Source organism: Dipodomys spectabilis, unplaced genomic scaffold (genome assembly GCF_019054845.1).
Source record: "Dipodomys spectabilis isolate Male_0828 unplaced genomic scaffold, ASM1905484v1 ptg000140l, whole genome shotgun sequence".
NCBI classification, from domain to species: Eukaryota; Metazoa; Chordata; class Mammalia; order Rodentia; family Heteromyidae; genus Dipodomys; species Dipodomys spectabilis.
The window spans coordinates 17,655,747-17,799,925 of NW_024870817.1; the positions used below are offsets into that span (position 1 = coordinate 17,655,747).

General features: G+C 33.8%; 1 pseudogene; it reads left to right on the top strand.

The window, feature by feature from the left end:
• The first annotated feature begins 311 nt into the window (after positions 1-311).
• On the top strand, positions 312-2,482 carry LOC122117308 (annotated as a pseudogene).
• Positions 2,483-144,179: the final 141,697 nt, after the last annotated feature.

A 144,179-nucleotide genomic window follows, 5' to 3' on the forward strand; every position in this document is an offset into this window, starting at 1 on the left:
TATATATTTTCCATTGTATATATACGTATATTCCATTACACACACACACACACACACACACACACACACACACACACACACCCCACACACACACACAATGGAATTCTATGCTTCCATCAGAAAGAATGACACTGCCCTATTTGTTAGGAAATGGAAAGACTTGAAACAATCATATTAAGTGAAGTAAACCAGGCCCAAAGAAACATAGGTCCATTGGTTTCCCTTATTTGCAGTAGCTAGTATATGTCTAGGACAAGCAGAAAAGGTCAAAAGCTATGTACATATGACAATATAAGATGAAGCTAAACGAAATGAACCCCAAGATAGGGACAAAAGAGGTTTTATCTTTCTGTTGTTTTAATGTACTAAGTACTGTGGGGATTTTTGTTTGTTTGTTTCTTTTGTATGTTCTTCCCCTATGGTATAATCCCTGATTTCACTGTATTTGATTCTGGTACACTGAATCTTGTATATACATTTTTCTAATTTGGTGAGGGGAAAGGAAAAAACAGAATGCTTAAATAAGGATACGGGTTGACCCATTGTAACAATGAGATGCACAAGACACTATGTTGAAAATGAACTTTAAAGCTGAGGAGAGGGGAGGGGAGGGAGAAGTTGGGGAGTTGGGGAGGGAAGGGATGGTAGGAGAAAAACAAAGGCGGGGGTAACAATGCTGGATAGGTAATGTACTCATTATCTTACTCATGTAACTGTAACCCCTTTATACCATATATTTACACTAAAATATATATTTAAATAAAAAATAAAAAAGCTTCAATTTCCTAAAAAGTTAGATACATCCTATAGAATCTAGCAAACCACACTAGCCATTTGCTAGTAGAAAATGAAAATATACACCAATGCTAATATTTTTGCACAAAGGTGTGCAGAAATTTTGAACCTGAAAGGTAAAACTAAAAGCCTCAAAGATGTCCAATCACTGAGTGAATAAATAAAAGATAAACTCATTAAACTAGTATTTGTCAGTTTTAAAATGGGAAGAGCTATGCTACCCATGCATCATCATTACTGAGGCAAAGAATACAGAAAACATGCAAGTATGCCCTGTGTACTCTATTTATATAAAATAACTGACCTATACTGACCAAACAGATGACTGCCCTGCTACATGAATGGGATTGGGGCAAGCAATGTGGACTATAATTGCCTTTATGGTTTGTGACTGTAAGAACTGGAATGTGAAAAGAAATGTTTTCTAGTTTCTAAATAAAGTTAATATGGAATAATTGAGAATTTCAAGCAAACAAGCATTGTATTACATAAATAAATAAATTTTAGACTTGGATATGCTGGGTTAATAGTTTTTTTTACAACCAGGCACTCGTGGTTCACATGTGCAATCCAAACTACTTAGGAGGTTGAGATATGAGGATCTGAGTTCAAAGGCAGTCTGAGCAAAGCAGTCTGTAAAGCTCTTATCATCAGAGAGAGTAGCCATTTTGGATGCTCAGTGGCCTGTCCAAAGTCGCTTTTTCAAGTTTTTACATCTGGATTCAGCTAAAAGGAACAGTACAGCATGCTGCTCTGGATTTAAAGCTGAGCATTTATAAATCAATCTGAGATTAGTCATAAATCATCTAGGAGAAGAAAAAAACGGAATTGGCCCAGAAGGCAAGGGTGGAGATTGCTGACTATCTAGCCGCTGGGAAGAACCAGCAAGCTCAAATCCGTGTGGAGCTCATTATCCGGGAGGACTACATGGTGAAGGCCATGGAGATCCTGGAGCTGTACTTTGACCTGCTAGTGCCTCGGTATGACCTCGTCCAGTCCGTACAAGAGCTAGATCTTGGTCTATATAAATCTGGATCTACACTGATTGGACTGCTCTTCAGCTTCAGTCAGAAGTAGCTGAGATGAAAGTAATTGCTGATCGGCTCTGTGACAAGTATAGCAAAGAATATGGCAAGTTATGTAGGACCAACCAGATCAGAACCGTGAATGACAGGCTAATGCACAAACTGAGTGTGGAAGCCCCATCGAAAATCTTGGTGGAGAGATACCTGGTTGAAATTGCCAAGATTTGTCCTGTGAACCTGACTCGGTGCTCATGGCAGAAGCTCCTACTGGGGTAGAGACAGATCTTATTGATGTTGGATTCACAGATGATGTGAAGAAAGGTAGCCCTGGAAGAGGAGAGGATGGGTTTACTGCACCTGTTGGTGGACCTGAAGGAAAAGTGCCAATACCCATATCCATGCTTATGCCCATGAGATCTCCAAAATCTTCTTTCTCATATCCACTGCCAAAAGAACCATCAGATTTCGATGGACTGCCAATGGGGATTTACCAGGCCTTTTCCAATAACCACCCACTTCAAATACCCACAACACTCCCATCATATGAATCTGCTGATGACATTAATGCTGCTAAAAATGTCTCTTCTGCATAGATTGTTGGTCCTGGAGTTAAACCAGAAGCCTCTGCAAAGCCCTCTTCCAGACTTGGAGACAGACTTTGACGATCTTTCCCATAGATTCAAGGAGTTGAAGAAGAAAATACAAGCATTTAACCAGGCACTTGCCATGTTCCAGGAGATGAGACTGAGCAATTTTTCCTTTCAACAAAGAATCTCCATGAAATTCTATTATATCTATTAACATTGAATACAATCTTCCTCAATTCTGTGATTTCCCACTTCTCTGGTAATATTCAGAGACTAACACTGGAGATTGTTAAGGCCAGAGCATCTGATGGGGCAGTGTGCCTTGTCCTCTCAGAGGAATCTCAGGTTCTCTCCCGGGCAGATGCTCCCCAGGAGAGTGACAAATTGAAGCATTGTGGGAGAGCTGGCTGGGTGGTGGAAAAGGCCATCTGGTGAAGTGTTTCAGCCTTGTGTGGAGGTTGCAGACCTGCAACCAAATTTCCCTGCGCAGGAATATTGTGAGAATCGTGGCCATGAGGCATTTTCTCACTCTGGTATGAGTGGGAGAAAGAAAATGGTTCCTGGAAGCAGGGTCTTCCTGTTTGTTGGTGTATACACTCATCCTCCTTCAGGGCACTGTTCCACCTGGATTCAGTTGATGAATATATTTGGAAAAAAAAAAGTTAAATGCTCCTGTTAGTTCTACTGTATTCTCAGGGAGCCCTCTACAGCCTTTTAATTTAGTTTGAGTGCCAGGTTTCCTTTTCTGCAGAGGGCAACACTGTATTAACTTGCTTCCCCCACCATGTTACTTACAGAGGGAAGGGCAGGTCACATATTGGGCAGAAGCCACTGTTCAAGTATAGGGTATGCTTTCAGCTGCCCTAATAGAAGTACTCGAGTCTCACAGGTAGTGATCTGGAAAGCCTATAGAAGAGGGATATGTGTTTTCATTTGAAAACTTTAAAAAACACAACTGATCTCAAAATTTTGAGTACCTGTGTGGCTATAGTTCACTGCTTTCCTGGGTGGATGAGACTCTTTCAAGTGCTGTGACTTATGTGCTCTCTTACCTCCTGCTGAGGCTTTGCTTTGCTTTTGTTGTGTCTCTGTACATACCTGCTTCAAGCAACCTTTCCTTAATGATTGATTTGTGTCTCATAGTTAAAGATCCTGAAGGAAAAAAAAAACCTTCTATCTCCAGTTAATCACGAAAAAAATGCTGGAAGTGGAGCTGTGGCTCAAGTGATTTAGTGCTAACCTTGAGCAAAAGAGCTCAGGGACAGCATCCAGGCCCTGACTGAGTTCAAGCCAGAACTAACATAAAACAACAACAACAACAAGAATAAGGCAATCACCATTAAGTATGATTTGAAATTTAAATATGATACATACTAAATCATATATCAAACATAAGTTCTTGTAACAGTTTGTAAAATGCTGTTAACATTGGATTAGAAAATATGTAAATGATTTCTGATCTCAAACTGCTTAAGACTTTTTGATTTTATATAAATGGGGTCATTTAAACTTAAAAGAGCTAGCAAATGTACTCATTATAAACTCCACTAACATTCTATGCTCAAATGAACTTATAAATCATTATTTTCTTATATTTCTCCTAATCTAAATTTTTACATTCAGCTAGTCAGATTTTACTTTTTTTCTAACATAATGAAATGTAATTTACTCATAAGTGTCAGTCTTATTTGGATTACATATGATGGTCTATAAAGATCTGCAATGGCAAGATCACTTTGAAAAAAAATGTTTTTACTGTTGTTAGAAATCTACCAAGCAACTTTGCATTTACATTTTAGCTGGTTTACTCAGTAAACCTATTTCTGCTTTTAAGATGAGATAATTCTAATCCATGTAGATGATAGTAGGATACCAGGTGATTTATACACTGGAGTCTCTCTCAAGGACAAATTTAAATGACTTCCCTGAAAATTTTCCTTAATCTTCTTTGCTGAAAGATAAAAGAACAACACATTGTAAACAAGTCCTTGGCCAGCATTTGTATGTAAGGGTATTTTGTCAGGCCCAGGTAATTGCTTTAAAAAAACAGGGTGAAAAGGCAAGAAAGGATTGTAATTTGATTATATTAGGAAGACAACTGACACCAAGTATCTCAGATCATCTTGAAGATATTAGTATGTATTTAAATATAAACTTCTAAGTTAAATTGAGGAAGAATTTAAGCAGAGGACAAGAAGTATGGTGAATGCTGTGATCTTAGACAAAATGATTGGGTTGATTGCAGTTATGGTTCTGTAAACCCAAACAAAGCCTTAGATCTTTTTTTTTTTTTTGTCTTTTGTGGGGCTTGAACTTTGGGCCTGGGCTCTGCCCCTCAACTCTTCAGCTCAAGGCTAGCTCTCTGCCACTTGAGCCACAGTGCCACTTCCGGCTTTTTCTGCTTATGTGGTGCTGAGGAATCGAACCCAGGGCCGCATGCATGCAAGGCAAGCACTCTACCACTGAGCCACCTTCCCAGGCCAAAGCCTTAGATCTTGAGGAGAAAAACTCATTCTCTCTCTCTTTTTATTTTTATTATTTTTAATTATCACTTAAAGGTGATGTTCATAGGGCGTTACAGTTATATAACAATCTGGTTCTCTAGAGATGAATGTTTATCAGTGAGAGGGTCTGTGCTTTCTGGGCAATCACTTTTCTAAAGTGCATGCTTAGGCCAATGTCTTTAGATTTTCAAATGACTTGTTATGAGTATGTGACAGGACACTGTAAAATCTGATTTAATGATACACAGTTACTCTTATTTTTGTGCCTTCAACCTTGAAAAGAGGCAAACATATGTAAGATGGGATCAGGTATTTCATTTTGCTTTGTTTTGTTTCTATTAAATAGGCTTGAAATCAGGGCTCTGTACTTGGCAGAAACGTGCTATAATACCTGAACTACAGTTCTAGCACATCTTGTTCTGATTATATTTGACATTAAGTCTCAGTTTTTTTTGCTAGTGTGGACAGGAGATCCTCTGATTATGTGTCTTGTCATAACTGAGAAGTGCATGTCACTGTAGCCATCTTTCTTTTGTTGAGAAGAGCTTCCATAGACTTGGTTTTTGTTGTCTGTCTTGGAGCTACAATCCTCCTGATCTTGGCCTCCCTCCTACCTGGATGATAGGCACACACCATTTTGCACATCTATTGGTTGAGGAAGGTCCTCTCATAATTTGTGCCTGGTCTGTCCTCAAACCACAATCCTCCTCATTACAACTTCCCACATAGCTGGGATTACAAGCATAAGCTATCACTGCCTGACATTTTTATGTGTGTTTTTCAGCAGTTTTACATTCGTTCAAATAATAATTTATAAGTACTTGAAAAGCTCTAATTTTAGCAACCATACTCTTTATATCAATTTAATGTTTAATTTTTTTTCTTTTTTCCCTAGTATTATATACTAGAATATTCATATTTTAAGTGTATTCTAATAACTATACTTTCAGTATATTATAATAATAACACAGAAAAATGAACTTTTTTCTGTACTGATATGGTCTAAATTTCATTTTTATCCTGCAACAATATTAGTCATTATTATAAGCTTATAATTGATAAAATTTTGTATGTTCACCAGTCAGCAGCTACATGCATATTATCCCCAGACTCAGGAATCCTCAGGCATCAAGACTGTGGGCTTGTGACCAGTCTGGCCTGTGTGTTATGTCCATTAGATGGGAGGAGAGTCGTGCCTTTCAAAATTATCTGAGGATTAAGAAAACTTAGTTTTGTACAGGGACATAATTTATTATCAATAAAATTTCTATTTTGTAGAATGTGAATATAAATGATTACACATTGTTTTAATAACAGCACTGAGGAAAGAGGAAGGGGGAAATGTCACAATGTCTTAGGCCAACTCACCCTCCTGTAGCAGCTGCTCAGGGAGGGTTTTGACTATTTTAGGTAAGCCAATTACAATGTAACAAGTTGCCTAAATGTGAGAGAAAAGGCAGGAGACAGGAGATAGGAGTAAAGTAAAACAACAGCCCAGAGACTCTAAGACTGATAACCTGTCACTGTGTCCTGTTGCTCAGCCTCCTGAGTGGCCTTTACTTTTTCTTTGTTAAAATGTTTTTGACATTGTTCCTATACTGATGGAGAACATGAAGCTATCACAACTGCATCAGTACAGATGAAAATGGGAAAATAAATGTTTTTATATTATTAATACCATGCAGATCTTTGGACATGTTTCAATGTTTTTCACTGGTAGGTTATCAGGTACTCTTAATTGGTTGAAAGAAAAGACTCTGGAAACCACCTAATATTTATAAATACTGATTACTGTGATATGACTTAAATGAAAATTTTGAATCATACCCCAGATGATTTTTATACGGCACAATAAAGAGCAGTTGTGACCATAAGAATGGAATAAAGGTTAATTTTCATTAGAGAAACTAAGTAGGAACAATTATATGAAGAAAGGACTGGAGAGATACTGTTTTATTCTCAATAAAACTAAGTTTATGATGTGTATCAAAAGGGACCGATGCTTTTGCAATAATTGGTTTGACAATTGTTTTTTTTCCTGTTTTCCCTCAAAGTTTTCATGATATCCTAAACAATGTCTTCTGATTTGATAATCATTACTTCGTAGTGTACGTGTTTTTATTATTCCAGTACCTTAAATCTAGTATCCAAATGAACTTTTTCAGAAAAGATCAGATATACATATATCTTCTCAATTACGATTTAGTATTTGGTTCCTTATATATGTAATATAGCATATCCAACTAAGATTTCCAATACCAAGAAAACTTGCATGAAAAGAAAAGAAAATTGTTCTTTATATCAGAAAAAATTCAACAACAACAAACATCTTGAGGAAACCTGGCTGAGTAAAATGAATGGAGAAGAAGCTGGACGTCTGTGGCTCATGCCTATAATGTGACTCAGGGGGAGTTTGAGATCTGAGGCTTGCGGTTTGAATCCAGCCAGCAGGAAAGTCTGTGAGAATTTATCTGTAATTAACCACAAAAAGCTGGAAGTGGAGTTGTGGCTCAAAATGATAGAATACTAGCCTGGAGCACAAAAGTGAGAGACATAGACAGTGTCCAAACCCTGAGTGCCAGCCCCAGGACAGGCAAAAAAAGAAAAATAAAATACAGTAAGAATACGTTTTCAAGATTCTCTGATTTTCTCTGGATAGCACATCATATTTTCCATTATATCTCTATTTTTCACCTTGTGAATTATTGTTAAAATGATAATAGCTAGACCTGTACATAAACCATTGTCTTATTTCTGGCCCAAACATGCTTGATATTTTATATTTATTATACTCATTCGTGTTCTTTATTTTGGCTTAAATGAAAACAAAAAGAAGAAAAGTACCTGGGAGTCATTTTGAGTGGCAGAATTCCAAGTACCTGGGAACAACAAAATTTACTACATTGTTGGAGTTTTCAGCCAAGATCTGTATGCCATTGCGATATGGAATAACCAGCTTCTTCTGTTCTTCCCTCTCAGCCATATTTCAAGCTCGGATCTTAAGACCTTGATAAATATATAGGTCAGATAAGGAAAGAAGGTGGCTCAGTAGACCCTGGAATCTATCAGGCCCACTCAATCCTTATCTTTGCTTTACCTACTGCTTATCTTATAACATGTGTTCTTTTAATTAAAAACAGTACATCTTCTCTTGTTTAACTGACAAATAAGTCTTTCCACCTCAATGGAAGGAAGGGAAATATGTTAAAAGGAAACCTAATCTTTTAGCAGAAATTTCCTTACAAGCCATTAAAAGATTTAAAGTTCCTAACAATTAAAAATACTTGAAAGCAGAAACATTGTTGTATCTTTAGCCATATCAGTTATTATCTTTTATACTGTAGAGTTTATTTCAACAAATATTTGTTGAAAAAGACTTTATTAGATGTTGAGAATCTTTAAGTAAAAATTAAAACAGACAAAACTCCTATCCTAGGGTGCTGAGACTGGAGTTTAAAATATTATGTGAGTTTATGACAATAGAGAATGAAGGGATTGGATCCAACAACAACTACATATATATATATATATATATATATATATATTTGTAATATATCTGCAAGAAGACAAATTTTTGGAATAATTTTGTGATGGTAAACAGACTACTTTTTCATCGGGATGAAAACAAATAAAAATGACACAGAAAGGATTTCTAGAAATTTTTATTTTCAGACATTTTATCATCTCAATAAACATATTTAAGATCATGTATATTGAAAAATAAGGCATATAGTTTAATATAATTTTATTATTAGGTGTTATACAGAGGTATACTATTTTATAATGCATATATATTACAAAATAGTAAAAGTAATGTTATGACTTTTCTATATCAAAATCTTTCAGTGTTTCATAATTCTTTGCAGGCATTGCCTAAGCTCCTTCTTCACATTATGCTTAAAGCATTGAATATACCAATATATAGCCTATGCAATGGTTATTTATCTTTGAAATGTTTTTGACAATTGTAGAGTACTCTCTACCTTTTCACAGTTGTATGACTCTCATCATACCTTTTTGTTCTTACAAATAACTCCCTGCTTTAAACAAGCAGCAATGTAGATAGCTACTAAAACATTTGAAGCAAGGAACTCATATCTATTTTTTAAAGTGCAGTTCAGGATGATCTCAAACTTGTGATTCCTTGCCTACCTTTCACCTACTTGATTATAAGTGTATAACACCTTGACATATGTTTGTTGGCAGTATGTAACTCTGGTATGTAACTCTGGGAGGCCAACTACCACTTGAACCAAATCTCTAGCTCCAATGTATTCTTTTTGGTCTTCAACAGGGACTAAGCCTTAAGGGAAAAAATAGAGAAGAAAAAAGAAAGCACACAATACATTAAAAATAAAAACACCAAAGGAAAACCTCGTGTTACCACTTGTTGGAGTTTATTTCACTTAGCATCATCTTATATGGTCATATATGCATAGCTAATGAGCTATTCTGTTCATTTGCTAGGATTATCCTAGAGATATACTAATTATTACAAATGAGGGAAACCATGGATCTATCTTTCTTTGGGTCTGGCTTACTTCACTTAATATTTTTCCCAAGTCTTTACATTTCCTTACTAATGGGGTAAGGTTATTGTTTTTGATGGCAAAGAATTCCATTGTGTATATATATTACATTTTCTTAATCTATTCTTATTTTAAATAAAATATAATTTTCTTTATAACAAGAGTTTGGGAGATACTTCAACTTTAAAAATAGTTCTCTAAAAACATACACACACATACACAAAATAGTTCTCTATCTTTATCTACACAGAAACTTAAGTTAGTAATTAGTGACTGCATTTCACTCTAAAAATAATGACTGTTATTTATCAATTTATCTAGAAAAATAATGCTGCTTGACTATTATAATAGTTCTGATTATTAGAAGTATTTTTACTTTGTCAATTTTCTTTAAGTTTTCCTATTTTCCTATCTCTCAGTATGGACATTTCTGTATGGGCTGGATTCAAAATGCAATCCTTGAATCTTAGCATCTCATGCATGAGACACTGTTGTCTGGCTTTAAAATGGTTTTATTTATAAGCATTAAAACATCTGTCTTCATTGCAGAGACATTCCCTTGGGGAAGCAACACTTTGGTTAAATTATCTAAAAGTAAATCAAAACTTACTCATTTGCATCTACCATGGAAACTAAACATTCATTCAATCATCTGTTGCTGTTGAACCTACTGATTCAATAATGACTTCTCAACAATAAAACAGCTATGTTTTTAACCTCACTAGCTACTTTCCAATTTTGGAACTATTATTTGAAGTTAAATCTCATAGGAAGAGAATACCATTCATCCAAGATTCAACTGCATTCCTCAGTAACAAAGTAAATCTATTTGTTTCAATTTGCTTCTCTCCTGTGTACATTATACAAAAGATGAGCACACCCAGACCTTTTATCTCAGCTTGATATGTGAAATGTTTTAATTTGTCTGCTCTTGTCTTTCTGAGTCTCATCTTGTTGTTTCATTGAAGTTTAAGGTAATATGAAAATGTATCTACTTATGGTATTACATTGTTTTTCTACATCAAAGTCAGTTACCTAAGTGAGTGAGTTTATTACAATACAAATTTCAGATTTAGCTTCATAAGGTAGGCATTAACCTACCTAATGCTTTCTTCATAAGCTCATTATCTGTTTGATGTGGCCAGAGTCTCCACTCAGCATACACTACTGCCATTCTTTCAATCATGAACATAAAATCACTGCAGTGATTTTAGGCAGTGTCTAGGTTGTGACTAGAATTCACTTAAAACTTATATTTCAAAGTGAGTTACTTTAACTAAGATCATATCTGTATAAGATTAAAATTTTAATTTATATGTTGAAAATAAATGACATTCAAATACCTAGTTCAATATACTGTATATCTATAATGAAAGTATTACATAGTACACTGAACTAATTTTAAGCAAAAATATCAAGTAAAACAGAGTTAAAATACATTATTATTTTTAAAAAATAAAACAAAAATCAGGCTGGAATTTTTGTTTAACCTTGGAAAGACAATACAGATAACTAGAGAGGAAAGAAATGGAAAAAATATGTTTTCTTACCAACATATTTGATTTACACAGATGATTTTTATTTCAAGGTTCAAAATGATCTTGGACAAAACTAAATCATATGTCCTTAATATTTGCTAATATGGAAATACATCTTTCTAATTGAAACATAATTAAAAAGAAGATTCTTTTCTTTGATAGGCGTACGTCAGATATCTCTTAAATTATATATATATATATATATATATATATATATATATATATATATATCAAGATAAAAATTTAAAAAGTAGCGCTGGGCACTGGTGGCTCACGCCTGTAATCCTAGCTACTCAGGAGGCTGAGATCTGAGGATCGCGGTTCAAAGCCAGCCTGGGCAGAAGAGACCGTGAAACTCCTATCTCCATTAAACCACCAGAAAATCGGAAGTGGCGCTGTAGCTCAAGTGGTAGAGCGCTCACTTTGAGCTGAAGAGCTGAGGGACAGCGCCCAGGCCCAGAGTTCAAGCCCCACGACTGACAAAAAAAAAAAAAAATTAAAAAGTACTGGTGGCTCACACTTGTAATCCTAGCTACTCAGAAGGCTAAGATCTGTGGGTTGTAGTTCAAAGCCAGCCCAGGAAGGAAAGTCTGTGAGACTCTTACTCCAATTAACCACCAGAAAATCAAAAGTGGCACTGTGGCTCAAGTAGTAGAGGGCTTACCTTGAGCTGAAGAGCTCAGGGACAGCATGCAGGCCCAGAATTCAAGCCCCCCACACACAAAAATTAAAAATAAAAAACTAAAAATCCCTAAAATATGTAAAATTGTGTGCCTTGGTGCGTTCTAATAATAGACCAATTGAGTCTCACGAACTCTGTATTTTATAATAAGGTTTCAATCTGGAAAGAAGGTCAGATTAAAAAATTCTGTTACTAGGAGATGAAACTAATAATCACAGCCCCGTCCATCACTATGCGCATACTTACAGTGGAGGAGATGGCCTGACTATATTTTTGTAGAAAATGCATTTTCTTTGCTTCAAAATTGTTGGTGCTTAAAAGGAATGAATTATCCTGTGCACTGGAAACGCTTTATTATATGGTTGAATGACTCTTAGTGTTGGCTGCCATAAACCTAAGGAATTTGAGAATCAATACCTTAACTGGTGTGATATGAACGAGGAAATCCAAAGTATAAGGTGATGTGAGATTTCTGATGAAACTGCTCTGTAGTCTCTATGTTGTACAGGAAGGGTAGAGAAGAAAACATGGCATTTATTAATAAAGGTAGAATCCATATCCTCAAATGCCCTTTAGCTTTCATCCTTTGCACATCAAATATACTATCAGTAATGTCATATAAAGTGAATTTGCTAATTAATTCTGTATTCTCAGAATAGCAGAAGCCAAATCAAATGCTTCATTGCTAAAGCCAAGATGGGTATATTGAATGAAGAAGTTTTTTGGTAATAATAATACTGAGTGGTATATTACTTACCAATGAGTAAATAATGATTTTGTGAGCACAACAAGATAAAAGAAAATCTACTAGTGTATTGTGATAAATAGATTGATAGATAAAGAGATAGATGATAGAAAATTGAATGAGCAATGACTTAGAGATAGAGAGATTGATAGATCTCCTGACGTAAAATGACTATAGATAATAATTTTTTCTATGTTTTTATTGAAAAAATGTTGTAGAAAGGGGTTACAGTTACGCGAGCAAGGTAATGAGCACATTTCCTATTGAGCATTTGTTACTTCCTCCTTTTCCCCCCTACCATCCCTTCCCTCCAACCTCCAAAACTACACCCCCCACCCCTGGGCCAAGGTTGCAAAGTTCATTTTTCAACATGGTGTGTTGTACATCTCATTGATATAATATGTCAAACTGTATCCTTTTTTAAGCATTTTGTTCATTCTCTTCATTCTGTTCATTCTCCGCATATTAGAGAATTATATATACAAGATGCAGGGAACTAACATCGAATACAGTGAAAATAGGGGTTATACCGTGGGAGAGGGAACATACAAAGCAACAAAAAATATCACATGGTACTTTATAAATGCGTTAGAAACAATAGCAAGAAAGGAAAAAAAGATATTTGTGTCCCTATCTTGGGGTTCATTTCCCTTAATATCATCTTATCTGGTCATATGTACACAGGTTTTCGTCTATATTGCAAATAAGGGAAACCATGGGACCTATGTCTCTTTGGGCCTGGCTTACTTCAATTAATATAATTTTTTTCCAAGTCTTTCCATTTCCTAACAAATGGGGCAATGTCATTCTTTCTGATGGAGGCATAGAATTCCATTATGTATATATATCACATTTTCTTGATTCATTCATCTATTGAGGGGCATCTCGGTTGGTTCCATATCTTAGCTATGGTAAATAATGCTGCAGTAAACATAGTTGTGCTGGTAGCTTTTAGTATGGTCTTTTGTGATCGTTTGGGTAAGTGCCCAAAAGTGGGATTGCTGGGTCATAGGGGAGCTCTATGTGGAGTCTTTTGAGGATCCTCCATACAGCTTTCCAAAGTTTTTGAAAAACTTTACACTCCCACCAACAATGCAGTAAGGTTCCTTTCTGTTCACATCCCCTCCAGCATCTGTTGTTATTAGAGTTCTTGATTATAGCAATTCTAACTTGGATGAGGTAGTATCTCAATTTTGTTTTGATTTGAATTTCTTTTATGGCTAGAGAGATTAAGCATTTCTTTGTGTGTCTATTGGCCATTCTTATTTCTTCATCAGAGAAGTTTCTCTTTAATCTTCAATCCACTTATTTATTGGGCAGTTGTTTCTTTGAAGATTTGTTTTTGGTGATTTAATTTTTTAAGTTACAAGTATATTTTAGATATGAGACCCTTGTCTGTTGTATGACTAGTGAAGATCTTCTCCAATCCATGGGGTTTCTATTGATTTTGCCATCTATGTCCTTTGCCATGCAGAAGCTCTGCAGCATCATGCAATCCCATTTGTCCAACTGTTCTTTGATTTGTTGTGTTTCTGGATCTCTACAGAAAGAATACATTGTCCCATTTGTTAGGAAATGGAAAGACATGGAAAAAATTATATTAAGTGAAGTAAGCCTGGTCCAAAGAAACATAGGTCCCATGGTTTCCCTTATTTTCAATAACTCGTATATGTCTGAGACAAGCAGAAACGGTCAGATAAATTGATGTTAGGTGAAATGAACCCCAAGATAAGGACTCAAATGCTTTTTCTTGCTTGCTATTGTTTCTAACACATTTATAAGATTATTTCTTTGTTGCTTTGTATGTCCCCATGGTATAACCCCTGTTTTCACTGTATTTGATGTTGGTATAATTTGTGGAGGAGAAGAGTAAAAACAAATTGTTTAAATAGAGATATAGGTGGACCCATTGCAACAATGAGATGTACAAATCATTATGTCAAAAACGAATTTTACAAATTTGGTGTGGGGCGGGCGGGAGGGGAGGATGGAAGGACAGGGATGGGAAGGGGAAACAAAGGAGGAGGCAACAATGCTTGATAAGAAATATACTCATTAAATGTACTCATTAAACCTAGGATTTCTCCTATTCCTTCCTGTAATATTTTCAGGGTGTGTGATTTGACTCTGAGGTCTTTGATCCATTTGGAGTTGATTCTGGTGCATGGTGATAGATAAGCATTTAGCTTTAGTTTTCTACAGGTGAATAACCAATATTGCCAACTCCATTTACTGAAGAGGCTGTCTTTCTTAAATTCTATTTTTTAACTCCCTTATCTAAGATTAGATGGCTATAGGTCTGAGAATTCATTTCTTGGTTTTCAATTCTGTTCTATTGGTCCTGAGGTCTCTTCTTGTACCAGTATCAAGCTGATTTGATTACTATGGCTTTGTAGTAGAGTTTGAAATTTGGTGTTGATATTCCTCCAGCACTGTTCTTTCTGTTAAGGATTGTTTTAGTTCTTTGCTGTCTTTTATTGTTCCATTTGAATTTTTGGGTTGCTTCTTCTTTTGGGTTGGAATATTAATAGGTCTGCCATTGAATTTGTAGATATTCTTTGGAAGCATTGTCATTTTCATGATGTTGATCCTTCCAATCCAGGAGCATGGGAGATATTTTCACTTCTTAAGTTCTACTTTGATTTCCTTTCTTAGGTTTTTAAAGTTTCCATCATAGAGGTCCTTCACTTCTTTAATTAACTCCTACATATTTTAATTTTTGTGGGGCTATTACAAAAGGAATTGCTTTCCTGATTTCAGCTGCACCTTTCTCATTGTTGGCGTACAGAAAAGCTTTTGATTTTTGAGGGTTAATTTTATACCCTGCTACTTTGTTTCAAATTGGGAATGGAGTCTGTGGGATTCTTTAAATACAAGATCATGTCATCTGCAAAGAGGGAGAGTTTTACTTCTTCTTTCCCTATTGGATCCCCAAATTTTGCAGATAGTTTTTCATTTTTTCCAAATCAGTTCCACTATCCAAATTATTTTGCTTTAAATATCTAAATTATATTTGTTGCTATGTCTATATTTTGTTCTTAAAATTTTATAACTAGTAAACTTGATCTATTTTCCAATTTTTAAAATATTTCTATGAAATAGTTGTACAAAGGGTTTCAAGTTTACTAGCTGGATTATGTATTTCTTTTTTGTTTCCATTCAGTTGTTATTATGTAGTAGGAACTATATTTCATAAATATTTGCACAGTATAATACATGCATATTGACATTTTTATGTGTGTATTGTCTTAATCAGGCCATTTTGGCAATGTTGGGGAATTTAAAACTATGATATTTTAGATGTTGGAATTAAGGAACCCAATTACAATAAAATACTTATCTAATGATAATAGTAATTCATGTCTCATATCATAATCAAAATGATTTTCATAACCCCAACTCAAAACGAAATATTTCATAAACTATCATCAGACGTTGACCTTAATAAGTTGTTGGCTATCATATGAAACTCTAAATTTCTTAGTTTTAGATAAATAGGCTAAATATATATTCACAATCTATATATTATACAATTACTTATTAGGCATATAGAGAAGTTTGATTCATTCTTAAAAGTGTCATGTGCCTTTTTGAAATATTTTGTTCTTCAGAAATTACCCCTTAAGCCTTGAGGTGTTCTGTACAGTGCCATAGTGAAGAAACCACATATGCTTTCTTTTACTTTTTCTTTTTTTGTCGGTTGTGGAGCTTGAACTCTGGGCCTGGGCACTATCCCTCAGCTCTTCAGCTCAAAGCGAGTGCTCTACCGCTTGAGCCACAGTTTTCTAGTGGTTTATTGGAGATAAGAATCTCACAGCCTTCCCTGCATGGCCTGGCTTTGAACCGAGATCCTCAGATCTCAGCCTCTTGTGTAGCTAAGATTACAGACTTGAGCCACTGGCTCCCGGCTTCACAGATGCTTTTATTTAGTGGGTTGTTTCAGCCTCCTAGGAATTTTTACTGGAACATTAACTTGTTGCTTTATGGTTTTATTCTACAATAAGGTTTCTTCTCTTTTTAAAAAGTCTTCCATTGTGAAGTCATTTCTCACTTGGAATTTTTCATACTTTAAGGAGTAGAGTTTTATTAATAATAATAATAACTATTATATGATAGTTATTAGTTATATGATAACTATATGTTAATTAAATATATGAGTTATATAATAACTAATATTACATAATAACTATTATATACATTATTAATAATATATATTAAACCATATAATTTAGAGCACCTAATTGGTAAAGATAAAACACAAATATTTGCAGAGTGATTTTTTTTTACACAGGTCTCTTTCTTTTTAAGTAGTGTTTTACATGCTTGTTTTATTTTCAGTTATCAATTTGGCTTTCTACTGTATCTCAATGTGATAGTTGCAGCCATACATTAAATTTCCTGAGACTACAAAGATATCAAAACAGGAAACACTTATTCAAAATAAATACAAAACATATGCTGTTGAATCACAACACAAGAAAGGAAAATAATACCTGCTCAAGAATTGTGGGTAACATTTTACAAGATATACAGAAGAAAAGTATGTCATGGAAATTATGTAATCATGAAATATGAAAAAACCATACTCATGACTAGGGTTAATGTATTATTTATCAAAGAAGGCTAAAACAAAAATCTTGGCACAATTCCTGTGGGAAAATGGCTGCTAGCATACAGAGTTGAAGAAGTTTGGTTTATTAGAAGGAAATGTGGCAATGATCTTGGTTCCAAGTGCAGGACAAATACTATTATTTCATTGACATAAAGTAAATGCACAGGATAATAGAAGCTCAGATTCTAGTAGTAAGAGTTGCACACATCTTTATATCCTGGTGTCACTCCCGGGTTATTTTGGTGACAATTCTAGGTAGCAGACATGATGGAAAAATGAAATATTTTATAGTATTTTTTGAAGACAGATGATATTTGGTTAAATATCATTTGAAATTTTTAGAGTAGGTACTTAAAAATGTACACCTAGAAATATATTGTAATAAGGTTTAAAATTATTATATCTATTTCTTCGTGAGGCATATTGAATGCAGATAGACAAAATTTGTTTGTGTGATTCATAAATAAAAGCATTTGAAATGAAGTTACACCTTATCCAGATAGAAGAGGTTTTCTCTGCCTCTGTATCTTTTTTAAGTAGCAGCATATTTTTATTGAGGGTTTCCTCATAGGCCCTCTTCATCCATTGGCCAAAACTAATCTTGTGCCATTGGTGAATATATTCTTAAGGAGAAAAATGAAATCACCTGGGAAATTTGATACTCATTAGGGAAAATACTAGGAATCTGGTTGAATTCACTTTTCTGTAGAAAAGTGAAAGGACTGCTAAACAAAACCAGTATTTTGTTTTGTTTTGTCTTTTACACATGGAAATGGACGGACAGCAATGGATATATAACTTGTTTCTATCTATCTAATCTATAAATTAAGGCTATATAAGTATGAATGTACAGGTATATTTATAAGTATAAGTGATATATAGTTATATATTATATAAATATAAATATAAGCATATATAGGTTTATATTATATATATATATATATATAGGTACACATAGATACAGTTTTTGTTATAGAAATAGAAGATAAATTTGTCTAGATGTCTTTCTATATAGTAATTGCTATATATACAAATGTGTGTGTGTGTGTGTTTAATGAAGCAAATGGTGGTTATTATAGCAGTCACACTGCATCAGCCTTTCATTGTCAAATGAACACAGAATGTACTACAGGTATTTCCAGAATGTCAGGTTTTTATGTTTTACAAATAATAAAAGTGAAGTTATTATTGTTCACAAATATAGATGGTATGCAAATACTTTAATGTTTTTATTCCTTAGCAAATGTTGTGTCTTAATTGAACAGTTATGAAGCTAGAAAAAAATTCCAAAAAGATTATTTGATGAATGGAAATTTCAATAAAAATATAAAATGTGTGATATAAGAGAGTACAAACAAGAAGAAAAGAAACCAAGTCTAAAACATTGTGAAGTAACATTGGATAAAGAGAACTTCAATAACACAGGATAAAAACAGCACAGATAAGTTACTGAAGAAGGTCAAGTTTTCTACCTGCAAGTATTTGGGTTGTTAACAGCAGGAACAATACAACTACGAAAGTGAAAGAAAATAATAAAACATATCTAGTAAGAGAGACACCAACTATAATAAAGCCAATAATTCAGGAAAATAGTATTTTCATATTCTTTCTAGAGGGTACAGATGTTTTAGAAGCCATTTCCAATGTCTAAATAGCAATAGACGTCTGAAGCCCAGGAAGCATCCATACTTGAAGAAATGTGATCATAATTATGGCATTGAGATGTAAGATCCAATGTTACTTAACAGTTGTTTTGGATTTGCTCCTCCTTCCATTTCTTTGTGCTAGTCCTGAGGCTTGAACATGGATTTTGAGCTTTCCGGTTCAAAGCTCTATGACTTCAGCCACAGTTTCAATTCAATTGAAAATAAGAGTCTCACCAACTTTTGTGCTTGGCTGACTTGGAACTGCAATTCTCAGATCTTAGTAGACAGGATTACAGTTCTGAGCCACCTCCCAACTTGGAATTGTCTTTTTATTTATTTAATCTGCTGTGTATTAGTGAACACAGTCAATAGCCCTCAGTCAGCAGATTGGACTTCAGGATATCATGTTGTTTTTTTTTTTTTGTTTTTGTTTTTATATTTCCCCCAGGAATCATGTCTTTATAAGTTACATTGTATTTGCAAAGAAAAAAATTATTTAACAACATAAAAACTGTTAATAACAATGATTTCTAAACTAGGAGATAAGAATCATCAGGTCAGATGAATTACCCAATTTTTGCAAGCAGTCATAATATCTATTTTACTTACTTAAATGTTCTTTGTGTCTGCTTTTCTGGAATTTAGTATCCCTACTTAAAGATTATTTCATTATATTATAATGTTATGCGTGTATTTTAAGGGGAAATTATCAAAATATTTCTTTAGTCACAATAAGATGAATCTATTGTATAATTAAAAGTATAAAATGTAAGCATATTTTATTCCCTGTATCTTATATTAGGACATGTTATTGTAATTTTGTTGTCATTCTGTATCTAGCAATATTTACAATGGAAAGAAAATAGATGTTTTATTGATTACTGTTTAGAAGTTGTATATAGACATGTATGGAAACAAAATGATATAATTTCAATATCAGTATGAATGCTTTATCAATGAAATCCATGTGTATACAAACATATTATATAATATGTAATGCAGAAGTAATAGAAATTAAATATTGCTTTATAGTTCTCTAAATTTCCTAAATAACACCGAGTGGTTCAAGCTTAATATAATTTTTGAACGCTAAAATTATTTGAGTTTCCTAATTAGAAAAAAAATGTTGTTTTTAATATCCCTTTGGAACTTGTATTGCAGACTGCGTAGAAATCAAGAAAACGTGAGTGTTGGCTAAAAGGAGAAAGTGTTGTTAAGTCCTGGTTTACCAGAGACCCTAAAGAAACAGGCAGTATAGTTAGTTTTTGAAAATGAGTTTGGAAAACATGGATGAAATTAAGAGAAGGAAGACAAAGCATTTCGGAGAAGAACAAAGAAAAGAAGGATTTGATTGCATAGGGCCTTGTCATATTAAGTTACCTTGGTCTTGATTCTATATGTAACAAGATGCTTCAACCAAAAGATAATTAACACCTGGACTGACAACAATGGCATAGAGATTTCTGGGGAAATAATAATACAAATCTATAATGGGGAATGAAATATGAAGCTCCTTTGCTACATTGACCTACTCACGGAAGACAGTAGTAGGAATGGAAGAAAAGAAAACATTAAGAAGTAGTTCAGATATTACAAAGGAAATTCTCTCTTTAGAGGAGTTACACAGACAAATTGAGTGATGTCAACTCTGTGTCTGGTTTGGGGGAAAGAATGAAACATAACATCCTATAAGAGAGAAGAATACTACTTGTAAAATAGTCAGTATGGAAAGCAGACGACAACTTTGCTGTTGGTCATATGATGTTGAAATATCTACATTCCTAAATTAAGTAGCTGAAATTAGGACAAAAAAAGTAAAAGTTTATATATATATATATATATATATATATATATATATATATATACACACACACACACACACACACACACATATAGGTTTGTTTTCTTCTACCCAGCCACTCAATGTAAGTTTTTCACTTTGGGGTCCTATGGAATCTCTTTCAATTCATCATGTAATTTCTGTGTAATCTCAGATATACTTTGTGGCAATTACTGTAAACATGCAGATGACTCACAAATTTAGAGTTCAAATTAATAGTCTTCCCATTTTGTTCTGTGTCTTTTTTCTTAGGCAATCTCACACATGCATACTCTCAGTTCTTACAGACAGCAAAATGGCTATAGTTAATTTTGTTTCCTTCTCTCCATAATGAGACAACATGTCTGGCAGCCATTGGTATTTTACCATAGAGTGATATGATTTTTTCTTTTCTTTTTTAGTGAAAGATGAGATGATTTCAATGAAGAATATGCAAACAATAGGAGGATATTATAAAGGCAAAAATTGGTTAGATACTGAGGGAGTATTCTTAACTGAAATTTAAGAACAATTTAAGAGCTTGTTGAGGAAGGAATATAGCCTTTAGTGGGCTGTATAATGAAGAAGAGATGAGAGAATTGAGACAGTAAGTATTGAAGTTTGGTTATGATAGAATTTATTACTTTTTAATAACAAGAAAAGAAAAAAAATGCAAAATCCAAAGCAAATATAGAGTTTCAGAGGGAAGGTTGATTATGTAATAAAGAAGGTTATTCAAAAATATAATTTTCTAAGAGAGCAGAGAAGTATAAAAATGAAACCAAACATAGAAATATTAAAACACACTTTTCAGAGCTCCAGATCCAGATTTTGCGATTTAACAAATATTGGTGAACTTCATATAATTTGCTTTTGTAAAAAGTTGGAATTTGATATTATTGATGCTCTATGGACCTCACTGTATGAGCTAGTGCCATGGGGAGTGAGGAATAGAATTTCATGAAATAGGTAGTATCATTTCCTGAGAGTGTGGAATACTACCCTGAAATTGTGATTATAAATTTGTAGTGCTATCAGGTGCTGTAAGTTGAGGAAATGGGGTGCCAGAAAAAGTTTGTACAACAGTTCCTCTAGAAAAGACAATGAAAACCTGGAGTCACTTTGGCTCAAAATTTCTAGTACTAAAAACTCCTGTAAATACTGTATTTCAATGTATCTTCATGATATGACTGAGCAGACTTGCAAAAAAACTACACAGTTGCCTCTCATGAGTCAGTATATTCTGACTCCAGCACACAAGTGGGTGAAATCTACGTCTCCATAAGACAGCATTGAAAATTTTGGAATATTACATACACAGTGATACTTAAGACATTTCACTAAAAAAAAAAGAATATAAATAGATTGCAGAACTGGCTTATTGAATAAACAAGTATAGAAATTAAAAGTTATATGTATTTTGTCAAATTAAATTTATTTTAATTTAGCACTGTTCATGGCAGAGTAATATCTACTTTATAAATTAAACAGAATTGAAAATTTTGAATTGTATTTACTGTGAACATAAACTTTAACAAAACAGAGGGTTCCGGGAAGATGGCAGAGGAGAAGCTGGAGGCTAAACAAGCTCTCGCATAGAAAGCAGTTTTAGTGTTCCAGTGAGCAGTCCTAGGTCAGAGAATTACACCAAGTGTGCCATCACAGTACAGAGAGTTTGGCCAGAGAGGGAAAATCCAGGCAAGGAGATTTCTTAATAGAGATCCAGAAACACAACAAATCAAAGAAAGGTTGGACAAATGGGATTGCATGAAATTGCAGAGCTTCTGCATGCCAAAGGACATAGCTCGCAAGATCAATAGAAAGCCCACGGATTGGGAGAAGATCTTCACTAGACATACAACGGACAAGGGTCTCATATCTAAAATATACCTGGAACTTAAAAAATTCAATCCCCCCAAAACAAATCTTCAACGAAACAACTGTCCAATAAATTAAGTGGGCTTAAGACTTAAAGAGAAACTTCTCTGAAGAGGAAAGAAAGATGGCCAATAGACACATGAAGAAACGCTCAACCTCCCTAGCCATAAAAGAAATGCAAATCAAAACAACATTGAGATACCACCTCACCCCAGTTAGAATAGCTATAATAAAGAACTCTAATAACAACAGATGCTGGAGGGGATGTGGACAGAAGGGAACCTTACTTCATTGTTGGTGGGAGCGTAAACTGGTTAAACCACTTTGGAAAGCAGTATGGAGGTTCCTCAAAAGACTCCACATAGAACTCCCCTATGACCCAGCAATCCCACTTTTGCGCATTTACCCAAATGATCAAAAACAAGACCACAGTAAACCTACCAGCACAACTATGTTTATTGCAGCATTATTTACCCTAGCTAAGCTATGGAACCAACCCAAATACCATTCAGTAGATGAATGGATCAAGAAAATGTGGTATATATAACACAATGGAATTCTATGCCTCCATCAGAAAGAATGACATTGCCCCATTTGTTAGGAAATGGAAAGACTTGGAAAAAATTATATTAAGTGAAGTAAGCCAGGCCCAAAGAAACATAGGTCCCATGGTTTCCCTTATTTGCAATAACTAGTATATGTCTGAGTCAAGCAGAAAAGGTCAGATAAGTTGATGTTAGGGGAATAAACCCCAACATAAGTATTCAAATGTGTTTTTTTTTCTCCTTTCATGCAATTGTTTCTAACATTTATAAGATGATTTCTTTGTTGCTTTGTATGTCCCTCTCCCACGGTATAACCCATGCTTTCACTGTATTTGATGTTGGCACTAATTTGTGGAGGGGAAGGGAATAAACAAATCATTTAACTAGGGATACACGTGGACTCATTGCAACAATGAGATGTACAAGTCGTTACGTCAAAAAACAAACTTTACAACTTTGTTGGCGGGTGGGAGGAGGATGGGGTAGGGGGAGGGGGGAAGTATGGGAAGGGATGGGAAGGGGGAACAAAGAGGAGGCAACAATGCTTGATAAGAAATATACTTGTTATCTTGCCCATGTAATTGTAACTCCTCTGCACGGTATTCTCACAACAAAAAACTTTAACAAAACAGTTTTCTATAAAAGTTATATATGTAAATATTAATACCATGTTTATTTAAAATGTAAAAACAGAAATAAATCTTCATTTTTTCAGTGAAAACATGATAATCACATGTGCGTCCATCCAGGGTATGAAATACTGTAACTTGAGGTAAACATGCAATATTATTCAACAATAAAGCAAATGTACTGTTTATTCATGTCATTAATATCAAAGTAATTGTCCTAGGAGAAGTCAGCACAAAGAAAGCATATGATTTCATTTACATGAAGTCTATAAAATGAAAATATAAGACCACAGAAAGCATTCAGTGTATGCCTTCATGTAAAAAAAGAAAGATATGCAAAGGAGTGGCAGGAGAGGGTTAGATATCTACACAATGTAGAGTAGAAATACAAAATGTAGGGCAGAAAGATACTTCGGGGGTGATGTGAAATATATATGGGTAATACATGCAAAAGATTCTACAAATATTTCTGTTTGCCAAAATTCATTGAGTAGTAGCTGCTGTGTGGCTTCACTGGATAGGTCAGGTGAGTCATGTACACAATGGTGTATCATTCAGCAATATATTATGTGATTTTTATGAAAACAGGTGAAACAGCGATCTCAGTTCACATTTTAAGCAAGCAATCCAATGAAGACAAATATAATGGATTTTCCCCTCATCTGTGGAATCTAGATGTGATAAAGAAGGAGGGAAAGAGAGTGAAGTAAAGTAGGACAGTGACAATGGGGAGTATGTGACTGAGCACCTTGTAGTTACATATGAAAAGGTCACAATGGAATGTATTTATAATCTTTTAGGAAAAGCAGACAAGTAGGAAAGAGGGGGTACAATAGAGTAGAGAAGATGACTTAAATGCATTAGAGATAAGTATGAAATCAAGTACTTTGTATAATTATTATATGCTAGTAAAATAATTTCAAAGGAAGAAATGTATTCATTTTATTTTTGAGTAAAATTTATTTATCAATAAAGTTGATTTGCAAGAATCAAAGGAGGAAATAGAGCTGACTAGCTTATGTCAGTAATCTCACCTACTCAGAGACTAGAGATTGTGAGACTAGAAGATTAAGATATCATCTCCTATTTGGTTTGGTTAGTGACTTTGACATTCAGTTTGGAAAAACATTCAGCAGGACTAGAATGCATGATAAATTAATTGAAACATATGAGTTTCTATATGATTCATACCCATCTTAATTTTTTCTACTGGCCATTTGTTCTTATTGAGATATATTATAGAGAATGCAAGTCTGCTAAAGCAGTGGGAATTTCACATCTGAAGATAGCTTACAAAGTCCTCCAGCTTAACCACCAAGTTGAGACCCAAATTTCTGCCCCAAACAGATATTCTACTGTATTTAACAAGACACATATCAGCAAAATATTTTCTCACTTATTATTTGAATTAAGGAGAATGAACATAGTGCTCACACCAAGAAAGCCAATATATTTCTTGTATGTTAATAACTAATCTAGGTTCTTAGAACACATCCATTTGAACACCTATCCTGAAATAAGAATAACAAATTACTTAGAATTTACTGTGGTAACGTATTTATCACTTTAAATATATCATTTTACACTAAAATGATTTTGTGCACACACTTACATATTTTACCCTGAAGAAAATAGAATTTATCTTACTTAGAAATAGAAAATTAGCTCAATTAACTGAAAGTAACTCCATCAGATCTCCATATGCCATCTTGCCTATCCTGGGTTGATGAAATCACATTCACACCAATGCAGCTATGTGAATGAAAGGGGCCATGTAACTCTCAATTGGAAAATAAAATTTATATTTTCGAATGATAAATCACTTGGAATATTAATTGCTACATTAGGGTTTATTTCCATTGGAAATATAGATACCTATATCTAGAGATATAAACCAATGTATCTGATTGAAGTTCTTTATTGAAGATAAATGATAAATAATGATTGAAGATCATTATTTAATATCTAAGACATGTTCTTTAAACACATGACAGTTTCTTAAGCTCAAAATAGATGTACTGATTTAAAAATGATTTCATCCACATCCTCACAGTTTATTCTTCTTTATGGCTGTATAATATTCAGTTCTGTGGATGCATGTATCTATCGGCTTGTTTGTGTGCATATCTATGAATGTATCACTTTTGATGACACTTAATCTGACTTTATATTTTGAATATTGTAAACACTGCTTCTACAAATCTTTATTTCATGATGACTTGATTTCCTCAGACACATACTAATGAGGTTATAGTAAGACCAAAAAGTAATTTTATTTTTTAATTTCTTAGACAAACTGCATAGTGATTTCTATATAAGGGAATTCAATGTGAAAGTTTCTCTTTATTCTGCTCAAGCTTAACATCATTTGATGTTTTCTGTTTTCTTGGTATCAGTCATTGTCTCTGAAGTGAGATGGAATCTCAGTGTAGTATTCATCTGTATTTTATACATGGCAAACAACATTTAATATTTTTTTCTTTTTTTGACTTGTAGTTTCAATGGTTGGCAAAATGGTATGTTACAGTGTTTTCAAAGTAATGATGAAGCTAAATAAAAATTACAATATTCATTTAAAATTTGAAAAGAAGTAAAATTATGTCTTCATATTTCATCATTTGTAATTTGCCTTATTTAGCTCTGCACTATAGGTGTTTGTTATTCTAAAAACCTTTATCATATTCATTAATTGCTGATCTTATGGATGAAAGCTATTACCATTTCCAACATCCTTAGGCATTTTTAATTCTTGTAAATGATCAGAAGTTAAATGTTTGCAGCACAGTATTAACCATGAGTTGAGATTTAGGTTTGCCGCATGAAATTGTTTTCAAATCTTTTCTGCCTATTCTAATGGGAACATAATCTAGAAAAGAAAAACACTAAGACAAAGTTCTAGAAAGAATACATTTAAAAGCTGCCTCACTAGAAAGAATATATTTTTTTTTAAAAAAGAGTTATTTACAGAAGTTTGGACAGGAGTTTTGAATATTAAATTTTAAAGAAGATACAGTCCAACAAATAATAATCTTTGAAGACCTCAGAAATACTACTTTAAATAAATTTCAAATCATTAACAAGGCATTGATCACTGCAAATTGCTTCATAGTTCATTTCTTTTTCCTTTCTCTCTCTCTTTATGTGTGTGTGCATGTGTGTGTGTGTGTGTGTGTGTGTGTGAGAGAGAGAGAGAGAGAGAGAGAGAGAGAAAGTGTGGGGGAAGAGAGTAGTTTGAACTGGTTCAAATTTGCTTGTTTTAAACCCTAATCTTCCAGATCTCAGTTATTTCTGTGACAGGCTAGGATTACTAGTTTGATCCACCAGTGCTTGGTGGATTGCCCTTCAGTTATTGGAAATAAATAATAACTAAAAGATACTAGTGCTGATCAAAGCAATAGGGTTTCTTTGTAAGATATTAAGAGTTATTAATAGAGCTGGGTGTTAGTGGCTCATGCCTGTAATACTAACTACTCAGGATGCGGAGATCTGAGGATCATGGTTTAAAGCCAGCCCGGGAAGGAAAATCTGTGAAAATATTATCTCCAATAAATTACCAGAAAACTGGAAGTGGTGCTGTGGCTCAAGTGGTAGAGCATTAGCCTTGAGCTGAAGAGCTGAGGGAGAGTATCCAGGACCAGAGTTCTAGCCCCATGATCTACAAAAAAAAAAAAAGAGTTATTAATAGATTATAAGATTTTGTTAATTTTTCTAGGGTAATTGGCTAATATATAGGGGTATAAAAATATGTTATTTGTTAATAATAGGGAACTTTGACCAATGGATAGATTATTAGACAGAAAATCAACAAGAAATATTGGAATTAAATAACTGTCAAAAATGAATAAAAAGACAAAAGAATTAATCCACAACAATAGAACATTCCATTACACATTTCTAAAATACAGTCTTCTCAATATTACTTGGAACATTTCCAAGGATAAAACACATGATAGTCAAAAGACAACTTTAAACAAATTGAAAACCTACTGAAATACTTTGATGTCTTCTCTGACCACAACTCAATGAAATCAGAAATCACTATAAAGATATGCAGAAGCAGTGCAAACACATGGAAGTTATGCAACTTACTCTTAAACAACAATGCATTAAAAATCAAGAAAAATATTTGAAGCTCTTGAAATAAAGGAAAATGGGAACACACACACACACACACACACACACACACACACACACACACACACTAATCGTGGGTTTTAGTAAAAACCAATGTTAAGGAGAGAACTTTATGTTAATTATCTTAACAAGAAATGATCCCTACTAAACCACTCATTATTCATTTTCTTAGAAGTAGAACACAAGAACAAACCAACTCAAAATAAGTCAAATGAACAAACAAAATAAGACATATTTGTAAATTCAGTATTTGATTCTGTGAAGTTTAATAATTGTACACAATGTATGGCTTTTATCTTGTAGCTATGTGCTACGATTTCTGTTTCATTTCCCTTTATTTCCTCCTGCTTGTTTTTCTCCTTTTCTATTTTTATATGGTGTAATAAATAAATGCAGACACCAAGAGAACAGTCTATTTCCTTTAATTATTTCTACCTTTTTTTAAAGTTATTATGAAAGTGTATGCTGTACCGTAGTAATGGTTATAAGAAAGAAACTTTAATTACCCAACTACCAGCAGCCTGTAAAGAAATATTACAAAATGGGAGGCGAAAATCTAAAAGGTAAGTTAATGAGATCATTATCAGTATGTCTTTCTATGTTTCTGCATGCTTCCCATCTCCAAGCTATATAATTTCATAATACTCATCATAAGTATGAGTTCCTATATTCTCCAGACAAAAAGTTGTTTCTCTTAGCAATTATGATCAAATACAAAAAGAAACAGCTTTTAAATTGAATTGCTTTAATGTTCCTAAGGCTCCCTGGACTCCTCTTTACATATCTTTTCCTTAGTATCAGTAGTAAAAGCACATTTCTTTTCTTGTTTTTCATATGTTTTTGGACTTTCATTACTACCTTATAAACAATTAAATTACAATGTAAGCAAAGACAATCGAATGGTAGTTGAACAGCTTTTCCTAGTGCACAGTATTGAAATCTGAAAAGGAACACAGTTTGGTTTACTTGCTAATTTAGTTAGGCCTTACCCCAAGGCATCAACATCATTTATCACAATCGCTGTAGCTCTATTACCATCCGCTTTTACAAAAGCAAATTAAGAACTTCGTAAGTTTCCTTTGCTCAGGAAAACAAAGGAAGTTTTTGAGATCCTTTATGTGTAAGTCCTTGGGTTTCAACTCTAATGTCATGTGAGTTAATATTGGAAAGTTGCAAGGCATAATATAAAGAAATGATGCAAACAGAGTTTAAATACAGATCCCTAAAATCATAAAGATTTTGGATTTCAAAAACTGCTGATATTGAAAAACTAATTCAATTGTGTTCTAAACAGACAGAAAGGAAACTACTACCATTTTTACTTACAATTAAATAGATTTTATTTCTTTCTATATGATACATATTATACATCATGTACTAAGTGAATAAAATGTTTTTTTAATGTATTAACCACTTCGCATTTGTATTAGCAAACCAATCTTCAATCCAAGCTCATAGTTTAAGATTTCACATAATACTTTGAACTGGGACATGTACCTGTTGACTTTTATAAACATTTTATAATTATCAGAAAATACACAATTAATAATTAAAGTGAAGTTTCAAAAAATCAAATTTTGTTATTGTGTTCTCTTATATTCAAATGAGAATATTAAAGGACAGAGATATAAACAATGAGTACAATTTGTAACAGTTTAAGTTAAGTATTTCCCATCTGGTGTTCCTAATTCTTTTGCATAATATACAGGTAGTAGGCTTTGTAAAAACTCACAATTACCTTCTGAACCATTTTTTATCAGTATTCTTAATTTAATTATGAATGTCAAGGGTAACTGTTAATGGTTCTGCAGTCTCACAGAGTGATTGATAACAATTGTATGGACCATATTTTCCTCTGTTTATGCATCTGATTTCTCTAGTTGTGTTGTTCTGTTTCCATATTCCTTCAGTATTTTATCTTACCCTACATGTATGTACTCAAAGATATGTGAAGATTTTGTAGGTATCCAGTTCTCTACACTTATATTCCATAGAATATAGAGAAATTGGCATTTGGTAATTTATGTATTAATTTTTATTCATTTTAGAGTACTCTTCTGAGTTTTAATGCTGGGCTTCTCTATATGGAGCATATAACACACCACTCAGTGATCATTCCCATGCTTCTCTCAGTGTATGATATTTGATTGTTTATTTATTTCTCACTGAAATATATTTCCTTGCAAAGAAAAAATATATTCTATTTGTTGTTTTATTACTAGTACATAGAATATAATGATATTATCTCTATGTAGTTTGTCAAATTACAGTTTCTTAATAAATATCTGAGAGATTTAGAGGTTTCCTGCCTGGACTCTACATTCTATAAATATTAAGGATATATAAGACTAATAAAAATATACCATATAAATGTAAGTGTTTTCAAGAAAAACTTTGGTATCAAATACAGTTAATCAGTTCAAGATGCAACATGCATGAACTGTATAGATCTGAAAGGGAAAAGCAATTATTATATTTTATTTGAAAAATAACATTGGCTAATTCAGCATTCAGTTTCAAATAGTGTTGAGTATATTTTTCCATTAAGTGATATACTTGATTATCATTTTTGGTTGTATGTGCATTCAAACTCAGGGCCTCACATCCACTAATCAATCTTTACATCACTTCAGCCATGCTCTAAGCATTTCTTATTTATTTTATTTTATTTTACTTTCAGATAGTGTCTTTGGCTTTTGCTCAGGTTGGCCTCAAAGAATAATTGTCATGACTACTAGTTTTCCGGTAGGTGAGATTACAAGCAGGAGGTACCACAGTTAGCCCTCATGATGACTAACTCAGCAGTAGAAAACTTTTTACCTGAAAAACAGGATATGGATGTAAATAGTTGTTTTTCTGTCAGTTCTTTGAGTTGATTTATATCTACTATTGCTTTGACCATTCATGGTAATTCAAAACTTCAAGCCAAACAAAGGCTTAATTATTGCATGGATTACAGATGTGTACATAATTATATATTTGTGCCCAAACCAGCAATTTAGTCCCCTTTTTATTGCTTCTTTTGTTAACAGCATCCCTATTTAATTTCTCTAAATATATAGCACAGTTCTTGGACTGTCCTTTGAACTGTATAGCATAGTAAAATCCATGTAACACAAAATGTCTAAAGAAATAGAAATTAATAGTTTCAGATATACTTGTGCAACCATTCATGCATGTGTGTCTCATTCCTATTTGCTTTATATTACAGTTGTAGAATTGAATTGATGTCTGGAGAATGGCTTTTTTGGTTTATTATCATTTACTCTCTGTTATCAAATAAAGTCCTTATTTTCAATGAGTTTAAATTCTTCCATCATAGATATTCATGAATATATGAATGTGTAATAACTAATACTGCCTAGTAAGAACTATTCACTGAACTTTATAAAAATACCTACTAACAGTGGAATAAAAGGGAAAAGATATATAATAAATTATTCAAGTTTGTTGTCAGTATGTATTCAATGCAAATTACTAAATATCCATTATCTGATTAGAACATGTCAAATTAATCAGTATGGTTGACATGGTCATTGTCATCAAATTATTTTAAAGATTTTTCTCTTTCTATTATAATGCCTGAACAATGTGCCTATTCATTAAACCTATCAGGGCCCTAGTCAGTAACATTTTTCACTATGCAACTTTTTGCCAGACTACCCTTATTTCTAGGATAAATCTTTATAAGGAATAGCAGTTGTTATATTGTACAATGCTCTTTCTGTATAGATTGTCAAGTTGGGTTGAGTTACATTGATTTGTTAATTATTTAAATATTACTTGACTCCTTACTAATAGCATTGCATAACTCTTCCTGTAAACATTAATAAAGATTCCTATTATAGGCTGGGGGCCAGTCACTCATGCCTGTAATCCTAGCTACTCAGGAGGCTGATATCTGAGGATCAGGGTTCAAAGCCAGCCCAGGTAGGAAAATCCATGCAACTCATCTCCAATAAACCATCAAAAACTGGAAGTGGCACTGTGGCTTAAGTGGTAGAGCACTCACCTTGTGAAGAGCTAGGGACATTGCCCAGACCCAGAGTTCAATCCCCATGACAGAAAAAACAAACAAACAAAAGAAGTTCCTATTATAATGATGACTTGAAATTGTGTGTTATTACTCCAGTAACTGAAATTACAGATCTACTTTTTATATACCTAATTCCTAAATGGAATAGTGGTAGTAATAATCTGGAGTGTCCTGAGAGTACTAGTATTCAAGATTATGATGTCTGGAGCAATTGTGGCAGATTTAGCTCATCATTGCTTTGGCAACTTGCTTCTCTAAAAGGCCACTGAAACTTTATATGGAGAGGATGGTCTCAGAATATATAGCTATTACATTATTAATTGAGTACCATCTCTGCATTAATTTCTCATTCATCATTATTGTGTCATGCTGCCCTCTATATGATTTACATAAGAATTATCTTCTATATATTGGTTCAAAAATCCTTATAAGAAACACCAATCGTCTCATAAATTCTAAATCTAATGATTATCAGCCTCTTCAGTATATTCATAAGTAGAATAGAACATCAAGCAGGTTATTTAAAATGTAATTGTTGCAACATTAATACTCATACTTATGAGACACTATGTTGGAAATGAACTTTACAACTTGGTGGGGAGAGATAGAGGGGAGGGAGAAGACAAGGGAGGGAGTAACACAGACAAGAAATGTACTCATTACTTATGTAACTGTAACCCCTAAGTATATCATTTTTACTGTAAAATTCTATCTATCTATCTATCTATCTATCTATCTATCTATCTATCTATCTATCTATCTATCTATCTATCTTTGTTGAGCTGGATGTGATTGCTCAAATCTAGAATTGTATCTCCTAGAGAGGTAGAAATTGTGGAATTACAGGCAAGTCAGGGAAAAAAATTAATAGTAATTTTTGTTTGTTTTTTGGTCCTAGAACTTGAACTATAGGCCTGTGTGCTGTCCCTGAACTCTTCAGCTCAAGGCAAGTGCTCTACTACTTGAGACACAGCACCACTTCCCGTTTTCTGTTGTTAATTAGAGATAACATCTCATGGACTTTCCTGCCTGGGCTGGCTTTGAACAGTGATCTTCAAATCTCAGACAACTGAGTAGCTAGGATTATAGGCATGAGCTACCAGTGCCCCGCTAATAGTAATTTGAAGAGTCTCTACCTCAACCATATTCTAGCTATGAGAGAAATACAAAAGCTGGACACAGTTGTATAAATCTGTCATCCCCAGTGATGTGGGGCACACAAATAGGAGAATCATACCCCTGGACTGATAGGACATAAAGTGAAAACCTACCTCAGAAATAACCAACCCCAAAAGAGGCTGGAAGAGTGTCTTGGGTAGTAGAGTTCCTACCTGAAAACTGTGAGGTCCTGAACTCAGCCAATTGTACCACCAAATATATAAATATGTATGGTTAGTCCCATAACTCTGTTACTAGGAAGTATACTACTGCTGTCCCTAGGGAGAATGATTTAAATTTTAATGATTTAAGATTTAAGTTTCTGAGAAAGCTGGACACAACACTTGCTATATCCCAAAATACAACTTCCTTACATGTATGTTTTGTTTAAAGAGTATAATAATGTATTTTTCATAATCACTAGTGCTGTAGTTTTTCAATGATTTTTAATGAGGGGCTCTGGAGGGCATTTGCATTATGTAGATTAATTCACACGTAGATTAATTCACACATGTACTCATAATACATGTACTTTTGCATGTACACTTGTAAAACGTGAAAAAAGCACTTTTCTGCAATTATCTTATTTAATAACATTCTATTTAAAAATAACTAAAGAAATCTGGGTTATCTCCAATAAACCACTCAGAAAACTGGAAGCAGCACAGAAGCTCAAGTGGTAGAGCACTAGCCTTGAGCTGAAGAGCTGAGGGATAGCGTTCAGACCCAGAGTTCAAGCCCTGTGACCAACCAAAAAAAAAGTAATCAAATAAAATAAAAATAACTATATAAAAATTCTCCCAGAAACTCCTGAAATGAAGTACCTGCCTCATTTAAATTTTTTAGAATTTTAATATTATATTGATTTACAAAATGTTCACACTACACAGTTTTATGAATTCCTGACCCTGGGTAATATAATCACAAGTTTCTTTGGTCTTTAGTCTCCCAATAAAACTAACCACTATAATTTCTTAAAATCAGATGACAATTCATGAATTCTCGAATTTTGGCTACTTTTCAATCTATTCTAGAGCTTCATCAAAGACTTATTTGGAGCAGTATGCTAAATAATGCCCACAAAACTCTCCTCATTTTCTCTCATCATGTAAGTACACATTGCATCATGTCACATCCTCCCAAGACATCTGGAAAGAGAATGAGCTCACATACACATAATTGTTTATGTCTCTGAATATTGCTGATTCAGAATTTAAACTATCATAGGAATACATACATGTAAAAACAGCATAAATAAGATTCACTGTCTATGAAATGAGAGGTCCACTGAAGAATCCCGGAATATTTTCCTTGGGAATAAAATAGGACTGTGATTCTCAGTTCCTTGTTGATCCACAGATGAAAGAATCCTGTTTACAGGAGAATCATAACATTATATAGACTGCTAATTCAGAGCTTATATCCCATTCCAGGGAAAGGTATCCTTGTTTCACAAGGGATTGTAATCTAGGTATAACCACAAGGGAGAATTCTATACATTATCCAACTATTTCATCAAACCAATTGCTTCCAGTTTAAAGTCAATAAGTATATGCAAGAAGTTGGATGTGCATGAACTAATTGCCAAATTTATTTGTTAGGAAATTAATTGCGTGGTTAGAAATAATACTGAGATTCTAAGATAAAGAATATGGCATTTTGTAAGTCTATGGTTATTTTGCAGAGTTGTGATTAGAGAAGAGAATCCCACATTTCAGCCCCTACAAAACTGAGCATCTACATAGCTGACTACTTTTGAGTGTTGGAAAATGGTACCATATCAGAACCTAAGGAGGTTTCTGGTAGAATCATACTTATCAGTGGGTATTGCCAGTCATTCTTTTGTGAGAGGAAATCTTACACATTAATTCCATGTACAACCTGACATTGTTATCAAGGGCATGTTGTTCCTGAAACAATGAAGCAATCGAAAAATTCTTTGAAAAGAAAAGTGAGAGGTATTCACTTTATTTTCCTCCATTCTATCTGCACCTTTCTTATATTTACTTGTCTGTATTTTTATTTCTCTCCATATTATAATATAAACTTCTTTGATCATAGAATTTATTTATTTTATTTTTCATTGCTCTAATATGTCTAGGATATAAAACAGAATCTGAGAAATATGGTGCATATACTTAAGGTAAGCTATCAAATAAAATAAATTAAATTTTATAAATTACTTATGCCCCCTTACTATTATTCTGAAATTATAGATAAGGAAACCAAGTTCCATGTAGATGTGCAACTTGTCAAATGTCACTCCTCTTTTAAGTGTCATTGCTGACAGGTACACGAATTTTATAAATGGAAATTAAATAAGTCAGATTTTAAACTTCTCTAACTATTAAAATATATTACCTCTTTTTTAAAAAGTATTGGATTTTTTTGATGGAACAATGTCAGAAATAGTTTTATGTTTAGAAATGTCACCAATACTATGAAAATCTTAAATAGACTTAAAATTGTGACTATTTTTGGCTTAAAGTAATCACATTTTATTTCTGTCCTAACGTAGCAATGAAATAGACTGAAAACAATGACATGGCTACTGATGCCAATATATTTTTCCTCTGTTGTATCATAGAACTGACATGGTCAGTAAGAGACATGGCAAACATTATAAAAACAGTAATTATCAACGTCATATGTGGAGTAAACATTAGATTATTCATTATTACCAAAATTACCATTCTGGTCTCAGTCTTCTAATCTACCACCTCTTTTTCTTTGGGCTGTTAGAATAAAGAATTTCTGTCTCATACAACCATGCTGGAGAATGCTACATCAATAGAAGAACTCCACCATTTTGGTATCTTGGTTACACAATTTCTTTTAATATTCTATTTTCTCAACAGCATTCATTTTCTTCCGGAGTTTTTGTGAGCTTTATATTGTTTTTGTTTCTTTGCTTGTTTTTTGGTTGGGGCTTGAACTCTAGGCCTGGGTGCTGTACCTCAGCTCTTCAGCTCAAGGCTTGCACTCTACCACTTGAGCCACAGTGCAATTTCTGGTTTTCTGGTGGTTTATTGGAGATAAGAGTTTCATAGACTTTCATGCCCAGGATGGCTTTGAACTGCGATCCTCAAATCTCAGCCTCCTGAGTAGCTAGGATTATAGGCATGAGCCAGCATCTAACATGAACTTTATATTGTTTTATCATAGTGAATGCCTTGTTTCTAGCATACTGACTGAGTTACTCCGATGTTTGACACGTAGTAGATTAAAATGAGAATTTGGTCCAGTTCTTTTATGAAAGGTTTTTCTTTTTCAATTTTGCTATTTCCTTAAAATATTTTCTTAATTTAATTTAATTTAAAATTTAAGAAGATTTTACATAGTCTGGCCTTGAACCCTTGAAACTTAAATTTTTGCCTCCCAAGTGAGTGAGATTATAGATATGAGCCATGATGCAAAGCCATTTTCTTAATTTCCATTTTATTCCTATTTTCCTTCCATAGTGATTGTTAAAAATTGATTATTGTATTTGCTATGGAATTAGAGTTGGTACAAAGTAATTTGAAAATTTGAGAATGAAAAAACAATTTCTTGGATTTAATCCATAATTTGTAAATTATTAGATTTTTAATCAATCTATCTCTGAATGTGTACATAATGTACATAGTATGCATACACTATATATATGTATCATCATAGGATTTCCTACAACTATCTAAATAACTGGCATATAAAAACATTATCATAATAAATTAGTTATAACCATAAGGGAGAATTCTATATGATATTGGACTATTTCATCAAACCAATTGCTTCAAGATTAAAGTCAATATGTACATGCAAGAAGCTGGATGTTTAAGGTTTTTTTTTTTAATATTTCCCCCTCATTTTTCTATTTCAATAGTATCTATTTAAAATCTACTAGTATTTTATACTCCATGCTCGCTTTCATGTATTCGTGATACTTTTTAAAAAATTTTATCTTACTTTAAGTTTAATGTTTCCATATAGAAATTTAGCTCACCACTATTATATTTCAATTTGTGTAAAGTAAATCCTAAATGTTAAATAGAATAGCTGAGTGTTTATTTGATAGTTTTATGCTACCAATTCCTGCGCCTAGAATTTCTAAGCTGCTTAGATTTTACAGGTCATTAGCACCATCATGAGAGCCCTGCTTCTGGCTATATCAAAGAGACATTTAATTAGTCAGAGATATTGAGGTTTTAAAACTGTCTAGTGCACATGTCTATAAGTACATGAGATGTTTTCATACAAGATATTTCTTGTGCAGATGAATTGATCACATTCAGACACATGATTTATCATACAAATAGATAGAAGGCAATTAAAATGATCTATTATTGCTTCCATGGAAAAGAAGAATCGTATTTCACACTGGGTTTTCTCTAAAACTATAGATCAGTATTGAATGATTTGGAAAATATATTGACTTTACTATTTATTGTATTTATCATCCAAAGTAATTTCCTCATTTTTCTGCATGGTGGACTCATTTAAGAATGTCTTCCCGGCCTATGTTTTGTAAGTATTTCATGAAATTTGCTTTCCTAGTACCTGATTTTTGCTTTGGCAGTTAGCTTACTTGTACTCAGACACCTTAGCCCCAGCTTATTTGTCCTGGTATCTGGTAGATATTAACCAATCCTTAAAAAAAGCAAACAAACAAAAAACTTTCCATGGATTTGTATTTGATTAAATAATTTTAATTTATTGTTATTATCCACTTAAACTTGAAAGAGTGCTAAAGATGCCTGAAATAGTTGTATGTTAGCATTTCAATCTGAATTAAATTGTATATCAATGGAGAATGTAGTATCTATGTGCAGAAATGCAGGGCATGTCAGAATTAAGAGAAAGAAGTTGAATTTTCTGCTTAAAAGGTTCTTATTATGGTGCCTTATTAAACTTGCCTATGTCCCTGTCATCTCTGTCCCTGCCATTATATTTCACATAAATAAACAAATAAACTGACATATATTTTCATTTTTTCCCAAAAGTGCATTGATGAACCTACGGAATGGTCAACTATTGATTAGGGCCAATATAAGAAGAAAACATTTGTAATTGCAATATCAGGAGTTGAATTAATCTCATAGAACATTACATAAAGACCATCTCATAAATAAAACTGTCATTTCCCAGATCCTTATACTCAAACAAGGAAACTAAATCACAAAAGTATTTCATTCATTTTTAAACAAAATTTAGAGTAATTTCACCATGACTATCATTAGTATTTCACTATTTTCATAGAATTCTATATATTTGATTTCTTTGAACACAAATCAAAATAAGATTTATCATTTTGGCTAAATTAATTTGTAGTTTAGCTTCTAGAAAAGTAACTTTCATAAGTAACCACTGTCTTATTTATGAAACAAAAGTATTTCAGTTGTTTTACACATTAAAAGGGTTTTGGTGAAAACTGAAGGAAGTTTATCAATAAAAACTGTGTCACATAATAACATTGATGTTTATATCAATTGTGAGAGAAAGCACATCAAAAGAAGATTGATAGCAAATCCACAGAAATGCAAGAAATACTAAGTATTGAGTTTGAGTTAGCTACATTAAAATACATTGATGTTGCTCCATACATGCTACACACAATAGCAAGAAAATATCACTTACAGAAATATCTTCTATAGATAAATATTAAAATTACATAAATTTACATATATACTTTGTAAACTATTTCACAACTTTGTTCTTTGAATTTTTACACTCCACAGAATTCATAATAAATATTGTTGTTTATAGTTAAATAAAAGCTGTAGAGAAAAAACAATAGAAGCCACAAATACATGAAATAAAGAAAGAAAAGAAAGTTGGTAGAGGCACAGAACCGCTATTGTTATTTTCTACTATTTCCTCCATATGGGAGAAAATAAAGAGAATGAAATAATCTGTGACCATCATTGTTCGTAAGCTACTTCATACTAAGTAGGGGGTCACTTTGTGTCCATTCTGTTCAACCATGACTTTACCTCTACTTATTTTTGCAGCCTGAAATCTCTTGTTCATGTTGACTGCTATTGAGTCATGGGATTGGGTATCTAATGAAGACTACAACAATGTAACGAAATGCCAACTTTATGAATTGTTTTGTTAGAGAACATTTAAAAACTGTCTCATAAATATTGGGATAGTAAATAATGGTGAATATTTTGGGGGAGAAATGGGAAGAGGAAAAGTGTGTGTTTGAAAAAAGGAAGATTATAATCCAAGTACATTATATGCATGTATGGAAATATTAAAATAACCCCCCCAAATTTATAAGAAATAAACGTCTATAAAATTATTTTTCTAGAAAAGGAAATGATAGACACATATCAGACAACTGCTGCTCAATTCATGTTATGAGACACGCAGGGAAATATTGAGAGATCCACATGGAACAAAATCAGAATCAGAAGTGGCGTTGTGGCTCAAAGTGGTAGAGTGATAGCGTTGAGCAAAGGAGCTCAGGGACAGCACCCAGGCTCCAAATTCAAGCCCCACAACTGACAAGAAAAAACAATCAGGATCAAACTTAACTACAAAGTGTAAATGTGAAAAAGATACTTCAGTGCTCTGTCACGTCACTAAAGTCAGACTAAAAATCAATATAGGCAAAGGGAGATAAAATGACTGGAATGGATTAGACTGTTTGGTGAACCTCAGTTCTTGTCTAAGGCTCCAAATTATGCCTTAGTACTGGGAGTCAGTACACCCTACACTTGAAAATATGTTTGAATTCATCATTATACACTCTAATTGCTGAATAAACCAAACAATATAAGATGTGTCAGAAAACCCAGGATGTGTGCCAGCCTCTTGGCATCTTACGCTACATGCTCAGGCAAACCTGATGGACATGAGTGTGAGTAGCAAATATAATGATGTGTCTAGTCTATGGTAGCATAGTAAGAACTTATCATAGATTTTCATGTTCTGAGTGGGATAATCAGTTCACTCAAAAAAGAGAAATTGCATTTAAAAAAATAAATAAATATATAAACTCTGAGGTTTTGAATTGCTATTGATAACTGATTGCGAAAAACAAATAGTACAGAACTGTTAGGAGTAATATATTGCACATGAACAAATGATCCTAAGACAGTGAAGGAAAGAAATAGGTAATTATTTAATAAAGGAAAGTATCACATAATAAATATCCATTGAAACTTGGCTAGTGATAGAGGTGAATCAGTTGGTCAGCCATTTGAAGGCAAGTGTCCCAGAAGATCAGAGACAAAGTAGTCTGAGGTAAAAGCATGTGCTCAGGCATCTGACCATGGATGGGAACAAGTACACAGCTTTTAGTTTCATGTTAATACCTACCAGAAGTTTTCCACATGTGAACACACACTCAATAACAAGGTTGGTGCCAGATAGCTTAGCTTCTTAGTAGGAACAGCCCAGGCAGAATGATTACAAACAATCACTTTGGTGGCTTACCTGGAAACTTTGAAGACCCTCATCCTGAGGGATCTACTGCCCAGCAATAATTCAATGGTTAAATAGCCCATCTGTTCAAAGTACAAATCAATTATCTGTTGATAGGAGACCAGGTAGGTATGATGGATTGATTTCCTCATTCTTCCCATTCAACAGGTAGAAGGATGTTTGCCTATTGGGACCAAAAGGATTAAGAACCAATTTGCTTCGATTATGCCATGCTTTTACCCATACCATTACCACAGGGCTTAAGAAAGGTACAGCATCTTGCACATGTTGCCTCAAAACAAGGGACAATGGAAGTGAGGAGGGAAAGAGAGTCAGAAAGTGAGCTCTATCATTTGAGACCGGCTCAGAGACATTACTTTTCCACTAAAATTTTACATCAGAGTTTCTAAACCAAGAAAGTAACTTCAACTAGGAGAAATCATTTTAAAATTTTTTGAAATTGTGGAATATTCTGATTTGCATACTTCTAAGCTATGCCAGATATATAATTCATAGTTGCTTTTTCAATATGTTTATGGATGTGTTTAACTATACGAGTATAAGACTAAAATTGAGGGAAATTAAACTGTGCAAAATTTTGAAAATCTGTAGTCTTCAATATTAATTGTGTTTTTATCTCAGAGGGCTTTTCCTTGCTTATATCTTGTGTTACAATTTAAATTGTACTTACTATGTAAACAAATTACAATAAATATAAATACTTGAAAGAAATGATGATAGATAACTCTCACTGGAGAACTGAAATAGATGTAATCTTAACTTTTATAGCAATAATGCCATTTTCTAATGGTTTCTTTAATATTTAGAGTATAATGGCTAGCATATCTAATTGATCTACAATGCAAGGGCCCAAGGACATAAAAAGGAGAAAAACCATGAAAGTTATTGCATTTTGGAGAGTAGTCTCAAGAGTCTCTAGTAATATTTTAAAAGCTAAAAATATTAATATTTTAAAAGCAATGTCTGAAAGTACTAATAGCTATGTAATCTGCTTATGACCATTTTGACTTTTTGCTACCTTTAGAGAAAAACAATTGACATAGGATCATCATTAGATCCTCATTATATAGTGGTGTGACCTTAAAAACTTAAAAAAAAATAAGAATAAAGATAACTACATTGACCTTGATATTCTAATTCCTTCAACCTCAGAAATACATTCAAAATAATCAAACATTATAATATTGTGCTTTATGTAAATTTTAATGATCATTCTTATATAGCAAGAGCAGAAAGTTATTTAAGATTTATACACTTTTACTCTCTGCTCAGTGGCAAGCTATTACTGTTTAGCATTAGAAGTATGAGTTCAAGGAAAATAGGCAGTCAAATTCAGTCAGAATTAGCTTTTGTCAGGTGGGTATTTTAGGAAATGGAGCCACTTGGTGCTGATGCTTTCATCAGCAGATGATGGTAAATTTGACATGAATGATGCTGATAAATATGGCTGAAAGCATGGAAAAGAAAATGGAAGCAAAGTGGGGGTGGCTGCATTTGTCAAATAAAACAAGGAAAAATTAGTAAGATATTTGGGGAATGGCAGTCACTCTAGACTAATACTCAGAGGTCAATTAGGGGTATAGCACTCTTCAAAACAGAAAGACTTCTAAAAATGGCATATCCCCAGTGAGAAATAATGTGACTTACATTTGACAGGAAGGTGTGCCTAAATCTGAAATGCTTTATGTTTGTGTGCATATGTGTGTATATGTGTGTGTGTGTACATTTGTATTGTGAAATTTTGGAGTCATTAGGAAGCAAAGAAAAGCAGTGATAGATTGTGAGCAAGGATGATGAATAAAGAACACTGAAATATACATTTAAAAAACTACAAGACTACATAATCCTGGGTGATCAGAAATAAACTGACAAAGAATTAATTATGTAGTAACACTCATTTTGTTGAAACTATTTGTTTAAAATGTTTGCATTGCTTTTTAATCAGTATGTTTTCTAAAGATTTCTGTGTGTGTGGTATGTAAAGGGATATGTTGTAACTAGATTATTTTGCAATAAATAGTGTGTTTCTTTTTCTTTTTTTTCTTTTTTTTTGGTACGGGTGTGGGGCCTGAACTCTGGGCCTGGGCATTTTCCATCAGCTCTTCAGCTCAAGGCTAGCACTCTACCACTTGAGCCACAGTGCTACTCCTAGCTTTTTTTCTTTTTGCTTATGTGGTGCTGAGGAATTGAACCCAGGGCCTCATGCATGCAAGGCAAGTGCTCTACCACTGAACCACTTTCCCAGCCCTGTGTTTCTTATTTATGTAAAAATACATGGTTTTATTTTAAAACTAAAACTAAAAATAAAAAATGAAAAACACCAAAATATATGCATTATTTTGCTATTTATAATATATATGATATAATGAATGAAAGCGTTTTGTTGTGCTGGTCCTGGGGCTTGAACTCAGGGTTTGGGAGCTGTCACAAAGCTTCTTTTGCTCAAGGCTAGAGTTCTATCACTTGAGCCACAGTGCCAGTTCTGGTTTTTTCAAAGTGGTTTGTTGGAGATAAGAGTCTCTGGGCATTTCCTGCCCATGTTGGCTTCCAACTGTGATCTTTAGATCACAGTCTCCTGAATATCTAGGATTCAGGCCATGAGACACAAATGCCCCACTGAATACCAATGTGAAAAGAATTTCATTAATAGAAATTCAGTTGTTTTTCAAGTAACTAATTTAATAGTATATAAAATAAGTTCAGAAAATTTTGTATTCATTAAATTAGGAAGTGAACTGACAAGTCACAACTCAAAGAAGAAAATACAATTGCTTTGTTAAGCCTCTTCACAGTTAAGTTTTACCCAAGAATGTTCAATATCCTGCCTTCTATAAGAAGGCCTTGTCTAATTTTGAGTTAACTCTAATCCATAATCTAAATAAACCTTACCTGTCTGTGTTTGTGTGTGTGTGGCTTGAAAGCAGAATGTTCTATATTCAGACATTTTACAGATTTATTTTTTGCTGACCTGTTTTTTAAGCCATAAAACAAATCTCAGAGTAGCTAAAAGGATTCAAAGTGTCTTATCTAAGTGAAATTTAATTATATTAGAATTGACTAGCAGGAAGAGTTCTCAGAAAGCTCTAACAAAATAATACACTTCTAACTAACTCTGAGAACAATAAAAGTTCTAAAAGGATATTAGATAGGTTTTGTATTAGGTAAATATTTAAAGAGACAGTGTGGGCAATTGTGCATATAGTAATTGAAAAGGAGGACTTACAGCATCAAAGGACTCTGTTTGAAACAAAGAAATATCAGTCTGGCAACACATAATTTAGTCGTAGAAATGAGAGAAATAAGACAAAGTTAGTAGTAATAGAAGAAAGCAAATATAACAAAATAAATAATAAACTAGTAGAGATAAATTAAATAGAAAGCAGTAATGGTAAGTTCCATAATAAAACCAAATTTTTATTATACCAACAAATTTAACAAGATTCTACCTATCTTGATCAAGAAAATAGAGTTGCTGAGTAAATCTATGCAGTAGGATGATGAGTAGGAAATTTCCTCTTGGGAGCTCCAGGATTGAGAAGATTCAGGGTTAAAAAAATAAAAAAAAAAAAAACTACATTCTAAGAGAGCAGAGTATCAAGAAACTCTAGAGGTGACAGGATAGCTAAAAAACATGGGGAAGCATGAATGTGACACAGCAGAAAGTAGGATGCAGCCAACTTTATCTCCCCAGGGGCCATGAAAGGATGGAAATGGAAGCAATAACAACAAAATCTGCATCTCGGCTGAAAGCAGACTACCACTCTTGGCTACAAGATAAACTCAGAACCTTCATAAGCATTATATCCAGGAGACGTTTATTCAGTCTCCAGTTCTGGAATTCACACACACACACACACACACACACACACACTGGCCAAAATGCATATTTGTAGAAAAATATAAATTTCAAAGTAATTTATTTTTCAATTATTATAAAATTTACAACTCAAAATATAATGTATTCTTGGTTGAAAAATGAGTTATAAAAATTTGGAACATGGGCTGGGAAGGTGGCTTAGTGGTAGAGCACTTGCCTTGCATGCCTGAGGCCCTGGGTTCAACTCCTCAGCACCACATAAGCAAAAAGAAAAAAGCCGGAAGTGGCGCTGTGGCTCAAGTGGTACAGCGCTAGTCTTGAGTTGAAAAGCTGAGGGACAGCACCCAGGCCCAGAGTTCAAGCCCCACGATCGGACCCCCACAAAAAAAAATTGGAACAAATTTGTTACTTGAAGTATAATGTTTGATACATGTTAACTTGGGCTAGGTCTAGATTTAGTAAAGTCTGCTAAGTCAAGAGCTTGAGTTCAAACCCAAGTATTGTCAAAAAAAGGAAAAAAAATTATATATACGTATGTTAGTATATATATCTATATTAGTATATACATTTATACTAGTATAGATATATAGTACAAATGTAGAGTATTATGTACATTATGTATAGTATTATATACTAATATAGCATATATGTCTATACTAATATAAATATATAATATATACTATTATTAATAATATATGCTGTATATTATATCATATATTATATATTATATAATATGTGCTATATAATATATGCTATTATATATATTATATATAGCATATATGCATATGATATATAGTATATGTACAGTATATATAGTATATAGTATCCATACTATGTAGTGTATCTATACTATATAGTATATATTTTATATATACTATATACTTTATTGTATCTATAAAGTTTATAGTATATATAGTTTATAGTGTGTATATCATGTGAATATATAGAACATAGTATACATATAATTATATGATATATAGTGTATATACAATATATATTATATATGGGAAATTAGATACATAGAAAATATATAGAAAAACTACAGAAAAATTATATATGGGAAATAGGTTTAAGTTACAAAATAAGAGAATATATACTCAATTTATGTACATATACTTATACATTATTGAGAAATACTTAAGTACAGCTTTTTTGAGTTTCAGTTTAATGTTACAAAATGCCCAGTAGTTGTACTGGTCAGGAATCACAGTAAAGTAGAAAGACATCAGTAACCTTTCAATGACAGTTTCAAGGAAGAACATAAAGACAGATGTAGTTCATTTTCCTATATAACGAAGCTCCTTCATTTAATTTAAATTCATAAGTAATTAGCAACAAGTTCCAATAAAACATTTATCATCCAACTATTTAAAGTCACATATTTTATCAAGATTATTGCATTTTGCCACTGACTTTTTGTAAAGCAGCCTAACAATTTTTTATGTTAAGATTAACACATTTATAATCCTTTAATCAAATTGTTTTACAAGTGAAGCAAAGCTATAAACATGCTTCAAAAGACAGAAGATCCTCCAGTCAGTAATGTGACATTTAACAACCACATTTTCTAATCCCCAACTCTTATTTGAAGTCCATGGCACAATTTAAAATTTCTGAGTTTATATATTGCTCAAAATATGAAGGGGAAAATTATTGTTGTGTTGTCTTTTGTATTTTCAGTGATTCTGTGAAATTTCAGAATGACTTTACTCCTTCAAATTAAAAGTTCAGAATATATACATACATATAAATAGGTATGTACGGATGAAGAAATTTCAATAGATATATAGTTATGTGTGTTCATGAAAAGATGTGATATATGATTATTTTATTATTTCACTATAAAATAAATGTGTATCCAACCTACTTTCTTTTGCAAAGTCTTGACAAATTTTGGTTTTGTGTTATAATGTACTATGTGATTTTTTTTTTGTTTGCTTGTTTCTTTGTATGTTCTTCCGCCATGGTACAACCCCTGTGGTCACTATATTTGATTCTAGTGCCCTGCATCTTGTACATACAGTTTTCTAATTTGGGGAAGGGAAGGGAAATAACAAAATGTTGAATCAAGGACACAGGATGACCCATTGTAAGAATGAGTTGTAAAAGACAGTATGTTGAAAACAAACTTTACAACTTTGCCAAGAGGGACGGGGGAGGGGAGGGAAGAATCGGGGAGGTGGGGAGGAAAGCAATGGTAGGAGAAAAATAATGGGTGCAACAATGCTCCATAGGAAATGGACTCATTACCTTGCTCTGTACAGTATCTTTACAATAAAAATATATTGTAAAAATAAAAAAATAAGGTTGGGATGGTGGCTCAGTGGTAGAGCACTTGCCTTGCATGCATGAGGCCCTGGGTTCCATTCCTCAGCACCACCTAAGCAGAAAAAAATAAAGCCAGAAGTGGCACTGTGGCTCAAGTGGTAGAGTGCTAGCCTTGAGCTGAAGAGCTGAGGGACAGCGCCCAGGCCCAGAGTTCAGACCCCACGACCGGACCAAAAAAAAAAAAAGAATTAAAAAAAATAAAAATAAAAATAAAAAATAAAGCAAATATGCATGCTGAGTCCATATCACATCTTGTTATTGCAGTGAAAACATTTATTTTATCGTAAGTTCTTAAATAGTAATTAATGTTACATTGTTGCTGAATGACACTTAAATATAGTTATTAAAATATATGCATATCTCTAGACTAACAGATATGGAAAGTGATGAGGGATAGGTGGTCAGATGGGTAAACAGATAGACAAAAACCAAAAAGTTTAACAAGGAAAAGATTGGCAATTTATGGAAAATGGTTAAAGTATTTACACTTGCTCCTTAAAGCAAGATACTTTATGTTCAGTAGTCAACTGTTACTTTTCTCTAATTTGAGTACTTTTATTATTTACCTAAAACTACTCTAAAAATACCTAAAAATACTGCTGTATTTTTTCATTCCATTGGATTTCACAATTGCCAATAAATCTATGGAAATTGTTTGATATTACAAAACTTATGAAATTACAAAAAATCATGTTACGATTACACACTCCTCAGAGTGCAAAATATTTTAAATGTAACAATGCTAAATGTTGACAAGGAAGTCAAACAATAAAAAAGCAGTCTGTTGTTCGGATATACAGAAAATAATGTAGGCATTTGTTAGTATCCAGAAAAGGTAAAGATTTACATTATATATGGGCTACTTACATGGCTTTGAAAAAGTTTGTACCTTTATAATGAAGGATAAGTACACATTTTAACAATATTAATCTAATATGAAAAACTATAAATTACTCAAGTGACTGAAACCTTTTGTCCTTGCAAGGATATTGATTAATTTACAATCATTGTGAATATACTTTGGTGCACACAGTAATAAAAGGAAAAGATAATTTTGAGAGGGGAAAATCCAATGTTACATTTTCTATGTACAGTAAGATCTATGTATAATACATGTAAGTAATATATTCTAGTTTCATCTTAATGGGAATTTTTTTTAATTTGAATTTCTATTTTGCCTCTGGTTAAAATAATTCCTAAGGTTTTATACCAAATGTATATAATTGCATGGTACTGATAATTGTGCCTCACTATTCTTAATTTTATTTAAGTGAGTAAATGTATTCCTTTTAAACAAATATAATCATGATTTACATTATGGAATTGATCTATAGATTCAAATGCTTAAATATGCTATGATCATATCCAGGTCTATTTGCACATATTAACTTGGATCTATGTGTGAGGGGTGTTTTCCTAATGGAATTAAAGACTATTTGTGTAGAAGCAACTGTGTGAAATCATTGCCACACAACATATAACTAGGAAGGGCTTATTCAACTTGTCTCTCCTTTATCCTGTTTATAAGCAGAAATTCCATATTAAATAACTGAATAAAAGCAATTATCAACTGTCAGGCATACAGAGTTTACATGTATTACAGAAGTAAAACTTAAAAAAAAGTGATGAAACATATTTCACTTATGTATTGAGACTTCATGTGACTGTGTTTTGTATTTTATAACTTCCTTATAGATTCAAGATTTTTTTTCAATGACAAAAGCAATATCAGGCATGTCAACATACTGCCCACATAATAAATATAGAAGACCAAGAAGAATAAGTTTTTCACATTACCTACCTCTACTCTGCCTCATACATACTTGGAAGACCAAGTGGTCAAGGAAGAAGCAATAGTGGTAATTATAGCTTTATTACAAAAATGAAGAGACTCGTTGATGTTTTAATATCTTGTTTATTCAAGTCACACATATGCAAGTATTTCTAAACAAATCACTCTAACTCTAGGAGTTCCATGTCCTAGTAGGAAGGTGAATATATTAAATATTCAGAGGTGAGGAGAGGGCAGAAGAAAAAATAAGAGAGAGATTTAAGTTCCTGGACAGTCACAAAATGCAAAAGCAACTAAATTGATTTACTCACTTGTCAAAGTAAGAGTGGAAGGTCAGAATGAATTATCATTTTTTTTTTAAAAGTTGGATTTTTTTAAAGTTGGATTTATTCCAAGACAGAATTCTAAAATAAGGCTGTTTCCTCTCAATGTTGTTCATATTATTTCCTGTCACCTATTAAACAAAGATTTACAGGTGGTCTGTGAAGGGGAACTTGTATGGCCAAATTTCAACAGAGGGTATAGAATAAAAGTCTTAAGTTCTTACCTTTACTATATTTATAACCTTTTTAATACTATTTTAAATTTGCCTCTGTTAGTTCAAAAACTCATAAAAGCCAATACTCTTATTGTCATGTTTTCTTTTTCGCTCTGATTCTCTCTGTTAAGTCATGTCATGAGAGTGTTAGAGAGGTAAAAAAGGAGGCTCCTCCCACTGTTCTTCAATGGTGCTGCCAATCACAGTGTGACTTACTCAGTAGGGACACCTGGCTTTAGTTAGTTTTCTTGTGCTCTGTCTTCTTTTTGAGGACTATGTTCACAAACAAATAGATTTTTGAGGCATATAGTGAGGTATTCTTCTTCGGTATTGTGCTTTTATATATAATGTGAATGATTTGTGCCTCCTGAATAGAAGTAGAGTTGGACTAGAGAGAAGACTGAGAGAAGAAAGAAAGGACAAGTCCTACTGCCCTTAACTGGTAGCTTCAAAAGGAGATAGTAATTTGGAAAGAACTCCACGGGCTTTGACTGCTAATAAATCAGTATTTTCTGTGGAATTTCAGCAGTTGATAAACTGTGTAATGAGTGGCACATCTTAGTAACATATTTAGGATTCATGCTTACTGTAGTATCTGGATTAATTTAAGCTCACATTTACTGAAGTGCCCATTTTGCACAACCATTTACTTTATTTTCTACTGTGTACCTTGAAAGGTAACTTAAAAATGTGATTACACTCCACTCTGACCCTAGAGATGTTTAGTTCTTGGATGAACAATGTATGTTTATTAAGATTATAACATTCATCATTCTTGATGATACTCTTCTGGGTATAGCAACATAGCCAAGAATATTTCTTTTGGATTTTCAAAATGAAGATGTTAAGAATAGGATAGAAAAATAGCATGCAGAATTTTTGTAGGTCTCATAAATTATCATTTTAAATTATTAAACCATAGCCAATCCATCCTAATTAAGAACTCAAGATGTCCTTCACATACTTCAATGGTGAACTTACAATGTAGGCTGCTCTTGATTTAAACTATGTTTGAAGATATCTTATTGCAAGTAGACAGAATTTTCAAAACTTCTGGAACACTATACATACATAGCATATAAATATGCTGAGAAAGTATAATAAAATTATTTTATGTATGCCATAAAGCCCCTTAATTATGTTGAGTTATTATACACTTAGATCATCCCTGAAATTTATACACAGGTAAAGAATCTCACCTGCAGAAGCAACTAGGTCATTAGCATACACCCAACAACAAATCCTCAAAGAAAGAACCACTGGATTAGTAAGTGGGCTAAAGACAATGAAAGACTTCTCTAAAGAGAAAATAAGAATGGCCAATAGACACATAAAGAAATGCTCAACTTCTCTAGCCATAAAAGAAATGAAAATCAAAACAATATTGAGATTTTACCTCACCCCAGTTAGAATGGCTATAATCACAAAATCTAATAAAAACAGATGTTGGAAGGGATTTGGGCAAAAGGGAATACTACTGCACTGTTGGTGGGAGGGTAAACTTGTTCAGCTACTCTGGAAAGAAATATGGAAGCTCCTCAAAAGACTCCACATAGAGCTCTCCTATGACCCAGCAATCCCACTTTTGGGCATTTACCCAAATGATCACAAACAAGACCATACTAAAGCTACCAGCACAACCATGTTTGTCGCAGCATTATTCTTCATAGCTAAAATATGGAACCAACTCAGATGTCTCTCAGTAGATGAATGGATCAAGAAAATGTGATATATATATATACATATATATAACATATATAATATATATAAGTATATATGTATATTATATTATATATATATAATATTATATAATATATATAAAGTCATTGTTCCTTTTGTATATATATATAGATATATATACATATATAATAGAATCTATGCCTCCGTCAAAAAGAATGACATTGCCCCATTTGTTAGGAAATGGAAAGACTTGGAAAAAATTATATTAAGTGAAGTAAGCCAGATCCAAAGAAACGCAAATCCCATGCAATAACTAGTATATGTCTAGGCTAATCTTACCAGACAAACAGAAAATGTCAAAGGCTATGTACATATGACCATATAAGATGATGTTAAGCAAAATGAACTCCAATATAGGGACACAAGATGCTTTATCTTTGTTGCTGTTGTTTTTAATGTACTATGTGATTTTTTTTGTTTCTTTTGTATGTTCTTCCCCCTATGGTATATCCCCTGTTGTCACTATATTTGATTTTGAAACCCTGCATCTTGTATATACATTTTTCTAATTTGGGAAGGTGAAGGGAAATAAAATGCTGAAACAAGGTCACAGGTTGACCTATTGTAACAATGAGAGGTACAAGACACTATGTTGAAAACGAACTTTACAAGACATTATGTTGAACAGGAACTTTACAACTTAAAGGGGAGGCAGTAGGGAGAAGTTGGGAGGATGGGGAGGGAAGGGATAGAAGGGAAAAACAAAGGAGGAAGTAACAATGCAAGATAGGAAATTCAGTCCTTACCTTGCTCATGTAACTGTTACCCCTCTGTACATTGTCTTTACAATAAAAAATATTTAAAAAACAAAAACATCTCAAAATGAAAACATTAATACACATATTTTATACTTTTTATATTTTGTAAATTTAAAAAATATTTTATATGTGGTAGCATTGTTAGAATATTTCACTTCTAGGCAAGATAAAATATATTATTTTCAATGTGATTCTAATCATTTAAAGTACCAGAGTATATTCTCTTTTTAGAATATGATTATGGTTTAGAATGGATCTAACATGATGTTGTAGGATTTGATGTAGATAATATAGGGCATAATTATTTAAATAAAAAACAAATCAGCTGGGTTCTTGCTACTCAGGAGGCTGAGAGAGACACAAGGAAGACACAGGTTCAAAGCCAGTCTGAGTAAGGAAGACCATTATTTAAAGACTATCACAAAAAATCCAAATGTGGAATGAAAAGCTCAGGGACAGAGTCTGGAATTCTATGCTCCCAACCAAAAAAAAAGTCATTGTTCCTTTTGTAAAAAAAAAAAAAAAAAAAGGAAAGATTTGAAAAAAAATCTATTAGTGAAATAAAAGATCTTTAAAAAACTATGTTTCTATGTCATAATATGAGTAGCAAGTGTAAGTATTCTGAATCACAAAGAGATGTCTTCCTGGGAAGATACTGGCATTAGGAAAAATCTTTTCTCCGTTTAAGTTGAAACACATAGTTAATGTCTTGCAAGAAGAGTCAATAAGATAATTCATGCCAAAATATGTAGGCATCCTTAAGTTTTACTTTTTTAATACTTTAACATATTATTTTAATAGAAGATTGATGATTGCAGAAATGATAGCATACTATTTTGGAAATGAAAATAAAGTTTTATCACAGAAAATATTTTGGGTAATAATTTTGTTGTATAATAACTATAACAAAAAGCAAATTAATAAATAATATAGTTAAATATTTTAATTAAAACCATTGAGTGCAAATAATTTAGCTGAAACATGGTAGATTCACGGCAGATCTCAAATTATGTACCTTAGAATGGCAAAATCAAACTTCAATAAAATAAAAACCAGGAAACTAATATGTGAAAGAGATGGTATAGGATCAAGGGAAAATAGGTAGAGGGATGAAGAGAAGAGGAACAGGTCAATGCAATCAAGAATTCAATTAAGAAGACAGAGAGACTGGGTAGGTAGGGGAGAGAAGCGTAAAAATGTTGATCGAAGGTTTTGTTAAGTGGTAACTTGTTTATATAACTACTTAAAGATAATAATAATTAAGTTGTTTGTATAACTGCTTAAAGATAATAATAATTAAAGAAGATTCTTGAATCTGAGTATCAGCTCCATACTATTGGAAGTTTCTAAAAATGTCTCAGCAATAATTAGAAAAAAGATAAATGTGTAGTTTAATACTCCCAAAAAACAAGTTATTTGAGCAGTGATGAGCACCAGTGATCTGGCAATGACCAGATGGTTTCAATCACTTGGAGGTTGTGAGTGTTAAGTGAGTGAAAATTTAGGTCATATATTCTGCTTCTTTCCTTTGTAGGCACCTTGTAATTAAAAAAATAAAATGTCCACAGTATAACAGCCTGATTGTTAAGAGATGTGTCCTAAAGTGTCTTTGAAAAGCTGAGAAGTTAAACAAAAGTATCCAGCTACATATCAAAGAAAGAAACTCTACAGCTGAATGTGTATACCCTATGTAAGAGGAGCAGAAGCAAGTCTCCCCAAGTCTTGTCAGAATGGAGGATATAACCACCACTCACTCAACCCTACCACCACTAAAATACAAATGCACAATGATGTGCAGCACCTATATGAAAGCTTGGCTTGTGCTGGTATAAAAAATTATTACCCAAGGAAAATCAAATTCTTAGGTCAAATCAGATCTATTGGATGGAAGAATCTAGGTAGGCACCTAGTAATCTACTTTTTATTGTTATGGTAAAAGTGGTAGACAGAGGAGTTACATTTACAAAAGTTGAGTCATGAGTACATTTCTTTTCCTTTCTTTTTTATTAAAAAATATTGTGGAGACGATGGTTTATAGTCAAAATAAGTCAGGCATTGAGTAAGTTTCCTTCGGAATAGAGTGTCACCTCTTCCTTCATTTTCTTCCAGATTATTCCTCCCTCCCCTCACTCCCCAAGTTGCATAAATCATTTCTAACATAGTGTCTAGTGAAGTATCACTGCTGTATTTGTTCACCCTTTGTCCCACCATTTTTGTGCTCCGCCTTACCATTCCCCAAACAACTAAAAATACAGACTTTATAAAGGTACCGAAAACAGAAACATCAACAAAGAAAAAAAAAAAAAACCTCTCTTGTTTCTGTTTCTTGGAATTCATTTTGACTAATATCATTTTGTATAACGTATGCACATAGCTGCTGAGCTTTTGCCCTGTCAGTTGCATTACAGTTGAAATTCTAGATATCCTTCTTGCTTTAACCTGAGTCACCATTCTCATTAAATGATTTTGAATCTTTCAAATGGAAATAATTGGTTAATTATCCCTTTTTTTTTTTTTTTTGTCAGTTGTGTGGTCTGAACTGTGGGCCTGGGCGCTGTCCCTCAGCTCTTCAGCTCAAGGCTAGTGCTCTACCACTTAGGCCACAGCGCCACTTCCAGCTTTTTCTTTGTATGTATGTGGTGCTGAGGAATCGAACCCAGGGCCTCAGGCATGCAAGGCAAGCGCTATGTTCACACACAAAAAATAATAATAATAAAATAAAATTAAAAAAAAGAAAAAAAATAATTGACTTGAGCACTAAACTTCAGTTGAAATAAAGACTTAACATACTTTTATCGCAAGGATATATATACTGTGGGCTCAGAGAGAAAAGGGATGTATCAAACATTAAATACACAAGTATGATAAAGACATATTACCTGATTCTGATCCAAGTTCTTTTTTTTTATCCCATTTCTTTTACAGAAACTATCACATAATATCTTTTAATAAAGTTCAGAAATGAATGCTATTATATTCACATCTCACAGATAATATGATTAAGGTATAGAGTAGTTAAGAGGCCTGCATAATGTCACACAGTGTATTAGTAATTTGTGTTTGAAACCAGCTACTAACTCTCATCCTTAAGATTAGACATATTGTTCTAATGAATTTCAATTGTTGTGGGGGTCTACTTATTTCTGTTTCCACAATGCTGAACATTACAATGTGATATATGGAAAATGATTACTACTAATTCTTGTGATCTGGACACTATAATTGCAGGGGATGGAGATGGCTCACTTATTAGACTTGAGCATTACTAAGAACGTCTGAGTTCAGTAAAACTGCCTTCTGGAAAATTTTCTAGAACCAATTAGAGTGTGGTAGAATTATCCTTTATTCATTCATTTATTCAACAAAACCTTCTGCGCATTTACTGTATACATGTAATTAAAAATATTCAGTGTGTAGTCCATGAGGTGTAAAAATTTTAGTGTATAACCACTGAACCATGTAAGTTAAGACAGAGTGTGAAATAAAGTAGTGTCAAGCATAAATTATGGTAAAACTTGTTGTTTTTAATATGCTATGTGAATTTTTGTTTCTTTTCTATGTCCTTCCCCTATGGTATACCTGCTGTTATCATTTTATTTGATTTTGGTAGTATATATAGATTTATTGTATATAATGTATATATGTTTATTTGGAAGAGAAGGAGAACAACAAAGTCATGAGACAAAGGACAAGGGAGAATCAATGCAACAGAGATATTCACAATATGTTGGAAATGATCTGTACAAGTTGGAGGGGGTTGGGAGTGAGGGAAAGCAGGAGAAAAATGAGGGAAGGGTTAAAAAGTTTGACAAGAAATGTACTTGTTACCTTACTTATGTAACTGTAATCCCTCTGTACATAACCTTGGCAATAAAAAAGTATCACTAAATAAATAAATAAATAAACAAAAAAAGTCATTAAAGAAGTGGCAGATACTACCACTGACACTATGGCTTATGAGATGAAGAGATATGTGATGAAGAAAATATTAGTTGGTTATTAATTCTATTTAGCTAATGTCTATAAGTTTCTTTTTCCTGGTCGTAGAAATGATAATGTTCTAGATAATTTTACAGTTATCAGATAAAGCAAGCGTTTTCTATATTATGGCTTGTAAGTCATTCATATTACATCTAGGCCAATGCAGAGAAAAAATGTGAATTCAACATGTTTCTTCTTCTCTGGTCATGGTGACAAAAAATGCAGGTCATACAGTAAAGCCTACAAGCAAGAAGAAACTTGAGTATAGATAAAGGGCAATAACCTAAGAGCCTAGGCTACTTATATCATGGACATTTCAGAGAGAAAACTACATGTAGGAAGTCACTGAGATTTGTCACATATATTTGCTAAGCTTAATTTAGCTTATCTATCCTAATGTAAATTATTATCACCGGATTTTGAAAAAATAAATACATCACAGTAACTAATATATAAAATTAGTCTTGGAAAATGAGTAAAAATCTTGGTTTTCATTTTACAATAATGATTTGCATATGTTTGGGTCAATTTGAGTGTATCAAGTGGTCGCTTCTAAAGTTATATAGTTAATTTAGTTACAATTTCTCTTATTTCTGAAAGCTCTTTGCTTTACACTTTGACATTCTTTGAAATATTTGCAATAGTAGATATATAAAAATTATTTTTTGAAAGAATAGACAAAACCTTTCTCCTCAAGATAGTGAAAGATATAAAGGATAATGATCTGACTTTAATAACTAACTTGGGACAAAAGTTAATAGACTAAAGGGACTCTACTTTGTAGCATATTTCACCCTGCATATCCTTGGAGCAAATGAGAGATCAATATTTTATTTCAAGCATATTCTTTTTATCAAGGTTATGGGATTTTCTCCCTCAAGATAAATAAAATGTATTAAATTACTTGCAATTCAAAATATCTAGTAGTAGTTAACATTGACTAACAAAACTTGTGTAAATACATATACACACTAATATAATATATACAATAAATATTGTGTATGTATGTATACATATATATGTATATATCTGCTTATCAGGATCTTTAAGCTTTCTTATGAAATTATTTCTAATTTAATTTCTAATTTAGTAAGATGAGTAGCTTCATTTTCTAAATCTTGTGGCATAGTGAACAGAATTTTATCTATAGTAATATGTTATAAGTCACCCAAATTTTTACAAATACTTTATTATCTATATCACACGTGGAACAGATAATGTAAATGACAAGTAAAATACATTTCTGCGAAAGAATTAATCTACATTTCCCCTACTGGACAGATACTTTTTTATTTAAAGGAAAATTGAAATATTGTGTTTGCTCCTAATTTTTCAAATAGAAAATACGATTGCACTGGACCTAGAGACTCAAAAATATAAAAGTGGCAGGGTCAGCTGGGTCCAACAGAGGAGACAGAATGGAGCTTTCCAGAATTGGTATCTTTTGACTTGATTACAAAGATCACTCGAAAACATGGAGCCCCATTTCTTCTTCTTCTGCATAAGACACACTCACAACTACATAAATACAATGAATACATTCGAGGATTTCTATGACAGAAGTAGAAAATGCTGATAGACAATTATGTGTAGCCATGAAATTTAGTTCTTTTTTAAAGACCCTAAATTTAACTAGAAATTTTCCAGTCAAGTTGTAAATGAATTCTTGCTCTTGGTAATTTTTTCAAAGCCTAAAAATAAGAACATATTTGGTTCAATACCTAAGTGTGCCTGTAAAATTATTTCCAAGTCATTTATTTTGTATTTACATTTGACCACAAATGGCATATAATATGAGCAGCAATAATATGTTTTTATTATAAAGTTTTCAAAGACCATATTTAAATATTTTCCACTTATTGTCTCTGTTGAAAAAGTATGACATTTCATGACAAGGACCCATCAGTATTTTGCACTATTGAAACAGACACCAAGATTTATTATTAATCTGGGGCTGAACTATTATATTTGGCCAAAGTGTTGATGATTGTAAGGTAAGTGTGTGTGTGTGTGTGTGTGTGTGTGTGTGTGTGTTGTGAATTTTGGAATGGGGATGAGTTGGCACACTATAGTTAAAACATGTTGCTTCCAGAAAACTAGAGAGGGAAAGGACTAACACACTTTCTACTTTATGTTTACCAAACAAGGTAAAAGCTCTAGAGAAGAAAACAATCATATTCAACACACATCTCTTATTTTTCTCAATGGTAGGTAGCTGGCTTAGCTGACAAGCCTTTCCAAAAGTCAGCTTAACAGCAGAATAACATGCATCTACACCAGTATTGCTTTTAGATGCAATCTAGGCTGCAAAATGATTTACACAAATGTGTTCTTTCACACCTTGACAAAGAAAACTTTGTAAGAAACTTTAATAGTTAGAATATGGAATTAGGAATAAATAACTTAGAATTGTCAAGATAATGTGTAGAGGTGTGAAAAATTATTTAAGTAAAGAAAGATTTTCTGCAAATAAGGGAAACCATAGGATCTATGGTCCTTTGGGCCTGGCTTACTCCACTTAATATAATTTTTTCCAAGTCTTTTCATTTCCTACGAAATGGGGCGATGCCATTCTTTCTGATGGAGGCATAGAATTCCATTCCCTCTCTCTCCTCTCTCTCTCTCTCTCTCTCTCTCTCTATGTATATACATATATAAACATATATATGTATATATGTAAATATACATATATATATATACACATATATGTGTGTATATATATATATATATATATATATATATATATATATATATATGCTTGAAGCTTTAGTATGGCCTTGTTTGTTATCATTTTGGTAAATGCCCAAAAGTGGGATTGCTGGGTCATAGGGGAACTCTAAGGGTAATCTTTTGAGAAACCTCCACAATGCTAGTATATATCTAGGGCAAGCAAAAAATGTCAAAAGCCATGTACATATGGCCATATAAGATGATGCTAAGTAAAATGAACCCCTGGATAAGGGCACAAGAGATTTTATCTTTGTTGCTCTTGTTTTTAATGTACTATGTGATTTTTTTTTTTGTTTCATTTGTATGTTCTTCCCCCATGGTATAACCACTGTTTTCACTGTATTTGATTCTGGTGCCCTGCATCTTGTATATACATTTTTCTAATTTGGGGAGAGGAATGGACATAACAAAATGCTGAAATAAGGATACAGGTTGACCCATTGTAACAACGACATGTACAAGACACTATGGTGAAGACGAACTTTACAACATGGGAGGTGGGGGGAGGGGAGCAGGGGGGGATAGAGAGGGAAGAGTTGGGGAGGTGAGGAGGGAAAGGATGGTAGCGGAAAAACAAAGGAGGAGGTAACAATGCTCAATAGGAAATGCACTCATTATCTTACTCATATAACTGTAACCCCTCTGTACAGTATTTTACAATGAAAAAAAATACATACATCTATATATATATATACATATATAGATAGATAGATAGATAGATAGATAGATAGATAGATAGATAGATAGATAGATAGATTTTCTGAAATGAAAGCCTAAAAGCTAAGGGCTTTAACATGCTGCTGAGCAAATTTTGTTTTTAATCATCTACACAATTAAGTTTTTGTAAATATTACATTTAAACCTCTACTTTGTAATATTTCTGGGGGTGTTTTTACTGTTAGAAATACACCCAATTAAACAGTTTAAAATAGTTTTGATTTGATTGCTATAAAAATTCATGATAGTATAAAGTCTAATTTCTAAATATTTAGCAGTTTTTTATTCTGATTTCTTTATTTGAGATTTGTGGATATTAATTGATAATAATAACAACAAATATGACAAGAATAGATTTTTAAAAGGTTAGAGGAAAGGCTTCAGGAGTGAAGTTGACCCATTGTGGTTTTGTCCTTTAGAAATCCCAAATGGAACTAAAGCACATAATGTGGTCATCAAATAAAGTGTTCAAGTTTCCAGTAGAGATAAATTAATAGGATTAAATGCATTTCTCAGTCAATAACATGTTGTTTCTTTTCTCTCTCTTTTTTCTTTTTGTGTGCATGTACTAACTTTTCCATAAAATTTTGTGAAATGTTATTGCCACATGCAAGTCACACTATATCCTCACAGTTTGGTAGTACAGATGCTGTAGCTGGCCCTCTAGCTAAGAGAACCCCTGAAGTTAGGCCTGACACTGAAGGACATATAAGAGGAGGTTCCATGGGATAGAGAGGAACACAAAGAAAGTTCTTTGAAAGTTTCTTCTGAGAACATTGCCAGAAGGTAGTAAAAGGTAGGAACATGGAGGATTTGAAAGGTTCTGTTAAAAAAAAAAAAAAAAAGCCTTTAGCTTCATAGTTTGGAAAATCCTCAACGCACTACCCACTAACTTTCAATCCTCCCTTTCCCCTGTAGCACTTAGAAGAGCAAGATAGGAGAACTAGAAAACAGTCGCTGATAAAACTGAGTAGGTAGTAAAAATAACTATGAAACTAATTCTGTAGTATGGAATGCTTCAAATTTAGTGGAACAGATAAGTGATAAGTACTTTCGGGATTTTTCTGTATAAACTCACTTTTAAATAAATGTTTGTGCATTGCTGAAAAGAAAATTAATATTTTTGAGGAATAAAATTATACAGGTTTTTTTTTTCTCTTTAAGCCAAGGCCATTCCAGCTTTATACTTAGGACTAACTACACTTCACAATGCCTGAGATTGGGGATTACATAAATCTTTTTGTATAATGTATGAAATTCTTATTATAGGTAATGAACTTAAATCACAAGTACTCTTAAAATGGATAGAAACTTTTCTGGAGCTTGTTATTGAAAGTTAGAGAATCAGAGACATATGTGTCCCTTCATTACACCTAAACTTGTTTTATGGTAATTACTTTTGGACCACTTCAGAAAAAGGGAAATATGAAATTACTTGTGGGTGTCAGGAAATGTTGTCAGTGTGTAAGGTGTCTGGGTGTTCATCAGTTCTTTAAGATTTTGGCACTGTCCCAGGTAGAGTAGAAACAATATAGCAAAAAATCAGGATAAAAAGAAAGACAGTGAAGAGTGATTAATTAGCAAAGCACAAGTATATGTTGAAGTTTGAGTAAGAAAGTTGAATATCAAGCAACTGCCTAAACAGGGCCAGACTACTTAATGGTGGTAGTGAAAAAAACTCAAGCAAAACTACAAGAAAGAATTCAAAAAATAACTAATGCACAAAAGGCTAGTGGTGTAACTCAAGTGGCAGAGAGCCTACCCATCAACTAGGAGGCCCTCCAGAGGGAGCAAATACAGTCACAATACTCTATGTACATGTGTGCAAACAAAACTAGAATATTTGAGTGTACAGATGGAATGAGAAGGATGGAAAGAAGGCACTGATGAAGGTGCATGGTACATGTAAATCAACATGTAGAATGGAAACACCTTTTTCAACAATTTAAAGATTAAACAATATTAATTTTTAATAAAATTGAGGTAAAAATGCAAAAAGCTAAACCTTTAAACTGTTTAAAATATCTGCAACTCTCTGATAAGAATAGTAACAGAATTCATATGTTTGAAATAGAAAAAAACTGTTATTTACTTCCAAAGGAGAGCCAACTCCAATAGAATTCCCACTATTCAATCAGTTTAAGTGCATAAGAGAAAAATACTAGCTACTTTATCAGCTCAAGTGTTACTTCATCTTGATCTGCATATTATGGATATAACTTTTTACATATTCCATAAGAATACAAGTTTCTGGTCTCTGTGGGTTGTGATTGTATATGAAGCTTAGTTGAATCTCAGATCTGGTTTCACTAAACAGATAGGTATGTTTTTGCTTTTCTGTAGCTCAAGGGCCTCTCTCAAGACCACAGTGTACCTGAGAGAAGGTATCTTTGCTGCCCAGTTAGTGAATTAAATCCCTTTTCAAGCAATGAATATCATTAGATCCGGATTTCTTCTTGTTAGGTCCTGTAAGTAGTAAATGTTCTAATCTTTTGATTAATCAGATTTTCTGCATTCTCCCTCATGCTACCTGCCCTGGCATCATATCATCTTACCTCTTCAGTAGGAACAGAAGAACAGGAGAGAGAGAGAGAGAGAGAGAGAGAGAGAGAGAGAGAGAGAGAGAGAGAGAGAGAGAGAGAGAGAGAGAGAGAGAGAGGAGTATATTTATCTATCTACACATATATATCCTTTTAGCACTTCCTCATACATTTTTCCTTTCCCCGAGGAATGTCATCACTCCACAGATTGTGATTATTTTCTTGTATTCAACACCTCTTCCTGTTTCTGTAGCTGCCTAATAATGATTTGCATACCATGAGAATGTGTTACTTGTCACAACTAACCTGCAAAATAGTGGCTTACACAAGTTAAAAGCTAATTATTTTTTATACAAAAATAAATGTCCATCCAGTGATTATTCATCACTGAACCTGAGGACACAGGCTCATTCAAGCATTGTATTCAGCTGCTTTTCCTGGAAGTTTTGTTCATTACCTCAGTGATAGAATTAAACATTCAATGCATTTCACAGCACAAAAGCTGCACAGCAGGTCCTTAACAATTGGTTGTTGAGTCAACTACTGTATGAATGAATTTAAAAAAGCATAGTGGGCAGGAAGGTGGCTAGTGGTAGAGTGATTGCCTTGCATGTATGAGGCCCTGGGTTTGATTCCTCAGGATCACATAAGCAGAAAAAGCTGCAAGTGGTGCTATGGTTCAAGTGGAAGAGCACTAGCTTTAAGTTGAAGAGCTGAGGAACAGTGCCCAGGCCCAGAGTTCAGTCCCCATGACCGACTAAAAAAAATATTAATAATAAAATAAAAATTTTAAAAAGGATGTACAGTGAGGTACTTTTTCCAAAGCTAAGTTTCTCTAAATATTTTATCAAATATTCACATTTAGTAACATTGGAAAAAATACTTGATATAGAAATATATTACCTTTAATGTACTAAACAATATATTTTGAAGTATAAAACTTCATGTTTTGGGCTGGGAAGGTGACTCAGTGGTAGAGCGCTTGCCTTGCATACCTGAAATCCTGGGTTCGATTCCTCAGCGCCATATAAGCAAAAAGAAAAAAGCCGGAAGTGGCGCTGTGGCTCAAGTGGTAGAGCACTAGCCTTGAGCTGAAGAGCTGAGGGACAGTGCCCAGACCCAGAGTTCAGGCCCCATCACAAAAAAAAAAACCAAAAAACAAAAAAAACTTCAGGTTTTGCAGTCTGAAAAACATAAGTAAAATAATCTTTTTAGGTTTAATTTGTAGTCAAAGCTCCAGTTTAATATTTAGTTCAGATTTGCATTTCCATTCATTTCTAATGAATATATCACTGTCAAATAATGGTATCTGCATTAAAATTAGATGAGTGCATATAAATTACACCTCTCATTTTCGCCTTTTATATTGCTAATTTACAATTAGCAGCATTATTCATGAGAATCATATTTAAGATATATTGAGTTTTCTGCTTTTATTGTCTCGTTTGAATTCTGCATTAGTTCCTCAGGTTTCCTGAACTAAAACTCATAATTTGAGCATTGAAATCTATGAAATTCCTATTGGATAGCATGATCATCTTTGAAAAATTAAAAATCTTCCAATCAGATATACTTGATATCAACTTAAATTTATTAATCTGTATGCAGCATATATGTAAACTTTTACAAGATATATTGCTTTAAATTCCATATATGTTATCAAGGATTCGATGATAAAAATCTTAAACATCAGTCTTGATTTTTTTTATATTTGTAACTGTAACAGCCATTAAAAATATTTGTAGGAAGAACTTAAAAAACGGTCCATAATTTTAGAAATTCTTTTAGTTCCCTAGACCCCAGAAAAGCTGAAAGTGAGCAATCTATCTCTCCAAATATACTAGGCAGTTCATTTAGTATTTTTCTGTACTTTGTAGTGATTGAGGGCTCATGATGGTATTTTAGCTTTATTTCTCATCTTTTTGAAAGTAAATTTTATGAACAAGTATTTGGGTGAAAACAAACACAGGAAGGACAACCAAAGATATATTTAACAAAAGAGTTCCTCTTTCAAACACAAGAAACAAAAATATGGGTCAAGTACTGTTTTTTTCTACCTTTCACACATAAATTTCCTTAGCATCCTAAAAGATTTACATAATTTGAAAAAAAGTGCTTCTTTATTCTTTTTTTTTCAACAACTTAGAGTTGGATAATGGGTGATGAGAAAGAAGGGCAAAGATTGTTTGTTCTTTTTTAGATTTCTGTTGGTCTCAGAAGGCCATTTGTTATGAATCTATGAATAACATGAACATGGCATGCACAGGTTTTCCTGTTCCCATGATTCCTTCCATTGTCTCTCTTCTACTCTCTAGGTTTCCTTATTCCTCTGCTCATCAAGTCCAGAAATACCTTTTCCCAGGTCACTGATTGATGTATCATAGTCAGATTGCCTGTCTTGATGAAAGTATCCAGTTATCTGGTTACTCAAGGGAGCTCAGCTGACCCAGCAATGTTTTCCAGAGCTAATCACATGTTCAACATTCCCAGCCTTGTGCTAGGCAGGCACTTGAGGACTGAGATTTCCCACATAGAAAAAAAGACACTGTACTACCATTACTTTCTCCTTTCCTTCAAATAGGAATAAAGAAAAGAGCTTCTTTATTCTAACTGCAGAAAATCCCAGTTCACTAGCCAGGCATTGGTGGCTCACACCTGTTATCCTAGCTACTTAAGGAGGCTGAGATCTCAGAATTGCAGTTCAAAGCCAGCTTGGGCAGGAAACTCGGGGAGACTCTTATCTCCAATGAACCACCAGAAAACCAGAAGTGGTGCTATGGCTCAAGTGGTAGAGTGTTCAACTTTAGCTGAAGATCTCAGGGACAGCACCCAAGCCCCGAGTTTAAGCCCCACAATAGACAAAAAAAAGGCAGTTGACTAAGAGGGAAATATTTCTTCATTGAGAAATACATTATGTTTTTCTTCTAGAAATTGCTAGAATGTGGGTAGAATTTGAGACAAATTGTGTAAGTTGAAAGTTAAAGAAAATGTTTTGGCATTACAGAAATGAAATTATTACATATTTAAAATAAGCTTCTTAAAAAGAAAAGGTCTTTAAATTTGCAAAATTAGATAATATGATGAAAATGAATATACCCTAAAATATTAATGATAATAAAGTAAAACAAGCCTCTGGGGGGGATATTAGCTGGAAAGGAAAACTGAGAGGGAAAATGAGGACACAAATGGGGTAGTTAATTAATATATAAATATGTGAAAATAGAGAAATTACCTAAAATTGCTTGAAAAAGGGGAAGAAGAGACAAGAAAGGATGAGTTTGATTGCGGATATCGTATATACTTGTGGGAATGTCATAATGCTAATACATACTCGTAAATAGCTTTAAAATATAGAATTTTTTCATGTTGTAACACATCTTGGGTATATTTTATACAGTATGTTACTTTCAAACTTACTACATAACATATTCTACAAAATTAAGAATAGTGAAGTAAAGTCAGTAGGATGGGAGGGATGGGTGAGAATGATGACAGGGCTAACTCAGATCAAAACCTTTTATTTGTAAACTGCTTGTTAAATGGCAACCCCTTTGTAAAACTACTTAAAGATACTAACTTAAAAAATAATGGATGGCAAATGAGAATACAATGTCTTAAGTCTCTAGAAAACATCAGGTTTTAAGAGAAATAACAGGGAGGTGGGAAATGATTGAAAGTATTAAAGTCATTTAAATCACCATAGTTAAATAACCTGGAAAACTCATATTTACGTCAAATGAACCCCCCGCTTGGCTTATTTTCCCCAATATCCTTTGTATTTTCTAGTTGACAATTTTTTTTTTTTTACCAGCCAATTGTTTCACATTGGAAGATATCTTCAGCTTTCTATTCTAAATTATGTTAGTTTAATTTTTAAATGAATCTTTGCAGAGCTATCTATTCATAATCCCTTATAGTCAGAAGTTTGATTTGAATTTGAATTAGAATATAAAATAGGAAAGGCCTCCGAACAGATTCTGGTCCTGTTGATGCCGGAACAGCTCAGCCAAACACTGGAACTTGAGCTTTTAAAATAGTCATCAAAATACCAATTATTCAATGCAACAAACAACAAGCAGAGATAACAAAATTATTCATATGTAAAGCAGGTCTACTTCCAGAAATTGTAAAGTATATTTACAGAATTGAACAAAAATTCTTTAATAGGCCTTTATACAAAAGACAGATTCACATATTTTGTGGTTCATGGAAAAAGAAATTTTTCATCATTCACAAACTCTTTTGACAACAAAATCAATTATGTCTTTTGAAGTTTTTTAAAAATTCTCTTACTTTGTTTCAAATCTTCCCCATCCTTTCAACAATTTAATTTTCCATTACATTCCATTTTTTTTCCATTACATTCTTTTATATTATTACCTTCCTAAATATTCCTGAGAATGTTTCCTCCTCTTAGTGATTTCTTTGTAATGCATTTATCATGCTTGAACCTGTCATTCTTCATCTATTTCCTAAGCACCTCCCTGTACATTTAACACCCAGGACAGAGATGTGAAAATGTGTTAATAAATAATACTGAGTAAGTGAATATCCTTTTAGCAATATTATATTTTGCTCACTTAAACCAAAATATTTTGTTGGAAGGTATTTTTTAGTCTTTAAAAACATTTACATCCCACAAAATGCTTCTTCATTTTATGTATATATTAATACAGAGATTTTATAATCAATAGCAAAAGTAAGACAGCTTTAGTTACAGAAAGGAATTATACAGCTCCCTACCCACTATAACAATGATTGGAACTCTGAATGTCAACCCCTACATTTCTCAATTTCCAAATATTTAAAAGACAAACCTAGACCTTCTAATCCATTCTCATGAAAATGAGGGAGAGAGTAACAGTGTTCAAAAACAAATGTACTTATTACCTTACTTATGTAACCCCTCTGTACATTACCTTTACTACAAAATTTTAAAAAAGAACAAGCATCCACTGAAACTACTATTGCTACCAATACATACAAACTGAAACTATAAGCATTGCTCTGCCAATTTATCATAGATTATGGTTACTAGCATTAACACTATGAGCTTTGTTTCTCATTCGTATTGATTTAGTGTGACTGTAATGTGCTGATACCAAGCAACATTTAATCCTCCCTGATGAATAAAGAACAATCCTTAAATTGTGCCTTTGTTCTACACTCTTGTAACAATTAGAATTCATATTTGCAAGCAATAAACCCTCCCTGGGTGATTAAGCACAAAAAGAATTTAAGAGGATATGGGAGCAACTCAGAGATTTGTTAAGAGGCTTGGAGAATAAGACTCCAGTATACATTTATAGAAAAATTATGAAAGATTTATTTTTAAGAAAAAATGATGCGGAAATGGCACTGTGGCTCAGGTGGCAGAACACTAGTATTCAGCCAAAGAGCTCAAAGACAGTGCCCAGGCCCAGAGTTCAAGCCGCATGACTGACCAAAAAAAAAAAAAAAAGAAAAAAGGAAAGAAAGAAAGAAGAAAGAAGAAAGAAAGAAAGGAAGAAAGGAAGCAAAAAGAAAAGAAAAGAAACGAAAAGAAAAATTTGTGCATTTGCTGTTGGATAGATTAGATATCAGGCTATTTTTTTGCTTCCATTGATGACAAGGAAAATTCAATTTGTAGTCCTCTGCTAGTATACAGACATAGAAAAAGAGACAGAAAAGTAAGGAGAGAGAAGGAAGAGTGAGAGAGGAAGGAATAACTATTTTTTCATCATGTTCTTCTTTTGGTTCATTATGTAGACTTGTCTGGTCAATAAGCCTTAAAGTATTGGAGCCTTTGTCCTTTTCTTATACCACATGAATTTCATTGTCACTTCATAATCATTTTCCTTTTACAAGATACTATTGTATAATTCTACCCCAGATGCAAATTCTGGATGCTTCCAAGAGCTATTAAAATAGTGTCTATTTTCATCACTACTTAGTGGTATATTTGGTATGAGGAGCCATGACAGTACATAATCATGACTGTCAGTGAAATTTATAACCTAAAGTGGTCCACTGTTGAATAGAGCTGCCAGTTTTCGGGAGGATATTTTATTCTTTATTTTGTGAGTGACCATTATTCAGTGTGTTTAAAGGACACAGTGGTAAATGTTTACTACAGACTTGCATTTAATTGTGCTTACATTCACAACATTTGAGAATCCAAGTAGTTTGGCAAAGTTCATCAACATAAAACACTCAGAAGTGGATACTGGAAAGCGGTTGGTCTGGGCCAAGGGATAAAAGGGTAACAGAATGAAAAAGAATGGGGAGAATGTTGTCACAAACCCAATGCTTACTTTTCAAGATTAAGGAGAGCAAGAGAAGGTATGAGTGGGGGAGGAATGGGTGAGGATGCTGAAAGGGATGATATAGATAAAAGTATATTTTCTTCATAAACTGCTGTGTAAAGGGGCAACTCCTTTGTAAACCTATTTAAAGATATTAACCAAAGTGAGATGACTTTCTGGCTAAATGAATGAATGAGTAAAGTCTCCATAATTTAAAATGCTGAACTTGGGCCTAATGTTAAAAATAATTACAATTTTAAAAACTGAAAGTGAGAGTTATCCCAAATATTTGAATGCTGAAAAAAGTGCTAAAGTACTCAAAAATAGCAAACAGCAATTCTTTCTCAAATCCTGAAGAAGTTTTCTTTTCTTTCTTTTTTTTTTTTTTGTTAATGAGTTTTTTATTGTGAAAATAGTGTACAAAGGGGTGACTGTTACATGAGCAAGGTAATGAGTACATTTGTGATCAAGCATTGTTTCCTCCTCCTTTGATTTCCCTCTACCATCCCTTCCCTCCCACCTTCAAAACTATACTTCTCCCCACCTCCCTACCCCCGCCTAAATTGTAAAGTTCATTTTTTCCACATAGTGACTTGTACATCTCATTGTTACAATGGGTCAACCTGTATCCTTATTTAAACATTTTGTTTTTTCCCTTCCCCTCTCCAATTATACCAACATCAAATTCAGTGAAAACAGGGGTTATACTGTTGGGGAGGAATATAAAAAGGAAGAAAAAAAATCACAGGGTACCTTATAAATACCTGTGTCCCTATCTTGGGGTTCATTTTGTTTAACTTCATCTTATCTGGGCATATTTACATAGCTTTTGAACTTTTCTGCTTGTCCCAGACATATACTATTTATTGCAAATAAGGAAAACCATGGGACCTATGTTTCTTTGGGTCTGACTTACTTCACTTATAATTTTTCCCAAGTCTTTCCATTTCCAAAGAAATGGGGCCATGCCATTCTTTCTGATGGACACATAGAATTCCATTGTGTAAATATACTACATTTTCTTGATCCATTCATCTACTGAGGGGCATCTGGGTTGGTTCCCTATCTTAGCTAGTCATACAATGGATAAAGATTTCATATCTAAAATATACTTGGAACTCAGGAACTTAAATTCCCCAACAACAAATCCTCAAAGAAACAACTGCCCAATAAATAAGTGGGCTAAAGACTTAAAGAGAAACTTCTCTGAAGAGGAAATAAGAATGGCCAATAGACACATGAAGAAATGCTCAACCTCACTAACCATAAAAGAAATGCAAATCTAAACAACATTGAGATTCCACCTCACCCCAGTTAGAATGGCTATAATCAAGAACTCTAATAACAACAGATGCTGGAGGGGATGTACTCAGAAGGGAATCCTACTGCATTGTTGGTGGGAGTGCCAACTTGTTCAACCACTTTGGAAAGCAGTATGGAGGTTCCTCAAAAGACTCCACATAGAGCTCCCTTATGACCCAGCAATCCCACTTTGGGGCATTTACCCAAATGATCACAAACAAGACCATACTAAAGCTACCATCACAACTATATTTATTGCAGCATTATTTACCATAGCTAAGTAGTTTTTTTTAAAAATTGTAAAGGTGATGTATAATGGACTGATAGTTATGTAAGTCTGGTAATGAGTACACTTAATTTTGAACAGTGTTCCCCTCTCCCTCATTTTCTTCTAGCTTTTCACCCTCCCAACCCCTTCTCCACAAGTTGTAAGATCCATCCAACATAGTGTCTAGTGAATATCACTCCTGAATTGCTTCACCTTTTGTTCCATCTTTTCTGTGCCTCCTGTTCCCTTCCCAAATCAGATAAACTTATATACAAGACAACAAATATAGAAATTAAAAAAACAGTAACAAAAGGGATTAAACTGAAGGGGAAAAAACTGCAAACTGTACAATAAAAAAATTAAAAAAGAACAGAAATAACTTGTTGTTTCCATTGTTTGGAGTTCATTCAATAAACATTTTATATGGGCCATATGCACATAGTGAGTTGGGAATTTTTCAAGAACTATTTCTCTTAGGAACTTTAGTTTTAGAGAACTGAAACAAAACGCTTTTTAATATAGCTGGTTTGGGGAGAGTATGGTATATTCACAATAAAAAAAGAATTAACTAAATAGATATATTCTGTCCTGTGAACTGACTCATAGAAGAAATAAAGGAGAAAAAATATCTTATTTTGAAAACTGGGAATTAACCACAGGAAAATTATGAAAACATTAAAAACAAAAAGAGACAAAGAGGGTATCCATAAATTTCACAGCAGAATTAAGAAAAACATAGTTTTATAGAAAGTGCCAACACAAATAAGAACTCATAGATAGATAGACAGACAGACAGACAGACAGACAGACAGATAGATAGATAGATGACAGAGCAAATGACAAAATCAACTTAAACATCCAGTCATTGGTATAATATTAAATGTAGTATAATTATACACTCAGATGAGCAAGAGAAAGGAAAAGGAAAATATTGGAAGACATAGATCAAGATTTCAAAAATATATTTGAACAAGTATTTCCTGAGATTTTTTTCAAATTAATAATAGTAAACAAGTTAGTAATAAACACAAATGCCACGGAACTCAAAGAATATCAAATCAAATATAAAATATACAACAAAACAAAATTACAAGGAAAAACTCTCAGAATATGATATTTGAACTACAACACACAAAATATGAGAAATTTATGATGGCTCTGACATACAAACATTTAATTTCAATGAAGAAATTATGAATTAGAGAAGGCATCTTGAGTAGACAATGTCAAAATAAACAATTCTCTGATATCCCTGTAATAAGTGAATAAGATGATCACACCAGATTCTATATACTGTGAAAATGTATTTCAACAACCATAAATTAAACATTAAGGACAGATTTTTATCTGGAAAACTCTATAGAAACATTTAGTGGAACTCACTTAAGCATACAGAATATGATTCAATTCATATATACAAATATTGCATACTTCAAATAGAATATAGAAAGTAAACCTGACGTAAGTTTAAACTTTTATTATTAGAGCTTATAAAAGACAGAGCTTGCAATTTTTGTTTAACTCATGCAAAAAGTCAAAAAATAAACACTATCACATAAGGGAAAGTTACATTAGTCTCTGAGGTAGAGAGTTCTGAGTCCATTAGAATGTGGACTCTGATTCATTAAGTATGCACTTAAACTCTACACAAAAGATTAAAATTAACAAAGTAAAACAAGTATGAATAATAAGTAAATAACAGTAACTCAAATGCTCAATTATTGAAAAAGAAGGCAAGATTAAAGTGCAAAGAACAAAGAAAGCAAGCAGAAAAGAGCAGGTGGCATGTCTTCTCTAATCAGTAATCTAGAGTAGTAAATACTAATTCTAGATATTTGACATAATCCATAAACCAAACACCATGGAAATGAAGACTGTGAGTGTATTGGTCGATAGTGCAAGGAAAGGAATATATTCTCATGTGTCCATGCCACTACATGTAAACTGCTCTTCTTTGAAGTGTAGTTCTAATTCACAAATGTGGAATTAATGAAATAATTTATAGCACGAGAATAATAATTATCAAAATGTAGTGAAACATATGCTTATTAGAAGTAATGGAGGAAATTTTTTAACATAAATAAGATAATACAAATTGTGACTACATGTATCTTCTAGAATATCTAGCAATTCTAAAAAGGGAAAAGTTAGAAACTTAGTGGGAGGGTGTCCTGATAGACACTATTTCACCTGAGTAGTAATGATCCTTACAAATGGGAAGTTCTGATAATATCACACACAGGTTGATTTGATGCACTCCCATCAATTCTGTGATATTGATCCTCTGAAAAATGTCATTCTGATAAAAGCAAACATTTCTAAAGTTTTGGTTATAAAATAAAAGTAATGCATGACTTGCACTATCATGATGTAAAGGAAAAAGAAAGAGAGAGAGAGAATCATGATAGAAAACAGTAAATAGAATCCTTGACTAGATTTTGAAGTTGAAAGAGTCATTGGCAGAAAATCCGATGGTCTCCAAAGATGTTCTGCAATTTACATAGCAACTTGGCATGACTTTACTGTTTTTGTTTTGGTATTTGCTCTAAAACCCAGAGCAAGTTGGGTGGAAATGATGTGTGGGAAGCCACTATACACTTTAAAAATTATGTACTTTATTCTTTTTGTATTTTGTCTTGTAAATCTTTCATGATCTAAAATTATATTAAAATTACTAAGCATTCTAATGCAGTACACAGAAATATTTGTAATATTCAATAAATTAATAGATGAAGGAAACTAAGTTGAACTTAGCAAAATTTCTAATACCTCTATATTGCTTGTCAAACTTAAAGCTAAAAATATAAACAACTAGTCATTTTTTTCACCACTTGTATTAAGTTTGTAGGGATATTTTTACTGAAATGTAATTGAAATTTCTTCATAAAGAAAGTGAACAAAGTACACTCAAAAAGAAAGTAATTCTTTTACTCTCCCGACATTACTTTTATTGATAGCACATTTCTTTTCTGACTCTAGCGACCCTGAGAGCCTTTATGATCTTGTAATAGTTTTTCAGAAAATTAATCTCAGGTATCTGAACCTTATGGAGAATTGAACCCATCACAAATAAGTTATTTTTCTCCCTCAGGACAGCAGAAAAAATCTATTTAGCAAGAGCATTTTTTCTGAAAACTTTCCATATAGTACACCCATGTTCTTATTATCCCTGTATGGAAAAGTTAAAAACTCTGACTCATAGAGATTAATGTGGCAGAATTCATGTGCCTAGTATTGGTAGCCTGTGTGTGTCACATTAGAGTACCTTTTACGTAATTATTTCTGTGATAAGGCAGAAATGATGATTCCAGTATTTGCTTAAATGTAGATGACATAGAGTTGTTATGTCATTATGTACTAAAAGAACAAATAAAAAAATTTATAACCCATGTTTTTACTATTTTTATGTGATATATGTAATGTATACATTGATTTCTAAGCAATATAGTTCATTCTGATATAGTCACTCTAATCAGAGTTCTGCGATTTGTAACTCACTGTACATTTTGTGCAGTTTTATTTATACTGTTGATGTATTTATTGTAGTTCTCAAGTTTGAAATAAATTCATACTTTTGAAATTTATTCATCCACTGGTTTTTGAAGTAATGTTATATTTTACATAGAAGGAAGTAAAGCCATCAAGTAATCTTTACTAGAGAAATAGGTTTATAAACCCTTCAACTATAATTCAACATACTCATTTTACTTCTAACGTTGAACTCTTCCTTCCATAATAAAGGGCCACCAAAGTTAGAGTTAAACTGGTTCCACATCCTAAATAAAATATGTGGTTGGACCACTGGATTGTTCTTTCCAAATAATAAAAGAAATGAATTAAAATTTTGAAAACCATTTACCCAAATGATCACAAAGCCATAGTAAAGCTACTGGTACAACTATATTTATCACATTATTATTCACCACAGCCAAGATGTGGAACCAACCCAGCTGCCCCTCAATAGACGAATGGATCAAGAAAAAATATATATATAGATGTATGGAATTCTATGCTTCCATCAGAAAGAATGACATGACCCCATTTATTAGGAAATGGAAAGGCTTCGGAAAAAGTACGTTAAGTAAAGTAAGCTAGACCCAAAGAAATATAAGTCCCATCGTTTTTCTTTTTTGCAATAATTATACATCTGGGATAATTTTATCAGATGAGCAGCAAAGCTCAAAAGCTATGTTCATATGACCATTTAAGATGATGCTAAGCAAAATGAACCCTAATATAGGGACACGAGGTCTTTCTTTGTTGTTGTTGTTTTAAATGTTCTATGTGATTTTTTTTTTGTTTCCTTTGTATGTTCTTCTCCCTGTAGTATATTCTCCGTTGTCTTACTGTACTTGATTTTGGTACCCTGCATCTTGTAAATACATTTATCTAATTTGGAGAGGGGAGAAGAACAAAATGCTGAATCAAGGACCAGGTTGACCCATTGCAACAATGATACCCACAAGACACTATGTTGGAAATGAACTTTACAACTGGTGGGGGGTGGGGGAGGAGCTAGGCAGGTGGGGGCAGGAAGGGATAATGGAAGAACAACAAAGGAGAGGGTAACAATGCTTGACAAGAAATATACTTTTTACCTTACTCATGTAACTGTAACCCCTTTGTACAGCATCTTTACACTAAAATGAAATATATAAAAAAGGAAAAATTGAAAAAGGTGTAACTCCTCTGAACATTTAAAATACTATTTACCAAAAGGAATACTAGGAAATGGACATTTTTTTCTTTGGTTGCTGTTGTTGGTTGTGGTTGTTGTTGTTTTCCTTTTGAGTTTGTTTTGTCTTTTTTTGGAGGGGGGGAAAGATGGGCACAGAAAGGGAGGAAGGGAAGGTGATCAAAGGCTGCTTGGATATGCAATAGACACTATGTGGAAAATGAATTCTGTAATTTGTGGGCAGGGACAGAGGAATAAAGTTGGGGAAAGTAAAGGAAGAGGTGACATTGCCCATCACAAAAGAAATGTACTCATTACCTGATGTATGAAATGGTAACTACTCTGTACAACATATTAATAATAACAATAAGTTATATTTAAAAATCAAAGTTATCTTCCTGCCATTCAGACAGTTATCTTCCTGCCATAAATTCAATCCATTCCATATTTTCTCGGGAAAATAATCTACCACGGTCAGTTGAAGGACTTAGTCCCATTTACATACTCCAAAGTAGTATCAGGGAACAGATAGTGTCTTGAAAATATTTACTGGTAACATCAAATTTTGAAAAGGAATAAGAATGATTTTATTACTGTACTTCATTCTTAATAGTAAGCAAAATATTTACATATGTTGTAATTATGTATATATATAATATACTGGTATGGATAACTGAAAAAATAACTATTACTAGGCTTCAAACATAACCAGATACTGAGCTATTTTAAACTATTTTGTCTGGGAATGTGATCCAAACCCATTATAGAGATCAAATCTGTTGACTAAGTATACAAAATCTTTGACATAGCATCTTGTACATCTCATTGTTGCAATGGGTCAACCTGTATCCTATTTAAAAATTTATGAACTTCACAATTTAGGTGGGGGTCTGGGGAGTGTAGTTGTGGAGATGGGAGGGAAGGAATGGCAGGGGAAAAACAAAGGAGGAGGCAACAATGCTTGGTAAGAAATGTATTCATTACCTTGCTCATGTGATTGTAACCCCTATACAGTATTTTCACAATTAAAAACTTTTTAAAAATATATACAAAATCCCAGATAAACTAACACCTTTGAAATAGTTTTAAAAAATAAGGTGGAAATCATATGGTCCAACTTTCTACACCAACCTACATTATTAAAAATTGTTTAAACACACCACTAGCCTTCAAATTATAGCTTGATTATGGAGAAAGTAGCTGCTTTTAAGTAAGTAATTAGAGCACTATGTAAGGACACTGGATGCTCAATATTGAACTATAGGATATGAACCAAAGGTAAAAGAATATGGATAATGAACAAATATAGCACCACAAAATGTAAAAAACAAAGGAAATAATAGGAAAAGTAGAAGAGGCAAATCCCATGGAGCTACTCTAGAAATATCTGAATTATCTGAGGTATTGATTTCTGATGAAGACAAACACAATCATAGGAATCTCTTCTTAAAGAAGAAATCGCATAAGCTGGCAATAGTGGCTCACACTTGTAATCCTACCTATACAAGAGGCTGAGATATGAGGATCGCAGTTAGAAGCAATCCATAACAGAAAAGTCTGTGAGACTCATCTCCAATAATCTACTCAAAACAACAACAACAACAAAAACAGAAGTGGCACTTTGGCTCAAGTAGTATAGAGCTAGTTTAAGCTCTCTAAGAGAGGGGGTGGCACTGTTGAAAAGGAAATTTACCCGACCTATTAATTGTAACACCTCTATACATCACCTTTATAAGAAAATTTAAAATAAAACATTTTTTATAAATATTTATGAACTATTTATAATATTTATAAGGTATATTTTATAATTATATATGTACAATTCATTTATACATTTATATAATTATACATATGAACATATGTAATTTGTACATACTTATAATTTATTTTATAAACATTTTGAAATATGTATTTTAATTAATTTATGTCCACAAAACTAGCCCAAACAAAATCTCTCTCAATTAAGTAACTCTGCAGGTATTTTCTAATCCACTAGAATTTTATGCTCAATAGCTTGACAGAAAGATTCATGAGCCCAGTTCAAGATGTCTAGTAGGTCAAAGCACAAGATCTCTTGGGTAATATTTTAGGTAAACTGTCTTTAGTTTGTTTGATTTGTGCTTCTTCAAATTCACTTAGTAAATTTTACTGCTGTCTCTAGAAAAACAGAAAATTAAGATACCAAAGAATGGACATGGGCATATAGGAGGCTGGCTATTCAAGGTCTTGGTAAAAGCCATCTGCAAGGCAAAGATAGGTCTGAGAAGATCATATAATTCCATTCATTAAATTTTGATCCAAAAACTTTCTGTTGTTTTAGTTACCCAGTTTGAGTTATTTTATTTTGGTACCACTAGAGCGCTAATGTCCCTGTCTGCAATCAGCTTAGCAAATATCAGTTCACAAAAAGCTAATTACCATAATAACTTGTCAAAAAACAATAACACTTTGTCAAAGGTATGCATTTTCAGTTATCACTTGGCTGATGGATAAATTAAACCATAGCTCCTTGAGGCAATTTTGGAACCAGAGGTTTGCAGGTCTGATATATTGATTAAGATTACAGAGCTAATAAATGAGATTTCCCAAATTCAGAAGCAAGCCCTGTAATTCTGTTTTTTCCTTTTTTTTCTTCTTTCGGTCATGGGGCTTGATCTCTGGTTTGAGCATTGTCCCTCAGCTATTCAGCTCAAGGCTAGCGCTCTACCACTTGAGCCACAGGGCCACTTCTGGTTTTCTGTTGGTTTATTGGACATAAGAGTCTCATGGACTTTCCTGCATGGTCAGGCTTTGAACAGCAATTCTCAGATCTCAACCTCCTGGGTATCAAGGATTCCAAGCATGAGCAACTGGCACCCAGACCAGCTCTGTAATTCTAAACCCCAATCAGTATATTAACATATCATATCATTTTTAGGGTAAATGCTTCAAAATGCCATGAAGGTCCCTCAATTTTCAGGTGAACTAATATTAAATATTTTGATGTTATTAGGATTGATTTACCTAAGACAAGTTACATATTAAGGAAAAACAAAGCAGCATAATTTGATGCATACAAAGGAACTGGTAGAATATTCACATTTTTTAAAATGAAGACAGAGGTAGCATTGTTAAAAATACATTGTAGTGATAACCTGATTTGTTGAATTTAGTTTTTTATAATTACCTAATAAATAATAATATGAACATGTGTTGCAAATTATGGCACCTGAATAATAATAGCAAGATCTTTTTATCGAGTGATAAATAGTAACTATCCAAATATATATGATAAAACTGAGAAACTAGCTAAATAAAACATGGGCCAGTACATATAAAACATATATAAACATTTTACATCTTGGTAATTTAAATTTTTACTATTAAAAAGGGTACAGAACAAGCTACAAATTTGTGAGATTAATGTTTTGTCCCTGAATGCTTATCTAGCTAGAGCAGGTACTCAATTTGTATGTAGGTAGGGCAAATGTTGTCGAATTCTAGTATACCTTGCTGAACATTAAGGGTTACCAGGTTATCACTAAAGCATTCAGGAATAATTGATTTTGTGTAATATAAAATTCTAATGAGTAGAATTCTCTTAAAATAGCCCAAACCAATTTACTAAAAGGAGATAAAAAATTGGACTAACATGGTAAAAAGGCAATTTATTTGAGGAAAGTGGACTCAACTGATATTTGCTTCTGTTGTTCAAGAGTGGGGACATAAATCGGGGCAAACATTATCAACTTAACACAGTTTATCTCTTAGGATACTAAATAAGTGTCATCAAAATCATGAGATTTTTCAATAATGCTCATGGACTTCAATATTGCCACAAATAATCCACAGAGTGCTTAGCACACTGAAATGTAATTATATATTCCTTTAAAGGTTAGAGTTCAGTGTTATGAAACTAAGATGATCTGGAAGGAAGACAATTCCGTTTCTTAGGAATTGCATTCCTTAGTAAATTCTACATAATCATATGAGTCAATTATAGAAAATTACCAGAGTGTGTAAGAAGGTATCCAGCACCAATAAAAGAGGCCAAGTGAACTATAAATGAGCATTTCTTTGCATATATTCAGGTACATAGGCACAGCAACTTAAACAACAGCGAGAGATCAATTTAAATGTCAAAACTAAATATCCTTTCTATTCACCTTTGAAATTGACTTTCACTTTTTAATTACAAAATTGACTACACATTCACAAATTTGTTGATTTCACTTGTGTGTGATTTTCTGTATTATTTCTACCCGCCTGAAGTCATGTATTTCCCCTTTCCATAAAATAAGTACAGCTTCTGGTTAGCATCTGATATATTCTGAGACAAGATAACATATTATACTCTATTGACCTTTTCAGTATTCTGTACTTTAATTGTCTGCCCATTCTATATCTTCCCTACAGGTTAGTGGAACAAAGCAACCAGAAAATACAATAAGTGGCAAGTCAAGTCACAGAACATTGAAAAGGTCAAAACTGTATACTAGAACCTTATAATTCACAGAATGTATGAGACATAATTTTACCACTGCATTCTTATGGCAAAGATTGCAATGAAACAGAAAATGGCTTGACATAAATCTATTCCTGTGATAGTCATTGTTCTGAAAACTGAGACCATCATTTAACACATTCCAATTATGAGTTCAAAAATTATATCATTTGATATCTCAGTTACTGCAGTGCATCTAAATTACAAATAGTTAGTAGAACTAGTTGTTTAACAGTAGTGCTGAAGTGTTACCCAAAAGTCACGAATTGTGTTCAATAGATTTACATTTATAAAGATCCAGACAGACATCCTAAGCATGCAGAGTTGAAGAATTATTTTCATTATGCAGCACTTACCAAATGCATAAACAGAAACAATTTGTTATTGCTATTTTTAAAGAAGTGCCAGACTAATAGAAGATAATTTCACCACTTTCACAGAACTATTTTCAGTATCTTAAACACCAAAACAACAAACAGGTGCAACACAGACACAAAAGCCCTGAATAGAAAACCTTAACGCCACAAACAAATTTGGCATCTGGCTCTAAGATTATAATAAAACAAGACACTTTTAGTCAGAACTTTGACCTGGCAGTCACATTTTGAGTGTTCATTTCTGAAATGAACACTGACATGCACAGGTAAAGAAGTACAACTAGAAAAGTTAGAGGAAGAAATAAAGAACAAGTTTACAGAATTCCATTAAATGTATGCCTCATTCAGATAGACTAAGTTCAATGCTTAAGTATTGACAAAAAATGCAATTTCTGTTTTTGAAAAGGGTTATATTTATCAAATTTAGTTATTACTAATAGTTTATATATATGCTTACAAAAATGTATTTATAAATCCTTTTTTATCATATATCTTAATTCCTTTTTAGCTGTTATCTCATTTTTAGTTATATTGATTAGCGTAAGCTCTGATGGAAGATTAGTAAACTAAAGAGTGACATTAGAAATTTCCCAAGACTAACTTCTTATTTTAATTCATGAATTTATAATTTTTTTACAAGTTGAAAAACTCTTCATTTTTTCTTAAGAAAATATGCTTGCTTGAAGGTATTAATTCCTCAAAACAACAACAGATATTTGATCTGTTTGTACCAAAGTCTTTAAGCTGTTTATTTTACTTTATTTTTTATTTTTTATTTTGTAGCCTCCTCCTTTGCTTCCCCTTCCCATCCATTCCCATCCTCCCTCCACCCCCCACCCAATCCTCGCTGCTCCCCCCCAACCCCCTCACCAAAGTTGTAAAGTTCGTTTTCGACATAACGACTTGTACATCTCATTGTTGCAATGGGTCCACCTGTATCCCTATTTAAACAATTTGTTTTTCCCCTTCCCCTCCACAAATTATACCAACATCAAATACAGTGAAAGCAGGGGTTATACTGTGGGGGAGGGACATACAAAGCAACAAAGAAACAATCTTATAAAAGTGTTAGAAATAATCACATGAAAGAAAAAAAACATTTGAATACATATCTTGGGGGTAATTATGCACATATAAATTTAATTAGACTTATGAACCAATGTCTGCCTTGATAGACAAAATGACTATATTCAAATTAAAATGGTAGAATATCTTTTTGAAGAACCTCCATACTGCTTTCCAACGTGTTTGAACAAGTTTACATTCCCACCAACAATTGCTGTAGGGTTCCTTTCTGTCCACATCCCCTCCAGCATCTGTTATTAGAGTTCTTGATTATAGCCATTCTAACTGGGGTAAGGTGTCATCTCAATGTTGTTTGGCTTTGCATTACTTTTCTTTCTTTCTTTCTTTCTTTCTTTCTTTCTTTCTTTCTTTCTTTCTTTCTTTCTTTCTTTCTTTCTTTTTTTTTTTTTTTTTTACTGTGAAGATACTGTACAGAGGGGTTACAATTACATGGGCAAGATAAAGAGTCCATTTCTTATCAAGCACGCAGCTTCCTCCTTTGTTTCCCCTTCCCATCCCTTCCCATCCTCCCCTCGTCCCCCTACCAGCTCCTCCCCCCGCCATTTCTTTTATGGCTAGGGAGGTTGAGAATTTCTATTGGCCATCCTTCTATCCTCTTCAGAGAAGTTTCTCTGAGTCTTTAGCCCACTTATTTACCTGGCAGTTGTTTCTTTGAAAATTTGTTGTTGGGGGATTTAACTTTTTGAGGTCCAGGTATATTTTAGATATAATACCCTTGTCCATTGTATGACAAGTGAAGATCTTCTCCCAATCCATTGGCTTTCTATTATCTTGCTAGCTATGTCCTTTGCCATGCAGAAGCTCTGCAATTTCATGCAATCCCATTTGTCCAAGCTTTCTTTGATTTTTTTTGTGTTTCTGAGTCTCTTTCAAGAAAATTTTGGCCTGTGCCAAGGAGAATGGGGTTTCTCATATTCCAGCCTATAATGTACTCCACATACAGTTCTCCTATGACCCAGGAATACCACTTTTGGGCATTTACCCAAATGATCACAAACAAGACCATACTAAAGCTACCAGCACAACTATATTTATTGCGACATTATTTAATGAAAATTCCTGCATTTCTAATATTCTTATTTTACAGAAGTTGAAAAAAAAATAAAGGTTACCAGTGGAGGGAAAACAGTGGTTATATGGTTATAGACGTGAGGGACATTGATCAATGACTATTAACTTATAATTACATAGAGTAAGAAATTCAGCTATTCTTTAGATTCATTCATATAAAGGAAGTTTCATGGAAACTTAAATGTTCATCATTAGTGGTCAGTTTCTAGTCAGATTATGACAGATTTTAAAAATGCAATGTATATTTTATCACATAATTTAGAAAATATATTTTGAATACACACCACTTATTTTTAGGAAAGATTCTTAAAATTTTGGAATTTTTCTCAGTATCTGAAATTTACTTCAGCTAAAATAATACTCTACAATGAAAACCCAAGCATAACGGTACATTTCTGTAATTCAGGCCCTTAGGAGTTGATGCAGAGTTGATGCAGTTGATCACAAATTAGAGGTCAGAATATAGAGGACTACACAGAAAAAAATACCAAGGTGCAAAAAAAAAAAAAAGAAAGAAAGAAAAAGAAAAGAAAAAAGAAGGGAGGAAAGAAAGAAGAGAAAAATAAAAATAAAACAGAAACCAAGTCAAAACAAATAATAGGTAAAAATAAATGAAAGTTAAGTTTGAGATTGAGATGAAGTTGTAGTGTTGCTTAAAAAAAGCTACAGTTTCAGATCTGCATAATATTCTGTATACTGTCTTTCAGTATAGGAAATAAAGACCGTAGAAATGATTTTTAAATTTTATGTAAACATTTGAAAATTCCCAAAATATCAGGGAAATGGGAGAATATAAAGTGCCTATAACCCTCTGTTAATATCCCAAGAGAAGCACAAAACTGGGTAAGCTGATGGATCAGTTTTGTTTTATAATCAGGTAATGGAAAGATTGTCATTATTTTTAAAAATTGATCAAAAGAATAGGTTCAGGTGGTTCAGATAAAATACTTCTATATACTTGAAAATGTACTAAAATTGGGGCTTCTGAGTTTTGTCAATTGAACATTTGTTGCATCTCCCAAGTCATATCAAGCATGTCATTTGATATTTTTCTTAGGTAATTTGTCTTTTATTTACTTATTTATTTAATTGTGAAAATACCATACAAAGGGGTTACAATTATATGGGTAACATAATGAGCACATCTCTTATCAAGCAACACTTATTTCCCCTTCCAATCCCTTCGAATTCCCGCCCCCGCTCCCCGCACTAGCCGAAGTTGTAAAGTTCGTTTTCGACATAAGGACTTGTACATCTCATTGTTGCAATGGGCCTACCTGTATCCCTATTTAAACGATTTGTTTTTGCCCTTCCTCTCCACAAAGTATACCAACATCTGAGCTGATTCCATACCTTGGCTATGGTTGTGAATAGTGCTGCAATGAACTCAATTGTATTGATGGCTTTACTGTATTCTGGTTCGTAATCTTTTGAATAAATACTGAGAAGTGGAATGCCTGTATCACAGGACAGTTCTATGTTTAATTTTTTTGAGGAACCAACTACCTTTACCCAGAGTGGTTGAACCAAGTTTACACTCCCACAAACAATATATTAGTGTTCCCTTTGGGGGGGACATATCCTCACCAGCATCTATTATCATCTGTTTTCTTGATAATGGTCATTCTAACTTGGTGAGGTAGAATCTCAATGTTGTTTTGATTTGCATTTCCATTATAGCTAAAGAAGTTAAGTATTTCTCCAAGTGTCTACTGGCCATTATTACTACTTCTTAGGAAAAGAATCTCTTTAGCTCATTAAGCCTACTTATTAATCAAGTTGTTGATTTTTTTGAGGGCTTGATTTTCTGTGGCAGTAACAAAAGTTAATCTCACTGTATTCCAATGAAGGTATTTGATAGAGATGAAGGTGGGGATATGGAATAAGGAATTGTTTTTCTGTGTGTAAATACTTTTATTCCAAAGTGGAATTCCACTGTAAAAGAAAAAAACTTCTACTCTAAAACAAAAAACTAAACCATAATTTGTTCTTGTTCCAATTTTAATTTTAATTTTTATGAATGTTTTCCTTTAATACTATACTCCCTATACCAATTGATCATTATGTTTTTCAGGCTGATCAAATTCTCCACAAGCTTAAGAGTAAATTACTTTCATTTGCTTCCTCATTTTTTAAATAAGATTTTTATTGTGAAAATAAAATTCTCCCCAATCCTAAGAGTAAATTACTTTCATTTGCTTCCTCATTTTTTAAATAAGATTTTTATTATGAAAATACTGTACAAAGGGTTACAGTTACATGAGCAAGGTAATGAGTACATTTCCTATTGAGCATTGTTGCCTCCTCCTTTGTTTTTCCCCTAGGATCCCTTCCCTCCCACCTCCACAACTACACTCCCCTCCACTCCCACACCCACCTAAATTGTAAAGTTGTTTTTCAACATAGTGTCTTGTACATCTCATTGTTGCAATGGGTCTTGAAATGCTATACTTCTTCTCTAGTTAACCATTACATATTATTACATATTATTTTCTTTATGGGGTGGGGTGGGCGTTGCCTGGAATCAGGGCTGTTTTTTCAAGCTTTGCATTCTTGCTCAACTTTAATGCTTAAGTCTGGTACTCTATCATTCATGCCAAACTTTCTCTGCTGTTTAATGGGAGATTGAGTCTAATAGACCTTTATTAATGATCTCATGTTTCTGAGTAGCTAGGATCACAGACATAAACTAGCTATGCCCAGCACATATCATCTTAAATGTTAATTCTCTTGAGATTATTTTCCTTAGAAAATTATACATAAATAAGATCTTTGTGCTCTCCAATATCTTTTCAGCCTCTTGTTTTCATTTTATTACTATTAATATGATAATTAAAATATTTGTTTTTAAAAGTGTATAATTTTTCACTGATTAGGATACAAAATTAATGACAATAGACTTTATTCTATCTTATTTGCATGATATTCTAACAGCAAATAAATAGTAAATCCTTTAATATTTGTTGACTGCTAAGTAAGAGATACTAAAAGCTTTTAATTTGTTTCCATTTACCTCTCATGAAAGAAATAAAATTTATTTTACCAAAAAATTTTTAAGTTTTCTCCTCATAGTGCATGACTTTACTATAACTTCACTTAGAAATATTTATCCAGATTTTGCTTAAATATTTAACCTTGGGGAGATTATAATTGACATTTCCCAACAACTTTACTGACTGAAGAAAAAAATATTTTCAATTTGATGATGAACAATATTTTTAAGCTAAGTAATAAAATACCAAAAAAAAAATCCACATTTAAGTGGCTTTCTTGTATCTTTGTTACTGCTACTGCCTTTTTAATGTCTTGGGGCTATAGTAAACAGCATAGGAAACTGAAATTGCCAGGAACAGAGCAATCCTCATCATGGTTCCTGGAGCAATGACAGTTATAGACACCCAGCTCCAACTCATGCCCAGTGCGAGTAATCCAGGAATAGAGTCCTGCCCAGTGGCAGTCAACCAGGAGAAATGAGAGTTTCCAGTGTCCCATTCTAATCCTCAATTCTACCTGCAGCCTAGTTCAACATTCAATGACAACTTCTGTCATTCCAGCAGTCTGTCAATCCCATACATTAAGATAACTTGTTCCATTCTGGTGTAAAGTATATACAGAAATCAGTTAAGGATTTCATTTTTAGGTCATCAAAATCATGGCTTTATAGATGGGTTCAAATAAACATTTCAGTTGTGCATGGATCTTGGTAAATTAGTCTCATCACTAGACAAGACAAGCCTTTCAAGATAAGCCTTTTCATTTGTTAGAAAACACCACAGTAGGTACATAAAATCAAGATAGCTAATTTCATACATCCCATTCATGTGTCTTGCTCACCATAGAGAGATGGAATCAGACGCTTGGATTGTTGCTTGTCATAACTTTCTTTTGAAGGTGTACTTTTGTACTTAAAAAATAAAATTTACTTTCTGAGTCTTAGCTGTGAGTCTGCCACAAATTCTTCAGCTACATCAAGAATCTTGCTTGGACTAATGACAATATGAGATTAAAGGTTTTGCTTTAGCTAAGAGCCAGAACAGAATTACAGAAAACAACTCTTCTAGTTTGTGGATTTTGCTACAAATTCTATTTTAAATAATTTCTCCTACATTTGCACACTTTTTCACTTCTTCATACATTTTTTTCCTCAGCTCCTCACTGTGAAAATGCTTTGTTCCCTCACTTAGGGTTTACTGATGCACTTTCTTTTTCCCACCTAAGAGAAACAAAGGTTTATTGGGATTCTAGTCAAGAGAGACAAAAGTGGGCTCCTAGCCAGCCAAAAGGGCACAGAAGCAAACAGATTGGGTTGAGTGGGTTTTATTGAGGTCTTTGGTTAGTATGTGTTTGATGGGCTATTTCCTGTTTTGTGAAGCACATTGATTGTTAAAATTTTGTGTATGCAGGAATGGCTTGAGCTCTCCAATGATTTTTATATCTCTGTTAAGAGATGGCTCGTTTTCTGGTCTTGACTCATTTTCTCATTCTGTCTGGACCTTGGTATATCTCTATCTGCACCATGGTATTTCCCTATTTGCTGTTTCAGCTTAAATGGACTCTCCTTTGCACCACTCCAAATAGAACAACAGAACTAAAATTCTTGTTCTAGCAGAGGATTATGAGTAGTTATTGGGGAAATGATGGGATGTAATTGAATATCTGTAGGAACGTGTAAGAACGGAGAGCTAGGGGACTAATGGACTTTAAAGGTCATGTGGTAGGAGTTAGAAACTGCATTGTAGTGTCATCTTTAACTTGATAGACTGAAATGTGTTGAAACAACAGAGATCTTCCTTGGGTTCACAGCAGTACCTGGACGTCAATGAATCTTCAGCTAGAAACACTGTTGGGGTCCTGGCAAATGAGTATCTACATATTTACAGCATCTGACATAGTTTTCATTAGTCTTGTGGTAGTTTTATTAAACTTTACAAGGAAATACTCAACCTTCTAAAATGTTTTAACCCATAGCAATTGGTGACTTTAATAGGAAAAATAAACTTTCAAAAACATTAAAAATGATGTTTTATATACCACCGGGAAGTTATGGTTTGAAAAAATAGAAAAACTTCTAGTAAAAATTGATATACTACTTCATGTATATATCTGAATATATAAGGGGGTATTTTTGTTTTAACTGAATGAATTAAAAGTATAAAATAATAGAGCCTTGGAGTGTGTTAGGGTAGAGTGCCTGGAAGGAGAAAAACAAACATATTGATTGTATTATATTATCATGAGATAGCACTATTCTCTTTGCAGTGACAATAACTAGACTGGCCATGTGAATTATTTTTGTCAGTAGTTATAATATGATTAGGAAATTGATGGTTACTCCAACATAGGAGGGATTACCAAATAAAGATAATACAAATAAAATCTATCATATCAATAATAATAATTTGTCTATGACATTAAAAGGGACAAAAAAGATAAAAATTGACTGAACTTAAAACTAAGAATCTGGAAGTTCTTGGGGTTTTTTTTTTTTTTTTTTTGCATTTTTTGGAGGTTTCTGCACAAAACTCATTTATCCTACAGGAGATACTATATGAAGAAGCTCCTGGACAGGGTTTCTACGACCACATGGAGATGCGAAGCCTGGAGTCTACATTCCCGCTAAGCTCTCACCAACAGCCTTCAACTACGTGAATAAGCAACAGCAGCATTCGAATGCTGCCCAGGGCTGTGCAATTCCAAATACATACTGTGAGCAAACAAAAGGTTCTTATATAAAACCCTTAGGTTTTGCAGTGATTTGTCATGCACCAATGGGTAAGTAAAGCAACAAGATATTATACCTCTGAACATTTTCACTATTAAATGTAAAACACTATTAAATGTAAAACAAGGTTGTATGTGTAGCTCAGAAAAACACATAGGCTAGATATTCTTAGCACCATATTTTTTAATATTAGAGAAAATCCTACAATGTACCCGAATATCCATAAACAGGAAAAGTAGTAATATATTTTATTATATTTGGAACACAGTAACACAGTGGAATGAATAGTTGCATCCAGAATCGGTGTAAAAAATCAGAAAAAAGTAAATATACGCTTCAATCAAAATCAGATGTGGAGCCCTGAATGACTAACTCGGTAAAAATATAAGCACCAGCAAATTTACATAATAGGAAATTACAGTATTAACTATTCCAGGAAGGAGAATATAATGAAAGACTGGAAAAAGATAGATTCCCTGACCCCATTCTTGTTCTACGTGATACTATAGAGAGCTAAATTGCATCTCAGGACATTTTTGGATGTATATTTGTATGCATGTTATTTAAGAAGATGTTGAGAATTTACAAGATATCATTCCAAAAAAGGAATGACATTCTTAAATAATATGAAAAACAAATTCTCTCAAATATGAGACATATTATTCACTACAGAGAGTTATAGTGAAGTATTTTTAGTGAAATAGTCAACAAACAGAAACAGAAGAGAATTGCAAATAGAAGTTAATCAACAAATATATATATGAATATATAAATATATATATATATATATATATACATGCACAGGGAACTTCAATGAAGAACAAAATCATTCTACTACAGTCAGATAAAGTGTGTCTTTCTCCATTTATATTGCATTTTGGTCTGTGTGTGTGTGTGTGTGTGTGTGTGTGTGTGTGTATGCATGTGTATTGGATTTTGACCCCTGAATGCTATCCCTCAATGTTAGACTCAGGGCTACTGCTCTACCACTTGACCCACAGTTCCACTTCCAGTAACTTAGTGATTACCTGGAGATAAACAACTCATGGATTTTCTATCCAGAGCTGGCTTTGAAATTTGATCCTCAGATGATAGAAGCAAGTAGAGCTACAGGCATTAGACATTATCAATTTCTTAATGGTGTGTTTTTGATTGACTATTTACAATCAAGCGCATGAATTGTACACCCAAACTAGTCATTTCTCAGAATCTAATTTATTAAAAGTTGAAAACGTAGGACTTACAAAACATAAAATATGCTATATACCATTTATGTGAAAGTTTTTGTTAACTTTTCACTAGTCTGTAGGTACTTAATTGTACAAAACAATAGTTTATATTGTGACATTTCCTTGTACATTGTTCATATTCCTTCTCACTATCTCCTCATTTGTCCCCTCTCTGCTCACCTTGTCCTTTCTTTTTCTATTTTTATTTATTTATCTATTTTTGTGGGTTGTGGGGCTTGAACTCTGGGTCTGGGTGCTGTCCCTGAGTTCTACAGCTCAAGGCTAGCTCTTTACCACTTGAGCCACAGCATCATTTTCCTTTTTTTTTTTCTTTCTAAATATCATCTTTAAACTTTCGTCACTGCATTTTAAAATCTATATTGTGTAGAATTCTTGTGATACTTTTTATTTCTTCATTTGGCTTATTTTATTTATCAGGTTGGTCTCCAGTTTTATTAATTTTTATGCAAATATCCTAGCTCCATTTTCTTCATGAATACTTTAAAATGTGTGTGCATGTATATGAAAAACAGAGTGAAAGAGAGACAGAGAGGGAAGAAGGGAGAGAGAGAGGGGAGAGACAGAGACAGAGGCAAAGACAGAGAAAGAGATTTTCTTTCTTTTTTTTTAATTATTGTGAAAATACCATACAGAGGGGTTACAATTACATGGGCAAGATAGTGAGTACATTTCTTATCAAGCATTGTTGCCTCCTTCTTTGTTTCCCCATACCATCCCTTCCCATCTCGACCTCCCACCCCCACACCCACATACCACCACCCCACCCCCACCCCCACACCCACCCCGCACCTGGCCAAAGTTGTAAAGTTTGTTTTTCAACATAGCATCTTGTACATCTCATTGTTGTAATGGGTCCACCTGTAACCCTATTTATGCAGTTTGTTTTTCCCTTCATTTTAAATCTATTGATGAATACTTAGGCTGATTCTATCAATTGTTTATTGTTAATATTGCAAGAATGGTGATGAATGCACAGATACCTCTAGAAGTTGCTGATTTTGATTTTTGTAGGCATATGCCCAAGGATGGTGGCACTGGATTATAGAATAGGTTTATGTGTTTAAACTTGGTCTTCTCCATTGTTTGCACTTGATTTAATTACCTTTAAGTAGTTGTACAGAGGAGTTGCCACTTAACAAAGCAGTCCATGCATACAATGCATCTTGATCGATGTCCTTCTTGAATAGGTCTATTGTTAATATTTTGAGTAGCCTCCCTACAAATTTCTGTAGTGGCTGGACTGATTGCTATTCTGATCAAAAGTGTAGGTGTCTTTGATAAGTTTTGATAATTATGAGAGTTAATTCTACTCATTACGTACAATAGGCAAAAATTTATGATTTAGTTTGCAAAATGTCTTTAAGGGCACTGCACTGAGAATTCAAAAATACATAGTCCTCTCTTTGTTTATAAAATACAGGGAGATTCATGTTGCCTTGAAAGAAAATAAGACTCTAAACAACCAAACATTATAGAATTAAGATGTTAAAACAAAATACAAACAAAATCTACAACAAATGTATAGCAACCCAGTCATTGATGAATTAGAAAGAGGCTATGTACAAGGGTCTGTCTGATTATGAGGTCATGATGGACAGTCATGTTATCCAGGCTCTGATGAAGAAGACACAACACTGACTCTGATGAAGGATGCAGCACTGACATTATTGGATGAACTCTCACGGGAATGCAGTAGTGATTAGTAAGGGTCCACGTGTTTAATCCATTTTAACAATGAGAATAAATTGGCTGAAAATTGAAATTTAATACAAAAGATGAATGCTTTTTCAAGTCAGTGGGAAACTTCTGGTGTAATTTTCATAATACTTCACCCACTAGAATCCTTACTATTCTGAAAGCAATCTTACTTTATTATCCATGTACCTTGAACAGAGAAGTATGATATTGATTAAATAAGTAATTCTGAAGAATAGAGTGATGGTATAGTGTAAACATATTATAGCTCTTCCCACATTCTAGTGAGCTACAGTATTGTATCTTGATCCACAATGAAATTAAGTCTGGGCCTTTCACAGTCTTATTTCCACAAATGAATGCTAAAAAGTATGTTCATATAGAATATGTTGAATATATAAGGCTGAAGATGACAACATTCCACTCTGAATTCATTGTCCACCTAAATTTTCCCTCTGCCTCCTAAACTGAATCCTCTCTTAGGTTTTATTTGTTTTAATTTATACAAATGCATATATTTAACACTTACTCAGATACCCTTGTAAACATGGGCTTTCTACTGGTCACCAGAGGCTCATACCTGTCATCCTGGTTACTCAGAAGGCTGACTTGAAGGACCAAAGTTCAAAGCCAGCCCAGGCAGAAAAGTCTGGAAGACTCTATTGCCAAAATAACATGCAAAATGCTCTACAGTAATCATGGCTCAAATGGTAGAATGACAGTCATGAACCAGACAGTAAGAACATGAGGCCCAGAGTTCAAAACTCAGTATGGGACATATATAACTAAATAAATAAATGTAAAAATTGGCCTACAGTTCCCTTTTCTATATTACTAAAAATGCCTGAAGAAATATTTATAAATGCAAGAAATTCAACAATTATAAAACAAAAAATTATAAAATCTAAATTGATATTGTTAAATGTATTTAAAATATAAGAAAATCGGGCTGGGAAGGTGACTCAGAGTGCTTGCCTCTCATGCATGAGGTCCTGGGTTCGATTCCTCAGCACCACACAAAGAGAAAAAGCTGGAAGTGGTGCTGTGGCTTGAGTGGTAGAGTGCTAGCCTTGAGCTGAAGAGCTCAAGGCTCAGAGTTCAAGACCCATGACTGACAAAAAATATATATACATATATATGTATATATACATATTTGTACATGTATATATACATATATATATATATATGAAAATGACCTAGGGAACTGATAAATTCATGATTTTTGTCTAATGTAAATAAATGAAGCAGATTTTTGTATATATTTTTAAAGGATAAAAATCCTTAAGAAGACATATTGTTTAAACAAGTTTTAAGAATCTTGGGATCTTCTATAAATGAATTATGGACTCCTTCATTTCGCAGTCAGCCAAAGAGCCATTTCGTTTTATAGTTTTTTTTCCCTCAAGGTGGTAAAGCTCGAAGGGTACCTTGTAATTCAATTACATTATAAGAACTCCTAAGAATTTTAATTTCATCAGGCAAAGGAGACTGATTCTTGAATTTCTATGAGGCATACTTGAATAAGCATATATTAAAAATATGATCCATACTTTACCCTTGAACACATATTCCTTTCTTTTTTTTTTTTTTTTTTTTTTTTTTGTCCGTTGTGGGGCTTGAACTCTGGGCCTGGGCGCTGTCCCTCAGCTCTTCAGCTCAAGGCGAGCACTCTACCACTTGAGCTACAGCGCCACTTCCGGTTTTCTGGTGGTTTATTGGAGATAGGAGTCTCACAGTCTCTCCTGCCCGGGCTGGCTTTGAACCGCGATCCTCAGATCTCAGCCTCCTGAGTAGCTAGGATTACAGGCGTGAGCCACCAGCGCCCGGCTACATATTCCTTTCTTTACAACATCTTCAATAGTAAGGAAAACAAACTATTTTGCCCTCCTTACTTCAAGCTCTCTTTCTCTGAGGAATTTATTTCTCAACTCACAAAAATATATTGCCAATCCTACAATATACAGCCTCATGTGTAATTTGCCAAGGGCACTGGGACTTCTCTAACTCTTCATCTGATGATTTCCTAAACTAAGACTATTTCAACAACCTTAGTCTAGAAATCAATAAAAACATTAAAATAATAGAGCATCAGCACTCTAACTGTTCATTAGGAGAATTATATATCTTCTATTTTGTTGTCTTTTAGACAAAGAATCAAATTCGTAGTGCAGTTCAAACTTAAATGAAACTAACAACAAAAGCCCCCCCAAATTTTCTTTTTTTTTTTAAGTTTTGGAGCACTGCTCCAAAAAGATACTCTCAGAGTAAAGTAAGAGTAAATATATGGAAAAATTTGTCCAACACATGTGCACTTTTAGATCTTTAAAACACACTTTACAATTTACAATGTGGTGAGTATTATTACACTGCAGATATCCATCTATGTTTAAACATATTACAGTTATTAAAGTGATTAGCCACTGATATAAATGTATTTCAGACTATGTCACGTTAATGGGGTTTGTATATTTTAATAAATGCTTGCATATGCATGTACTTAGACTACATTCACCCATGACCCTATATTCCAACTCTCCCTCCGGTTTCCAATTCCATAGCCCCTATTTTGTATTCATGTACTTTTTAAAAACAAATTTTGAGTCTATATTTGAGTGACAACATGACAATTGTCTTTCTTAGTACCATACTGGATCTTCAACAACTCTTTGATTTAAAAAGTAAACACATTTGCTTACATAGTAAATATTTTCATCTATTTCCTATGGTGAGTGAAATTATAAAGATTATAATTTCAATAATCAGTGAATCTTTACTTGAAAATTTTGGTATTAAAAGAGTATTTGTGACACAGAATATGTATATAATCCAATATTTATAAATCATTGATGATGTAACAGTTTTACAGCTGAAATGGCAGACTTATTTCCTTTCAAACACAAATGATTATGACAATATCATAAGCCAATGTAAAACAAGGTAAATTTATTTCTTTGCCTACAATAATTAATTTAGTCATTTTGTATTCAAGATAGTCCCATGTTAGACATGGAGATATAATAATACTAAATGTAATAATTACCCTTTGTATGGGACATTTATAAAACGCTTTATATTTACTTCACATTTATTACTGTAATTTGTTCTAAGTACTCTCTTAAGACATAATTAAAGTTAGTGTTTTTAACTTCAGGATCTAAGACAAGACATCATTAAAATACATAGGTGACATTGAACCCTGACAGTTTGGCTCCAGATTCTATGTGTTTTTATTATGCCATAAAAATAGTAAGAGAGATTAATCAGATAGTCTTTCCTTTAGAAGCTTGAAAACACAGCGGGAGAGCCTACACATAAACAATAATAGGAAATTAATGGGTGCCTATGGTAAAAGCTAAATATGAAATATTTTTTTAAAGGAAGTACATGTGAATTCCTGGCAAATCTGAAATGTGCAATATTTGGATATATCTGGGTTGACTGGTGAGGTTGAGTTAAGTGGAGATGTGAATACAACTCCAGAAGAAGCTCCAGAAGGAAATTAGGCTGAAATATATATGTTAATGTCAAGGTGAACATATAAACCTGAAAGATAATATAAACTAAGATAAAACAGGTATATCAGCACTTAACCTGTGATATTAAGAAATATTTGATATTACTTTTTTTCTAATATGCCCAGTGTTCAACAAATAAACTATGTTTACTCTCTACTTTATAGCCTGCCTAAATAATATGGAAACTATAAATATTAAAATTCATTAGTGTATCTGAGATGTATTTTATTTAACTCAATTTCATTACCAAATATAACATGTAATAGGAAAAAGTGGAATACATCATCAATATGCAATCATTTATTACTTGATCCTCCTTGTTAATAATCAGATTAGGTTTGATAAAGCTGTCACATTCAATTGGTCAGGGCGTAATGTTATCAAAGGGAACTACATTCTGAGCCTTCAACACATTAAGGCAGTGCACTTATAAAACAATCTTTTGAAATGCAAATTATAGAGAACTGTTATTGAGTGTCATATCTTACCATTAAAACAATATGATCTAAAAAGTTTCTAATTTCTCCTGCTAACTTTGTAAGAACAAAGTTTCACTAATTAGCAAGCATGTGGAGTTAGAAATGTGCTTTAAAAGTTAATTTCATTGAAATTGATGTTCTGAGTTAAATTACCACTCTTTACACATTCATAACTATTTATAGAATTCCATTTCTCTTGTAATTTGAGTGTGCTTTATGCACATGTTGGTAAAGGCAGTGTGTGTAAGTGTAAAGCTGAAACCTGGACACAGACATTCTTATGTCTGCAATGTTAGCTCCTTATAAGTTTGAGATCTAGAGGACTGTGCTTTCAAGCTATTCTGGGCAGAAAAGACTCAAAAACTCCACCAGTTTGGTGGCATGGATTAAGTGGTAGATTGGTAGCCAAAAATCTCAAGACAAGTAAGCTTTAGCCTCAGATTTCACCAATATATCTCACATGGAAATTCTGACTACATACTTAAATGGAATTTCTCAACATAGTTTTATTTTGTTTTTCCAATAATTATTCTTCATTCTTTTAAATGTCTTACTTTCCACTTAATGCTTCAATGCTTCAAAAAGCTGTTTTTTTCTCTGCTATCCATTCTTCCTACCTGGAAAATCTGTGGAATATACATTTCCTGAAAGCCATGTTTGTTATTAATACTTCCACTCAACTTGTTTTCATTTTTTATTTGAAATAATTTTTTATTTAATTTTATCGAAAGGATGAGGTGCAGAGGGTATACAACGACATAAGTAAGGTAATGAGTGCATTTCTTGTCCAACATTGTTACCCCATCCCTCGTTTTCTCACTCTTTCCTTATACCCCAGTCCTTCCCACCCACCTCTGCAAGATGTAAAGTTAATTTTCAACATAGTGTCTAGGAATATTGCTGTTGAATTCATTCATCCTTTGTTCTTTGTCTCACTAACTGATACCATTAAAATCCTGCACAATTATTGCATGGAAACATAGCTTCCTTTCATGGACGTGAGCTGGTATGGCAGAATATCAGAATAAAATTTTTACAAGTATTGTCCAAAACCTATTGGCCATTGGGTTACATCTGAAATGCCTATATAGAAAATGCTAGGTTTTATGAAATTTTGGAGGTATTTTACTTTTCTAACTGAAGAAATAAAAAATAATCTGGTGAGTTTGTTAATTGATAATCTTAATGAGAAAACTAGCATTTCAGAACATAGATGTATAGCTGCTATGCAAAAAAGTTGAGTGTGGATTTTGTGAATCTATCTCTGCAAACTTGTGGAAGAGAGCGTAGCATTCCTCTGTGCATTTCATATGATGTAAAACAAGCCACCACAAAAATATAGTTTGACAGGAATGAAGAAAAGAGAACTATCATATAACAGGATAAAATCCATCCAATCTTTCATGTCAATACTTTGAATACTTAAGAAATAAACGAGAATCATGAATAACAAAATGTAAATTTGTAATTTGAAGATTATTTTCAATTCAATTATTTTCTGAAACAATATCATTGGAGTGGCAAAATCAAAATTAGGTTATGTTAGAGGAAATTAAAATATTAGTGCAAAATATATATATTAGTTTTTAGTTATTAACTTTCTAACTTTTATAGTCTGTTTCATTGTAAATTAGACTGACAGGTACAGGAAAAAAATTGGATAATAGAAGTGAAATGATTCTGCTTTATTTTATTATTTTAAACTAATTGTTCAAAGTAATGAATTTTATTATAACATACATATATGTACATATATAGTATATATGTATATATAGTCATATATATGTATATTTATGTGTTTAAGTGTTTATGTGTGTGCATTACCATTGCTTTTCTCACCACTCCCTTCTTCCCCCATCTGCATCCTTTTAGTTCGGTGATTTTTTTTTCCTTTTTCAATTCTACAAATGGTAAAATACATGTAATATATTACATATTGAGCCTGGCTTATTTCACTAAACGATGATCTTCAGTTTCATCCATCTAACTGAAAATGACATTCTTATCCTTTTAAATGGCTGAATAAAACTAGGTAGGTTACACAATTTCCTTATCCTGATCTCCTGAAGGGAACCTATCATGATGGTTGACTACTGTAAATTATACAATGGTAACTACTGGTATGCCTGTAGTTTTCTGTAGAAAATACCTATTAATTATAGCCAATGTGGTATAACTGGATCATGAGGAAGTTCTTTTTTTCATTTTTTGAGGAACTTTCATAGTGAGGTCTATATTGATTGATTGAGGTCTATATTGGTTTATATTCCTAACAGTTCCTAGGCGTACCATCTACTCATGACATCACTGATACATGTTTTTGTTTTCTTGATGGTAGACTAGAATAAAAATCTTAACTTATATTTCATTGATGACAAAAGATTTTGCACAATTTTGAATGCATTTATTAAACATCTACACTTATTTTTCTTGAGTTAATATATAATTTTACTTTTATGAGTTTTCCTTGTGATGTTTTGCATATATACACAGGTATATTTTGGAAATTGAAGCCTATTCTGTCATATTTGATTGCTGCTCCTGTGTATCACTTATATTACAGTTGTGTAATTTTATTTTTCTTTATGGCTTAGTAATATTGCATGGTATGTTTGTGTGTATGTACATGCATATATATGTATGTGTAAACATGCACACATACATGCTCTTTTATCCATTTATTAATGAAGGCATCTTGTCTGATTCTGGTTTGTCTATTTTAAACAAAATTGAAATTAACATGGCCATTTAATATACACTTTTTCCATATATAATATCATATATATGTTTTTCAATATGTAATGTGCAAGTACATTTCTTTTTTGTGGGGGAGGGTCCAGTCGTGAGGCCTGAACTCTGGGCCTGGGCACTGTCCCTCAGCTCTTCAGCTCAAGGCTAGCACTCTACCACTTGAGTCACAGCTCCACTTCCGGGTTTTTCTTTTTTGCTTATGTGGTGCTGAGGAATCAAACCCAGGTCCTCAGGCATGCAAGGCAAGCGCTCTACCACTGAGCCAACTTCCCAGCCCCTGTAATATGCAAGTATATTTCTTAAAAAAATGATTTATACTTATTTGGATATATGTCTAATGGTGTTATGGCAGGGACATAAGGAGGTAAATTTGTAGTTTTTTTTGAAAAATGTCCATAATGATTTCCATGGTAATTGTACTAGTTTATCTCCTCATTAGCGGTGCATATGTATTCATTTTTAAAGTATATCCTTGCTAATATTTGTTATGTATTTTCTCGATGATGGCTATTCTGACTAAGGCAAGACTAGAGTATTTTTGTTTCTGTTTTCTTTGTAATTAACGAGTTGAATATTTCTTCACATGTTCATAGGTAACATATTTTTTCTAAGAACTCTCACTAGAATTCATTTATTTATTTCTTAGTTGATTATTTTGACATTTTCTGTGTTTTTTTGTATAGGTTCTTTGTATATTCTTGTCATTAATCTTTTGTTAATTGAATCTAATTATGTGTCTTCATTTGGGAAAATGAATCAAATCAACATTTTCTAAATGAAGATATATAAGTGAATTCAATAGAAAGGGATTCAATAGAATTAGGTTCAAACTATTGATTAAATTATTTGTTCTTTTGATTTTTCATTTTAGAGTCCTTTATTATTCATGTTTTCATTGATGCTTTATCCATCTCTTTTTTAATGAATTAGTTGCAAATTTTTTCTTCAAATCTGTACACTGCATACACACTCTGAGAATCATTGCTTTCCTTTTTCTTTTTGCTCTTTAGACACATTTTACTCCAAAGAAACATATCTTGTCAGTATTTGATATTATTTTTGAGCTATTTGCCTTCTATTCAGTACATTATTACCAACATCTAGATATTCTCTTTGTTTTTCATCTGGCAATTATTGTTATGGTTTTGTTTCACTTTTAGTTGATTTTTAAGGACTTACTTCTGGTCTTCTAATTGTGGATATATAGATTTCTTAAAGAGGCTATTTTTTCTGCCACTTTTGTAATGATTCAAATATCTGTAGCTCTATGAACTTTATTCTGGATCTTTTATTCTATTCTGTTAATTTATATGCTCATTTTTGTGCCAGTACCATGACGTTTTTGGTACTATGACTCTCCAGTCTAATATGAAGTTACTCTTAATATTACTGCTGCCTTTGTTTTTTTTAAATTGTAAAGGTCATGTATAGAGTGGTTACAGTTACATAAGTAGGCTCATGAATACATTTTGAACAGTGTCATCCCCTCCCTCATTTCCTCCCGTTTACCCCATCCCCAATTCCCCTGCACCCTAAGAAGTAAAGTTCATTTCCAACATAGTGTCTAGTGATTATCACTGTTACATTGTGTTCAACCTTTGCCATACCATTTCAGTGATTCTCCTTCTCTTCCCCAAATCAGATAAACTTATATACAAGACAAAGAATACAGAAATCAGAAACAGTGACAACAGACAATAATGGAAGGAAAGAAGGAGGGAGGGAAGGAAGGAAGGAAAAACTTCAAACAGTACACATAAAAAGAATAAAAAGCCCTTTTGTTTTCGATTCTTGGATTTCATTTTGATAAGCATCATTTTATATAGTCATGCACACACCTACTGAGCTACTGTGATCCTCTGCTAAGAATATCTTAAACATATTCTACTTATCAGGATTTTTGCCCTGGGCACTGTCCCTCAGCTCTTCAGATCAAGGCTAGTGCTCTACCACTTGAGCCACAGTGCCACTTCCCGTTTTCTGGTGTTTTATTGGAGATAAGAGTGCCAGGGACTTTCTTGCCTGGGCTGGCTTTGAACCACGATCTTCAGATCTCAGCCTCCTGAGTAGCTAGGATTACAAGTGTGAGCCAGGGATTCTGGGCTTATCAGGATGTTTTTAACTGTTCATTACTTCTTAATTTCCAGCTTAGGATTTCTTTTAATTTCCATGTAGAATATCAATTAAGTTTTGATGGCAATTCATTTCTTTAGATTGCAATTGATACTATCTTCTTTAAAATCAAAATATACATTACTGAAGAAACAGATTTGGAGAGATAAATGGGCAGACAATTGATATGTGACAGAAACACAGTTTCTAACCCCTACTGTAGGGAATATTTTGGTAGGTCATGTTGTCACTCTTCTATTTTTCTAAGTGCCTGAGTTTACAAAATGCGATGTATTAAACAAAATATGCAAATGATTTCTGCAATGAGAGATTTGTCATTCCACTTAAGTAATAAAAAAGACCTCTCTTCACTATACAGAGGAGATACTACAGAAAAGATGATGAGGAAAAGGCCACTTTAACAATATATTTGTTTTCTGAGGATGAGGTAAAGAACACTACAAATTTAATGTTGTGGATTCATTACAGAATTTGGTCAAATAGCCCTGTTGGATCAGCATGGCTTCCATTTCATAGAATCTGTAGCTATTGAACTGCTTTCTGAATGTCTGTAAATTCTATGAAACAGAGGTCTGAAAGGTTAAACTAAAACTATGTTGAAACCTGTGCAGGACTATATTTCACAAAAGGTGGATCTCCTACAGTGTAAAGAAAGCCACCATGCTCTGTATGCTGAGGTACTGTTGGATATCTTTATTACTCAGACATTACACTCAAACTAGTCACTAAGGCAGAATAATTCATTTAAAAAATAGAACAGGCTATAAACATATATATCCAAACTCCTACCTAATAGGAAAATAGATTTTTTTCTGTTGAGCAGAAATCATTTTTATTTCTATAAAGTCACAGATAGTATCTTCACTGAAAGATTTTTAGAGCCTGAAAAACATATAGACAGATATGTATTTATTTTTAGAATATAACTTCTTAGGCTGTCTGCTATGTGTTGAATTTTTTTATACTGTAGTAGCTTTTTTTTCTAAAGCAATTGGTTGAATTTCCTAAAGATTTGTTTATTTACAAGAATATTTCCTATGTGAAAAAGAGGGATTATTCAATATCAATCTTTATTAGACTATGATGGTTCTACATGTTTTATAAATGTCCTGTCACAGTTTGGGAATTTAATAAGATTATGCCTGTAACTATTTATTAATCTACAATATTCTTTGGCAAACTAACTTTCCTGCACAGATACAGACTAAGAACATAATATGTAACTTAAATTTGAAGAAAAACACACTTGCATTAAGTAAGTATTATTAAAGATTGCAAAATTTATGACCCAAATACTGGAGAAAAAAATTACATGGAGAATTTTAGTGACAACATAAAAGATTCCTGTTATTTGCAATAGCCAATTGCTGTCCCTGACCCTTTTTGCTCAAAGCTAGCACTCTACCACTTGACCCACAGCTTCATTTATGCTTTTTGGTGAGTAATTGAAGACAAGAGTCTCATGGATTTTCCTGCTTGGGCTAGCTTTAAACTGTAATTCTCAGATCTCAATGTTCTGAGTAGCTAGAATTATAGGCAAGACCCACCAGTGCACAGCTGCAACTGACAACTTTGAACAGACTAAAATATATACTAAACTGAAAGTGGAACTTAAGAGTACTACAATGTCCTTTTAAATTCAAAGTAATCAAGATAAAATCTGAGAGACAGATTTGTCACTCATTTATTTCCAAATTCTTTTATAGCCTACTTAAATACTTGAAAAGACAAATGAAAAAAATATTCAAAAAGGGCATTCTAAATTTCTAATAACAGTAAGGATGTTGTTTGCATGGTACCAGTTTATATTCTAAAAGAAAAAGAGAAAAATTGAGAGAACACTGAATACTATTTAAATGAAAATTTTTATGTTTTTTATTTTAAAAATATTGTACAGAGGGGTTACAGTTACATGAGGAAGGTAATGAGTACATTTCCTACCAAGCCTTGTTACCTCCTCCTTTGTTTTTCTCCTACCATCCCTTCTGGCCCCTCCTCCACCACCCCTCCCTCCCCCCACAAACTGTAAAGTTCGTTTTCAACATAGTGTCTTGTACATCTCATTGTTACAATGGTTCAACCTGTAACTTATAAATTCAAAGAAAATAATTGTAATTATTTTTATTATTTAATTATTTAACTATAATTATAATTAATGTCCATTTCTTTCTTTAAATTTTTATATACCATGGATGCCAAAACATAATCTAAAATTGTATTACTGAATGCTGAAATGCTTTTTTATGTAAGTAATGGTTGTTAGAAGTCATATTCATTATACACACTTAATATCATTTGCCACAATAGAATTACCTTTGTAGTTGATGAATATTTAAGTTTACAAATAATTTGTGCTAAAAGAGTAGCAAAATAGAATTCAAAGTCAGCTCTAGACCATTTCTTTTGCTAGGTTTATCATCACTGAGAGAAGCAGTCCGTTAATGTCAATTGTAATGCCTCTGAAACATACCTTTTCAATTCTTCTCTAGCCTCTTGTCAAGTAAGAAATACACTAAGTAGTCAAGTACTAAAATGTCTTGAAAAGGTTAGCTTCTCACAAATATATTGGAAACTAGAAAAGCTGGCATTACCTTTAGAGATAACCCGCCCCAATCTGTGAAATAAACTGTTCTATGAAATGCTGGCTATCTAAGGTCAAAGCAAAGAGTGATAAAAACTGTTTAGGAAAACTATGAAATCACTTTACCTTCTGAAAATGGTGTGGTAAGACATATGACCACACCAGTTTTAGTTTGTTCAACTCTCTGTACTGTTTTCCATAATGGCTACATTGCTACCAACACCAAATGAGTCCCTTCTTCCTCACATGCTTGACATTGGAGATGATATCTCAACATTGTTTTGATTTCATTTTTGGCCAAGAATGTTGAATGTGTTTATTTGTCATATATACTTCTTCTAAGAAGTATGTATAACCCCATTTTTAGGTTGATTATTGATTCTTTGGCAGTTAAGTTTTTTAGATCTTTGTATATCCTGGAACTTGGCAGAGTTATACCTCGCAAATATTTTCCTTTGATTTTGTAGGCCGTCTTTTAAGCTTAGAAATTATATTTTTTACAATGAAGAGGCTTTTGAGCTAGTTACAATGTCATTGGTCAATTTTCTGTCATAATTACTGAGTAAGCTCTAGATTTCTACATAGAAAGTTCCTATTTATGCCAATAACCTCTTGAGTTTTTCATACTCCTTGTAAGAAGTTAAATGTTTCTGGTCTTATATTGAGGTTTTTCATCCATTTTAAATTCATGTTATTACAAGATGAGGGAGAGGATGCTATTTACATTCTTCTTCTAATGCACATCTAGATCTCCTAATCCATATACTGTCTATGTATCTATGTGTCTACATATTTGTCTGTCTATTTATCTACCCATTCATCAATACAAATACTTACATGTACTTGAAGCTTTCATGGAAAAACATATGATTGTAAGTGTTTGCACTAATTTCTGAATCTTCTAGTCTGTTCTATTGGTCTTTGAGACCATTTTTGTGCCAAGCCATTTTTTGGTACTAATATAGTAAAGTGTTAAATCTGGGATTGTGATACCTCCAGAACTGCTTTTATTAAGAGTTCTTTGAACGTTTGCATATAAGGATATAATAAAGGCATACACACACCCATATTTATTTATTACAGCACTATTCATAATAAACAAGTCATGAAAACAGCCCAATTCCCCCCTTAAGATCAAGGGAAAAATTAAATACAATGTCTATATTTATAGATATATAATATATTAATATACATTAATATATTATATATTATATTTATACATACACACAAATAATTTTATATCCATTAAGAACACTAATATTATTTGCAAGAAAATGAAGGGACCTGGCAAAGAAATCATAATGAGTGAAGTAATATTGGCTCAGTGTGATAAAGCAAAATTGTTTTCTCTCATATATGCAAGATAGAACTAAATGTAAAAATGTTCTAAAACATAGATGTTTTTACACATATACACATGAACAATCTTACCAATGGAAAGATTACATATTTGAGTGATATTCCACTGTCTAACCCTTTTGAACAATTATCAGTCACTTCTAAAATGTGCATTTTTCTGGAAGCTAAAACATTTCAGAAAGGAGTAAGAGTTAGAAGGAAGGGGAAAACATAGATGATTGGATAGAGGAATTGTGGGTAAGTATAACTGATACACAATGTACATCAATGAAAATGGAACTAGGAAACCTGAAGGGTCATGTGGGGGGGGGGTGGATGGGATATGGGGAGAAGGATGGAAGAGGTGACAGTAAAGTACATTGTATGAACAATGTACTTTATATTGAACTGAACAATTATTTAATGTAGCAAATACAAATAATAGAACATCAAAATTTTAAGTAATGAAAATGATGAATAAAAATGCTTCTTCTATTTTCATTTTTGTATTTTCGAAGTACCTGGATAAAAACAAAGTGCATAAAGATAAAAAAGATAATTCCAGTATGGTTTTTAGGTTCAGATATTAAATGTAAATCATATTCATAAATGTTTGTATTTAGCATACAATAAAATATTACCTATTCAAATAAAGGATCACAATGAAGAAGTTAATATCCTCTATGTCCTGCTTGCCACTGGAACTTCTGATGAGTTTCCTGTGTGGCACATACCACTGCAGTGGACTCCTCTTTCTCATCATCCTCTCTCTCTCTCTCTCTCTCATTCATACACATACATTCTCACTGTCGTTTAAATAAATTATGTAATTATTTGTGTAGGTCTCAGAAAATGGGCACTCTCCTTGAACTTCTTGTTAAGGTTAGTGCTCTATGGCTTGACCCACAGGCCCACGTTCATCTTCTGTGTAGGGGTGTGTGTGTGTGTGTGTGTGTGTGTGCACACACACACACACATATGTGAGGCCTAAAGTTTAAACTCAGGGCCTGGGCACTGTCTTTGAGCTCTTTTGCTTAAGCCTAATACTTTACCACTTGAGCCATAGCTCCACTTCTGGATTTTTGGGTGCTTAATTGCCCGAGTTGACTTCAGATCATAATCCCCAAATCTCAGCCTCTTGAGTAGCTATGTTAAAAGGCATGTAATGAGGAGAAAAAGGACAAAGGGTGGAAAAAATACAACAGCAATGCTAGTGACTTTTAAAACTTGAGGGGAGGAGACTGAGGGGAGCAAAAGCAGAAGAAAACGAGGGAGAGGAAAACTTGATGGACAAGAAATGTACTCATTTCCTTACATATATACCGGTACCCCTCAGTACATCACTTTTACAATAAAACAAAAAAACTAAGGCATTGACCACCCACACCCAGCATAAATTATATTTCTTACATGCCATTTCTGGATACTGTCTTCAGTCTCTCCTCAATCTATAGTCCTAACTTATAACAGGTAGGCTGTACCTTAAACCAGTAGTGTAATTCTCTTCCAGGATCATCCCCATGATTCCTAGTGGTACCAGGACTGTTTTGTTGTAATGAGCGTGATCCACAAAGTAACTTTTCACTTTTATGTTATCTATAGAAGAGTGTTCCAATTTTCTGGGTCCTGTGCATGAATAACCCCAGGTTCACCTTTTTGAGAAATGGATAATATCCTAAGTCTTAGAGAACACTGAGGCATGTCAGTGTCAAGTATGGTATGATATTTTATCAGACTATTTCCTTATTTTTTAAAGGAAAATTGTAAAGTTAAGACCATACAACTACTACAAAAGACCAATAGCTTCTTTACTTTTGAAAAGGTTCTACTTAGAACAAACATCACTGGATAAAATGCAGAGTTCACCATAATAAAATGAACATGGATTTTTGTGGAAAGAATAAGCTAATTAATTCCACCATTTCTTTACTAGCTCTTAACAAATTTTTGTTCTACTTGAATAGGTTCTAATTTTATACAAACTTTATTTGTTTAGTTAATTACTTTTGCTTCTCAAGTTATTTCTCTAAAGAAATTACAAACAGTGTGGAGAGCATGCTGCTCAGAATTGTTTTGACATATGTGAGTAGAAAAAAAAAATGATGCTGAAAATATCAAACACATGCCTTTAGTTTAGAATATTCATCCTTAAACATCTGTTAATACAATTGGTATTGCAACAGAATGCAAACAAATTTCTCACTTTTGAACTTCACAAGGTTTGGAAACACAATTTGCAACAAACTCAGATGTGATTTACTCTGAATTCAGAGGAATCTTTTGCCTTAGAGTCCCTGATAGCCCACTTGGAAGAAATAAATATCACTCTTCAGACTCTATCCTAGTTTTATGACATAAAAACCTTGCTGTTGACCTTATACATAAATTTGACATTATAGTATAGGGTTTGGGCCAGTAAAAATGACAGCTTTTGAAAATTATATGAACTATCATTTATCCTATACAGCAAAGGTACCATTATTTCACCTGGGCTCTTTCAAAAACACCTAGTATATGTACTGACTTTTGATTCTTATGATTAGCCTTGCTTTCTCCTAGTTTAACAGTAGATTTCATGCTGTCTTACATTTTTATTTTTCATCTCTTATAAAAGAGTTTAAACAACTTACTTTTCTTTGGTGAGAAAAACAGAGCATATTTTCAACAGAAATATATAAGTATATAATTTTCTTCAAAGCTAGGAGCCTACCCTTTAGCTTCATATTTGATCCCAGCATTTGCAGCAGGTTTAAGACAGGAGATGATGTGAAGTTCACAGATGATGGTAATGGCTCCTTTGTTGTCCTTACTGAGCATCAAGAAGATATTTAAACTCCTCAAGCATCTTATTTAAGACATCATATTGCTAATAGTAGAAAGTATATCCCAATATTATATGATTTTATGATTATGATTATTATAGGATGTTTTGAGTTTTTAGTAAAAGACAAACACAACATTCAAAAAGAATAATGTCTGGGCTAGGAAGGTGGCTCAGTGGTAGACCTCTTGCCTTGCATGCAAGAGGTCCTGGGTTCGATTCCTCAGCACCACATAAACAGAAAAAGAAAAAAGCTGGAAGTGGCACTCTGGCTCAAGTGGTAGAGCGCTAGCCTTGAGCTGAAGAGCTGAGGGACAGCACCCAGGCCCAGAGTTCAGGCCTCATGACCAGACCCCCCCCCCAAAAAAAGAGAAAAAATAACAATGTCCCCCCAAAATATCCTTTACAATTCCACATTAGTATCTAATACAGGACCATTTAAATGAGTGCTAATTTGTTGATATTGTCAAGATATCTTCAATGATAAATAAGATGGCAAATACTATACTATTTAAAATATAAACAGAAGCATACATTTCTGGTATTTCAGCTTTCGATTGGGAATTTGAACTACTTATTAACATCAAACTAATACATTCCAATCATTCAGCTACCAAAAATTAATGCCATGGAGCTTAGTAAGTAGTTTAAAAATATTTAGAAATTTTATTTTTAACTTGACACCACACTTTTAACTATTTGACATTGTATGTTTGTTTTTAATTTATCTTGTTTTTTAGAAGATAAAATTTATAAGAGCTGGTATTTGGTTATTCATTCTCATTTCTACACTCACTTGTAGGCTTAGAATAATGAAATACAAGTGGCCAATGTACATGTACTAAATAAAATGTGAAGAAATACAATACATTGTGCCACATGCCATGAATAGTTCATGTGATTTATAAATACAAATTTGGTTTTGTCTGAGTTATTTTTGACAAGTGTATTTTTGTAGAATATATTGCATTATGCAGAGTCTTTAAAGTATGAAATATTTAATGTTTTCAAACACTAACTTTTATTCTCAGCATGCATAATAAAAATTAGCTTCTGGAATATGAAGTCCCCAAGATTTCCTTAAAGTTTCAATTTAATTTTTCCAAGTTCACTATTTTTGAAAGTTCATACATTGTTCAATTAGAGCCTCTAAGTTTCAGACTACACATAGAACTTGTCTCACTTTATGTCATTAACAGGTACATTGTGCATGTGCATATAGTTATGAAATGTCCCAAATGGAAATCTGTCTCAAAATTTAGGAATAGCAAGAAACAGGAGTAATAATTTCATGAGTAAATAAAAAGATTCTTAATACTTATTTTAGGCCCTTTAAAAGATTATGAGTAAATAAGATTCAAGAAGAGACTATTGTGAAAACGGATATGAGTGAACTCTGCTACAACAGAAACAGCATATATACCAGAGGGAAGAAATCTCAAGTGCTCTGGCACAAAGATCCTTCCTTGTACATGAAATGTCACAACATCTATGAGTGGGAATCCATAAGTGAAAGGCACATGCTATAAACCTAAAATATCATTACAGAGTTATAACTGTCATTACTAATCTTTCATCATATAAATATATCTGTAGTGCATTTAAACTACATATGTGTCACTTTTCAATTTGAAGGAGTGAGTACAGATGTCTGGGTCCTCAGTATAAGACCTCACAAGGATGAAATCGGATTGTCATCCATGATCACATCCTCATCCTGAAGCCCAAGGTCATCGTTCAAATTCATGAGGTTATTGTTGGAATTAATTTCCTTGCAATTGTAAAATCGATGACAGCATGCTTCTTCGAAATCAGCAAGAAAGTATGACCTGTAGACCTTCATTTTTTATTATTCATTGTTTTATTTGCTTCCATTCTTTTAAAAAATATTGTAAAGGTGATGTACAGAGGGATTATAGTTACATAAGTAAGGTCATGAGTACAATTCTTTTTGAACATTGTTACTCCCTCCCTCATTTTCTTATTCCTCTCCCTCAACTCCACTCCCTCCAAAATAGTAAAGTTAATTTCCAACATAGTGTCTAGTGAGTATCACTTTTGCACTTGTTCACCCTTTGTCCCATCAGTTATGTGATTCCCCTTCCACTCCCCAAATCAGATAAACTTACATATAAGACAAAAGGTGCAGAAGTAAAAAAACAATGACAATACGAAATAAACCAAAGATGGGGGAAAAGAATTAACTGAAAACATTACAGTTAAAAGAAAGGTCCCACGATTTCCTCATTTGTAATAATTAGTATATGTTTAGGATAGTCCTAGAAGAGGATCAAAATAGCTCAATAGCTATGTATGTGATCACATAAGACGATACTAAGCAAAATAAACTTCAAGATATGGAAACAGGAAGTTTTACTTTGATGTTGTTTTTAATGTAGTATTTGAAGGTTTTTCTTTTTTCTTGCATTTTTTTTCTTTTATCCCCTATGGTTTAATCACTTTTTGTCGCTGTGTTTGATTTTGGTACTCTGTGTATTATATTACATTTATCCAAATTAGGGAAGGGAAGAGGAATAACAAAATAGTGAGACAAAGGACAAAGGGGAAAACAAAGCAACAGTGATACTCACTGTTGTGATAGCATGTTGGAAATGAACTTTACAACTTGGGGAGGGGCATTGGTGGGGAGAGAAAGTGAGAGAAAAATGAGGGAGGGGGTAATAATGTTTGACAAGAAATGTACTCACTAGTTCACGTATGTAATTGCGACTCCTCTGTATATCACTTTGACAATAAAATTAAACTAAAGAAAACTCTCTTGTTTCTGTTTCTTGGAATTCATTTAGACAAGCATCATTTTATATAGCCAAATGCACATAGTTATTGAGCTATCATGATCCTCTGATAAGAATATCCTAGGCATAGTCTAGCTAATACAAATGAGGTTAACCATGTAGCCTATGGATTTTAGGTCAGGCTTGTATTGCTTAATATAATATTTTCCAAGTCTTTCCATTTCCTAATGTCATTCTTTCTGATGGAAGCATAGAATTCCATATTAGAGGTTAGGTCATATCCACCAATATTCTTTACTTTTGATTAGCTAAAACATAACTGATTTGAAGAAACTTTACTTATATCTGCATAATTGTTTCACAGGTTTCCCATAATATATCACCAAAATAGGATTTGTGTCCACAAGTCTACTGGATATTTAATTCAGCTGTTCACGCATGAAAGTCAAGTTCTATACCATTTGAGCTATGCCCCCAGCCCAAGCCACATCTAATCTTTATTGAAACAGACAATATTATACAAGAGAAATTTTATTGGAAATAAACTAAAAATGGTATTTGCCAAGGATAGCCAACCAGAGATAAAATGGAAGAACAAAATGTAAAATAGGCAAACCCCCCAAATTAAGTAAAACAGATGATAAGCATAAACCTGAAGTCTCTTCCATTTTGCATTAATGAAATGATATTATTTACTTTAAAAGTGGACTTGCATTGCATTGCTGATATATACAGTAGTGCCTTATTTTTCTCTCAATGGACATTTGGGTTTTGTCTTCATCATACCTACTCTGAGCAGTGTCATCATAAATCCAAAAGTGCTGTCATACTCTTTCATATAAAAAATCATATAATTTCTATTTTTCTTGCATAAAATAATTCATATATTTTCCCGATTTATATTTCATTTATAAATATTAACATTACATATCAAATATAGAACAGAATCAACAAAGATTATTTTACAGCACCCTCTCACAATAAAACTAAATATATGTGAGCATGCTTAAATAACATGGCCTTATTGATTACAAAATAGTAAAAGGTTTTGTGTAGAGATAAAAATGTCCTTTCAGTGATGTACATGAAAACAAGAGGTTTTTCTTTGTTGCTATTGTTTTTAACTTACTAGGTATTTTTTTTGTTTCTTTTGCTTGTTTTTCCCCCTATGGTATATCTCCTGTTGTCACTGTATTTGATTTTGGTAATGTATATTTGTTTATTTGAATTAGGGAAGGGAAGGGGATCAATAGAATGGTGAGACAAAGAACCCAACACAGTAGCAATATACACAAGACAATATGTCAGAAATGATCAGTACAACTTGGGGGTGAGGAGGGTGAGAAAAATGAGAGAAGGGATAACAAGTTTGACAAGAAATGTAATTATTACCTTACTTATATAACTGCAACCCCTCTGTAATTTGGAATTTTTTAAGTAAAACAAGAAGCAGTGAATGTAAAATCATATATAAAAGTTAGTAGGTAAGTGCATTTGGCCAACAACAAATTCCCTTACAAATAAATAGTCAAACAAAACAGGAAATGAAGTATGGTGAAAAATACACCATGCTAATGGAAAAGTGATGTAAAATGGTTGTATATCAGGAAATGTAATTTCTAACAACTAAGAAGCTACCAGATTTAGATAAAATTCCATAAGGCAAATAGGTCAATTTTGCAAGATAACATGAAGATCTTAATCATTTCACATATCATAAATATGCTTCTACATAATAACTAAATATACTAGCTTATACTAAGCCCTAAATAGATTTGTAAAGAGAAATAGATAAATCCATAGTTAGAATCAGGGATTTCAATATACACCTTTCAATAATCAATGGAAAAAGTGGACAGATTATCAATAAAGTTATAGAAAATTTCAGTAGCAAAAAATAATTCAACCTATCTAACATTTAAAGAACACACTGTCTGACAATGGCAGAATAAATATTCTTCTCAAGACCACACAGCATATATACAACATACAACATATTTTTCAATGGAAGGCAAATGAAAATGAGTTAAATTACTAACACATAATTTGCTGTGACTGTAACAAAATTAGTCATAATTTTTAAAAGCCTTCTGAGAAATATTAAAATATTTGGAAGTTAATAATATTTTAAATGATTTTATGTCAAAAGCAAGTAAACATTAGAATAATTTGTAAAATTTAAGGAAATAAAAATTATTTTGAGAATTGTGGGCCCTTTCCATAAAAGTATCAATATATAATGCTAAAAAGAAATATTTCATTCCAATGATGTTGATTGTGAAGACTGGATGTAATCATGTACAGTAAATAAAAATGGAAACTTTTTAACTCAAGCAACATTGAAATATCTATGGTTATATTTCATCAAAATATGATATTGAATTACCATAACTTGGCATGTGGCTAGTTCTTTTAATAAAGCTCTACAAACTTCTTTTACTTCCTTAGAAAGTAACACAAAAGTTTATTTTAGCTAATATATAAGCAGACATACTAGTAGTACATACTTTTATTGGATAAATCTTTCATTGTGTACTTTATATGTAAGTCAAAGTTTTTGCCTTTATTTCTAAGGCTAAATAATTTCCTTATATTCATAGGATAACTTGTAACCAGAACAAAAATATCTACTTAAAAAAAAACTTTGCCAGTTCCGGGAAGATGGCGGAGGAGAAGCTGAAATCTGAACAAGCTCTTGCATAGAAAACAGTTTCAGAGTTCTAGTGAACAGTCCCAAGCCAAAGAATCACACCAAGTGTGCCATCACAGGACAGAGAGTTAGTCAAGAGAGGGGAAGCCAAGCAGACACATCTGAGCAGCTGCTGCTGCGGCGGCAGGGTCGCAGCGGCGACCACCGCCGCGGAGGCATACCTGAGACGCAGTCCGGGACGAAGGAGCCAGACGCAGCGGTGGAGCGGATTCTACTCAACACCAGCAAGAACCAACAAGGAGCGGACAACTTCATCCTGCACTTTGCAGACCAGAGACGACCCGAGATCCATGACTCCGCGTGAGTAGAAGCCCCACTTCCTCACTCCTCTGGGAGCAGAGGAGGGAAGGCCACCCCTCCCCCCCCCAGCACCAGTGATCTCCATCTTGGATACCTACAAAGCTCGGAGGAGCGGCTAGCTCCAGCTCAGGCCTTGGAATAGAGCTAGTCATTTGGCAGGTCACAGGAACTTGGCGGCCAGGTGACCTCACAGACTCAGTTCCACCCAGGGAGGGGTCGCCCAGCTCAGGCACCAGCCATTGGAGTGGCTCTCCTTGCTGGGTGGCCAGAGCCAGAGGCTGCCCCTCCCTCTAGCAGGCACCACAATCAATTGAAAAACAGAAACCCTGAGAATGGCTCCAGGCTGGGTGCTGTGAGTTTTTTTTCACAAAATAGCCCCAGGGAAAAGCTACTGTTCGTTGAAAGGCCTCAACTCTACCCAGAACCTAGCCTCATCACTGCATCCCCCTCTTTTGTGATTCTCAAAGCAGATCACCCTCCCAGTAAACTAACCTGGGAGAGGGATCTCAAAATCTTGGGTAAAGCAGAGCATTTTTCTGCCTGTTCCAACAAACTGACTTAAGAAACCAATCAAGCCACAGGACCTCAAGCTGACCAGAGACTCCAACCAGACTCTGGTTACAGACAAAAGGGAGATACAGGACTCTTCCCACCCCTCCCCCCCCCCAAAAAAAAAATCAAAGAACTTTTTTTTTCTTCTTCTTCTTTTCTTTTTTTCTTTTTCTTGTTTTGTTTTTTTTCATTTTTTGTTACCTTATATATATATAAAAAATTTTTTTGCTTTTCTAAAACTTTTATTAATCTTTAATTTTTGCCTCTTCTGAAAAAATAATTGTTTTCCATTAACTTTTTTTTTTTTCTTCTCCTCTTATAATTTTTATTTTAGGAATACGTGAATGTGTGTTTTCTTTTCTTTTCTTGTCTTCTTTCTCTTTTTCTTTCATTCTTAATTATCTTTTTGTTTTTTTTTCTAGCTCTACTGAACTTCTGATCTTTTCTTCTCACTTTCCTATCCTTTCCATCTTTTCCTCTTTGTTCATCTTTATGTGACTTAACTCTCGTCCTGCACATCCTCAGATAAACCCGTAGTTAACCAGTAGACCCTATCCCCCATTGTGTACACACTTAATCCACAAACTTATTACTCAATTCAAAACCTCTGAGACTTAAATTCACTAATAGCAGTACTTTATACCTATACAATATTTTAAGCATTTTTTTAAAGTTTTTCACATCTCGTCTATGTCCCTCCCTTTCTCTCAACATATTCATATTCCTCTATAAATAGATGGTCTTTTAATCTCTAAAATAACATTAATTTTTATGTTTCTATTTTTTTTCTGGTCTCTTTTCATTCCCCTTTCCCTTTCTTCTTTTTCTCTCTTTCTCTACTTACATCCTACCCAACCTATTTCCTGCATTGTGATTAGGACATAGTTAACTCTCCCTGTGCCTCCCCACACCAATCTATTCCTATTTTTTACCCACATCTCTTCCTAACCCTAATAATTTCTGGCTTTCCAAATTCTTCTCTGCGGTTCGAAGTCCTTTAACATATAGTTGTTTGATGTCAATAGATGTATCTGTTGAACTAGATTGTATCTGTAGACTATTGACTGTACAAATGCAAACTTTGGTTGATGGTTGCCTTAAGACAGTGTTCTAGCACAAAACTGGTGCTATCTTCATCTCAAATGGGCAGAGTAAGCCGGAAAAACACAAGAAAAATGGCAAATTCGGGTATCTCAATTCCCAATCCTGATAATCAGGGGTTAGAACAGATAATGAATAATCCAGAGGAGAGTTCCCAAACAGCTCTACAAACACTGGTGGCAAACATGATAAATGAAAAGTTTGACAACGTACAAAGGACTCTGTATGAGCGTGATAGGGAGAGAGAGGAGGCATCCCAGAAGTTTATACAGGAATATCATAAGCGTGAGGAAGCTACTCAAAAACTGATACAGGATTTGCGTGAACAACTTGAGAATACTCAAAGAGAAAGGGAGGAATGGCGTGAGCAGGCTGAGAACACTCAAAGAGATCTGCAGGAATCCCACGAACGGGAGGAAGCTAATCAAAGAGTAATACAGGAATTGAGAGACCAGGTAGAGAACACACAAAGATCACTAAAGGCATTCATGGAATCCATTAACAAAGAGCTGAAGGAAGTCAGGGAGACCACAAAGGGAATGCTGAATGGAACCCAACAGAAGGAATGGGAGCCCAAAGAAACCATAACCAATCAACTAAGTGATTTGAGGACAAACACTGAACACCAAATTAAGGAAGTAAAGAAATTCATACAAGACCTAAAACAGAGCTTCAACAAAGAACTTGAAGCCATCAAAGCTGACCAACTAGAAGGAAAAGAGATAAAAAACAAAGTAGAGAGTCTTGACAGCAGGTTAGACCATGCAGAATATCGAATCTCAGGGATTGAAGACAGCCTAGATATTATAGAGAAAGAACATACAACCATACAAGACAAGTCCAAGAAATATGATAGATCTATCCAACACCTGGAAGACACCATCAGAAGGCCTAATCTAAGGATAATGGGTGTAGAGGAACACCTAGAAACAGAAGTTAATGGTCTAGGAAATCTGTTTAACAGGATCCTAGCAGAGAACTTCCCAAACATGCAAAAAGATAGGCCTGTCCAGATACAAGAAGCCTTTAGAACCCCAAATAGACCAGACCAGAATAGGACATCCCACCGTCCCATTATAATCCACACAGGATCAACTCAGAACAAGGAAAAGATCCTTAAAGCTGTCAGGGAGAAAAGGGTAATCACTTATAAAGGGAAACCAATTAGAATCACCTCAGATTTCTCAGCAGAGACAATCAAAGCAAGAAGAGCCTGGAATGATGTATGCCATGCCCTAAAAACAAACAACTATCAACCAAGAATACTGTACCCAGCTAAACTCTCCTTCATAACTGAAGGCCAAATAAAAACCTTCCATAGCAAAGAAAAATTGAAACAATACATCTCCACCAAACCAGCCCTACAAAAGATTCTTAAAGATGTCCTACACATAGAAATCCAACAAGACCGCAATAAAGGCCAAGAAACTGCACCCAAACTGAGAATCCAAGAACCATAGGAAGAACCCAGTTTTCGCAGGCCCCAAGAAGGTAGATAACATGGCAGGAACTCCCAAATACCTCTCAGTCCTATCTCTTAATGTTAACGGACTGAACTCTCCAATTAAGCGACATAGACTGTCTAGTTGGATTAAAAAACAAGACCCTTCTATCTGCTGCCTGCAGGAGTCACATCTTGCCCATAAAAACAAACACATTTTCAATGTTAAAGGCTGGAACAAAATCTACCAAGCAAACGGACCGCATAAACAGGCGGGAGTTGCAATCCTAATATCAGATAAAATAGACTTCAAATTAAAATTCATGAAAAGAGATAAAGAAGGTCGCTACATACTAATTAAAGGATCTCTCCTTCAGGAGGATATTACAATTCTAAATATCTATTCGCCAAACAATGGAGCACCCAAATTTATCAAAGAAACACTACTTTCCCTCAAATCCCATATAGATCCAAAGACATTAATCGTTGGGGATTTTAACACACCACTCTCCCCACTAGATAGATCAACTCGGCAAAAACTCAACAGAGAAACCGCAGATCTAAACAGCTGCATAGATCAACTAGACTTAACAGACATTTACCGAACATTTCACCCAGCAGCATCAGAATACACGTTTTTCTCAGCAGCACATGGAACGTTTTCTAAAATAGACCACATTTTAGGCCACAAAGCAAACTTGTCTAAATTCAGAAACATTGAAGTTATACCTTGCATTCTCTCTGACCACAAGGGAATAAAGTTAGAACTCAACATCAAAAGCCACCAAAGAAAGTCCGGTATCACATGGAGGCTGAACAACACACTGCTGAATCATGAGTGGGTCATGGAAGAGATTAGAAAGGAAATTCAAATGTTCATGCTATTCAACAAAAATGAACACACAAAATACCAGCTCCTCTGGGACACAGCAAAGGCAGTACTCAGAGGCAACTTTATAGCTCTGAGCTCCTACATCAACAAATTGGAGAGATCTGAAACTAACAATTTAATGACACATCTAAACCTCCTTGAAAAAGAGCAGCAAGATAAACCCCAATCCAGTAGACGGAAAGAAATAATCAAAATTAAATCAGAATTAAATGAATTAGAATCCAAAAAAACTATAGAAAGAATCAACAAAACAAAGAGTTGGTTCTTCGAAAAACTTAACAAAATTGACAGACCCTTAGCAAATCTTATCAGAAAAAGAAGAGAACACACCCAAATTAATAAACTCAGAGATGAGAATGGAAACATCACCACGGAAACAAGCAAGATTCAGAACATTATAAGGGAATACTTCTCAAAACTTTATGCAAATAAGTTTGAGAACTTGACAGAAATGGACCTCTTCCTAGCAAATATTGACATGCCAAAACTAAACCAAGATGAGGTAAACTATCTTAACAGGCTCATATCAAGCATTGAAATAGAAACAGCAATAAGAGACCTCCCAGCTAAGAAAAGTCCAGGACCAGATGGTTTTACAGCGGAATTTTACAAGGCCTTCAAAGCAGAGCTCACACCAATTCTCCTCCAACTCTTCAATGAAATTGAAAGAGAAAGCTCACTACCGAACACATTCTATGAAGCCATCATAACCCTCATCCCAAAACCAGGCAGGGACTCATCAAAGAAAGAGAACTATAGACCCATTTCTTTGATGAACATTGATGCGAAACTTCTCAACAAAATTTTGGCCAATCGACTTCAACAATTCATCCAAAAAATCATACACCACGATCAAACAGGATTCATTTCAGGGATGCAAAGCTGGTTCAATATATGCAAATCAATTAATATTATTCATCACATCAACAGGAGCAAGAATAAGAACCACATGGTCATCTCAATAGATGCAGAAAAAGCATTCGACAAGATCCAACACCCCTTTATGATGAAGGTTTTGGAAAAATTAGGAATCCATGGAACATTCCTCAATACAATAAAGGCTGTATATGACAAACCTACAGCCAGCATTATACTCAATGGTGAAAAACTAAAGCCATTTCCTCTTAACTCAGGAACAAGACAAGGATTCCCACTCTCTCCACTTCTCTTCAATCTAGTATTAGAATGCCTAGCTACAGCAATAAGACAAGATGCAGACATAAAGGGGATCCAAATAGGGAAAGAAGAAATAAAACTCTCCCTCTTTGCAGATGACATGATCTTGTATTTAAAGAATCCCATAGACTCCACTCCCAAATTACTCAAGCTGATTCAAAACTTTGGCAAAGTAGCAGGTTATAAAATTAACCCCCCAAAATCAATGGCTTTTCTGTATGCCAACAATGAGAAAAGTGTGGCTGAAATTAGGAAAGCAACTCCATTTGTAATAGCCCCACAAAAAATAAAATACCTAGGAATTAACTTAACTAAAGAAGTGAAGGACCTCTATGATGTAAACTTTAAAATCTTGAAAAAGGAAAGCAACACAGAACTTAAAAAATGGCAAAACCTCCCATGCTCCTGGATTGGAAAGATTAACATCGTGAAAATGGCAATACTTCCCAAGGCTATCTACAAATTCAACGCAATACCTATCAAAATTCCACCCTCATTCTTCAAGGAAATAGAAGAGGCAATCCAAAAATTCATATGGAACAATAAAAGACCCCGAATAGCAAAAACGCTCCTCAACGGAAAGAACACTGCTGGAGGAATATCAATTCCAAATTTCAAACTCTACTATAAAGCCATAGTAATCAAAACAGCTTGGTATTGGCATAAGAACAGACCTCAGGACCAATGGAATAGAAAACCCAGAGATGAACCTACAGACCTATAGCCATCTAAACTTCGATAAGGGAGCTAAAACAATAGAATGGAAGACAGACAGCCTCTTCAGTAAATGGTGCTGGCAAAACTGGTTAACTACATGTAGAAAACTAAAGCTAGATCCTTATATATCACCCTGCACCAGAATCAACTCCAAATGGATCAAAGACCTTGAACTCAAAGCAGACACTGAAAACATTACAGGATGGAATAGGAGAAACCCTGGGTCTCCTTGGCTCAGGCCGAAATTTTCTGAATAGAGACCCGGAAACACAACAAATCAAAGAAAGGCTGGACAAATGGGATTGTATAAGGTTGCAGAGCTTCTGCAGGGCAAATGACATAGCTAGCAAGATCAATAGAAAGCCCACAGACTGGGAGAAGATCTTTACTAGCCATACAACGGACAAGGGTCTCATATCTAAAATATACTTGGAACTCAAAAAATTAAACCACCCAACAACAAATCCTCAAAGAAACAACTGCCCAATAAGTAAGTGGGCGAAAGACTTAAAGAGAAGCTTCTCTGAAGAAGAAAGAAGGATGGCCAATAGACACATGAAGAAATGTTCAACATCCCTAGCCATAAAAGAAATGCAAATCAAAACAACATTGAGATATCACCTCACTCCAGTTAGAACAGCAAAAATCAAGAACTCTAACAACAGATGCTGGAGGGGATGTGGACAGAAAGGAACCTTACTTCATTGTTGGTGGGAATGTAAACTTGTTCAACCACTTTGGAAAGCAGTATGGAGGTTCCTCAAAAGACTCCACATAGAGCTCCCCAACGACCCAGCAATCCCACTTTTGGGCATTTACCCAAATGATCACAAACAAGGCCACACTAAAGCTACCAGCACAACTATGTTTATTGCAGCATTATTTACCATAGCTAAGACATGGAACCAACCCAGATGCCCCTCAGTAGATGAATGGATCAAGAAGATGTGGTATATATACACAATGGAATTCTATGCCTCCATCAGAAAGAATGACATTTCCCCATTTGTTAGGAAATGGAAAGGCTTGGAAAAAATTATATTAAGTGAAGTAAGCCAGGCCCAAAGAAACATAGGTCCCATGGTTTCCCTTATTTGCAATATCTTGTATAGGTATGAGTCAAGCGGAAAAAGTCAGATAATGTGATGTTAGGAAAACAAAACCTCAAATATGTATTTTAATGTTTTTGTTTCTTTCATGCATGTGTTTCTAACGCATTTATAAGATTATTTCTTTGTTGCTTTGTATGTCCCTCCCCCACAGTGTAACCCCCGCTTTCACTATATTTGATGTCAGTATAACATGTGGAGGAGATGGGGACAAACAAGTCGTTTAAGGATTCAGGTGGACCTGTTGCAACAATGAGAAGTACAAAATGTCATGTCAAAACCAGCTTTACAATGTTGGTGGGGGGGGGAGGGGAGTATGATTGGTTGTGAGGGAGGGGGGAGGCTGGGAAGGGAGGTGAAGGGTAAACAAAGGAGGAGGCTGCAATGCTTGGTAAGAAATGTCTGCATTATCCTGCCCATGTAATTGTAACCCCTCTGTACAGTATGTTCTCAAATAAAATAAAATAAAATTAAAAAAAAAAAAAAAAAAACTTTGCCTAATCTCTTAAGTTTTCGGTCAAAAAATTATTTACCAATCAAACAAATGAAGATATATATTGAGTACTATGCTATTAAGAAATTCAGCATGAAAGTACATACATCTGGATATTAGCATTAATATAAACTAAATCATTCTCTTAAATGCTTCAGTTAAATCATATAATTTTGCCTGCCATGTTAGGCATAAAAGAATAGTTTTAGAAAATTTTTATGAAATGAGAAACATAGTAGAGAGTTGTAACATATTAGGATGTTTCAGGCTGTATAGACTAAGTTTCCTTTTCTAATTGGTCTACTTATTACCATCATGCTAGATAAACTACAATTAAATGACAAGCACAGACATAGAAGAAATATAGGATCTCTAACAAAATTATTTAGTTAATTCACTTAAAGTTAATCCAGAGAAGCAAATGCATCTTGTCACCAGGAATCTGTATCTACAAATGTGATTATATTAGAAGATCAGTGTTGTGGGAAAACTTCATGATAGGTGAGAATAGACTGATGAGAAATGCTTTGAAATCATTCAGAAACATTAGTATGAAATGCTGTACACCAAGTAACAATTTTGCACTTCTCTTAAAATGCATATCTTAGCAATGATCCTGTATTTTATCTGGACTAATGTAAAATAAGAGCTGACAATTACCAGCAGTTTCAGTTCTATTTGGAAATGCATTACCCAATTTGATGGCATATAACAGCCATGTACTCACGGTTTCATCAGCACCCTTCCCACACACTTTCAGTCAATGTTACACTGCTGTCTTGAACACTAAGAAGTTTAAATGCAAATCTGCACAACAATTTTGATACTGTGCATTGTGGCACTAATGCAATCTCATAGCTGAGTTTTTACTCTCTTCCTAGGGATCTCCATTTTTAAGTTCATGTATCATGTAGTCAGCATTACTATCATCATCATCATCATCATCATTATCATCATCACATCACTTTAGGTCTATACTCAACAAATAAGAAAGTATATTATCTTTATTGAGATTGACTTCACTCAACATGATTTCTGGTTCCACACATTTTTCTGAAAACTGTAGAATTTCACTTCATTTCATGACATTTTACTGTAGTTTTTTTATTCATTAATTACTCATAAGGCAACTTAACTAGCATGTTCTAGTATTCTAGTATTTTCTAATATCATTTGCAATAACACATGTATGCAAATAACTTTGCTGTATATTGATTGACTCATGTGTGTTTATTTTTATGTCAATATCATGCTATGTTTTGTACTATGATTCTGTGGAAGAGTATTCTGATACTTCCAGTATTGCTCATTATGCCAGTATTTTTTGCTGTTGATATTTAGGGTATTTTATCCTTTCATATGAATGTTAAGCAATTCATCTCTTCATGTAAAAATTGACATTGGGATTTTGATGGGCATTACATCTAATGCAGAGATTGTCTTAGGCAGCATAACTATTTTTACATTAATATGTGATTTTTATTTTAATATGGTTGGTCTTTTTTTCTTCTGGTATATTCTTCAATTTTTCTTCAAGGTTTTATTGTTTTGTTTTGATTCGTATTATCCAATGAGCCTTTTCAGATTAAAGATGTTTTCTTCCATCATCTTTTTAGTATTTTTAAAATTTAAATGATAGTTGAATATATTTTAATACTTTGAGAAAACTGAAATGACCACATTGATTTCCCCTCTGTGAATGCCCAGGCTTTGTGTCTAGTCATTCCCTCAAGAAAAAAAAATACGTTCCATACCACACTAGACAGAATGTAGATTCCCAAAAATCTATATCAAAAGAATATAAATCCTATCAAATGTCAAAAACAAATATTTTCATTTAAAAACAGGAAATTCTCACACAGGATACATCTTAATAATAAATCTTAAGAGAAGAGAATGGAATGCCAGCTTTAAAATTTTCAGAGACAGCACCCAACTTGTTCTTTGTGGACCAAAGACAGAAAATGAAGCAAAGCAAAATTTCTGAAGTATATGAGGGGCAGGCAGATTTACTAATCCCTATCAAAAATATTTATGAAATGCAACATAAAAGGAATATAAATGAATAGCAAATATGGGCTAAATATCAACAGTGAAAAAATAGGGAATTTGATAGTTATTCTAAAAGGACATTATTTTAATGGAATGTAGTCAATTTTTGTGAAGAAATCAAGCCAGCAAAACTGTCTATGTCAGATCCTACATCAATCAAAGAGTTGCTTTGGCTGATGAGTGGACGGGTTGACTTCTTTCATGAGGACTCCTGTCCATATATCTTGTTCTAGAAGGAATTGGATGTGAGCATGGATCTATGATCAGATTACAGATTATAGTTAAATCTGAATAATACCAATAATGGCCATGATATAGAATAAGAATATCTGCACAAGAAAAACTTTAGACAAGTGAGAATTTAACTTGATGAAAGAAATTTATTTAATTTTTTGAAACTTTGTAACATATATTTATTCATTAGCTTTTATACTACATGTATGGTTGCATCATAACAAATTATACCAAAGAGAATAAGATAAACAGGCATTGCAATGTTGTTCTCTCCAAACTGGACTTCAGATTTCTCATCAGTCAACTAGAATTGAAGCACATACATGGTTGTATTTAGCATTGAACATAATTCAGGCAGATTGAACCACTATCCTTAATCCTCATTTGTTATTTGGGTTTGAAAACATGCAGACTATAATTTGCTGTGTAACCAATGATTTGAATAAATCATACATGACCGTTTACTGTCCATCAGAAATTCTGGGCATTTTTCTGCCATGGTCAAATGATCATCATTTGGTTTTTCTGTTGATGAGCAGTCATGCAACACTCTTAATGGTATCTATAATTTGATCAATACCCTCCATACTTTTCATGTGTTAGGAGGTCTGTGTCAAAGCCCATGTATTAAAATAAAATATGCCCAGTATAAATATTTTTTAAGAAAACGAAGGATTAAGAAGGGATATTTGTCAGACACAAATCAAATGTAAAGAGCAAATAAATATTATTTACTGGTAGAGTATCATTGATACTTTCTCAATGATAAGAATAATCTTCCATGTGATGTATATATATATATATATATATATATATATATATGTATGTATGTATCTCCATTAAATTTTATTTTTTTCTAATAAAATTTATACATAAATATATTTTTTTCCTGTGAGTTCATCAAATAAACTTGGTCTTCATCTTTTGATATTGTTCAAACACTAATAAAAACACAAGTGTGTTAAGGCCTAATTGTGTTAAAAATAAAGGGAGGGAGGAAAATGGTGGAGGAGAATCTGTGAGCTAAACATGTTCTTGCATAGAAACCAGTTTTAGTGTTCCAGTGAAAAGTCAAAGATATTTTGTTTTTTCCCTTCCACTCCCCCAATTAGAAAAATTCAAAGGCATTCTGTTTTTTCTCTTTCCCTCCCCCAATTAGGAAAGTGTATATACAAGATGCAGGGCACTGGAATCAAAAACAGTGAAAACAGGGGAAAAACAAAATGCTTAAACAGGGATACAGATTGACCCATTGTAACAGTGAGATGTACAAGATACTATGTTGAAAATGAACTTTACAACTTTGCCTTTGCGGGGGTGGGGGGAGAATGGTAGGGAAAAAAAAATGAGGAAGTAACAATGCTGGATAGCAAATGTACTCATTACCTTCCTCATGTAACTAAAGCACCTCTGTACAGTATTTTTACAATCAAAACCATATTTAAAAGAAAAAGAAAAAGTCCAAGGCTAGAGAGTCACATCAAGTGCGCCATCATAGCACAGAGAGTATGGCCAGAGAGGAAAAATTCAGGCAGCTTGGTTAAGGAGACAGATTCAAGCACTAGCCAGTGTCCACAATAGATAGATAGATAGATATGTGAGTGTATCACATTTTCTTGACTGAAATGGGGAGATGTCATTCTTTCTTATGGATGCATAGCATTCCATTGTACATATATATCATATTTTCTTGAATGGAAGAGAGACAGTTTCTTCAGTAATTGGTGTTGGCAAAATTGGTTAACTACCTGTAGAAAACTAAAGCTATATCCTTATATATCACCTTGCAACAGAGTCAACTCTAAATGGATCAAAGACCTCAAAGTCAAAGCAGACCCCTGAAACCATCACAGGAAGGAATAGGAGAAACTGTAGGGCTCCTTGACACAGGCTGAAATTTTCTTAATAGAAACCCATAAACACAACAAATCAAGGAAAGGCTGGACAAATGGATTGCATGAAACTGCAGAGCTTCTGCATGGGAAAGGACATAGATAGCAAGATTAATAGAAAGCCCACGGATTGGGAGAAGATCTTCACTAGCCTACATTGGTCAAGGATCTCATATCTAAGTATACTTAAAACTCAAAAAATTAAATCCTTCAACAGAAACAACCACCTAGTTAATAAGTGGGCTAAAGACTTAAAGAGAAACTTCTCTGACAAGGAAATAATAATTGCCAATAGACACATGAAGAAATGCTCACCTTCTCTAGTCATAAAAGAAATGCAAATGAAAACAACCTTGAGATTCCACCTCACCAAATTAGAATGGCTATAATCAAGAACTCTAATAATAACAGATGCTGGAGGAGTTGTGGCCAAAACGGAACTCAACTGCATTGTTAGTGGGAGTGTAAACTTGTTCAGCTACTCTGGAAAACAGTATGGTGGTTCCTCTAAAGACTCCACATAGAGCTCCCCTATAACCCAGCAATCCCACTTTTGGGCACTTACCCAAATGATCACCAACAAGGCAGTACTAAAGCTACCAGTACACCCATGTTTATCGTAGCATTATTCACCATTGCTAAGGTATGGAACTAACCCAGATGTCCCTCAGTAGAGGAATGAATCAAGAAAAGATGGTATATATACACAATGGAAAACAAGTAATTAAAATTGAATCAGAAAAAATGAATTAGAATCAAAAAATAGGAAAAGTCAACAAAATGGAGTTAGTTTTTAGAAAAAAAAATCACAAAATTGACAGACCCTTAGCAAATCTTATCAGAAAAAGAAGAGAACACACCCAAATAAAGAAACTCGAAGATGAGAACGGAAACATCACCACAGAAACAATCAAGATTCAGAACATTATAAGGGAATACTTCTCAAAATTTATGCTAATAAGTTTGAGAATCAGAAAGAAATTGAAGATTTCCTAGAATATATTGACATGCTGAAACTGAACCAGGATGAGATAAACCAACTTAACACATCCATACCAAGCATCAAAATAGAAACAGCAATAAGAGTACTCCCATCTAAGAAAAGTCCAAGACCAGATGGGTTTACAGTGGAATTCTACAAGGCCTTCAAAGCAGAACTCACACCAATACGCCTCCAACTCTTCAATAAATTGAAAGTGAAAGTTCACTAGCAAACTCTTTCCATGAAGCCATCATAACACTCATCCCAATACCAGGCAAAGACTCATCAAAGAAAGAGAGCTATACACTTTACCAATCGACTTCAACAACTCATCAAAATAATCATACACTACGATCAAACAGGATTCATTTTAGGGATGCAAAGCTGGTTCAATATAAACAAATCAATTAGTATAATTCATCACATCAACAAGAGTAAGGATAAGAACCACATGATTATCTCAATAGATGCAGAAAAAGCATTTGACAAGATCCAACACCCCTTTATGATGAAAATTCTGGAAAAACTATGAATGCACACAACATTCCTCAATATAATAAAGGCGGTGAATGCAAAAATACAGCCAGCATTATACTTAATGGCAAAAAGCTAATATTTCATCTAAATTCAGGAAGGAACAACAATGTCCGCACTCTCTACTCCTCTTTAATTTAGTATTAGAATGTCTAGCTAGTGCAAATTTAAAAGGGATCCAAATAGGGAAAGATGAAGTAAAATTCACCCTTTTTGCAGATGAAATGACCTTGCATATAAAGAACCTCATGGATACACTCCTAAGTTACTGGAGCTATTTGAAACTTAGGCAAAGGAGCAGGGTATAAAATTAACCCTCAAAAATCACGGCTTTCCTATATGCCAATAAGGAAAAGAACACAGCTGAAATTAGGAAAGCAACTCTTTAGTAATAGCCCCACAAAAACATACCTATAAGTTAACTAAAGAAATGAAGGACCACTATCATGAAAACTTTAAAAACCTGAAAAAGGAAATTAAAGCAGAACTAAGGAACTAGAAGATCTTCCCATACTCCTGTATAAAGAGGATTAACATTGTGAAAATGGCAATAGTGCCCAAGACTATGTACAAATTCAATGTGATACCTATCAATATTCCAACCTCACTCTTCATTGAAATAGAAGAAACAACCCCAAAATTCATATTGAACAATAAAAAAACCCAAATAGCAAAAACAATGGTTAGCAGAAAGAACAGTGCTGGAGGAATATCAGTACCAAATTTCAAACTCTACTATAAAGCCATAGTAAACAAAACAGCTTGGTACTGGCACAAGAACAGACCTGAGGACCAATGGAATAGAATGGAAGTCCCAGAAATGAATCCAAAGAACTAGAGCCACCTAATCTTCAATAAAAAGAGAATGGAAGAAAGACAGCCTCTTCAGTAATTGGTGCTGGCAAAACTGATTAAACACCTGAAGAAAACTAAATCTAGACCCTTATATATCACACCGCACCAGAATAAACTACAAATGGATCAATGACATCGAAGTCAAAACAGACACCTTGTAAACATTACAGGAAGGAATAGGAAAAACTTTACGGCTCCTTGGCAAATGATGAAATTTTCTTAATAAAGACCCAGAAACACAATAAACCAAAGAAAGGTTGGACAAATCGGATGGCATGAAACTGCAGAGCTTCTGCATGTGGATTGGTAGAACATCTTTACTAGACAAGGGCCTCATATCTAAAATATACTTAGAACTCAAAAAAGTAAATCCCTCAACAACAAATCATCAAAGAAACAACCACCTAATTAATAAGTAGGCTAATGACTTAAAGAGAAACTTCTCTGAAGAAGAAATAAGAATGTCCAATAGACACATGAAGAAATGCTCAACTTCTCTAGCCATACAAGAAATATAAATCAAAACAACCTTAAAATTCCACCTTACCCCAGTTAGAATGGCTAAAATCAAGAACGCTAATAACAATACATGCTGGAGAGGATGTGGCCAAAAGGGAACTCTACTCCATTGTTAGTGGGAGTGTAAATTTGTTCAGCCACTCTGGAAAGTAGTATGGAGGTTCCTCAAAAGATTCCACATAGAACACCCATATGACCCAGCAATCCCACTTTTGGGTATTTACCCAAATGATCACAAACAAAGTAGTACTAAAGCTACCAGCACAATTATGTTTATCATAGCATTTTTAACCATAGCCAATCTATGGAACCAACCCAGATGCCCCTCAGTAGACAAATGGATCAAGAAAAAATATTTATATATATATATATATAATGGAATTCTATGCTTCCATCAGAATGAAATCACCCCATTTGTTAGGAAATGAAAAGACTTGGAATAAATCCTATTAAGTGAAGTAAGCCAAGCTGAAAGAAACATAGGTACCATGGTTTCCCTCATTGCAATAACTAGTATATGTCTAGGATAAGCAGAAAAGATAAAAAGCTATGTGCATTTATACCATGGTTTCCCTCATTAGCAATAATTAGTATATGTCTAGGATAAGCAGAAAAGACAAAAAGCTATGTGCATTTAACAATATATGATGATGTTAAGCAAAATGAACCCCAAGATAGGGACACAAGAGGTTTTTTCTTTGTTGATGTTGTTTTAAATGTAATTATAATGTACTATGTGATTTCTTTTGTTTCGTATACCCATGGTATAACCCCTGTTTTCACTGTATTTGATTCTGGTGTACTGCATCTTATATATACATTTTTCTAATTTGGGGAGGGGAAGAGAAATAACAAAATGCTGAAACATGGATATAGGTTGACCCATTGTAACAATGAGATGTAGAAGATACTACCTTAAAAATGATTTTACAACTTCGGGGGTAGGAGGAGAAGTAGGAGTTGCAGAGATGGGGAGGGAAGAGATGGTAAGGGAAAAACAAAGGAGGGGTAACAATTCTCAATAAGAAATATACTCATTACCTTACTCATATAATTGTAACCCTCTATACAATGTCTTTGCAATAAAAGGTATATATTAAAAATAAGAAAAATATATAAATAAATAAATAAAAATAAAATAAAATAATATATTGAAAAGTAATAATACAACATTATTGAGAAAATATTGCAAAGAGGTTCCAGGAAGATGGCGGAGGAGAACCTGGAGGCTAAACAAGCTCTCACATAGAAAGCAGTTTTAGTGTTCCAGAGAATCACATCAAGTGTGCCATCACAGTACTCTGTGCCTAACTCTTGTTAGGCCACAGAGGGAAAATCCAGGAAAGGAGACAGATCTGAGCACTTGCCAGCAGCCGCCTCTGATAGTGGCGGCCACAGCCACCATACTTGCAATACAGAGAGTCTGGGACGAAGAAGCCAGACTTGTGGGCGAGCGGATTCTACTCAACACCAGCAAGAACCGACAAGGAGCAGACATCTTCATCCTGCAGTTCGCAGACCAGAGACAACCCAGAGGCCAAGACTCGAGATGAGTAGAAGCCAGACATCCTCACACCTTCTCAGGGAGCAGAGGAGGGAAAGCCACCCCTTCCACCCCCCCCCCCCCCCACTACCGGAGATCTCCATCTTTGAAGGCCAGGCTGAGCTGCTAGCTCCAACTCAGAGGTCTTGGAAGAAAACTAGAGTCATATAGCAGATCACAAGAACCTAATCTAACCTGCCAGACTTAGTTCCACCCAGGGAAAAGTCACCCAGCTCAGGCCCCAGCCCCAGAAGCCAGAGGCTGCCCCTCCCTTTAGCAGCCTCAACAATCACTTGAAATTCAATAAACATAAACCCTGAGAATGGCTCCAGGCTGGGCTCTGTGAGTCTCTCACAATCTACTACCAGGGAAAAGCTACTGTTTGCTGAAAGGCCTCAACTCTACCCAGAACCTAGCCTTATTACAGCATCTCCAAACTTGAGGAAAAAGCCATCTCCCTTTTTTTGTGATCTCCCTCTCATTGAACTAGCCTGGGAGGAGGATAACAAAATCCTGGGTAAAGCAGAGTATTTTTCTGCATGCTCAAACAAACTGACTTAAGAAACCAAGCAAGCCACAGGAAAATCAAACACCACAAGCAGACCAGAGACTCCAACAAGAGGCTGGTTATGGACACAAGGGAAATACAGAATATTCCCACCCATTCCCCAAAAAATCAAAGAATTTCTTTTTGTACCCTTAAAAAATTTTTTTTTCTAAAACTTTTCATAATTTTTAATTTTTACCTTTTTCTAAAAAAAATTGTTTTCTAGTAGCTTTTTTTTTCTTCCTCTCATAATTTTTATTTTAGGGGTATATGTGTGTGTGCGTTTTTCTTTCTTTTTTTTTTTTTAATTTTTTATTTATTTCTGTTTTATGTGTTGTTTAGATCTACTGAACTTCTGATTTTTTTTCTTTCTTCCTCATTCTTTTCACCTTTTCTTCTCTTTCATTCTTTATGTGACTTAATTGCTGTTCTGCGCAACCTCAGATATATCTGTAGTCAATTATTAGACCTTATCTCCCATTGTGTACACACTTAATCCAGAAATTTATTATTCAATTCAAAACCTCTTGGAGTTAAATTTCTTAATAGCAGTACTACTTCTTTATACCTATATAGTATTTTAAGCATTTTTATATATATTAGGTAACAAAAAACGAAAAAAAAACAAAACAAAAAAAAGAAAAAAAGAAAAGAAGAAGAAGAAAAAAAAAGTTCTTTGATTTTTTTTTGGGGGGGGGATGGGTGGGAAGAGTCCTGTATCTCCCTTTTGTCTGTAACCAGAGTCTGGTTGGAGTCTCTGGTCAGCTTGAGGTCCTGTGGCTTGATTGGTTTCTTAAGTCAGTTTGTTGGAACAGGCAGAAAAATGCTCTGCTTTACCCAAGATTTTGAGATCCCCCTCCCAGGTTAGATTACTGGGAGGGTGATCTGCTTTGCGAATCACAAAAGAGGGGGATGCAGTGATGAGGCTAGGTTCTGGGTAGAGTTGAGGCCTTTCAACAAACAGTAGCTTTTCCCTGGGGCTATTTTGTGAAAAAAACTCACAGCACCCAGCCTGGAGCCATTCTCAGGGTTTCTGTTTTTCAATTGATTGTGGTGGCTGCTAGAGGGAGGGGCAGCCTCTGGCTCTGGTTACCCGGTGAAGAGAGCCACTCCAATGGCTGGCGCCTGAGCTGGGTGACTTTTCCCTGGATGGAACTGAGTCTGTGAGGTCACTTCGCCGTTAAGTTCTTGTGACCTGCTAAATGACTCGTTTTATTCCAAGGCCTGAGCTGGAGCTAGCCGCTCCTCCGAGCTTTGTCGGTATCCAAGATGGAGATCAACGGTGCTGGGGGGGGAGGGGTGGCCTTCCCGCCTTCCCTCCTCTGCTCCCTGAGAAGGAGTGAGGAAGTCGGGCTTCTACTCACGCCGAGTCTTGGATCCCGGGTCGTCTCTGGTCTGCAAAGTGCAGGATGAAGTTGTCCGCTCCTTGTCGGTTCTTGCTGGTGTTGAGTAGAATCCGCTCGTCTGCTGCGTCTGGCTCCTTCGTCCCGGACTGTGTCTCAGGTGTGCCCCCGCGGCGGCGGTGGTCGCTGCCGCGACCCTGCCGCCACAGCAGCAGCTGCTGGCAGGCGCTCAGATGTGTCTGCTTGGCTTCCCCTCTCTTGACTAACTCTCTGTCCTGTGATGGCACACTTGGTGTGATTCTCTGGCTTGGGACTGTTCACTGGAACTCTGAAACTGTTTTCTATGCAAGAGCTTGCTCAGATTCCAGCTTCTCCTCCGCCATCTTCCCGGAACTCTCCCAGCATTTTTATTTTTAGTTTTCCACGTCTCCTTTATATCCCTCCCCTTCATTCATTATATCCACATTCTTCTCTGAATATATTGTTTTCAATTCTGCATTTTTTTTTGTCGGTCGTGGGGATTGAACTCTGCGCCTGAGTGCTGTCCCTCAGCTCTTCAGCTCAAGGCGAGCGCTCTACCACTTGAGCTACAGCGCCACATCCGGTTTTCTGGTGGTTTATTGGAGATAGGAGTCTCATGGTCTTTCCTGCCCGGGCTGGCTTTGAACTAAGATCCTCAGATCTCAGCCTCCTGAGTAGCTAGGATTACAGGCGTGAGCCACCAGCGCCTGGCTCTAATCTGCATAATTTTTAAGCATTGCTCATTTTAATTTTTAATTTTTGCTTTCCTATTTTTTTCTTGTCTCTTTTATCTCTTTCTTCTTTTTTTCTCTCTCTACTTTCATCCTATCCAACCTATTTCCCACTTTGAGATTAGGACTTAATTAAGTGAACTCTCTCTGAGCCTTCCCACATCTCTCTGTTCTTATTTTTATCCACATCTCTCCCTAAACCTAATAATTTCTGGTTTGCCAAATTCATCTTTGTGGTTCGTAGCCCATTAATATATAGTTGTTTGAAGTTGAATAGATGTATCTGTTGAACTAGATTGTATCTGCAGACTTTTGACTGTGCAACTACAGACTTTGGTTGGTGCTTGCCTTAAGATAGTGTTCTAGTGCAAAACTGGTGTTACTTTCATCCCAAATGGGCAGAGTAAGCCGGAAAAACACAAGAAAAATGGCACGTCCGGGTATCTCAACTCCCACTCATGATAACCAGGGGACAGAACAGATAATGAATAATCGAGAGGAGAGCTCCTAAATAGCTCTACAAACACTGCTGGTAAACATGATAAATGAAAAGATTGAAAACATACAAACCACTCTGTATGAGCATGATAGGGAGAGAGAGGAGGCAAACCAAAGGTTAATACAGGACTATCATAAGCGTGAGGAAGCTACTCAAAACTTGATGCAGGAATTGCATGAGCAGCTTGAGAACACTCAAAGAGAAAGGCAGGAATGGTGTGAACAGGCTGAGAACACTCAAAGAGAACTACAGGAATGGCGTGAAGGTGAGGAAGCTAAGCAAAGAGTAATACAGGAATTGAGAGAGCAGGATGAGAATACACAAAGATCACTAAAGGCATTCATGGAATCCATTAACAAAGAGCTAAAGGAAGTCTGGGAGACCACAAAGGGAATGCTGAATGGAACCCAACAGAAGGAATGGGAGTCCAAGGAAACCATAACCAATCAACTAAGTGATTTGAGAATAAACACTGAACACCAAATTAGGGAAGTAGAAAGTCCATACAAGATCTAAAACAAAGCTTCAACAAAGAATTTGAAGCCATCATAGCTGACCAATTAGAAGGAAAAGAAATAAAAAACAAAGTAGAAAGTTTTGAAAGCAGGTTAGACCATGCAGAAGATCGAATCTCGGGGATTGAAGACAGCCTAGATATTATAGAGAAAGAACATACAACCATACAAGACAAGTCCAAGAAATATGAGAGATCTATCCAACACCTGGAAGACACCATCAGAAGGACTAATCTGAGGATAATGTGTGTAGAAGAGCACCTAGAAACAGAAGTTAATGTTCTAGGAAATTTGTTTAACAGGATTCTAGCAGACAACTTCCCAAACATGCAAAAAGATAAGTCTATTCAGATACAAAAAGCTTTTAGAACTCCAAATAGACCAGACCAGAATAGGACATCCCACCATCACATTATAATCCACACAGGATCAATTCAGACCAAGGAAAAGATCCTTAAAGCTGTCAAGGAGAAAAGATTAATCACCTATAAAAGGAAAAAAATTAGAATCACTCAGATTTCTCAGCAGAGACAATCAAAGCAAGAAGAGCCTGGAATGATGTATGCCATGCCCTAAATACAAACAACTATCAACCAAGAATACTGTACCCAGCTAAACTCTCCTTCATAACTGAAGGCCAAATAAAAACCTTCCATAGCAAAGAAAAATTGAAACAATACATCTCCACCAAACCAGCCCTACAAAAGATTCTTAAAGATGTCCTACACATTGAAACCAACAAGACCACAATAAAGGCCAAGAAACTGCACCCAAACTGAGAATCCAAGAACCATAGGAAAAACCCAGTTTTTGTAGCCCTCAAGAAGGTGGATTAAATAGCAGGAACTCCCAAAAACCTCTCAGTCCTACCTCTAAATATTAACGGACTTAACTCTCCAATTAAGCAACATAGACTGTCAAGTTGGATTAAAAAGCAAGATCCTTTTATATGCTGCCTTCAGGAATCACATCTTGCCCATAAAAACAAAAACATTTTCAATGTTAAAGGCTGGAACAAAATCTACCAAGCAAACGGCCCCCATAAACAGGTGGGAGTTACATTCCTAATATCAGATAAAATAGACTTCAAATTAAAATTCTTGAGAAGAGATAAAGAAGGTCACTACATACTAATTAAGGGATCTCTCCTTCAGGAGGATATTACAATTTTAAATAACTATTCGACAAACAACGGAGCCCCCAAATTTACCCAAGAAACACTACTTTCCCTCAAATTCCACATAGATCCAAAGACATTAATTTTTGTGGGATTTTAACACAACACTTTCCCAACTAGATAGATCAACATGGCAAAAACTCAACAGAGAAATCGCAGATCTAAACAATTGCATAGATCAACTAGATTTAACAGACAACTACCTAATATTTCACCCAGCAGTATCAGAATACACATTTTTCTCAGCAGAACAAGGAACATTTTCTAAAATAGACCACATTTTAGGCCACAAAGCAAAATTGTCCAAATTCAGAAACATTGAAGTTAAACCTTGCATTCTCTCAGACCACAAGGGAATAAAATTAGAACTCAACACCAAAAGCCACCAAAGAAAGTCTGGTAACACATGGAGGCTGAACAACACACTGCTGAATCATGAGTGGGTAATGGAAGAGATTAGAAAGGAAACTCAAATGTTCATGATATTCAAAAAAAATGAGCACACAAATTACCAGCTCCCCTGGGACACAGCAAAGGCAGTACTCAGGGGCAAGTTTATAGCTCTGAGTTCCTATATCAACAAATTGGAGAGATCTGAAACCAACAATTTAATGACACATCTAAGCCTCCTCGAAAAAGAGCAGCAAGATAAACCCCAATCCAGTAGATGGAAAGAAATAATTAAAAATTAAATCAGAATTAAATGAATTAGAATCCAAAAATCTATAGAAAGAATCAACAAAACAAAGAGTTAATTCTTCAAAAAAATTAACAAAATTAACAGAGCCTTAGCAAATCTTATCAGAAAAAGAAGAGAACACACCCAAATAAATAAACTCAGAGATGAGAATGCAAACATCACCACAAAAACAACCAAGATTCAGAACATTATAAGGGAATACTTCTCAAAACTTTATGATAATAAGTTTGAGAACTTGGCAGAAATGGACCATTTCCTAGCAAATATTGACATGCCAAAACTAAACCAAGATGAGTTAAACCATCTTAACAAGCCCATATCAAGCATTGAAATAGAAACTACAATAAGAGACCTCCCATCTAAGAAAAGTCCAGGACCAGATGGTTTTACAGTGGAATTCTACAAGGCCTTCAAAGCAGAGCTCACACCAATACTCCTCCAACATTTCAATGAAATTGAAAGAGAAAATTCACTACCGAACAGATTCTATGAAGCCATCATAACCCTCATCCCAAAACCAGGCAGGGACTCATCAAAGAAAGAGAACTATAGACCCATTTCTTTGATGAACATTGGTGCAAAACTTCTCAACAAAATTTTGACTTCAACAATTGACTTCAACAATCCATCCAAAATATCATACACTACGATCAAACAGGATTCATTTCAGGGATGCAAAGCTGGTTCAATATACACAAATGAATTAATATAATTCATCACATCTACACAAATCAGTTAATATAATTCATCACATCAACAGGAGCAAGGATAAGAACCACATGGTTATCTCAATAGATGCAGAAAAAGCATTTTACAAGATCCAACACCCCTTTAAGATGAAGGTTCTGGAAAAATTAAGAATCCACGGAACTTTCCTCAATACAATAAAGGCTGTATATGACAAACCTACAGCCAGCATTGTACTTAATGGTGAAAAACTAAAGCCATTTCTTCTTAACTCAGGAACAAGACAAGAATGTCCACTCTCTCCACTTTTCTTCAATCTAGTATTAGAATGCCTAGCTACAGCAATAAGACAAGATGCAAACATAAAGGGGATCCAAATAGGGAAAGAAAAATTAAAACACTCCCTCTTTGCAGATGACATAATATTGTATTTAAAGAATCCCATAGACTCCACTTCCAAATTACTCAAGCTGATTCAAAACTTTTGCAAAGTAGCAGGGTATAAAATTAACCCCCCAAAATCAATGGCTTTTCTGTATGCCAACAATGAGAAAAGTGTGGCTGAAATAAGGAAAGTAACTTCATTCATAATAGCCCCACAAAAAATAAAATACCTAGGAATTAACTTAACCAAAGTAGTGAAGGACCTCTATGATGAAAACTTTAAAAACTTGAAAAAGGAAATCAAAACAGAACTTAGAAAGTGGCAAAACCTCCCATGCTCCTGGATTGGAAAGATTAACATCGTGAAAATGGCAATACTTCCCAAGGCTATCTACAAACTCAATGTGATACCTATCAAAATTCCAACCTCATTTTTCAAGGAAATAGAAGAGGCAATCCAAAAATTCATATGGAACAATACAAGACCCCGAATAGCAAAAAGCAACCCTCAACAGAAAGAACAGTGCTGGAAGAATAACAATACCAAATTTCAAACTCTACTATAAAGCCATAGTAATCAAAACAGCTTGGTACTGGCATAAGAACAGACCCAGGACCAATGGAATAGAATTGAAAACTCAGAAATGAACCTACAGACCTATAGCCATCTAATCTTCGATAAGGGAGCTAAAAAAATAGAATGGAAGAAAAACAGCCTCTTCAGTAAAAGGTTCTGGCAAAACTGGTTAACTACTTGTAGAAAACTAAAACTTGATCCTTATATATCACCCTGCACCAGAATCAACTCCAAATTGATCAAACACCTCGGAGTCAAGGCAGACACTCTGAAAACATTACAAGATGGATTAGGTGAAACACTAGGTCTCCTTGGCACAAGCTGAAATTTTCTTAATAGAGATCCAGAAACACAACAACTCAAAGAAACGTTGGACAAATGGGATTGCATGAAGTTGCAGAGCTTCTGCATGGCAAAGGAAATAGCTAGCAAGATCAATAGAAAGCCCACGGAATGGGAGATGATCTTCACTAGACATACAATGGACAAATGTCTCATATCTAAAATATACCTGGAACTCAAAAAATTAAATTCCCCAAAAACAAATCTCCAAAGAAACAACTGCCCAATAAATAAGTGGGCTAAAGACGTAAAGAGAAACTTCTCTGAAGAGGAAAGAAGTATGGCTAATAGACACATGAAGAAATGCTCAACCTCCCTAGCCATAAAAGAAATGCAAATCAAAACAATATTGAGATACCACTTCACTCCAGTTAGAATGGCAAAAATCAAGAACTCTAATAACAACAGATGCTGGAGGGGATGTGGACAGAAGGGAACCTTACTTCTTTGTTTGTGGGAATGTAAACTTGTTCAACCACTTTGGAAAGCAGTATGGAGGTTCCTCAAAAGACTCCACATAGAGCTCCCCTATGATCCAGCAATCCCATTTTTGGACATTTACCCAAATGTTTACAAACAAGATCACCACACTAAAGCTACCAGCACAACTATGTTTATTGCAGCATTATTTACTATAGCTAAGATATGGAACCAACCCAGATGCCCCTCAGTAGATGAATGGATCAAGAAGATGTGGTACATATACACAATGGAATTCTATGCCTCTATCAGAAAGAATGACATTGCGCCATTTGTTAGGAAATGGAAAGACTTGGAAAAAATTATATTAAGTGAAGTAAGCCAAGGCCAAAGAAACATAGGTCCCATGGTTTCCCTTATTTGCAATATCTAGTATAGTATGAGTCAAGCAGAAAAGGTCAGATAGGGTAATGTTAGGGAAAGGAACCCTAAGATATGTATTCAAATGTTTTTTTCTTTCATGCATTTGTTTCTAATGCATTTATATGATTATTTCTTTGTTGCTTTGTATGTCCTCTCCCACAGTATAACTCCTGCTTTCACTGTATTTGATGTTGGTATAATTTGTGGAGGGGAAGGGGAAAAACAAGTCATATTAAGGATACAAGTGAACCCGTTGCAACAATGAGAAGTACAAGTTGTCATGTCGAAAATGAACTTTACAACTTTGGTGGGAGGGAGTGTGGGATGTTTGGGTGGGGGGGCAAGAAGAGGATGGGAAGTGATGGGAAAGGGAAACAAAGGAGGAGGCTGCAATGCTTGGTAAGAAATGTATGCATTATCCTGCCCATGTAATTGTAACCCCTCTGTACAGTATGTTCTCAAATAAAATAAAATTAAATTAAAAGAAAAGAAATGTACTCATTATCTTGCCCATGTAATCGTAACCCCTCTGTACAGTATTTTCACAATAACAAATAAACATTTAAAAAAATAATCAAGACAAAAAAAAAGAAAGAAAATATTGGGAGCTCGAAGAAATGCCTTTGAATCTCGGCAAAGGTTCCTGAAGACTTATTCCATGAGTCTCAATGTCTGAAAATTTAGACATTAATGAGCACAAAATGAAAGAAAATTTGCCAAAGTTTTAGCTTTCTCATTTAGTGTATTTTTCAGAAAGAAATGTTGGGAGATGGATAAAAGAAAGAGAAGGGGATGAATCTTAATATGAGCTTTAATGCTCATCTTTTAAATTCTCTTCTTATAATCAGTGAATTGCTAGGATTGGTGATAACACAGGAATATGAAACAGAATAATTTATTTTCGCAAAGATTATTAAAAAGTTGCAGTTGAGAAAGGTAATTAACTATTACTCTCAGCATTATAATAACCATAAACTCAGTAAACCCCTCCTCAATAACATTTGAAGAATACCGATACTTCTCTTTGAAGATCATGAACTTATAGATTTGAACACAAATATTTAAAATGCTAATTAAAATATAATTTCTTTATCTTGGATACAACTTATATTGTAAGAATAAATTTTAATTATTCCTTGAGCATCAGATTTTTCTTCTTTATTTTCTAATTAATTTAGGATGTTTATAACAATCCTCAGCCATCAAAGTCTCACTACTATTTCGAATGACCACAGGAGAATCAAGACCAAAAAGATAGTATACTTTAACCATTTCTTACCTTTTCTCATAATAAAGAAATATAATAAATATACATTTATTTTTATTCCATTTTTATTAAATGGAGAAGGGCATGAGAAATTGGGAGACTATATTCAGAAGAACCACAATTGGGAATAGAGCAGTTGACAATTTTGTTAAAATGAAAATCATCAGAAAAAATAAAAGTAAACACTTTGGTGCTTTGCTCTATCTCCCCTGTGATGGAATGAAGACCAAAATCTCCAAGACAAGGTAAATCAGACAACCTGTCCAACACTAACTTTCAGATTAAAGTGTGGGGCACATCAGAACCACTTGCAATCATCAAATCCGTATATGGAATTGGTGATTAATGACAGCCTGTCCTCAAGCATGGCAGCCTTTTACTCCTTATTCCTTAGAATGTTATAGGAAAGAGGGCTATTGTAGAAGGACCTCTTATTTGAGACTGAGATATCAAGCACATCAGATTATAGCTGTGTGTAAGCAGCTGGCTGCCACTTACGACCTGAGACTAAGACATCAAAAGCAAAGAAACCAAGAAACAACCAGTGATCAGTGAAATCTACAGCACCTAGGCAAGGTCTAAGTAAGAATTATTTTACTTTATGTGATTTTGTTTTGTTTTGTTTTTCTCCTTTTGTCGCTGTGTTTGTGTTTTATGCTTTTTGTCCTATATGTAAGTCAATCTGTTTGGGTAAGAAAATACATGGAAATAGTGGGATAAAGGGTGATCTAATTTAGAGGTAATACTCACTGGACACTATGTTAAAATGAACTATACAGCTTAGAATGGAGGGAAAATTACGAGAAAGTGAGGGAAGAGGTGACAATATTAAAAAAAAAAGTACTCATTACCTGGCTTATGCAACTTTAACCCCTCTGTACCTCATCTTTACAATCAAAATAAATTAAAAGAAATTAAATTTGGTAATGAGGAAGGGCTGGTACACACAGCCAGATCCTAGGAGGGATGGTGCCTTAAGAAATTATTACTTAACTCAAGCCTTGGAAGTCAGCTGGCTCACCCAGTGTTTCCCAAGGACCACTGTAGACAACCAAAGATCTAGTCTCACTGGTAAATGGCTTACAGAAGAGTGATCAGCTTACCCTCACAATCTGCAAAATGGGCTTTTGGACTCAGGGACAAACAAAAGTAACGTTTGGGGAAGACTTAGAGTTCAGAAAGTAGTTGGGATTTAGGAACTTCTGGGTCACACAGCCATGGTGTTCTGGTTGAAGATTTCAGTCCAAGGTTGAGAAAGAGGGTATGGAAGAAGGGGGAGAGAGAGGGAGAGAGAGATGGGGCTGGGGCAGGGGAGTGAGAGAGGGGACAGGCGAGAAAGAGGGAGAGAGGGAGGGGGGAGGGAGAGAGAGAGAGAGAGAGGGAGAGAGAAAGGGAGAGAGAGGGAAAGAGAGGGAGAGAGGGAGGGAGAGAGAGATGGAGAGAGGGAGAGAAAGCGAGAGCAAGCAAGCCAGAGATTGAGATTGAGATTGATTTTAACTCAGGCAAGCTGAGGACTGTGGATAATAGCTTGGAAAGCATTGGCAGCCACACCCTGCTAGGGAGAGTTCTCTCATACTTAGAAGGACAATACAGAAAACCGGACACTTATCTTTGCTGGTGGAGAGCTCATATTTTAGACGCAATCAGAGATATTAGTCCACACTAGTTCCTTGCAAACAGGAAGTTAAAGATTCAAAGCAGTAATAGGAGCTCAGACAAAGAAGGCCTGGAGGTCAGTGATAACATGCTCCCAGATTAGTCCCCAGTGTCTGAGGGTCACTAGAGAAACTGCACTACACCCATGATTAGAAGAGTGTGTTCAGCACCCGGGAGAAGCTGAAACAATGAGCACTGGTTACAGGAGGGGGCTGAAAACTGCAATAAAAACAATCTAAATTTCACATGATGCCTCCAACCTATGTCTTTAAAGTGCTTTGCAGGGTCTGAAAGAGCTAGAACATGTTAAGTCTCTCAGATCTTTACTTCTGGTACAGAAAAACTCTATAATAGATGTTAAGGATGGTGAAGATGATGAAAGAATGACAAAGAACACATGATCATAATTATAAGAGTAATCAATAAAATGAACAGAGAATGCATACAAAACTGAATAAATTCAAAGTAATCCACTAATGGAACTCAAACAGGATACAAATAATGAACTGAATTAAGTAAAGAAAGTAAGTGTAGGACATGAAAGTAATTTTGTAGGGAAAAAGAAAATTAAAATGAGATTAAACCCATTATAAGATACTACTATACTCATGTTAAAATAATTGAAATGATTATGTTAGCTAAGCCTAGTGTGGGCAAAGATGTAGAACATGACAATTTCTTAAGGTAAAATTGTTATGACCAATGTTTGAAGCAATCTCAATTTTGTTCATTTATTCTAGAAAAATGAAAACTTCTGTTCACACAAATATCAAACTGCATAATCTTTGGTTCATATTTATCCAAAACTATAAATCTTACAGGTGTTGTTAATGAATATATATATATATATATATAAATATATAGCTAAGCCATATATATATCTGTATATCTATAGATATACAGATATATAGATATTTATATAGCTAAGCCACAGTTGACTCTTGTAAGAGAATATAGACCAGGAATAAAAATGAATTAGCCCATTGCAACAATGAGATGTACAAGACACTATATTGAAAAACAAACTTTACAGTTTATGGGGAGGGGGCATGAGAGAGGGGGTTGGTTGTTGTGGAGGGGGGAGGGAAGAGATGGTAGGGGAAAACAAAGGAGGAGGCAACAATGCTTGATAAGAAATGTACTCATTATCTTGCTCATGTAACTGTAACTCCTCTGTACAGTATTTTCATAATAAAAAACTTATTAAAAATGAATTATCTATTATTACACTAATATTTTGAATAAACCTAAAACAATTACACTAAGGGATAAAAGTTAATTTTATTTTAATTGTCATTAAAAGATTCCATTTAAGTGGTATTCTTGGAAAACCCAAGAATTAGAGGAGAAAAGATCCTACGTTGCCAGGATAAGAGAAGAGAGGGGCCATGACCAAAAGGGGAAATCTGAGGCCTATGGAAGTAGATATTTTATTAGGATGGTGATGAAACAAATTCCTACTGTATTAATGAAAAAAACTATATAGCAAAAAAGATCAAATTAGAGCAAAACTATTGTTTGGTAATTGAGAATATTGAAAATGGTGACATTGATCAACATGCATGGTATTCATAAACTGCTTTGTTGAATTGCAATTCCTTTGTAGCACTACCTAAAGATAATAAAATATTTTTAAAAGTTTTTAAAATTTGGAATAAGATTTCAAACCCAAATTTTAAATACTTGGACTAGGAGTTCTACTACCTGCTGCTGGGAATGTAAATTGTAATTTATTTGTGAAAGGAATTTGCACTTACCCTACATGGAACAATATTCCCATGAAAGAGTTTCAAATATACACATCACATTATAAAATAAATGGATATACACTTGGTTTTTCATTCAGACATTTTCATAATTATAAAACATTTAAAATGTAAATAGTAAATATAAGTCAGAGGAAGGAGTAACTAGAGACTTTATAAAGTTTTATGTTTTCCTTTCCATGAAAGTATAAAAATAATGATTTACTGATAGAGGATGAAAGATGACACATCTCTGAACACTGTTGCTTCAGTTTGGACCTTGGGAAACTTGATATTAAAAAATATTAAATTAATAAAGATAACAAAAATTGCAAAGGGCATGCAGCATAAGCATAAGAGTGTAGGGTATCTGAGTTAAAATGTATTCTGTATTACTTGTAGTAATATAAATATTAATTTATATTACATGCCTATACAGATACCCACATAAATGTGTCTACATGTGTGCAAATTAAACTAATATATATTGTTATACAGTATTGTACATATTAGGAAACAAAAGTAATATATATAATATGTATAACATTTAATGAAGAAGGGGTACAATAGTTTGAATGTGGATTTACTGATAAAATTCATGTAATGAAATGTAAGTTAACGAAAATGTGACAAAATTAGGTCATGACAGCAGAGCCCTGATGAATAGAAACCTTACAAAAGAAGTTCACAGAACTGCTTCCTATGGGCCCCACTGGCCCATCATGTACAGCAGCTCTCTAAGAAGACTCAGCTCTAATTAAACAACCTTGATTGTGGGCTTCCCAGCCTCCAGAACTATGGGAATTAAGTACTTATTGTACTGAAGTTATCCAATCTATATTCTTTTATTATTGTAGATTGACAAGAACACCACAAGTCACCTTGATCCTTTCCATTTCTGGTTTTTGAGGGTTCAGAATTTCCCCCATATTTATTAACAGTCTGATGCACTGCTAACACTTTAAATTTGATTGTATATTTCTGATGTAAGATCATTCTTTTGATAAAGTACAAATTTAAGTTCATCTTTGAGGGGCACTTAGTCTGTGATGCAGCATTTCATGAATCTTAATTTTTGGTGGTTTATTTTCTGAATGTTTCGCATATTTTATTTGCTATACTCTGAGCTTTTTATCTTTAGTGAAAATTAACATTTCAAGACAAAAATTGCACTGCTTGTTTAACAAGTACATAAATATATAAAGTATATAAATCTAAATGTATGATTTAATTGTACATTTCATGTAATATTTCATCGTCTTGGTTTTTCAAACATTTTCATTAAAGTTGTGTAATATGCTTTGTCCAAGGTTGAATCAAATGTCTCATGATGTTCTTCTTCTGTTCTTTTAATTATTCTAATGATTTCCCTGAATTAGAAATGCTTTTTTTCTGAAATGGCCTTCAATAAATAGCTTTAGCAGACTTAGGAACTGGTGTTTCTTATAAGGTAGAGAAATGGCTTTGGGATCATTTAAAAATAATGACAATTTTTAAAACAAAAAAATCTTATGTAAGATATTAGAATCTCTGATGAACCTTTTTATAGGAAAGCTATAAAACTTCTTAAGTCAACTACATTTAGTTTATGAAAATCAGACTTGTAAGTTCATATTAATGTGCACACAAAGATTCTACAAATAGCTAGGAAATTCAATCACATTATTTAAATTCTGATTGCTAGACAGATGATTAGCACATTTTAACAACAGTTTTAGAAAAAATCAAAATTAAAGGTATTTCTTTTTAAATTTAAGAAATCTTGGGGTGAGGGTGGGATGGGAGATGGGAAGGAATAAGAAAGGGAAACAAAGGAGGAGGCAACAATGCTTGATAAGAAATGTACTCATTACCTTGCTCAGGTAATTGTAACCCCTCTGTATGGTATTTTCACAATAAAAAAAAGAAAGTCTAGGATTTTGAGTAGTAGTTAGACATCCCTTAGTACAATGGATTTCTATTCCTCAAGATTATCACTGAGTTCATTGGGTTACAAGATTAGGTATATCTTATAGAAAGAAGATGGCTTGGTAGATCCGATTCTGTGTCAGGTAGATTTTTCGTTTTCTCTGAACCTTTCATGTATCTGGGAAGATGCCTGCCGACATTACCTACCCTTGACTAGAAATCCTGTTGCAGAGAGCAGAAAAGAGACACAGTGGTATGACAAGTCACATGTAGGTGGATGTTTTCTACCAATAGTAGATTTATTTCCCACAGTCTGAAGTAGGTGATGAATACTGTCATCCTGAGGATACAGTTCAAGCATTTCTTTACACAGACAATCTTGATATATTCAGTGAAATTTGTCCTTGCTTCCATTCTTCCTTTTGTACTGAAAATTAGGTTCCCATAGCTAGCAATAAGCTAGATTGAGTTAAAATTCTGTTATTTGCACTAAAAAATTTCATGGATCTATCTAAGGAAATATCCTTTCTGATGATCAAGTACAGAAAATTCATTGTAAGTATTCAGTTAATAAATTATGATATGAAATGCTAGAACATTTTGAAATTATAAATGATAAATGTATGTGTTTGTACATGAATTTATGTAACAAAGAGTGTGAGGAAGTGTTCGCTAATAAAAATTACTCAGTATAGCTTTAACTTTATGTAAAAGTAACACAAATATGAAAGTCATTCATATATGAGATTAACCCATATGTAACATTATCTATATTATATATATATATAAAGCATCTACATAATGTAAGATATAAACTGCAAATTCAAACCATGGTTAAAGTAAAAAGACTCAAAATACAAAGAAAAAGAGTTAAGTTTCTCATTCAAGGTTTAGAATATGCTGTTTATTTTAATTTCTAATATTAGGGCTAAAAGTTGAAATTAAAATATCCCTCAAATAGCTATCTGATTTGAAATACAAGAAAAGCATGGATTTCATCAGGAAGGCTGTTTATTTTACAGAATAAAAGATAAACTTGTTTCTCATTAATGCTTGATTAAAGGTCAATAATTTAAATTTGAGGACAGAATGTGATGTGTTTACTAATTGTAACACTACACAAATATTTATCAAATGTGGAGAGATTAAAAAAAACTCTAGTTATGACGAGATGGTAGACTGAGGAAAAGGGTTTCAACTGCTAAGGGGACAATTGTCCTTTGAAAAACAGCATAATTGGGGGCTGGAGGGACAAAAAAGACATAATTAAGTGAGAATGTCCTTCATCTATAAAAAAGTTATTTCTAATAGCAAAGAGCATTCAACATATTTTCAAGAAGAAATACTATAATAGTTAAGGATAAATAGACTTTACATGAAGCACAGGGAAGAATATAGCATATTAGTGACTATCACATAAATGATGAAGAAAATCATTAATCCATACTGGCAAATATCAATGAAGGGGGAAGGGCTATTAAAAAATGTTCTTATGCATTTAATTATTAACATCAAGAAGTGCTAGAAAAATATAAATCACTGTATAAAGTATTAAAGTTCTCTAACTCTATCTACTTGGGAGGTAGAGAGAAAAGTATGATAGCTCAAAGACAGTACAGGCATAGAAGTTCACAAAAGCCCACATCATATAATACCTTGCCATTATGTTCTACAATTGTTATCTTTGACACAGCAGAGGCAAAATGGACGGGCACAGAGGTGCATGCTTATGAATCCAGCAGTGTAAAAGAAGTACAGTAGGAAAATTGTAGCCCACGCTTAACTAGGCATACATTGAGACCCCACAAAAGCAAAAAAGGAATGGGTACATGGTTCATGTGGGAATGCACTTGTTTTATAAAGTGAATTTAATCCATACTATATCCAAAAGGAAAAAAAAGAGAGTGTGAAACTCTGATGTTGCTATTTTCTAGTCTTTGAAATAAATAAGAGAAATTTATCAAGTTGCATGAAATAGATGTTTTCTTTCAAGTAGCTATATCTAGATCTACTTTTTAAAGTAAGAAATAATCCTTTAAAAAGAGGGAAAATGGATGTTAGGTAATTTTTATCTATTAATGCTGAATAGAAAATGGATGTTTTGCAACCATTGTTACAGTAAGAAGAATTTTAATCTTCTTTAGGCTATAATTTTAAGTAAAATAAAAGATAATGAAGGGCTATGAATGTGGCTTAGTGGTGGAGTGCTTGCTTAGCATGCATGAAGCCCTGGGTTTGATTCCTCAGTACCACATAAGAAGAAAAAGCCAGAAGTGGCGCTGTGGATCAAGTGATAGAGTGCTAGCCTTGTTCA